Source organism: Mirounga leonina, unplaced genomic scaffold (assembly GCF_011800145.1).
Source record: "Mirounga leonina isolate KUSES-001 unplaced genomic scaffold, KU_Mleo_1.0 Mir_53, whole genome shotgun sequence".
Classification (NCBI taxonomy): Eukaryota; Metazoa; Chordata; class Mammalia; order Carnivora; family Phocidae; genus Mirounga; species Mirounga leonina.
The window spans coordinates 44,081,283-44,206,282 of record NW_023270807.1 but is presented as its reverse complement, the minus strand read 5'-3'; the positions used below and the strand labels follow the sequence as shown (position 1 = coordinate 44,206,282).

The 125,000-nt window shown below is 36.9% G+C and overlaps 3 protein-coding genes across 12 annotated transcripts in view; 2 read left to right on the top strand and 1 right to left on the bottom strand.

Moving 5' to 3' along the window:
- SYNCRIP (synaptotagmin binding cytoplasmic RNA interacting protein) overlaps positions 1–4,942 on the top strand; it is a 77,204-nt gene extending 72,262 nt beyond the window's left edge. For 2 of the 3 annotated variants that reach the window (XM_034991280.1, XM_034991278.1), the window contains exon 12: positions 301–4,942. In XM_034991280.1, coding sequence (XP_034847171.1) covers positions 301–339 — 39 coding nt within the window. In that variant the 3' untranslated portion in view covers positions 340–4,942. Of the gene's footprint in view, positions 1–297 lie in introns of all 3 variants that reach the window. The other variant, XM_034991279.1, reaches the window with a different exon arrangement.
- Positions 4,943–21,184: 16,242 nt separating this feature from the next.
- Positions 21,185–114,054, top strand: SNX14 (sorting nexin 14). 8 transcript variants are annotated; one of them, XM_034991268.1, is made up of 29 exons: positions 21,185–21,510; positions 40,120–40,240; positions 40,973–41,049; positions 41,133–41,211; positions 44,742–44,785; positions 47,077–47,164; positions 57,923–58,007; positions 66,276–66,429; positions 68,084–68,159; positions 69,328–69,372; positions 69,463–69,543; positions 69,643–69,757; positions 82,040–82,195; positions 82,570–82,694; positions 83,193–83,251; positions 85,253–85,279; positions 87,632–87,764; positions 93,555–93,756; positions 96,681–96,764; positions 99,708–99,808; positions 102,307–102,418; positions 105,161–105,201; positions 105,343–105,462; positions 107,998–108,121; positions 108,397–108,561; positions 108,709–108,804; positions 111,241–111,332; positions 112,179–112,235; positions 112,923–114,054. In XM_034991268.1, the coding sequence occupies exons 1-29, from the start codon at positions 21,311–21,313 to the stop codon at positions 112,959–112,961; spliced, it is 2,898 nt and encodes a 965-aa protein (XP_034847159.1). In that variant the 5' UTR covers positions 21,185–21,310; the 3' UTR covers positions 112,962–114,054. The 8 variants fall into 8 exon arrangements, with proteins under 8 accessions (XP_034847159.1, XP_034847160.1, XP_034847158.1 ...); XM_034991269.1 differs by having other exon boundaries at positions 40,976–41,049; positions 66,273–66,429; positions 112,923–113,105; XM_034991267.1 differs by having other exon boundaries at positions 66,273–66,429; positions 112,923–113,105.
- A 4,376-nt stretch (positions 114,055–118,430) lies between these two features.
- Positions 118,431–125,000, bottom strand: part of NT5E (5'-nucleotidase ecto) — a 56,122-nt gene continuing 49,552 nt past the window's right edge. The window contains exons 8-9 of the mRNA XM_034991265.1: positions 123,209–123,409; positions 118,431–120,434 (exon numbers count right to left, since the gene is read on the bottom strand). Of these exons, the coding sequence (XP_034847156.1) occupies positions 120,271–120,434; positions 123,209–123,409 (365 nt within the window). The 3' untranslated portion in view covers positions 118,431–120,270. The remainder of the gene's footprint in view (positions 120,435–123,208; positions 123,410–125,000) is intronic.

The window sequence follows — 125,000 nt, the reverse complement described above, 5'->3', positions numbered from 1 at the left end:
ATTTTATTTTATTTTTTTTAAATAAAATCAGTTTGTGAACAAAATGGGGTTTTCAAACCTCAATTCAGTCCATCCCTGTCCCCCTCTCCCCTCCCAATAAAAGGCAAAAAAAAGCAAACCAAAACCTCAACTCAAAACAAGTGGAAAATCAGTAGTTATTCAAGGAAACCTTTTGGTTAGACGTGATATTAAGAATTACTGTGTTAAAGCTTTTATTTTTTAATGTTATCATTGTGTATGTACACATTATTAATTTAAAATGATTTATCTAACTGATTCCTTTTGTTACCTGGCTAGCAGGGAAAAGGGGTCGAGGCCGGTCCTGACCTGTTACAATGAAGACTGACTTGCTATGTGGGATTACACCAGAAGCTTGCAGTGGAGTAATGGTAAGGAAATCAAGCAACCTTAAATATCTCGGCTGTATAGGAGCATATTCTGTTGCAGAAGACCTTCCTATGAAGATCATGGAATCAAATACAGGACATTGAACTAATACTTGGACTTTGATATGAATTTCTTTAACAATTTTCTCTGCAGTGCAAGTTATTAAACTAAAGCTACTCTATTTTCCAAATGTGTTCCAACAGAAATCCTTCATAACTTCTAGCATGGTATCTTAATAAAGAATAAAGTTCTTCTCTTTAAAAAATCTGCTCTAAGTAGATTTTTCCCCTGTTTTTTTAAATTAAGGATCCCAGCAGTGGTTTTCTGAAATATTCTCTTGAATTTGTGCATTTAAATTTTATTGCAGTGGTATAGATGAATGCCATTGTTGGTATCCTTAAATTTTATTTCTGCTCACCAAGGTTAATCATGATTGTCTATATCTTTTTTATAGTAATCACTTTTGAATTGTGTTCAGATATGCAGTTTCAGGTGTAATCATCAGAGCTGGTTAGTCAGGCATTCCAGATAGTGGTTCTTTTCAGAACCTTTTTTAAAGGGTTGGTTAACTACCTCAGTAGCAGAGGATTGAACTATACCCTGTCTGTACTGTACATAGAAAATCTTTGTAGATAAAAGCAAGGCTTGTTAAATGATATGAGGGTAAGATTTTAATATACCAAATGTAACATTCTTAGTTGCCTTTAGTTTCAGAGGCTTGTAAGACTTCCTCATGACCATCATAACAGGCCTTGCTTTTGTCGTATTTTGTGGCTGAAAAAGCAGCCTTGCTTCTTCAGATATTGTAGTTATTTGGATGTATAATAGTTTAGCAAGATGTTACTTTTGTAAGACATCAGATGTTCAAAAAAAAGTGCATCCGAACTTGTACTAAATACTGCAGTGTCCCTTTATAAAAAGTCAGACTAAAACTGACAATTGTACAGCAAAGCCTGACATTTGGATATTTTGAAGTTTTTTCATAAATCATAGAAATTAGTATATGGCTGTAGTTTAGCTTTTTAGGTAAAAGGTATGTTTCATTAGTGCATTTCTTATTGCTGATCACTGCAAAAATGTGAATCAGCTTTCCATTTCTTATGCAGGTCATGATAACTTGTAGAATAGAGTACAATCATTTGTGCTATGTTTTTAATTTTCTAAAGCACCTTGATGACAGTGAGTGTTCAGTGGTGAAGCATCCTCTATTGAATCACCCTCAAAAAATTTTTTGCCAAGTCCTAAATTGATAGCTTAAAGTCAAAAGTGAAATTATAGTTTAATTAGGACTTGGTATAAAGAAATCCCTTTTCCCCTTCCCCAAAGGGATACTGCAGTTATATCACATACCCAATAGGCACCACGATGAAGATCAGAGCTTATTATACTTAATTAAGGTTTTATACACACCAGTTCCCCCAGTAAATGCAAATTTAACAAAATTAGACATGTCATATGTTCAAAATGCTCATGGCAAACAATCATTTTGCATTCCTGCAAATAAAATTGTTTTATACTGTAAGCTGGAGGCGAGTGTAACTTATTTTTGTAATAAAGTTTTTATTTTTTTTATGTGTCATTAATATAAATGTGTGTTAGTGTAGAAATATTCTGGTTTAAAACTTAGAATTGCACACATTTCAGTATGTTTATTTGTACTTACATAATTTTAGAATAGTGGTTGCCAATAGCCTGTATGTTTCACATTAATTGGTTTTTTTATGTTACCTTAATAAACCATTTTAGTATGTTGTATGTCAGTTACTGGGATAGCTGGGACGTAGAGTGTAATTTAAAATTTGTCAATAAGTATTCATTGGAATATATGTAAATGTGCCTTGCCGGTTATTGAAACTTACCTACAAAATGAGTATGGGGTGACAAAAATTAGTTCCTGGTGCTTAATGAAACTTTCTGCCACTGATTTTATATATTACCCCGTGCTTTTTTAAAGTACATCTCTTTCAAATCTTAGTGTAAGTTTGAGGGCTACACAAAACATTTACATTTCATTCTAACATATAATGAGTATAATAGGTTGTGGAAAGTGGGTAAACTAAATGTAGCCTTCAGTAAAATTGAATCTCAGTGTAATCTTTGGTGCTGGCGTTTCCCAGTTCCAAGGAGTTAAATGATCCCATCAAAGAGGTCATTGCCATGCCTATTGGCACTTTACTGTCATACCCTTTTTTAAGGGACACTGTCAAGGTGTTTAAGTTAATTCTCAGAATTATTTGTTGGGATTTTAGGATGGGTTTGTTTGACTTAAGTAAGAACTGCATTGTCAAAGTTGAAAGATGAACATTTTTGTGAGTTCACAAATGTGTTCTTGAAACATTAAAATATGGAGCTGTGGGTTTCCAAGACTATTTGGCATTCTTAGTTTGGGGATTTGGGAGGGAAAACGATTATACAAAGAAATTGTGAAGAATTGGTGGGTAATGTAAACAGTGGTGATGAAATATATACACACTCAAGTGAAATTACTTGACAGTGTTCATTTGAATAACTTTGAATTCAAGCCATTATATTACTTTTAAAATTAAATATCATTTGCACTGTTCTGATAATGGGTGCAGTTTTTGAGCAATATAATCAGAGCTAAATATGCATGTAGTGATTAGTGATGTGAACAATTAAGTTCTGAGAAGAAATACTAACTGGTATTTTCAAACTTAAATTTCTGTAGTAAAATCAGCATCAAACTCTTATCAATAAGAGATCAAGGACAACAGGCAATGCATATAAACATACTTTTGAATGTTGTGTGGCCTATAAAGCAATAATGCAATTTATATGGAATGTCATGGGATATGAGAAATGGAAATGCAAAAATAACTAATCCTTTAGTAAAAATGTCAACATGTTAAAAGGGGAATGTTAACTAATGTAGGTTATTGCTATTTGTGATTTGTTTATGGGTTCTTGGCTTTGACAGCTTCAAAGAATGGACAGATGACAAGTTAAAAGAAATTTTGTATATATTGTCAAGGAATGGGTCTTAAATCCAAGAGTCAAGTCCCTTCCTTAGGGTGAAAAATGTATCCTTAAAGCATTCTGATTGTTAAACAGGAAACTTGAGTTACCTAAACAGACGCAAGATTTTGTTTCTGCAGACTACTTGGCAATCAAAAGTGATCATCAATTTAGTTAATCAGTTTTCAGAAAGTTGCTTTGTGAGAAAATTGTGTTACATATATTCTCCCAAACATGCTTTTTGTGGAAGATTTTCAGCCATTGCAGTTGAATCCGATATTAGAAATGAAGTGGGGGTTGAGCACAAAAAGAGCGGTTGCACACTCATGATGATGGTTGTAGCATCGTGAGAAATTTATCAATTACTGCAAGTCGATTTAACAGAATATAAACATTTTCCTCATGATAAAATAGGAACTTAATAGGAATGGATTGATGGGGTGATCTCGGGTATTTACTTGTATGTATTTGGAAAGACTTAATATCAGGATGAATACATGCTAGATGGGCAAAATTGTCACATGCAGGACAGCTTTTTTGACTGCTAAGCCAAAGTCACTGTTGACTAGAAACATAGCAAAAGATCACCTTGTTATTACAAAGTAAGCCATGTGTCTATTTTAAGGGGAGAAATTAAATGTAGAAGGACTTCATGCATTTAGGAGAGGGAGCTAACCCTAGAGTAAATGATTGCTCAGATTCCTACAACTTCCAGGAATACCCACCATGATCATTTTCTCCCCAGTGATGTATTCCATAAAATTTCTGACCATAGGAATTCATTGGTGGGTATAAAATGAATGAATAAAAAACTTAAGTAACAATACATAAAATGAACAGACTTGTGAGGATGATGTTTTATTAAAGTGTAGCATTTACTCAGTGATACCACTCAATAGGGCATGCCACTACTTTTCTTAAGATGCTAATTATAAACCAACGTTGAAAGACATTTTTAACTGTGGGCAAATTAATAGATAGACTTTTTGGTCTGTCACTTTTTTAAAAAGTACTTAAATGTAAGTTCTATTAGTACCACAGTCTGCCTTCAGTAATATACATAAAATATTTCTCAGGACCAGAAGCATTCAGTTGAAAAAACCATCTTTTTTACGAATGCAAAACAGTATTACAACTAATGCTCTGGTCCAAGATTAGATTTTTAATGATTTTAACAGTAGTCTGATAAACATTTAGAAGTCTGGCATTGAGAAACAAAAGCTTGTACCTGACTAGTACTTTTATTTAAAAGAAATATTAGTTCTCTTAGCTTATTTAAATTGTCTCCTACATTTATTTATCCATAGAATTTATATTTATTTCATTCCTTTCATCTCACTGAAAACAACTGTCTGCAGGCTCTTTGATTTGGATTAGATGTGTGAAGTACTGTCTTTTGCCAAAAACCTCAACTTACCTGTTCTTTTTAACGTAGTGGGTTTGTGCTTGTTTGGAGATCAGTTCAAAAAACTATCTGTACTATCTGTACTGCCTCTGATGTTAAGATTTTATGTATAGCATAAGGAAGCTAGCTCTGACTATATTTTCCTAAGAATAAAGACCTATTTTTGTAGCATGTCTTAGGATCTCCAGGAGTCCAAGAATTATTGTGGGTGTCCTCCATTTCATCGTTTTTCACTTAACAGCTTTTGAATAGACACTTGGAATCTGTAGAGCTCTTCACCTTTTGATTATCTATACATTCAAAGTGACTAGCCAATGGTAAAAACAGATTCCCCAAGATCCCTAATTCAAGCACATGATGGGGAGATGTAAACATATAGTGTTGGTCTTCACTTGTTTTTAATTGGTGGAAATATTCTGTGGTCACACACATGCCAGTGGATGAAGAATTTAATGGTAATTTGGTTCTTTCCTGGGAACATACCCTACCATGCAATGCTCTTGAATTCTCTATCACAGTCTTTCTCTGAAGGTTTGAAAATAATTGAGGTTGCAAGTAATTCAGGAGAGTGGAGTGAACAGATGGATGTTTTAATAATGTTGAACATTTTAGATGACTGCTAATGAGGTTAGGTGAATTCCGCTTAAAATGGGTTCCGTTAAGCTAAGTTGGCAAATCAAACAATGGGGAACTTGTAAATAACATCTAAAGGGTTTGGCTCACAGCCCTAGAATTTCTTGGCGGGTGGGGGGCAGGTAGCGGTAATTTTGACCACTTCATCCAGACAAAAATCCTTTTAGAAGGTCACTTAGTGCAGAATTTAGTTTGTATTTAGGATAACCAAAAATGTATGCTATTTAGTGAAAAGAAGCTTTTGTCTTTTCAGAGCAGTCATCGAAGTTTTATACCTGAAAGATTCTGGGTCACCCCTAGGGCATTTTGAAAACCACTTACATTGCATGTCTCCCTGTGCAGAGACCAAACTAGTACTTTGTTGAAATAAGACTGCTGAATAAGACCTTGAGTAAGGGAGGAGTCCTCATAAACCGTTTTGGGAATTTAGTGTCTTCACATGTTTCCTGGAATGTGTTTGTAACACAACCAGTAAACTTAGTAGAATCAAAGTTATTTTAGAATGATTTACTGCAGGCTTAATTTCTGTCTATAAAGTGGTTTAAAACAAGTTCTAATCTGAGGGAAGTTATAAAGGCTGCTATCTAATGTTTATGAAGTGGCATTTCTTAGGCTTTCAGTTTGTATTCTGAAAACATTCTTATGAAGTATTAACTTGTTTTGGAGACAATTTTAGGGTATCTGAGGGAATTGGTATCTTCTGTCATTTATGAACAACAGCCAAGTTTTACATCAGGGTTAAAGGATAGGGGTTTTGTTGTAGACAAGCTATTACCACAGATTAAAGAATACGGGTCTTGTTCATAATATAAAATCTGTAGAACAGAGGGTAGATTTCAAAATCTGGTTTTCTAAGTGTAGAAACATAAAACATGCCAGAAGAGTTCTAACATTACATCTGATGTGGCTCTTTCAATGCTGTTTAAGTTCAAATGAAGGAAATTTGAATAATTATGGCATTTGTTTAATAATACTGCTTGCTGTTGAATATAGGTGTCCCAGTTTTTTCCTATGGGAATTAGGAAATGTTGGTACTGAATCATTTGAAGACAAAATCGATAAAACGAGAAGCTCTGTATGCAGTGTGGGGCTTGAACTCAGGACCCTGAGATCAAGGGTCAGATGCTCTGCTGACTGAGCCAGCCAGGTGCCCTTATTTTTATGTCATGAGGAAAGAAACCCTTATGACTTCGTTTTTAAGAGTGTATCTTTAATACATTAGTATGTTACTTTAATTGGAAGGCTCAGGAGTTTGGCTTCTAAAATTGCTTTAACTTCGTAACATGTCATGAGAAATTATAAAAGCATATATACTAATTGTGTTGGTATATTCAATATTTGGAATGAGTGGTGGAAAACCAAAAGTAATGAGCAGTATGTCAAAGGCCATCTATAACAATTGGAAGAATACACTTTCCAATTCTCTGCAGCCACATGCAACGATACACAGTTTTGGTTGGCAAAATTTAATACCTTGTTTGCTTTTTTCTTGAAGGTAAAAATCCACATGAATTTGCACACATTGAATTCTTAAGAATCCTTCAACATTAAGGACAGGTACATTTTCCTTTATGAACCCTGCTTAACTTCAGATTCATTCATAAATAGAATTAAAATATGAAAAAGTTTTTCTAAAATTGTATCGTAAGAACTTTTAGTTGCTCTCTTGGTTTTCTGAAGATCATTTAGTTAGGACAGCATCAGCCATAGTTAGGACCCCAGCAGCAGATACTGTAGTTACTTCAGTTTCTTTAGTTTATCTTTGCTTGGTGTCTCTTTTTATTAGTCTAAGTTAACTGGTTATGCAGTTTCTTCTCTATGGTTTCTTTTGCCTCTTAGAATGGAAGCTCCTTCAGGGCAGGGGAATCTGAACTAATGGTGTTAGGCATTTAAAAATATTCAAATATTTTTCAGTTTGGTGGGAAGTTAGTGTATTTGCTGAATTAGGCTTAATTGTGGCTTGCTAACTTGAAAAAGCAAAAATTTTAAACCACTAAATACACAATGTAGAAAGCTTTTTAAAATGAGCATGTAATGCTAGGGACCCCTGGGTGGCTTGGCACAGGTCCTGGGATCGAGTTCTGCTCTCCCTCTGCCTGCTGCTCTCCCTGCTTGTGCAGGAGCGCTCTCTGACAGTTTTTTTTTTTAAAAAATGAGCATGTAATGCTAATGTTTTAAGTAAATTAAGTTCATGAGGATTCACATTTAAATTGTACATCTGATGTTTTTAAAAAATCAAAATTGGAAGTTAAGAGAACAGTTGGCCTTGTGATATGTATAAAAACCTCTTTTGGGGGGTGCCTGGATGGCTGAGTCAGTCAGGCATCTGCCTTCGGCTCAGGTCGTGATCCCAGGGTCCTGGGATTGAGTCCCGCATCGGGCTCCCTGCTTGCTCAGTGAGGAGCCTGCTTCTCCCTCTCCCTCTGCCAGCTGCTCCCCCTGTTTGTGCTCTCTCTCTGTCAAATAAATAAAAAATCTTAAAAAAAAAAAAAAGCTTTAAAAAAATACTGTAATTATTATAACCCAACTCAGCAATTTTCCTTTATGCTGATGTTCAGCTTAATTCTGTTACTGAATGAAACAGCATCCAACTACAACTCTCTTTATAAGGAAGGGGTACTGCAGTATTGAATTCTTGTTTTGCTGGTGAAGTGTGATTTTGGTTTTTTTAAATTTTATCTGAGAGAGAGTGAGCATGTGTGTGTGTTGGGGGGAGAGATGGGAGAGGGAGAAGCACATTCCCTGCTGAGCGGGGACCCTGATGTGGGTGGGGCTCGATCCCAGGACCCTGAGATCACGACCCGAGCCAAAGGCAACCACTTAACTGAATGAGCCACCCAGGCATCCCTGGTTTTAAGTCTGTAAAATTTGTGTAAGCTTTTTTTGCAGAGAGGAAAAATGATACCTGAGAAAAGTATGAAGGCTAGGTAACTATAAAGTTATGGTTAAGTTTCAAATTCTTGAAAAAAGGTATTTCTAATTCTTAACTATTCTAAAATGACTGAGCCATGGTTCTATCTGTATGCATAGTTGTATTTACCTTTCACTTGGCAGGTTGTTGAAGTTAAATCACTTGAAGAGAGAGGCTCTGAATTTAAGGTATCATCTCACTATGATATATCTGTAATTTCTAGTTTGAGTAGTGGGGAAAGGTTATTTAACATGTTTGTGTATGCTTAGTTGATATTTTAGCTTGATAATATAAGATACATATTTGGAGAACAGGAGATAGTATATGAAATAGCAAATAGCACAGAAAGTCAGCATTTCTGTTCACATTCTATCCTATTAACAGAGATGACTCCTTTTTTTGGTCCTTACAGTGGCTACTGTTTACATCTATCTTGATTACTAAAGTTAGGCACTATTTACCCCTTGTGAAGAGTTTAGCTTACACTCGTTCTCTTTTTTTTGAACTATTTTAAATTCAGTCGATTACCTTTATTTCTCAAACTATACTTAAGCCTCTACTTCTACCAATTTTAGTATCTGTTTGCTCCTCACTATTTAAGGAAGCAGCACATGCAATATTTTATTTCTTTTCCTTCATCTCCCAATTCCCATTATCTTGTCGGTTGTCAGGTTTATGACACTTTATAACTGATTATCTTATTTTTCCTCTAGACTGAAGATAGATAAAATGTAGCATTTGTAATGGATAATTTATTTAGATTCACAGGTAATCCTATATTGACAAAACCTGAGTCCTTTGGAAAGCAAAATTTAAGGTAGACATGAACCATGACTTAATTTAAAAAAATTTTAAAGATTTTATTTATTGTTCAGAGAGAGAGCACAGGCAGGGGCAGCGGCAGGCAGAGGGAGAAGCAGGCTCCCCGCTGAGCCAGGAGGCCGATGCGGGACTCATCCCAGGACCCTAGGATCACGACCCGAGCCTAAGGCAGCCGCTTAACTGACTGAGCCACCCAGGCATCCCATGACTTTAATTTTTTTCTTGAGTTTTTAATTACCTTTTTGCTAAGTTCTTTTGGTTATTTAATCATATTTAATGCTCTGTATACTTCTGTCAATGAAATCCTATCATACTAGGATTCCTTTTTCCATTCCATTGCTGGGTTCCACTGTTCATAGGTTCCATAGCTTCCTCTTAGATTCCCTTTTGTTCTTGCTGCAATATGTTCACTGGTAATATTGTCAGAAAAGGTACATGAACTGTAAATAGTCTTGTGTACTGGAAAATGTTTCACCCTCACTGTTGATTGACAGTTTGGACATAGGATTCTAGCTGCAATATCCTTTTCCATCAGAACTTTGGAGGTATCACTCCACCGTTTAGTCTTATAAGTTGATCGAATGCAGTTCTTACTTTGTAGGTAATCTTTATTTCTTACGCATTCAGATTTTTTTTTGTTACTTGATTTTCTAAAGTTTCGTGGGACTGCATAGGTTTTCGTTTGTTTTTTTTTTTAACTTGAAGTCTTAAGGGTTTCTTAGTTGCTGAGAATTTTACTTTCCAGTTTTCTGTTTTTCTGCTTGTTTTTTGAAGCTGGGATTGAAAGAATTGGACTGGATTGATTGTCTTATGTTTAAAAATGTCTTCATTTGGGGCGCCTGGGTGGCTCAGATGGTTAAGCGTCTGCCTTCAGCTCAGGTCATGATCCCGGGGTCCTGGGATCGAGTCCCACATCAGGTTCCCTGCTCCACAGGGAGCCTGCTTCTCCCTCTGCTTCTGCCCCTCTCTCTCTCTCTCATGAATAAATAAAACATTTAAAAAAAATTTCTTCATTTATCACTAAATTTTTACACTTTATAAAAAATGTTACCTCCCTCCTGCCCCTTCCAGAACATAATATTGTCTTGGGGCACCTCGGTGGCTCGGTTGGGTGTCTGCCTTGGGCTTGGGTCATGATCCTGGAGTTCTGGGATTGAGCCCTGCATCGGGGTCCCTGCTTGGTGGGGAGTCTGCTTCTCTCTCTCCCACTGCCCCTCCCCCAGTTCCTTCTCTTTCTCTCTCAAATACATAAAATCTTAAAAAACAATGTATATTGTCTTTAAATTTTAGCAATAGACCAGTCTGTTCTTACTTTATATATAGACTATCTTGCTCATTCTTGAATTCTGAAGATTTTTTTAAAAAGTTACCAGTTATAGGATGCGTTAAAATATTCACTTTGGTTATTTACTTTTTGTGCCTCTTAATTTTTTTCAAACGTTTGGTGGTTCTTCATTATTCATATTTATGAAAGAAGGATTTGATAAAAGTAGTCTGTTACAGATGGCTGACTGTAAGTGCTGTGTGTGTGAGAACATCATAAGGACTAACGGGCTCTATTTTAACTTCCTTGGGAGCAGGAAGGCAAACAGGGTACTCCCCCATACCTGAAAGAAGAATGCCTGATGGCAGGAGTTCTGATCCTTCCCAGGCAGATTATTTGCTGTGGGGAGGGGGATAGATCCTGAAAGCAGCCTCACAACTGTCAATCACCACCTAATTTCTTCCCCTTTTACTTGCAACCTGGAGGTCTCACCTTTTCCTTTCCACTCCTCTCTCCCATGAAAAACGGCTCCTGTTTCTTGTAGTCTTGTAAGTGAAAAATTAATATGAGCCTCAGTTCTTCATCTTTTCTACCTAAATTGTGAAACTTAGTATGAAAAGTGCTACTTTTAAATGGACCTAGGTAGTAAAATACAACAATATGTGTACATTATCTTGCATTTATTAGAAGAAACTATCTTAATCTGTATTACCACATTCATGTTAATGGCTCGTTTAAAATAAATTGTCTAGGAAAAGTTTGAATAAGTCTTAAAAGAGAATAGCACCTAGCATGCTAAAAGGGTACATGGGAGATGTTTTGTGACTAAAGATGCAAGTTCAGTGACATTCTTGAGTGGGCAAATTTTGAAGGCCTTTTGGGAATAGTAAAATAGGTTTTGTCTTAGCATACAATTTCTGAACATTTAAAAAGAAACCATTGAGCAGTATTTTGTTTTTCCATTTATATTTAACACAGCTACCTTGGTGTATGCTATTTTACCTGGTAACGACTAAATTCCTTATTTTGGTAGAGATCTCTCAAACCTACCTTTTCCAGATTTGACAGGATTCCGTGTTAATTGTGGAATGTATTCTTTTATACTTCTGTTACATGCTCTGCTGATGAGAGTCTAAATCCTTTAAAATTTTTCCACATAAAGGCAATTCAGGTATCTTAGATCAGTTTGGTTATTCTTAAGGACTGCTTCCAGGTATTAAAACATTAGGTTTTATGATTATATATTTAGTTGATACCATGGGAGAAACTGACTTTTGAGGTTTTTGGACACATTACCCCCCGCCCCCCACCCACATACCCCAGGAAACTGAAGAGGAAAATAAAGCTTAACTCTAGTATACCTAGACCCGTTCAGTAAAATTGGACATACAGCATGCTAATCTCTTGTATTCGTATGGCTTCCCCATTCTAATAAGCTTGATGTTAGCATGTGTGTGTATTTTTTTTTTTTTTAAAGATTTTATTTATTTGACAGAGCGAGAGAGGGAGCACACAAGCAAGGGGAGTGGGAGAGGGAAGCAGCCTTCCCGCCGAGCAGGGTGCCCGATGTGGGGCTCGATCCCAGGACCCTGAGATCATGACCTGAGCCGAAGGCAGACGCTTAACGACTGAGCCACCCAGGTGCCCCAGCATGTGTGTGTATTAAATTTACAAAAATATAGGTTGCTCAACCAAATTGTGTGCATTAATACAGTCAACAATTTCAGTGATTTAGATACTTCCTTTTAATTCCCAGTAGTTCTAGGTGAAAAATAAAAACAAAATATTTCTTCCTAATCATTGAGGCATCTAATGAGGGTACTATGTACAAACACAATATAACCTCTTTGTCCTGGATAAAAGAGATACTAAATTCTGGTGTTTTTTCCAGCTCTCAACATTTTATAAGGTACAACTTTTGGTTTTGGTAACATTCCATCCAGAGGATTTATTACTTCCTTTCATTCATACTTCTGTGAAGGCTTAGTTTCACAAAATAGGAAATGTTAAATTAAAAGTCTTCATTCATACTGTAATCAACAGGCAATACCTTACATGTATGAACATTTTCTGGAATATTTTTGTGATCCTTACTCTTTGAGGGGAAGAGAGTAGGATGCTTATTTCTTTTAGAGGTAGGGAAATATTGAAGTCTGTCTATATTCTGAGGAAGAAAACTATATCAAGCCCTATATATAGTTCATAGGGCATTATTCAAGTTATCCCCAAATTCCCTAAATTACTGTGTTAATATTACACTAGTATGGAGGCAGCCTGAATCATTTAGATGTCAACTATTTGAGCAACATGGATCTTATGTGGTAGTAACTATGTTTTTTATTTTTTTAATTTTTATTTTTTTAAGATTTTATTTATTTGACAGACACAGCGAGACTATGTTTTTTAATCTTTAGAATTAGTGTTCATTTATCTCAAGTCTCTTAGTTCTGTAGTTCTAGGCAAAACACATTTGCTGTAATGCTAATATAAACGAACCTGTTCAGGAAATAAAAGGCCACATAAGTGCTAAACCAACCTCCCAAATTTGCTTTATTGCTAGTAGCTCAAACGTTTTCTAAAAATTGTAGGGCTAATATAATCCAAAATAGCAAAAGGGTTCACCATAGCACCAGCAAATTGCCTCCCACCCTCCTGCCCCAGTAGAAACCCTGCATTTTTCATTATCAGGATAAAGCATTTTGCACTTTTTTCTAGGTAGCTTGGTGGTTTGGAATGGTACCCTTTTCGATTGATTTTTCTCTCCCCTCTATTTTAAAGAGCTGTTCACAGGATATCAATAGCCTGATATGAGAATTATTTTTTTAAAAAGCTTTGACCTCTGAGTTGTTATGTTGAATTCTTGGAAAGTTTTTTTGTTTTGTTGTGTAAGGTTCTCTAATCTCCGATCACCTCGTATTTAACCTGTTCTTATTTCCCTTTTTCTTCATTTGTACTTGTTTCCTTCATCTCCTCTACATTCACAGCTTCATAATCACATCTATGTGGACTCCTGTTTTACTGTCCAGGCTTGTTTATTTTCTGTGTTATGTGCAGATCTGCATTTCGGCTGTTTGTTGTACACAGAGTGCTCTGCTGTCAGTGATTGTGTCAATTTCTCTTTTCACATCCAGCTGCATTGATCATTTACCATTACTGAATAGGCCTGAAATGTCCTCTCTCACCAAGTCCTAACCTACATTCTAGGACGTTCAGGTCTGACTGAAAATTTAAAATTTTGTAATTTGGCTCAACCTTCTATTCTTACCTTTCATTATATATATCTGTAAACTGCTTGCCTTGTCTATCTTTGGCTCACTTTTCGTTCTACACCCCCAAGCCAACCCCTCAAACAAAACTCCACTTCAGCCAAAATAGTAAAGTCTTCTTGCTGTAGGTACTTTAAAACTATCAACAAAATATCCCTCAGGAATATATAGTTAGGAGAACATCAAGATAAAACTCCTGCCTTTGGCTTTCTGGAGTTTAAATAGGGCTACTAGGTAATTTTTCTTCCTTGTGCTATGGGTTTAAATTTACCAATCTCCGGGCGCCTGCGTGGCTCAGTCGTTAAGCGTCTGCCTTCAGCTCGGGTCATGATCCCGGGGTCCTGGGATCAAGCCCTGCATTGGGCTCCCTGCTCCGAGGGAAGCCTGCTTCTCCCTCTCCCACTCCGCCTGCTTGTGTTTCCTCTCTTGTTGTGTCTCTGTCAAATAAAATCTTTCAAAAAAAAAAAAAAACTTTACCAACCTCTACTTAAAGGTAACTTTAGGTGCAAAACCATGGTTTTAAAACATCTGGCCACATTTGGAAATCTGATGTTTCGGGGCACCTGGGTGGTACAGTGGGTTGAGCGACTCTTGGTTCTGGCTCAGGTTGTGATCTCAGGGTCCTGGAATCGAGCCCTGCGGCAATATCTGTGCTTAGTGGGGAGTCTGCTTGAATTTCTCTCCCTCTGCTCCTCCTCCCAACCCCCCTCTCTCGCTCTCAAATAAATCCTTAAAAAAAGTCTGATGTTTCAATGCTTTGTAATTACAAGAAGAATCTTAAGGATTAAATTATATATTCATTTATTGCTGCTATTCTTCAAATTCATTGTTAACTGTATGTGTTAATTGCAATTTCCCATCCTCTACCATGATCAGTAACAGTTTAATGTGCTGCTTTACACTGGGAAAAAAACAAAAGTTATGAAATTTGACAGGGGTGAATATGTAAACAGGATTAAACCAATTTAAGAATAATACACGTGCTATCAATCTTTGAAAACTCAAGACATGAAAAGGACTACTTATATTTAGATAGGGATATTTCTTGGAGAAGATTTCTTCTTAGTCCCAAGAAATAAAGTAAGCTAATCTATTTTGTTATTTTAACTGGAAATAGAGTTGCTCTCTGAACATATGGGACCAAGTTCTTAATTACACTGAATAAATAAGGCTATATTTCACACTTCACACAGTTGAATAGTAGAGGCCAAATGACTTTTTGATAGTGTTAAAAATTCTAATTTAAAAAAAATTTTATGTTTTAAAGTTTATGTGAAACCTAATAAATTTAAAGAAACGTAAATTTAAACGGTAACTGCCTTTCAATATATAGGGGAAATTTTCCAATAAAGTTTTATTTTTTATTTTTTAAAGATTTTATTTATTTATTCATGAGAGAGAGAGAGAGAGAGAGAGAGGCAGAGGGAGAAGCAGGCTCCCAAGGAGCAGGGAGCCCGATGTGAGACTCGATCCCAGGACCCTGGGATCATGACCTGAGCTGAAGGCAGACGCTTAACCATCTGAGCCACCCAGGCACCCTCCAATAAAGTTTTAAAACTAACTTCCAAAATTACCTTTTCTACTTGGATATACTGTATTTTTTTTTTTTTTAAAGATTTTATTTATTTGACAGAGACACATCGAGAGAGGGAACACAAGCAGGGGGAGTAGAAGAGGGAGAAGCAGGCTTCCCGCAGAGCAGGGAGCCCAACGCGGGGCTTGATCCCAGGACCCTGGGATCACGACCTGAGCCGAAGGCAGACGCTTAACGACTGAGCCACCCAGGCGCCCCGGATATACTGTATTTTTTATTTTATTTATTTATTTGACAGCACAAGCAGGGGGAGTGGCAGGCAGAGGGAAAGGGGGAAGCAGGCTCCCTGCTGAGCAAGGAGCTTGATGCGTGGCTTGATCCCAGGACCCTGGGATCATGACCTGAGCCGAAGACAGACGCTTAACCGACTGAGCCACCCAGGCGCCCCTGTATTCTTTCTTTTCTTCTTTTTCTTTTTAAAGAACATTTTAAGTAATCTCTATGCCCAAAGTGGGGCTCAAACTTAACAAATCCAAGATTGTGAGTTGCAGGCTCTATTGTCTGAGCCAGCCAGGCACCCCAAGTTTATTTTCTTAGAGCTAGTCTCAGATTACCAAAATTTTAAGGCTGCTTTTTAGGGAAGATAAAAATTGATTTTTAATTCTTTGGTAGCAACCTTCCTAGAATTGGAATTGAAGTAACAATATTAGTGATTTTCACAATTTTGAACCAAGCCTAGTTGCATGGTGGTTTATAGGTACCATATGAAAATGCTTTTGTTTTTATATTTTAGTGAATAGCCTACCTAGAGGTAAGGGGAAGGATGGCAAAGCCTTTCCAAAATACTTTCAGAAGTTACTGAAGTCAATTGAAAGCTATATTTAAACACCTGAATACAGTTAGCATTTTTCTTTTTATGAAAGGAAACCAGTGTCTCTGTAGTTAATACGAGACATAAGTTGGAATGTTTTACTTATTTAAATGGTAAGTTTAAAAGTAGACAAGAGAAACATTGGCCGTCTTATCCAATATAATGCTGGTGTTAGAATTAAAGTGCCTTTTCCAGTCTTTAATATCTATCAAACAGGCAGGTGAGTGTATTTTCAGTTTGTAATCAGTTATGAAATAATTGACATTTTCTGAAGTTATGACCAACTACCTAGTTCCATGAAAGTGAGGTTTGAGAGGATGGTTATTCCATCGTGTCTTATAAATAAGATGACAAACATTAAATGCTTTACTTTTTTGGTGCTAAGGTGTAATGAGACTTCCCAGAATTCTGTGGTCAAAACAGCTCTTTTACCCAGGTAGGATCTATTTGAGCCACTGATTCTATAAAGTTGTAGTCCTTCATATCTTCCCATTGGAGGTTTTACATCATGGCCACGCAAAAAAAGGAGGGGGGGGGTAAATATGAAAGTAATACCTGCCTTTAAAAAAAAAAAAATTATCAGAGAGCAAGCGCACAAGCAGGCTCCCTGCTGAGCAAAGAGCCTGACGCGGGACTCGTTCCCAGGACCCTAGGATCATGACCTGAATCAGAGGCAGATGCTCAACTAACTGAGCCACTCAGGCCTTCCTGCATTTTTAATTTCTCAAACTCCTACCTGTAAAAATCCCTTAATGCTCTTCCTTGAATTACTCTCTACTGTAGTTCCTTTTTTGAAAATCAAGGAAAGGAACGTTTCTTAAGGCAGTTTAGCTGCTCCTTTAACAGATGTTATATCCAGAGGTTGATACATAGGGGTAAGTTGTGGGGGGAAGAGGGCATTATGAAATGTAAAGTTAACACTGGGGCGCTTGGGTGGCGGGTGGTTAATCGTCTGACTCTTGGTTTTGGCTCAGGTCATAATCTCAGCGTCATGAGATCGAGCCCCATGTCGGGATCCATGCTCAGTGCAGAGTCTGCTCGAGATTCTCCTCCCTCTGTCCCTCCCACTCATGCTCAGTCTCTAAAATAAATCTTAAAAAAGACTAAAAATAACATTACAAATGCCACAAAAAGGTAATATGAACCTTGATGCTTTGGGACACAGTGGGGGGAAAGCAGGTTTGGGTATGCCAATCCTGTTCCAGGAGAGCATGTTCCAAATTATAGGAGGCATCTGAGAGGGAGAGACTGAAATGAGTCCTAAGGGTAATGTGTATGTATTCATCTATCCTTTTCCTGATCCACTATGCCATGCAGATCATGGCCCTCAACAGTTAAAATTTGGTGTATATTCTGGGTCATCAGAGTTAAGTAGGCCTAATTACTGGGATTCAGTTATTCAACACCATCTTTTCAAGCTCCTGTACCAATATAAGCAATTTGTGCAGTTTGCTGGTGGGGTTGGGAGAATCAGTTTTAATTAGAAGCATTTTAAATACTTAACATTCCCTATTGCGTGACGTGAAAATTAAGTGAAAGCAGAGATAAATCCTAGTCTTTGCTTAAATTACTGTCCCCACTAAAGAAAATTTTTCTTTCCCATCTTTTGTCATTAAAAAAAAACTATTACTATTACAGCCTTTATATATAAACATGACCTGTATTATACATTTTCATGTGTCACATGTCTCCACTAGATTGTAAGCCTTTGGAGGTCAGAAAAATGCATCTAAATCATTGTATCTGCCACCACATCTAGTACAGTGCCTTATATTTGCTAAATCAATAAATATTCATTAAAATAATGGAGCTTTTATTGGATGGTAGTATAATGTTTGAGCCCTTTAGATGAATGCATTATCAACTATTTTTTACTTTTTATAGTTTGAAAATGTATCCCTGGCATACACAGTAATTGTGGCATTTATCTAAAATTTACACATTTAATTGTAATGGCTCTCCGCAGCTAACAGCTACTCCACAGTCTGGAGTAGCACTGTCCAGTAGAAATATAATGTAAACCACTTATGTAATTTAAAAATTATATTAATAGTAAAGTTACATTAATGTAGCCATATTATAGAAATAAGAAATGAGATTATTTTTTAGCTCATTATTTCGAAAAATCACCAACATTTTTAATTGTTTTAAAAATTGAGACCATTTATATTCTTTTTGTGTGAAATCCGGTGTGTATTTTACATTTACAGCTCATGTCTATTCAAACTAGCCACATTCTAAATGCTCAGTAGCCAGATAATGGTCAGTGGCTACTGTATTGGACACTGCAGGTCTAGAACTTTAAGGGCAGGCAGTGAACCTCTTTGGACCTATCTCTTATTAGGTATCAGCTGTGATTTCAGGTTATTGTCACTTTAGGTTATTATCCAAATAAAGGTAATTGGTTTGTCTGCTTTTATCACATTCATAGATTCATACAATAATTTAAGAAAAATTTTGTATTAAGCGTTGTATGAAGACATTTAATAGGCACTTTCCACCCAACTTAATCTCTAAAACTACTGGAGATCTCGGTTTTAGAGTTGAGGATGCAGGGGTTGAAGTAGATCAAGTTAACTTTGCTCAATGAAATACAGAAGGTGGAGCTGGTTTCAGAATCAGGATTGATTGTGGATATCCCTTATCCCTGTCATTTTGGGTTATTATCCAAATAAAGGTAGTTGGTTTGGCTGCTTTTATCACATTCATAGATTCATACAATAATTTAAGAAAAATTTTGTATTAAGCATTGTATAAAGACATTTTTTAATTTTTTAATTTTTTTTAAAATTTTTAAAAGATTTTATTTATTCATTTGAGACACAGAGATACAGAGATAGAGCATGAGCAGTGAGAGAGGCAGAGGGAGAGGGAGAAGCAGACTCCCGGCTGAGCCAGGAGCCCGATGTGGGGCTCAATCCCAGGACCCCGGGATCATGACCTGAGCTGAAGGCAGACGCTTAACAATCTGAGCCACCCAGGCGCCCCGTATAAAGACATTTAGTAGGCACTTTGCATTTAATAGGCACTATCCCTGCTTGAAGTTCAAAACTTAATACAAATTTTTTAAGAAAAAACTTCAAGCTCTGTGTATGTGTTAAAGTAGATACTAGACCATAAGGTTAATGAGAAAACATCTAGTAAAGTAAAAAGTTATTTTATTTGACGAGGTCTGTATCAACAGTAAATTTTTTTTCTTGCTTTAGGTGTGGATTTTAAATAGCTTTTCATAGCAGAAATTTATTTTTGCTTTTCCCATTTCTAAGCATAATATGAAAATTTAAATTATCCTAATTGCCTCTACTGAGAAACTCATATGGGAAAAAGTCTAAGTTGGATGTCTAAAAATGTCTAATTTGAACTGGAAACATTTTATCTTTGAAATGTACTGGTTCTCAGTGCAAAGTTGAACAGTAATTTCAGAACAAGCCTTTAAGGAAATAAAGTATTAAAACAAAAAGGACTGGCAGTATAACTTCACAGAAAAGTTTAATAAAGTAACTTGCCCTTGTATTACTCAAGTACATAGTAGGCCCTTGATACATGTAGATTAGTTCAACATACACCTTTTATACTTTAGTGTACCCTAAAATGTTCATATAAACAAGGGGTTCTAGATTAAAGATAATTTTAAAAAGGCTGCAAAAGTGAAATCAGTATACTAAATATTTGTGTACCTTAAAACATTAAAAAAAAAGCACTAAGTTTTCCAGTGATGTTACACAGTATTTTAAATGGTTTAATAAGAAATGGTACAGCGTATTTGTGATGTTAGTTTAGACAATACCTAATGATGAGGACCAGTGAAATGTTATATACCACTGTGGAAAACCATTCTAGGAAGAAATTTGACAGTATCTTGTTCTTACCCTTTGATCAAGCAACTGTATTGATGTTGATCCTAAAAAAAATAATTAGAAATGTGTATAAATTTACAATAGAAAATGGTAATCATTATGTCAATGAAATTAAATGGCATTAATAGTTTAAAGACAGTACATTCTGAAGGAAAATAATGCATCATTGAAGATGATCTGTGTATTCATAATAACATGGGAAAATATTCATGAAAGCGTACATGCACCATTTTTTAAAAAAAACTAATTTCTGAACGTATCTGTTCTGCACTTTGGAGGGTAAGATCTTAAGGAAATAAAAATGACGCGCCGGCTCTGGGGTTAGAACTACTTCAAATCCCGGTTTTGCTAGCTGTAGGATTCTGAGCAAGTTCCTTTACGTCTCAGTAATCTAGCTGTGAATTGGGAAAATGAGTACCTCCATCATGAGGTGTGGAGGTTAAATTAAAGTGTTTAGCGCGCCGCCTAAATAAATGTTAACTTGTTACGATGTCTTCCTGCATTTCTCAGAGTAGCGGAAAATAGGAAATTAAAATTCAGAAATAGGATGACTTAAGCGAAAGCTCCACGAGGCAAAAGGGATTTAACCTAACTTGCCAATTTGCCTTGTCCAAACGCTTGGGATTTTGATTAGGCCCGCGAGGCCGTGGTGACTTGAGCTCTACCTTGCCCCTGAGCGCGCAGAATATGCTCTCGCAGGGGTGGCGGCCCGGTGGGTTTGACTCCCGTATTCCAGGGATGTTTCACTCACCCCCCGCCCCCCCCCCGCCCCCGCCAAGCCAATTAAGGACTCAGAATCGTCCCCTGTTCTCTCCCCCTTGGGCGTCGCGTAAAGCTCGACCTGTGCCCATCCGGAGCAGAGCCTACGTTCAGGAGGCGTGGAGAGTGGCGGGGGCTGCGACCACGCACTCCATCCCTCCGCCGGCTCGCGTCACAAAGACTACAGTCCCCAGCGGGCCTCGCGAGCTCAGGATGTCCCGCAGGCAGGGCCCGGCGGCTGCGCGGGGCTGTAGTTTCTCCCGTGCTCCGGCACAACCTTCCTTTTCTCCTCCGCGATACAGGCGGTTACTGGCTGCTGCAGCTTCCCCCCGATTTCCGAAAAAGGCTCCTCGCCAGTGGAGTCCGGCCCCTCGTAGGAGACGGCGCGCGACCCTGGCCAAGAGGGCGGAGCGGGGCGACGCGCTGGGCCTCGCGCGGGGTGACGACCTCGAGCACGTCGTGCGGCAGTCCCCTCGGCCGGCAGCCGGAGGGGAGGGGGCGGGGGCTGCGCACGCGCGGCGGGGCCTTGGGCGGGGCCTTGGGCGGCTGCAGCCTGCGGACAGTCCGCCGGTCCGCGGCTGTGTGGGTAGCTGCGCGGCCGGCGGGGCTGAAACGCGGGAGGTTGATGGGGGTGGCCTCGACCTCGGCCTCAATCTGTAGCAGAGCTTCGGCCACGCCAACGGAGATGGTGTCCTGGGTGAGGACGATGGGGGAGAAGCTGAAGCAGCGGCTGCGGCTGGACGTGGGACGCGAGATCTGCCGCCAGTACCCGCTGTTCTGCTTCCTGCTGCTCTGCCTCAGCGTCGCCTCCCTGCTCCTCAACAGGTAACGCCGCAGCGCGGAGCTGGCGGGCGGCTGCTCTGCGAGGCTGCGGACGGGGGCCCGTGTTACTTCACTGTGTGGAGACCGCTCGGGGCTGCGCCGCTGTGGCGTTTGCGGCCGGCTGCGAGGCCTTGGGAACAGCGGCCTCGGGGAGCTGGGCGGAGCGTCCGGGCCCGGAAGTGCGAGCGGGGGTGGGGTGCGTTCCAGTGCCCCCTTTCCTGAGGCCGGGTCTCCTGAGACACCTGGCCCCGATTCTTACCTACTTTTCACCTGTTCCTTGAACCTGGGGCTCCCTCATCGCTGTTTTTCAGAGGAGTGAAATCTGTCTGTGCGTCCCAATTTGAGACCTTGCAGGGTCGGTCCAGTCAGCTGACGAAGGAGGGTTCCAGGTCTTGTAGCAGCCCCGGTTTTAGGCTGACTCCCCTCGTTCTCACCACACGCATGCGCACACACTGCACGCACAGTCTTCCAGCCGAAGGGCACGCACAGGCCCACACAGTCTTACAGCCAAAGGACGCACACGCACGCTCACGGTCTTACAGCCGAAGTGCACACATCCACACACACGGTCTCTCAGCCGAAGGGCGCGCGCACGCACACGCACGCACAGTCTGACAGCCAAAGGACGCACACGCACGCTCAGTCTTACAGCTGAAGTGCACACACCCACACGGTCTCTCAGCCGAAGGGCGCGCGCGCACACAGCACGCACAGTCTTACAGCCGAAGGGTGCTCACACACAGTTTTACAGCCCCATGGCGCGCGCGCGCACACACAGTTTTACAGCTGAAGCACGCACACAGGCACACCCACACTCTTACAGCTGAAGTGCACACACCCACAGGGTCTCTCAGCCGAAGGGCGCGCGCGCACACAGCACGCACAGTCTTACAGCCGAAGGGTGCTCACACACAGTTTTACAGCCCCATGGCGCGCGCGCACACACACAGTTTTACAGCTGAAGCACGCACACAGGCACACCCACACTCTTACAGCGAAGGGCGCACACGTACACACAATCTTTAACAGCCGCAGGGTGCATACGCGCTCTTACAGCCGAAGGGTGCGTGCGCACACACATACAGTCTTACAACTGAAGCACATACATGCTCACAGTCTTAGAGCTGAAGCGCGCAAGCACAATCATGCAGTCGAAGCATGCACACGTGTGTGCACACATGCACACGATCTCGCAGCCCAAGCACACACACTTTTACAACTGAAGCTCACACACGCACACAGTCTTAAGCTGAAGGACTCACACACAGTCTTTTATTTTTTATTACTAAAGATTTTATTTATTAGCGCGCAGGAGCAGGGGCATGGGCGGAGGGAGAGGGAGAGCAAACTCCCCACTGAGCAGGGAGCCCCACACGGGGCTCCATCCCAGGACCCTGGGATCATGACCTGAGCTGAAGGCAGACCTCAACCGACTGAGCCACCCAGGTGTCCTCACACACAATCTTGTTGCCGGAGCTTTTCCCAAAGGGTGGTTGGTTAAAATGGATGATCGTAAAGATTTGTTGAAGTCAGAAAGCTAAATAGTACCTAGGTCTCAATATCTCTAGAATATTCCAAAAGGGAAGATTGAAAGTTAAAATTGATAAATTCGGTTTACATTTTGAAATGGGAAGGTTCTGTCCCTGAAATAAATTTATTTCCTTCAATTAGCTATTTCCAGAAATGGTAACGATGAAATAGGTAGCAGAGGAGAACTTTTCCTTCAGATTATTTCCAAATTGCTCTTGGTGGAAAGAAGTCTGAGACACTTGTCAGCAACGGCATCTGCATGATATTTTTTCTGATGTTTTGAACATGAAGCCATCTCTACTCTTAATTTTGGGGTAGTTGATCCCTGAGGCAGAGGAATGGGAAAACATTCGCCAGGAATTTGGTGATTTAATTTTGCTCTAAGGTAACCATTTCCTGTGACTGTTGGAGTTGAATTTTTTCCCTACCCATTTTGCTTTCTTGTTAGTTGACTCTGGGTTAATAGGTTTAAGTAGCAACTGATATTTTACTGGAAAATGTGCTTTGATTGTGATAGTAAGATGTTTGATTTTGGGAATATGGAGGAAGGGGAATCCTTAACAGAGTGGAAATGAGTTATTAAATACTTACTTGCTTTCTGTCATCTGGAAGGTATTCTAAGCTAGATGAATAGCTTTAGAATGAAAGATAGGTAAAAGTTCTGTGATTAGTAAGTTTTGTCCAGGAATTCTTAACCTATCTCTTTTGGTAGATGGGTCAGTTTAGGTGTCCAAGGTAGGACATGCAAGATCAGGTTGAACTAGATTTCTGAGGTCACCTACTTAATTATAGCATATAGTGTTCTTTGTTGTTAAGAAGTCATACGATACCATCTGATCTCTGCCCTGTATCTTTATTTGTATTATGCAAAGAAAGAAGGATGTAATACATAAACGTTATCTCTGAGTGGTTGGATTTATGAGTGAAATTGTTTTTGCATACATTTTTTTGTATTTTCTTTTGTTACTGTTGAAAGCAGCAAAAGTGACCTTAAACATGATAGAACTGTCTTGACTAAAAGAATGGTTAGGGGCACCTGGGTGGCTTAGTCGTTAGGCATCTGCCTTCAGCTCAGGTCATGATCCCAGGGTCCTGGGATTGAGCCCCACATCCGGCTCCCTGCTTAGCGGGAAGCCTGCTTCTTCCTCCCCCACTCTCCCTGCTTGTGTTCCTGCTCTTGCTATTGCTCTTGCTATCGCTATCGACAAAGTATATAGTGTGCTTTTCAGTGTATTGTGTGATTTTTTTTAGAACATGTGTGTACATTCATATGTACATTCATATGTATGCTTTGTCTATCTCTGGAAGATTGTTATATAAGAAAATGTGGTCCCTTCTGGGAGTGGGGAATATGAGGCACATTTATTCAGAAATTAAAAAAAAACATATATATAATAAAAGTATTAGGGGTATAATGATGAAATTTGAAATGAGAAGATAGGCTTAATGCATACCATCAATAAGTGATTTCTTGGGGCACCTGGCTGACTCAGTCAGAAGAACATGCGACTCTTGATCTTGAGGTTGTGAGTTTGAGTCCCATGTTGGAGGTAGAGATTACTTAAAAAAAAATCTTAAATGATTTCGGGGCACCTAGGTGGCTCAGTCGTTAAGTGTCTGCCTTTGGCTCAGGTCGTGATCCCAGGGACCTGGAATTGAGCCCTGTGTCAGGCTCCCTGCTTGGCGGGAAGCCTGCTTTCCCATCTCCCACTCTCCCTGCTTGTGTTCCCTCTCTCGCTGTCTCTCTCTGTCAAATAAATAAATAAAATCTTAAAAAAAAACCTAAATGATTTCTACACAGGCATTTCAACAGTTAGTTTTTAGAAATAATTTTAAAAGAAATTTTCAATTTAAAATCTTTACTGGTTAGTATGGAGATTTGGAGCTTTCCTTCTATATGGTTAAACTTAGAATAATAGTCTTTTTCAAAATTATTTAAAAAATTTTCTTTTAAATTTTATTTAAAGTAGGTTCTACATCCATTGTGGGGCTTGAACTCATGACCCTGAGGTCAAGAGTCACATGCTCTATCAACTGAGCCAGCCAGGCACCCCTGAGATTAATTTTTTCTCTTATAGTCTTCAAATTTTAAATCCTAAAGCTCTTTCAAGGTGTTATTTAGTATATAAATTTTTCTTTCAAAATGAATTAAGATCATGAATCTTTTTTTTTTAAGATTTTATTTATTTGAGAGAGACAGAGATAGCAACAGAGATAGCGAGAGAGAGCAAGAGCGAGCAAGAGTGGGGAGAAGAGGGAGAAGTAGGCTTCCCACTGAGTAGGGAGCCTGATGCGGGGCTCAATCCCGGGACCCTGGGATCGTGTCCTGAGCCGAAGGCAGACTCTTAACTGACTGAGCCACCCAGGTGCCCCAAGATTGTGAATCTTATCTGTGGAAAGATAAATAACTATAAGTTTTGGCTATTATAAATGATTTGTGGGATGAATAGAGTAACATACTTTATATATTTCAAATAATTTGTGAAATCACTGTTACAGTATTGTTAGGGAAAGCAAGGAGCATAGATACAATTACATTTACTAATGGTAGTGTTGAATATTTCAGTGTTATAATAAGGAATATTTTAAGTTACATGCTAGTAATAATAATGGTAATAGTAATAATAGCTAACTAACACTTTGTGAGTGTTTTGTTTGGCCCAGGTGTAGTATTAAGAGTTTTCTTTGATTATTGAGGCAATTTATTGTTGTGGTTGAAAGTTTTGAATCTGAACTTCAATGTAAGAATTTTATTCTGCCTCCCACATTAATCAGTTATGTGGCTTTGGATAAGGGATCTAACTTTTATCTGTCATAGTGCTGTTATCTGTAAAGTGGGGGATAATACTAGTACCCACATTATATGATTATTTTGATGATTAAAGGGTTAATACATCGGAAGTGTTTTGAATGGTGCTTAGGACATAGAACATACTCTTATTAAATGTTAACAGTTATTTTTGTCTCATTTATTCTAGCACCCCAGTAGACTCCCTTGTTAGTAACCTCAGTTACCATTGATCAGTTTTGCTTGTTTTTGTATTTCATATAAATGGAATTATATGGTCCTCTTGTATCTAGTTTCTTTTTCTTTTTTTCTTTTCTCTCAACTCTTTTGAGATTTGTCCATATTGTTGTGTATGTCAGGACTTCAGTGTCTTTGTTATTGTGCAGTATTCCACTAGGAATATGACATAACTTTGTTTAGCCATTCTTCTGTTGAAGGGCATTTGACTTGTTTACAGTTTTTAGCTATTATGAGTAATGCTGCTATGAATATTCTTATATATATTTCTTTTGATTTATTTCTTTTGGGTAGATGCCCATGGATGGAAATGCTTAGTCATAGTGTATATGTTTGTTTAACTTAAGTAGATACTGCCAGATAGTTTCCCAAGTAGTTGTACTAATTTACACTCCTGCCAAAACATTTGACTGTTCCGTCTGATACTGTCTGTAGGCTTAATTTAGTCATTTTAGTGAATAGAGGTAGCTCATTGTAGTTTTAACTAGTTAATTGTAGCTTAATTGTTAGCTGTAGTCATCATGTTGTACATTATATCCCTAGTACTTATTTATCATTTTGGAAGTTTGTGCCTTGACCACCTTCCTGCAATTTCCTCTCCCCTATGCTCCACCTCTTGTAACAACAAGTCTGATCTCTTTTTCTGAGTTTTTTTTCTTAAGATTTTACATATAAGTGAGATCATGCACTATTTTTCTTTTTTTCTTTTCTCTATTTGACTTATTTCACTTACCAAAATGCCATTAAGGTCCATCCATGTTGTCCCAAATGGTAGGATTTCCTCATTTTTTATGGCTGAATAATATTCCTTTGTGTGTGTATATGTATACACACACAGCACAGCTTCTTTGTCTATTCATTTGTCAGTGGACACTTAGGTTGTTTCCATATTTTGGCTGTTGTAAATAATGTTAACTGTGAACACGGAGGTGCAGATATCTTTTTGAGTTAGTGTTTTTGTTTCTTTGGATATTTTCCCAGAAGTGGAATTGCTGAATTATATAGTAGTTTTATTTTCAACTTTTTGGAAATCCTCCAAACTGTTTTCCATAGTGGCTGTATCAGTTCACATTCCACCAATAGCACAAAAGGGTTCTCTTTTCTCCACATCCGTACCAGCATTTGTTATTTACTGTCTTTTTAAAAAATACTTTTAATTTTTTTAAAAAAGATTTTATTTATTTATTTGGCAGAGAGAGAGAGCACGCACAAACAGGGAGCAGCAGGCTCTCCGCTCAGCTGGGAGCCCGATGTGGGGCTTGATCCTGGGATCATGACCTGAGCCGAAGGCAGATGCTTAACCAACTGAGCCACCCAGGCACCCCTATCTCTTGCCTTTTTGATGGTGGCCATTCTAACAGGTGTGAGGTGATATCTCATTATGGTTTTAATTTGCATCTTCCTAAATGACTGTGATGATGTTGAACATCTTTTCATGTACCTGTCGGTATTTCATATAACTTCTTTGGAGAAATGTGTATTTAGGTCCTCTGCACACTTTTTTTTCCTTTTTTAACCAGCAAAATGGGTTTATTCAGGAATAGTAGAGCAATGGGCAATTGCTATGGGAAACCAGAGACAAGCCTGAAGATCAAAGGAGAGGAATGTAATTTAATAGAGAAAAGGAGGAAGATGGGAGGGTCTGCTTTGAAGAAAAGTCCATTGGAAGAAAGGGACAATGCAGGGTGGTGGTGGTTTCTCATTGCTTGAGTTGTTGTATATTCTTATTGGCTGGGCTTGTTGCTGTGCAAGAAAAATTTCTTCCCCTTGCTGGAGTACTAAAGTAGGCTTCTTCCTGTTGAAGTGCAAGGTTGTCCCGAGTTGTATGAATTCTTTATGTATTTTGGATATTAACTCCTTATCACATATATGGTTTGCAAATATTTTTTTCACATTTCATCCATAGGTTGTCTTTTTACTTCATTGATGATTCTTTATTTTTTAAATTACCACAACTGGCTTACATACACTTATAACTTAGTATGTGACAGGCTATTCTAAGCACATTTGTGATCTTATTTAATCATCGTAACAACTTTGAGTTAGGTATTATTACTACCTCATTATATAGTGGACCAAACAAGACTCAGAGAGGGTAATTTGCATTGTGTCATAGCCAGAATTTGAACACAGACAGACAGACTCTAGGATATCATATATTTTGTTCCCAAACTTCTAAGTTCTGTTTCTTCTCTTTATTTTTCTCTTCCTATAACAGTACCAGATTTTTTTTTTTAACAATAGTGTTATATTTCACAGTGTGGTTTTATATCTGCTAGGACAAATTCTCACTCTTGGCCCTTCTTATCCAAAGTTGGCATAGCTCTTTTTAAACCTTTATTTTCGGGACACCGGGGTGGCTCAGTAGGTTAAACATCTGCCTTCAGCTCAGGTCATGATCCCAGCGTCCTAGGAACGAGCCCTGCATCAGGCTTCCTGCTCAGCGAGGAGTCTGCTTCTCCCTCTGTGTGTTTGTGTGTGCACTCTCTGTGTGTCTCAACTAAGTAAATAAATCTAAAAATAAATAAGTAAATAAACCTTTATTTTCCCTATACATTTAGAATGAATATATTAAATTTCTCAAAAGATTGAGCTGGAATTTTGATTGTAGTTTCTGGTTGTTTATATATTGTCACATAACAAACCATCCCCAAAATTTGTGGTTTAAGTTAACAACAACATCTCATTTGCTCACAGAACTGTAATTTGGGCAGGAGTTGGTGGGTATAGCTAATTTCTATTCACTGTGCATCATCAGCTGGGCACCATGAGGCAGGGGGCTAGAAAAGTAATTGTTGGCTTCTTCATTTATGTATGTGACAATTGATGCTGGTTGTTGGCTGTGATCTCAGAAAGACTATAGGCCAGAACCTGTACATATGGCGTTTGCGTGTGTCTTTTTTCCCCAACATGGTGCTGGCTTACAAAGGTGAGCATCCTGAGAAAGGGAGCCTGCCGGAAGCCATATCCATTTTATGACCTAGTTTTGGAGGTTAGGTAGCTTCACTTCTGCTACATTCTCTTAGTTGTAGTGTTATTAAGGCTATAACCCCTATTCAAGGGGAAGGAAATTACATTCCTGTTTTTGATGTGAAGAGTGTCAAAGAATTTGCAGTCATATTTAATACCACCACAGTATTATTAATTTGTGAATTAATCTGGGTAGAATTTATATCTTTACTATTTTTAAAGGTTTCATCCATGAACATAAATAATCTCTCCATTCATTCAGATCTGTGCTTGTATCTTTTTAATCACCTTTTATTCATTTAAAAAATGTTTATTATGGAATATTTTAAACATACATAAAATAAAAATAGAATTGTACAATGAAACCTGTTAAGTATCTGTCACCAAGCTTAAAAAACTATCAGCTCAGGTCAAATATCACCCCCCCCCCAATTATTTTGAAGCAAATCCCGCAGGACATATTTTATCTATAAACAGTAAAAATTCCAGTATGTGTCTCTTAACAGATAAGTCCTTTTTTTCTTCCATAACCATAATACCACTTCACATCAGAAAAGGGTAATTTCTTAACATCATCAAATATCTATTCAATGGTCATATTTCCCTGAATTTGCTAGAATTCCCCCCCATCATTTTATGATAAAAAAATTTTTAAGCATACATCAGTGTATGAATTTATAATAGATGACCAGTTATGTACTGCCTAGATTTTACCACTAACATTTTACTATATTTTCACATGCTTCATGATGTTTCTATTGCTCTGTCCATAATTATGAATCTTATTTGTAAATGGCTTTTTACAGTTAATCAAATTAAGATCCAAATATGGTCTTTTAATTTGAAAGTTACCTCCCCTCCCCATACATCCCACTTTGTTTTTTTTTTTTAATTTTATTTATTTATTTATATTTTTTTTATTTTTTAAAGATTTTATTTATTTATTTGAGACAGAGAGAATGAGAGAGACAGAGAGCACATGAGAGGGGATAGGGTCAGAGGACGAAGCAGACTCCCTGCCGAGCAGGGAGCCCGATGCGGGACTCGATCCAGGGACTCCAGGATCATGACCTGAGCCGAAGGCAGTCACTTAACCAACTGAGCCACCCAGGCGCCCAATTTTATTTATTTATTTGAGAGAGAGAGAATGAGAGAGAGCACATGAGAGCGGGGAGGGTCGGAGGGAGAGGCAGACTCCCTGGCAAGCAGGGAGCCCGATGCGGGACTCGATCCAGGGACTCCAGGATCATGACCTGAGCCGAAGGAAGTCGCTTAACCAACTGAGCCACCCAGGTGCCCCATCCCACTTTGTTTTAACCTTGCAATTTATTTGTTGAAGAAACTGGGCCATATGTTTTGTGGAGTTTTTTATTTTATTTTATTTTATTTTGTTTATTTTTTTAAAGATTTTATTTATTTATTTGACAGAGAGAGACAGCGAAAGAGGGAACACAAGCAGGCAGAGTGGGAGAGGGAGAAGCAGGCTTCCAGCTGAGCAGGGAGCCTGATGCTTGATCCCAGGACCCTGGGATCATGACCTGAGCTGAAGGCAGAGGCTTAATGACTGAGCCACCCCAGGCGCCCCTGTGGAGTTTTTTATAGTCTGTAGTGTTGTGGGTATGTTCTTTTTCCTCTCTGTTCTCTGTGAACTCATTGTTAGATCAAGAGATATCATTGTTTTGATTTTTTTTTTCTCCTTTAGTCTATGATGGTGTAGATTTAAAGATAATGAGCTATTTAAAAACACACTTTTCTTATGATGTATTATTTTTTATTTTATGATACGCTGCTAGTTTTAGTTAACTAATATTTTACTAAGTATTTCATAAGTAAAATAGACCTAATGATTTTCTTATATTGTCTTTATCTGATTTGGGAATTAAAATTATATTAGTCCTGGGGTGCCTGGGTGGCTCAGTCGTTAAGCGTCTGCCTTCGGCTCAGGTCATGATCTCGGGATCCTGGGATCGAGCCCCGCATTGGGCTCCCTGCTCAGCAGGAAACCTGCTTCTCCCTCTCCCACTACCCCTGCTTGTGTTCTCTCTCTCGCTGTGTCTCTCTCTGTCAAATAAATAAAATCTTAAAAAAAAAATACATTAAAAAATAAATAAAATTATGTTAGTCCTTTTAAATTAGCAGCTTTTCTCTCTCTCTCTCTCTCTTTTTTTTTTTCCCTGAAGTCATCTATATAGGATAGGGATTATCTGTCTCATTACAGTTTGGTAAAACCATTTGGGCCAGGGTCTTTCCCCCCCTGTCCCAGCCATGTCTCTGATTACTATTTTAATTCCTGTAATGATAATTGGTCTATATAAGTTATCTAGTTCTTCACTTACTAATTTCTAGCATTTTTGTCTTTTTCCAAAAATTTATGTCCTGTAGGTTATCCAGTTTATGAACTAGTTGTTCATAGTTTAATTTTTCATTTCAGTTTTAGCTGTCATTATTTCTTCTTCATTCTGTATTTTGTATATTTGTATTCTCTCTTTTTCTTTTATTCCTTGATCTGTCTTGCTAAAACCTTGTCTTTTTTATTAGCTCTTGATTATGAAAATTTCCAAGCATACATAGAAAAGAGAGAGTACAAGGAACTTCTAAGCACCCATCACTCAGCCTCAACAACCATCAATATTTTACATATTTGAAAAATATCTAATCTTCCTCCATTTTAAAAATCACTTCTACACAAAGCCATAACCTTAAAAAATTAACAGTAGTTGGTTAATGTCATCTAATAACAAGTCCATAATCAAATTTTCCTAATTGTGTAAAAATTTGTAGTGTATCTATACTAATCAGGATCTAAAATAGGTCCACTCATTGTATGTGGGAGCTACATCTCTTAAGCTTTTGTAAATCTCTTCTAATTTAGAGTCAGAGTTGGCAAAAATTTTTCTATTAAGTGTCAGATAGTAAATATCTTAGACTTTGGGCTGCATCAGGTCTCTGTTCCATATTCTTTTTTTTTTTTTTTTCTTTTCAAAGAACCCTTAAAAAATGTAAAAACCTCTCTTAGCTTGAGAGCCATACCAAAGCAGGTGGCATTTGGCCCACAAGCCATAGTTTGTTTACCTGGATCTAGAACATTCCTCCTTACCTGCGTCTCTCCCCTCTCCCCACCATTGACTTGAAGAAACTGGGTCATTTGTTCACACTTTAGCTGTTAGGTTCCTCATGGTGTCTTGTTTTTTTTTATCCTTACCTGCATATTTTTTGTGGACAGGGTGTTCGATTTATAAATTTGATTAGATTTAAATTTTTGTGTGTGTGCAAGAATACTTTGAAGATGCTCTGTTCATCTTATTGTATCACATGAGAGGATAATTCTACATAAGATGGAGTTGCCTTACTTTTTGTGGATTTGGGTAGTGACAGCTAATACTTTGCCCAACAAACTTCTTTTGTTTTACCATTTATTTATTCCCTGAGTTACTTCATTATAGGTTGCAACATGATGATTTTCTCATTTTTTCATTCCTTGTATATTTTAAAACTTGAATTCTTTTTCTCTCTTTTTTTTTCTTCTAGAATTGCTTTACTTCGCCTGTTAGGTCTGTTTAGCTACAGTAAAGTACAGCTCAAATTGGAAAAGGAGGATAAATCCAATTAGAGCTTTGCTTATTTTATTAATTTTTCAAAAACCGAGCTTATATTTGTTATTTCCTCTTGTCATTGTTGTTTGCTTTATTGATTTCTATTCTTTATTGTTTCCTTCCTTTTTATGTGTTTGGATCCTGTTTTCTTCTCCAGCTTTCTGAATGCTTAGCTTCCTGGTTTTAGTATTTGTCTCTGATTGATGCAGGGTTTCTCAATCTCAGCACTATTGATAACTTGGGTTAGATAATTTTTTGTTGTGAGGGGCTGGCCTGTGCATTGTAGGATATTTAGCAGCAGCAGTCTTGGTCTCTAGCTACTTACTTGATGGCAGTAGTGCACTTTCCCTTTCCCCCTCTCCACGGTGACAATCAAAAATGTCTGCATATACTGCCAAATGCCGCCTGTGGGGCAAAACACCCTTGGTTGAGAACCACTGGATTAATGCATTTAAGGATATAGATTTTCTTCTTAAATAATACCTTAGTTATTGCTTGCCTTAGTTAAAGCCCACATGTATTGCATGTAGTATTTATTGTCATTCAGTCTAAGGTCTGTCATTTGATCTACAGGTCTACAATTCCTAATCTGTAATTCTGAAATCAAAAGCTCTGAAGAAGTAACTTTTCCCTTAAGTTTGTACCAATTACATTTGATGACAAAACCTGACCTGAATAGACATGAGACTATTTATAGTCTTTCTTTTTAAGATTTTATTTATTTATTTGACAGAGAGAAAGAGAGAGCACAAGGAGGGGGAGTGGCAGGCAGAAGGAGAGGGAGAAGCAGGTTCCCCACTGAGCAGGGAGCCTGATGTGGGGCTCAGTCCCAGGATGCTGAGATCGTGACCCAAGCTGAAGGCAGATGCTTAACTGACTGAGCCACCCAGGCGCCCCTATTTATAGTCTTTATTTCTGACTTAATTATTTCTTATTGCTTTTATGTTTTGCTGCAGAAATGTTAATATCTAATTATGGAGTACTGCATTAGATCTCATTGGGAGTGTTAAATTATGTATGAAATATGTACTATATAACTGTTCAAAAATCCTAAAAATTCTGAATTCTGAGTCATGTCTGTCTGGGTCAAAATGAATTTTGGTAAGCAGCTGTGAACAGGAATTTGATAATTTCCTCTCTGAAATACCTCTATAATTTGAGTTAGTTTCCAAGTATAAGGTTTTTTTTAAAAGCTTGATGTCAAGTATGCTATTTTGGTTGGAGTGAAGTTTTGTATACAGGAATGAGAAGAGAGGTGCCTGGCTGGCTTAGTCATTAGAGCCTGCGAGTTGTGAGTTCAAGCCCCATGCTTGGTGTAGAGATTATTAAAAAAAAAAAAAAAAAAAAAGGAATGGGAAGAAATAAGAGTAGAAAAGTGAACTGGGGCCAGATCAAAAGGGACCGTAAAGGTTTAAGGGGTTTTTATTTTGTTCTGCACGTAACAGTAAGACCAGGCAATTCATCTGGTTTGGTGCCTCAGCCTTTGTCTCACAGCTTTTATATTTACTTGGTCACTGTCTGTAATAGGTAAGCACCTCTAATCATCCATCTTCACCTCTTCTTACTACTTGGTGCTGTATATTTCCAATTCTGAACTCCCAGGTCTTCTGTAATCCTTTCTATTCCATACTGCATTTGGTAAATTGTCGTCAGTCGGAGAACTGGGATGGATGTGGAACTCAATTGTGTGCTTCCTTTCTCTTAAAAATTATAGTCCTGTATTACCTATTGTCCGGTGCCTGGAAATAGTTACTGTGTATGTTTTTTTGTTTATTTTTTTGTTTTCAATCAGAGAGAGAGAGAGAGTGTGTGAGAGCACAAGCAGGGGGAATGGCAGACAGAGGGAGAAGCAGGCTTCCGGCTGAGCAGGGAGCCCGATGCGGGGCTCAATCCCAGGACGCTGGGATCATGACCTGAGCTGAAGGCAGCCGCTTAACTGACTGAGCCATCCTGTTTTATAGTTGTTTATGGTGGGAAGGCAAGTCTGGTACCAGTCATTCTGTCGAGGAAGCAGAAGTCCTTTACTCCTTTGAAACCTATGCCATTTGTCTGTTTTCTCATTGATATCAATCTCCAGGTCATTTGTGCTCATCTATAGATGACTTTGTTTTGTGGCTTATAGACTTTCTCTCCATTTTAAATCCTGTCATCATTCTAGGTGACTTCAGTGCTTGTGTGAATAACCCACCAAATAAATATTCTATTGTGAGGTGATTCCTCTTTAGCTTCCCACTTGGATCAACATATGGTAGCCCTTGTTATCACCAGAAAGAACTCTACCTCTGAAATCTTAAAAAGCAAGTATCCCACTTGCTGACCGGCTGCTTCTCTCAGTCAGTCAGTCAGTCACACTGTACCTGCTCCTTGACTTCTCAGCCTCCTGACTCCTTTTCTTTCTATTTCTTCTCCTCTGTTTTTACTTTCCTATGCAGTGTAGAGTTGGTCTAGCTTAGAATCCATGGTCCATCACTTCAACTACTCTATTGCCAGTATCCTTAACTCCCTTCTATCGCACTCACCTGACAAAATTCAAATCTTGGATCAGTGATGCTGTTTGCTTTTTTAGTGTTTATATCCTGGTTACTGAATGATGCTAGAGAAAATCCCAGACCTGTAAATTTAACTCCCCAGCAGCTCCTCAGAATACTCTTTTCTTTACTTCTGCCCAGCAGCTCTTTCAGAACTTCCCCAATCTGCTAGAACTTCTGATATTGCCACATTTGCCTTTCTCTCTCAGCATTTCCTGTTTCACTTAAAGGACATCATATTGCTTTTAATCCTCACTACTGAATCTATAGGATAAGTGCATTCTCATCCATTTATTCTTTCTCTCTGGTATTTGGGAAGAGTTATCTCTCCCTCGTATAATTTTTCTTCTGTTTAGGTTCTGAATCCCAACTACTGCTATTTTCTCTAGGACATTATTAATTCAATTAGCTCTTCTCCTATGTCTTTTTCTCTTATCTCCTAATATCCTGTCAACCTTTAAATATGATTAGGTTTTACTAAACATTTTCAGTCATTATCTCTCTCCAGGCACAACCTTAGCCTGCTCTTCCTTTAAAAAGAGAATTATCCACATTTACCAATTCACCTCTTTTAGTGGGGGAGGGGCAGAGAGAGGGAAAAAGAGAATCTCAAGCAGACTCCCTGCTGAGTGCGAAGCCTGACATGGGACGACTCGATTTCATGACCCTGAGATCATGACCTGAGCCAAAACCAAGAGTCCGATGCTTAACTGACTTAGCCACCTAGGCATCCCCCAATTTCACTTTTTTACCTTCATTTCACTCTTTAATCCACTGCATTCCTTTGGCATTCTGCTAACTGCTTTTGCTGGTTCATCAGTGCCTTTTTTTGTTGCTAAAACTTCTCATTCTCACTTAAATTTTAAAATATTTGATTGGGTTAACTACTTCATCCCTGTTGAATTTTTTTTTTTTTTTTTTTACTTTGACAACCTTTATGACTTGATTTTTTTTTTTTTTTTTTTTTTTTAAGATTTTATTTATTTGGGGCGCGTGGGTGGCTCAGTTGTTAAACATCTGCCTTTGGCTCAGGTCATGATCCCAGGGTTCTGGGATCGAGCCCTGCTTCCGGCTCCCTGCTCAGCGGGAAGCCTGCTTCTCCCTCTCCCACTCCCCCGCTTGTGTTCCCTCTCTCTCTGTGTGTCTCTCTCTCTGTCAAATAAATAAATAAAATCTTTTTCAAATAAAATCTTAAAAAAATATTTTCTTTATTTGAGATAGGGAGAGAGAGAGAGAAAGAGAGGGCATGAGCGGGCAGGGGGAGAGGCAGAGGGAGAGGGAGAAGCAGGCTCCATTGAGCAGGGAGTCTGATGCGGGGCTAGATCCCAGGACCCTGGGATCGTGACCTGAGCTGAAGGCACATGTTTAACTGTCCAAGCCACGCAGGCGCCCCTATGACTTGATTCTTTTTTTTTTCTCCCAGCTCTTCTAATTAATTAGATTCCTTTATAAATTTCTCTTGCTCTGCTTATTTCTTAAATGTCTCTTCTTTTTTCATTCTGCAGCTCCTCCCTGGTCATTTCATTTACTCCCATGACTTCAGTGATCTTTTTGTGATAATCCCCAAACTTTTTTACTTAGCTCATATTCTCTGCAGAGATTTAAACTACCCAGTATTTAATTGCTCATGAAACATTTCTATTTGCCATTTTTTTAAGATTTATTTTAGAGAGAGAGAGAGAGAGTGAGCGAGCGTGAGAAGGGGTAGAGGGGGTGGGAGAGAGAGAGAATCTTCAGCAGACACTGAGTGAAGAGCCTGACTCCGGGCTCTATCCCTCCCAGGACCCTGAGATCATGATCTGAGCTGAAAGAGTCAGATACTCAACCAGCTGAGCTACCCAGGTGCCCCAATTGCGTGCCATGTTTTAAGATACTTGAAATTTAGTGTGCCCAAAGAAAACTGATTTCTTTTTTTTTTATTTTTTTTATTCTTATATTATCCCCATACATTACATCATTAGTTTTAGATGTAGTGTTCCATGACTCATTGTTTGTGCATAACACCCAGTGCTCCATGCAGAATGTGCCCTCCTCAATACCCATCACCAGGCTAACCCATCCTCCCACCCCCCTCCCCTCTAGAACCCTCAGTTTGTTTTTCAGAGTCCATCGTCTCTCATGGTTCGTCTACCCCTCCGATTTCCCCCCCTTCATTCTTCCCCTCCCGCTACCTTCTTCTTCTTCTTTTTTTTTTTAACATATATTGCATTATTTGTTTCAGAGGTACAGATCTGAGATTCAACAGTCTTGCACAATTCACAGCGCTTACCAGAGCACATACCCTCCCCAGTGTCTATCACCCAGTCACCCCATCCTTCCCACCCCACCCCCCACTCCAGCAACCCTCAGTTTGTTTCCTGCGATTAAGAATTCCTCATATCAGTGAGGTCATATGATACATGTCTTTCTCTGTTTGACTTATTTCGCTCAACATAATACCCTCCAGTTCCATCCACGTCGTTGCAAATGGCAAGATCTCATTCCTTTTGATGGCTGCATAATATTCCATTGTATATATATACCACTTCTTTATCCATTCATCTGTCCATGGACATCTTGGCTCTTTCCACAGTTTGGCTATTGTGGGCATTGCTGCTATAAACATCGGGGTGCACGTACCCTTTCGGATCCCTACTTTTGTATCTTTGGGGTAAATACCCAGTAGTGCAATTGCTGGGTTGTATGGTAGCTCTATTTTCAACTTTTTGAGGAACCTCCATACCGTTTTCCAGAGTGGCTGCACCAGCTTGCATTCCCACCAACAGTGTAGGAGGGTTCCCCTTTCTCCGCATCCCCGCCAACATCTGTCATTTCCTGACTTGTTAATTTTAGCCATTCTGACTGGTGTGAGGTGGTATCTCATTGAGGTTTTGATTTGGATTTCCCTGATGCCGAGCGATGTGGAGCACTTTTTCATGTGTCTGTTGGCCATTTGGATGTCTTCTTTGGAAAAATGTCTGTTCATGTCTTCTGCCCATTTCTTGAGAACTGATTTCTTTCTTTCTTTTTTTTTTTTTTTTAAAGATTTTTTATTTATTTATCTGAGAGAGAGAATGGGAGACAGAGAGCATGAAAGGGGGAGGATCAGAGGGAGAAGCAGACTCCCCGCCGAGCAGGGAGTCCGATGCGGGACTCGATCCCGGGACTCCAGGATCATGACCTGAGCCGAAGGCAGTCGCTTAACCAACTGAGCCACCCAGGCGCCCCTTGAGAACTGATTTCTTACCTATCCCTTCTGCTCACATTAATCAACAACTTAGTCCTCTTAATTCTTCCTCCTAAATGTTTTCAAGACAATCAGCTTTTTATCTTTAAGTCTCTTCCCTAGTATAGGCTAGCTATCCTTTGACTCTGGTAGATTATTTCAGCTTTCTAGTTAGTCTGCATGTTTCTAGTTTAGGCTCTTCTCCATATTGCAGCCAGAGTGGTCTTTTGATTATAAAGTCTAGCAATATTACTCTCCTTAAAACTTCTAAAATTCCTGGGCGCCTGGGTGGCTCAGTTTTTAAGCATCTGCCTTTGGCTCAGGTCATGATCCCAGGGTCCTGGATCGAGCCCCACATCGGGCTCCCTGCTCAGCGGGGAGCCTGCTTCTCCCTCTCCCACTCCCCCTGCTTGTGTTCCCTCTCTTGCTGTGTCTCTCTCTGTCAAATAAATAAATAAAATCTTAAAAAAAAAAAAACCTTCTAAAAATTCCTAAAATCTTAAAAAAAAAAAATCTTCATCGCCTCCAGGGTATTACTTAAGACTCTTAGTGGTAGATGACAGAAACTAAACTCACACTAGGTTTGGCAAAGCGTGGAATCATTGGAAGGTTACTTAAGTATAGAAGGAACTGGAGTGTAGCTAGGCCTCAGAGACACATAGAACCTGGATTTAAAATACAACTGATACTTTCTTCACTTCCTTTTTTCTCTTTCTGTCAACTGGCTTCATTCTCTTCTCACTACGTAGTGATTTGTGGATGGAAGAACTAGCACTAAAGTTTGTGCTTTATATAGTTACCAGTTAATAAACACAATGTGATAATTGGAATTTGAACTGTGTTGTTGGGGGACTGGTGTTTCACAAAATCGTGGTAATGGAAATTTGTGCATATCAGGACTGTGCAATATGAGGACTGCCTGTATTGAGACATGATAACATGACTTATTTTATGACACCATATTATCTGGCTTCTGCCTGTTTTTTTTTAAGATTCATCTTAAAGCCACTTCTTCCTTGGAGTTATGCTCAGATCTTAGTTCATGTAGTTTTCCCAAGTTTGAATTCCCTTGCCTCTTCCTTAGTCCCTCATTAGTCTACCCCATTCTCTTCTGTTGGGTTTCTCCTACTTACTCTTTAAAGTTTTTCTACAGAGCTGCTTTCTTTGAAAAAAGCTTTTCTGTCCTTTTAAATTTGGATCGTATGTTCTGCCTGAGGTGTTCCAATATCATGTATGCTTTCTCTGTCATAATATAGACACATGATCACACTGTATTGTACTCATTTACTTACCTAGCAGACCATGTTTTCCATGCATATAGAGAACATGGCAATGCTGTTCCTGACTGTATCCCCAGAGCCTAGTATTGGGTGGCACAAAATAATAGGTACTCAGTAAAGTTTTTTTTTTTTTTTGATTTAATGAAAGATAATCAGAATTTTGATGGGGTATGAATACTATAATATCATTGGAAGGTATTTTGGAAGAATATAGTATAGCTAGTCAAACATAACAACCTAGGTACCAAATTGTAAAATATTGAGAATTTATACCTCCTTATACTTTAAATGAAGTATACATTTGATAGCATGCTTTCTGTGATCCTTATAGTTAAATAAATACATCACAGACATCATGATTGGAGATCTGTCTTCAGTCTGATATGGTAGGTGCTTAATAAATACTTGTCAAATCAATGAAGGGACAACTTTAATTTTATACTTTTTTTGGTTGTAATAATTATTTTCATTTATTTCTAAGGTATCTTCATGTTTTAATGATCTTCTGGTCATTTGTTGCTGGAGTTGTTACATTCTATTGCTCATTGGGACCGGATTCTCTCTTACCAAATATATTCTTCACAATAAAATACAAACCCAAGGTAAAATTTATGTGTTCTTCTTTTTTTTTTTTTTAAAGATTTTATTTATTTATTTGAGAGGGAGAGACTGAGAGAGAGAGCACATGAGAGGGGGGAGGGTCGGGAGGGTCAGAGGGAGAAGCAGACTCCCTGCTGAGCAGGGAGCCCGATGCGGGACTCATCCAGGGACTCCAGGATCATGACCTGAGCCGAAGGCAGTCGCTTAACCAACTGAGCACCCAGGCGCCCTATGTGTTCTTATTTTGAAAAGAGTCAGTATATATTACCTATGCTGTTTGATATTACTGAAAGCATATTAATGCAGTGATTTAAAAAAACCCATCTGCTGTCATTTAATAATGGAAGACATCAGAACATGATTTGAAGTGAAATTTACATATGTGTATATTTTTAAGGTATACAGCTCTACAAGGAGCTATAAAAAGAAAATACTTCTCAAAAAGTTGGGATCCATAATTTTAGAGTGTCCTCTAACTGCATATTAACTATGAGGACAATAAATTAAAACAGACGTTCCCAAAGTTGGGTATTTTTTCTCTCTTATTTGGCAGTTTAGCCAGTAGTAGTTACTACAAAGCATGGTTTCAGTGTTACTGCAGACAAATAATAATTTAAAAAATATTCTCTGAATTTATACATTGATTAATAAACTTTTGAAAAGTTGATTCTCTTCGGTAAAGATTATGTGTAAACTAAGACAAATCTCTCCCCTTCCCCATTTCCCTTTTTTAGCAGTTAGGACTTCAAGAATTATTTCCTCAAGGTCGTAGTTGTGCTGTTTGCGGTAAAGTGAAATGTAAACGGCATAGGTAAGTTAAACATTTTTTATTTGTTGATCCTTCCAATTACATTTTGGATTTCAGGCAGTTTAATTGTATGATTTTCTATTTAGGCCTTCCTTACTACTTGAAAACTACCAGCCGTGGCTAGATCTGAAAATTTCTTCCAAGGTTGATGCATCTCTCTCAGAGGTAATTGATTTAATTAACATTGCCAAATATACTCAAGCAGAAATATTAAATACCAATGGAAATTTAATTGTGGAACATCTTAATATATGCCATCTAATTAGTTCTTAACTAAGTAGTTGATTATTATGAAATATGTGACTCAGATGGTAAGATAGAAATGTTTTTGGATCCCATGTCTAATTTAAGTGAACATTTTTGCCGAAGACAGCACTGTTTTACCTAGATATTGCTTAATTCTTATAACAATAGTCATCTTTATGGTAGGGTAATACCATTTTGTAGTTCCAAAAGGAGCCCTGAGCTAGAAGGAGCAAGTATGTCCTGCTGAATTATCCCAGTTTTGACACTTGCTGGAGGGTAGAGCAGAGAGTGGGATACTTTTCACTGTTTCCCTGTAATGTAGGAATAGAAAGCATGCTCCCTTATCTTTGTTACAGTCACATTTTATATGTACTCTTTTGGTAGCATATATATTTTAGTTATTTCTTTTAGACACTTGTTTTCCCCATTGATCTAAGAAAGGAGTCAAGTCCTTGAAGGCAGTAAATGGGGTCTAATTTGTTCCCAGCACCAAGTATGGTGCCAGATATGTTGTTGGTAGTTGGTAGACATATACTGAATTAAATTGAATGCTAATTAATTGAAGAATAGCATTAGGCATCTGAATCCTGCCTCGTTATCTTTTTTTCCCAATTTGTATCCTTTGGTAAAAGTATGCTGCATAAATACCAGACTTTTGGCACTTTTTTTTTTTCATTTCTTCTTTTTTCTTCCTCATTTTCATCTTCAAGATTCCTTGATTTAAGACTATGCTATCCAGTATGGTAGCCACTGTCCGCATGTGGCTGTTCATAAATATTTGGAAATGTGTCAGTCCAAATTGAGATGTGATTTTGAGGATTTAGTAAGATAAAAGGAATGTAAAATATCCTATTATGTATTTTATTGATTACATGTTGAAATGATAATATTTTGGATATATTGGGTTAAATAAAATATATCATAAAATTAATTTCACCTGTTTCCTTTTTACTTTTTAAAAATGTAGCTACTAGAAAATGTAAGATTAGGTATGTAGCTCACATTACATTTCTATTAGAGTGCTGATTTGAGATCTGCTGAAGAGAAGACCTCTAGTAAGAGTACTATTTGTGGGTCTTTGACACTTCATCCATTTCTTAAAAAAAAAAAAAAAAGAACTTATGTGAAGCTCTTGGCCTACTGCCTGGCTCATATTGGTTTTCAGTAAATATTAGCTCCAACATTTAAAGAATTTTTTGAGATCTCACTATAGTCAGGAACTGGACTAGGCCCCAGGAATAAAAGGAGGAATAAGATATGGTTCCTTTCTTCTAGGAACTTGAGTCTAGGAGAGGAGGTAGACATATAAATAGGTAAATACAATATGGTGTGAATACAGGCAATAATGGAAGAAATGTACAGTGTATATTATTAGTACAGAGGAAGAAATGCATAACTGTTGAGAGGGGCAATCAGAAAGTATGACTACAAGTTTGCCAGACTGATAGTGTGAGAAAGGGTATTTCAGGGTTTGGGAAGAGCTTTTGAAAGGAAAGGGAGGCTTTGAATAAGGTGTTCAGTAAGCTGGAAGCAAAATGTGAGGAAGGATGTGGACATTGAAGAGACTGTATTCTAGTAGCTAATATTTATTGGTTACTTGCTGTATTAGGCACTGTACTAATTACTGTACGTTATTTTCTGGAATCATACAACCTATAAAGTAGGTGCTATTATTGATTTTACCAAAACTGGGCTTTAGAGGATTTTAATTTTCTTAAGTTCATCACTGGCTGGTAGCAGAACTTACTTTAAAAATTGGGTCTGACTTAGTTCTTAACCAGTTTTTATATGGCTCTTTAGAAATCTGATCATAAAAAGACTTAAAGGGCCTTGCTGAAGGAGTTTAATTGATCATAGAAGCCACTGATTTTTGAAGTGTGTAGCTGGAGTTTTCAGATGTGACTCATAGGATACAATGGGAAGTGAAAAGGAAGTAAATGGTCAGAGCTGCTAACAGGCAGCTTTCTTCCACCCCTTCAAAACCAGTGTAGCTCCACTTTTCTTACTCTGATATATTGTGGTTTGATAAATTGAGGATTTTATGCAGGGGAATGATGTGTTCGAATATATGTTTTAGATTAATTTGGCAGCTCTGTGGAGGATGGACGGGAGCTAGTTTGGAAGGAGGGATTCTAGTTTAGAGGCTCTTGCTACAATATAGGGGTGAGAAGATAAGGACTGAACAGTGGAGCTATAGAAAAGAGCTACTTAGGATGTAAAATCAGTAATATTTGGTGATTGGATGTGGGGATTAAAGTAAGACCAAATATTATTTAATGATAAATTTTCTAGTCTCCTTTCTGTGTCATATCCCTGTTTCTCTGTATCTTACCTTCCCAACTTGTATCACTAGTGCTTAGTTTTTCTAATAAAAAACCAAATCTTGCCTTAATATTTAGAGAATCTACAACCTTCCTTGCTGCTGCCAGAGAAGGAATATAGGCATATAGTCAGATTAGATACCTTTGTTCATTCTCTCCCTACTGCTTTTGAAAGTTACTGCCCACTGTTGCAAGTCTTTTTAAAAATTAACATAATGCTGCACTCAGAGTTAAGAAATGGAAAGTTTGGGCGCCTGGGTGGCTCAGTTGGTTAAGCGACTTCCTTCGGCTCAGGTCATGATCCCGGAGTCCTGGGATCGAGTCCTGCATCAGGCTCCCGGCTCGGCGGGGAGCCTGCTTCTCCCTCTGACCCTATCCCCTCTCATGCTGTTTCTCTCTCTCTCTCTCTCAAATAAATAAATAAATAAAATCTTAAAAAAAAAAAAAAAGAAATGGAAAGTTTAACACCCAGCGTTTCTTTTGTTTTGTTACTTTTTCACTTACAATTTATATACTGATTTTTAATTTACAGCTAAAATTTTCACGAAGTGAACATATCTGTATAACCAGCACCCAGATCAAGAAACAAAGCATTATTAGCATCCCAGAAGTCCCCCCTCATACTCCCTTTTAGTCTCTATTGTCCCTTCAAAAGCAATCACTGATAGCTAATTTTGACCCCTTATGTAAGTCTGACCTACTTGTTTCTTCATTTTATTCTGGGAATACTGATTTGTAGAGAGAGTTAGGAATTCAAAAGACTAATCTATTATTTTCCTTCTTTCCATAGAACTTTTAGTTCAGTGCAACTTCAGAGTCAGGAACAATTTAAGTTGGTTTGTTTTTTTAATTGTGGGAATGTTTATAAATGTGTGTATGTCATTCTAACAGTATTGTTTCTTTTTATGGAGTTTTATGGTTTTCAAAGTGTTTTCTCATGTTCCTTTTGATCATCACAAAAAACATGTAAGGTTGACAATGTATGTCATGTGAAAGTATGATATTAGATGTCAATATTTGGGATAATAAAATTGGTTCTTGGTAATATATATTACTTGGTAGTATGGCTTATTTTCCTAGAATTAGTTAATTAATCTGATTTTTCTTTAAAAACTAATTTTTATGCAGGTTCTTGAATTAGTGTTGGAAAACTTTGTTTATCCATGGTACAGGTATGTTCTCTCTATAAGACCTTTTTTCTTTAGTGAATATAATTAAGTGTGCTAATGAAATTGTGTTACCAACAGTGGCCAGGATTTCTCAGCTTTGACACTATTGACGTTTTAGGCCAAGTAATTCTTTGTTGTGGGGGGCTGTCCTGTGCATTATAGGATATTTAGTAGAACCCCTGGCCTTTTCACATGAGATACTAGTAGCACCCCCTCATCCTTTTATTTGTGACCACCAAAAGTATCTTCAGAGATTGCCATATGTAACCTGAGAGGCATAATTGGCCCTAGTAAGAACCATAGATCTAGGCAATCATTTAACAGTTTAGTGATAGCAAAGAAGAAAAAACCTTGACTGCTTTTTGAAAGAAAATTAACTTAGAGAATTCCTCATCACTCCTAAATGGAGTGATTTAATTTTTTATTTTATTTTTTAATTTAATTTTATTTTTTAAAGTGATTTGGGAAGCATTCCATGGTCCTTTGTTGTTTCTTTTAAAGATTCCATTCATTTATTTGAGAGAGAGAGCAGAGAGCACAAGTGGGGAGTGGGAAGAGAGGGGCAGAGGAAGAGGGAGAAGAGACTCCTCACTGAGTAGGGAAGCCCGATGTGGGGCTTGATCCCAGGACCTCGAGATCATGACCTGAGCCAAAGGCAGATGCCCAACCGACTGAGCCACCCAGGCACCCCAATTTGATATTTTATATGCACTTTTTACATTTGAAATAATTGTACATTTAGAGGAAAGTTTATATTCAGATGTTTCACTAAATTGAAAGATAATTTTAATAGAATTTTCCTAGAATATTAATGTTTTTTCCAAAGTAACTTTATTTTTAGTATCTGCTATGGATATACAAGTGTCCTTTGCTTTGCAGGATATAGAAAATAGTTTAGATCTGTAAAATTAATCTAGTTTGAGAATCAGAAATTAAGATATATATTTAATAAATAAATGTTTTCTTACAAAACCATCATGTATTTAGTTACATATTTGAACACTTACACCTATATGACTTATAGATGTAATATTTAATGGCATATATCCTAATTTTATATATTTTGAATTTTCTCATTAAAAAATGCTAGTAGATGGGGCGCCTGGGTGGCACAGTCGTTAAGCATCTGCCTTCGGCTCAGGTCTTGATCCCAGGGTCCTGGGATTGAGCCCCGCATTGAGCCCCACATCGGGCTCCCTGCTCGGTGGGAAGCCTGCTTCTCCCTCTCCCACTCCCCCTGCTTGTGTTCCCTCTCTCGCTGTGTCTCTCTCTGTCAAATAAGTAAATCTTTAAAAAGAAAAAAAAAATGCTAGTAGATGAGATGCTCTATATTATTAAACTTAATATCCAGTTTATATGCCATATATTCCTGAAAAGCTATGAAAATTAATATTTTTATGTTGGATTCTGTCTTAAATATGGGGCATTTGCCATTTAAGTAAAGCTGATAGTAAGTCTTTTTCTAAAATGAATCCTCTTGTGAAGACTCCCCCCACCCCCACCCATGTTCTGACTCTTCATAAGAGCTGGCTGTATTTCTAAATGATAAAGTATGTATTTTCTCCTCAGTGTAGTTATTGATGCTGAAATAGTCACTTCCTTGGGATTAATAGTGGGAGGCTTGGTTGATACAATTATCTTCTTTATTCTGCCAAGGGATTTAATAGTACCATCTTCAAATTCAGGATATCATCATTATATATACCTTTCTTGCTTGCTTTGATTGGGGAAGTGTCCTAATTCTTCTAGGACCTCAAGACTTCAGGAAAATAAAAAGTAACTCCTCAGAAGAAGGTTGTCAAAATTTCTGTTTAAAAATGTTTGAGTTTCAGCTTATTTTCTTTCTCAAGTAGAACACATATTTTTTTTACCTTTTAGAATTAGTTTATATTATTAACTATAAATATATTAAACTAATTTAAGATGTATTAATTTGTTACTCCTCTGAAATTATTCTTTATTTCTTAGAAATTTCTTTGATAATGCTTAGAAAATGATTGGAGTATTGTAAAAATACGACTTTGTACATGTGGTTGTCTACAGGGAAATATATACTACAATTTAGTTAATAATGATTATGTCTTGGTACTAGAATTATGGGAGATGTTTATTTTTTCTTTGTACATTTTTATTTTTAATTCTGTAATGTAATGCATTATTTGTTAAAAAAGCAAAGAAAAATAGGATAAATAAATGAAAAAGAAGAGGAAGTTCTAAACTTTCCTTGGTTTCTAGAAGGAGTAGCTGTGTATTTCTCTGAGCTTTTAAATGCTTGCTTTTCTCCTTAATTGAAGGGATGTAACAGATGATGAGTCCTTTGTTGATGAACTGAGAATTACATTACGGTTTTTTGCATCTGTCTTAATTCGAAGGATTCACAAGGTATATATTTATAATGAGAAATTTGGGAATTTGGGGTTTCATTAATACTAAAGAGATTTTTAAAAATCTTAGTTTTACTTTATCCTATACAGTATGTATTTTTTCTTCACTTTTAATTTTTTTAGATTAAAATATAAATGGGTCACTTTTAATTCATTGATAAATTGTGCTTTCTTTAATGCTTTATCTTGGTTTGTGGTAATTAGAAATAAAAAGACAGGTATAAAAAAAAAGTCATGTTCCTGTTAGATGAATTTACTGGGTAAATGGTGATGATTATGATCTACTTTAAAAAAAATTTTTTTTAAGCCATATTATGTTTATGTTTGGGTCTTTGCCTATATAGAGTTATGGTGTGTTGGCTGTAGACACACATGCTTGTATACTGCCTTGTCCATTTGATAGAATTGGCATATATCTGCAATTAGTAAATAAAGATAAATCTTGTTAAATGTTTCTATACTTTCTTGAGAAATTAACAATATAGTCAACCACCATAGAAAAGATATGCAAAAAATATGAATAAGCAGTTCACCAAAGAAAAATAGAAAAATGGCCAATAAATATTGAAAATATGTTGTCTCACATCAAATAAATACCGTTTTTTGATGAGGTGCTATTCTGTTGCCTGTCAGATTGGGAACGATAAAGAATGATAATGTCTAGTAAGGGTGATTGCGGGGAAACAGGCAAAGCAAGTACAAATCCAAATTGGTATAATTCTTTTTTTTTAATTTAGTTTTATTTTATTATGTTATGTTAATCACATACATTACATCATTAGTTTTTGATGTAGTGTTCCATGATTCATTGTTTGTGTGTAACACCCAGTGCTCCATTCAATACGTGCCCTTTTTTTTTTTTTAATTTTAATATGTTATGTTAGTCACCATACAGTACATCATTGGTTTTTGATGTGGTAATCCACGATGCATTGTTTTCATATAACACCCAGTGCTCCATGCAGTACGTGCCCTCCTTAATACCCATCACTGGGCTAACCATTCCCCCTTCCCCCCTCCCCTCCAACACCCTGTTTGTTTCTCAGGTCCATAGTCTCTCATGGTTCATTTCTCCCTCCAATTCCCCCCCACTCCCAATTTTTCCCTTCCTTCTCCTAATGTCCTCCATGCTATTCCTTATGTTCCACAAGTAAGTGAAACCCTATGATAATTGACTTTCTCTGCTTGACTTATTTCACTTAGCATAATCTCCTCCAGGCCCATCATTGCGGAGGTAAAAGTTGGGTATTCATCCTTTCTAATGGCTGAGTAATATTCTATTGTATAAATGGACCACATCTTCTTTATCCATTCATCTGTTGAAGGGCATCTCAGCTCTTTCCACAGTTTGGCTATTGCGAACATTGCTGCTATGAACATTGGGGTGCATATGGCCCTTCTTTTCACTACATCGGTGTCTTTGGGGTAAATACCCAGTAGTGCAATTGCTGGGTCATAGGGTAGCTCTATTTTTAAATTTTTGAGGAACCTCCACACTGTTTTCCAAAGTGGCTGTACCAACTTCCATTCCCACCAACAGTGTAAGAGAGTTCCCCTTTCTCCACAACCTCTCCAACATTTGTTGTTTCTTTCCCTGTCCATTTTTTCCATTCTAACCGGTGTAAGGTGGTATCTCAATGTGGTTTTGATTTGGATTTCCCTGATGACTAATGATGATGAACATTTTTTCATGTGTCTGTTAGCCATTTGTATGTCTTCTTCAGAGAAGTGTCTGTTCATCTCTTCTGCCCACTTTTTGACTTGATTATTTGTTTTTTGGGTGTTGAGTTTGAGAAGTTCTTTATAGATCTTGGATACCAGCCCTTTATCTGTAGTGTCATTTGCAAATACTTCTCCCATTCTGTGGGTTGCCTCTTTGTTTTGCTGACTGTTTCCTTTGCTGTGCAGAAGCTTTTTATCTTGATGAAGTCCCAAAAGTTCATTTTTGCTTTTGTTTCACTAGCTTTTGGAGATGTATCTTGAAAGAAGTTGCTGTGGGCGAAGTCAAAGAGGTTACTGCCTATGTTCTGCTCTAGGATTTGGATGGATTCCTGTCTCCCATTGAGGTCTTTCATCCACTTTGAGTTTATCTTTGTGACTGGTGTTAGAGAATGGTTGAGTTTCATTCTTGTGCATGTGGCTGTCCAATTTTCCCAACACCATTTATTGAAGATACTGTCTTTTTTCCATTGCATGTTTTTTCCTGCTTTGTCAAAGATTATTTGACCATAGAGTTGAGGGTCCATATCTGGGTTCTCTATTCTGTTCCATTGGTCTATATGTCTGTTTTTGTGCCAGTACCATGCTGTCTTGGTGATCACAGCTTGGTAGTATAGCTTGAAATCAGGCAACGTGATGCCCCCAGCTTTGTTTTTCAACATTTCCTTGGCGATTCGGGGTCTTTTCTGATTCCATACAAATTTTAGGATTGTTTGTTCCAGCACTTTAAAACATGTCATTGGAATTTTGATCGGGATGGCATTGAAGGTATAGATTGCTCTGGGTAGCATAGACATTTTAACAATGTTTATTCTTCTGATCCCTGAGCATGGAATATTTTTCCATCTTTTTGTGTCTTCTTCAATTTCTTTCATGAGTGTTTTGTAGTTCCTAGAGTATAGATCCTTTACCTCTTTGGTTAGGTTTATTCCGAGGTATCTTACGGTTTTTGGTGCTATTGTAAATGGAATCGTTTCTCTAATTTCTCTTTCTACAGTTGCGTTGTTAGTGTATAAGAAAGCAACTGATTTCTGTGCATTGATTTTGTATCCTGCCACATTACCGAATTGCTGGATGAGTTCTAGTAATTTGGGGGTGGACTCTTTTGGGTTTTCCACATAAAGTATCATGTCGTCTGTGAAAAGAGAGAGTTTGACTTCTTCTTTGCCAATTTGAATACTTTTTATTTCTTTTTGTTGTCTGATTGCTGTTGCTAGGACTTCTAATACTATGTTGAACAATAGTGGCGAGAATGGGCATCCTTGACGTGTTCCTGATCTTAAGGGAAAGGCTCTCAGCTTTTCCCCACTGAGGATGATATTCCCTGTGGGTTTTTCATAGATAGATTTTATGAACTTGAGGAATGTTCCTTCTATCCCTATATTCTGAAGAGTTTTAATCAGGAAAGGATGTTGTATTTTGTCCAGTGCTTTTCTGCATCAATTGAGAGGACCATATGGTTCTTCTCCCTCCTCTTATTAATGAGTTCTATCACATTGATTGATTTGTGAATGTTGAACCAACCTTGCATCCGGGGATAAATCCCACTTGGTCGTGGTGGATGATCCTTTTAATGTATTGTTGGATCCTGTTTGCTAGGATATGTTGAGGATTTTGTAATCCATATTCATAAGGGATATCGGTCTGAAATTCTCCTTTTTGATGGGGTCTTTGCCTGGTTTGGGGATTAAGGTAATGCTGGCCTCACAGAATGAGTTTGGAAGTTTTCCTTCTGTTTCTATTTTTTGAAACAGCTTCAGTAGAATAGGTATTATTTCTTCTTTGAATGTTTGGTAGAATTCCCCAGGGAATCCATCAGGCCCTGGACTCTTGTTTTTTGGGAGCTTTTTTGATCACTGCTTCAATCTCGTTACTGGTTATTGGCCTATTCAGGTTGTCAGTTTCTTCCTGTTTTAGTCTTGGCAGGTGATAGGTTTCCCGGAAGGCCTCCATTTCATCCAGATTGCTCAGTTTATTGGCATATAGTTGTTGATAATAATTTCTAATAATTGTTTCTATTTTCTTGGTGTTAGTCATGATTTCTCTCCTTTCGTTCATAATTTTATTAATTTGGGTCCTTTCTCTTTTCTTTTGGATAAGTCTGGCCAGTGGTTTATCGATCTTATTCTTTCAAAGAACCAGCTTCTAGGTTCGTTGATCTGATCTACTGTGTTTCTGGTTTCTAATTCATTGATTTCTGCTCTAATTTTAATTGTCTTCTAATGAGTGGCTTAGGCGTCGTTTGTTGCTTTTTCTCTAGTTCTTTAAGGTGTAGAGTTAGTTGGTGAATTCGGGATTTTTCTATTTTTTTGAGTGAGGCTTGGATGGCTGTGTATTTCCCCCTTAGGACTGCCTTCGAGTATCCCATTGGTTTTGGACCAATGTGTTTTCATTCTCATTGATTTCCATGAATTGTTTTAAGTTCTTTGATTTCCTGGTTGACCCAAACATTCTTGAGCAGAGTGGTCTTTAGCTTCCAAGTGTTTGAATTTCTGCCAAATATTTTCTTGTGATTGAGTTCCAGTTTTAGAGCATTATGGTCTGAGAATATGCAGGGAATAATCTCAATCTTTTGGTATCATTTGAGACCTGATTTGTGACCCAGTATGTGGTCTATTCTGGAGAAAGTTCCATGTGCACTGGAGAAGAATGAGTATTCTGCTGTTTTAGGATGGAATGTTCTGTAAATATCTATGAGGTCCATCTGGTCCAATGTATCATTCAAAGCTCTTGTTTCCTTGTTGATTTTCTGCTTAGATGATCTGTCCATTGCTGAGAGTGGAGTATTGAGGTCTCCTACAATTAATGTATTGTTATCAATATGACTCTTTATTTTGGTTAACAGTTGGCTTATGTAGATGGCTGCTCCCATGTTGGGGGCATAGATATTTACAATTGTTAGATCTTCTTGTTGGATAGACCCTTTAAGAATGATAGAGTGTCCTTCTGTGTCTCTTATTATAGACTTTAGTTTAAAATCTAATTTGTCTGATAAAAGAATTGCTACCCCAGCTTTCTTTTGAGGTCCACTGGCATGGAAGATGGATCTCCATCCCTTCACTTTCAGTCTGGATGTATCTTTAGGTTCAAAATGAGTCTCTTGTAGGCAGCATATGGATGGGTCCTGTCTTTTTATCCAATCTGCAACCCTGTGCTGTTTTATGGGAGTGTTTATGCCATTCACGTTGAGAGTGATTATTGAAAGATATGAATTAATTGTCATCATGTTGCCTGTGAAGACGTTGTTTTTATAGATTGTCCCTGGAAATTTCTGTTGTAGATCACTCTTGGGGTCTTTCTCCTTTTATAGAACCCCCCTTAATAGTTCTTGCAGGGCTGGCTTAGTGGTCACATATTCTTTCAGTTTCTGCCGGTCGTGGAAGCTCTGCCTCTCTCCATCCATTCTAAATGAAAGCCTTGCCGGATAAAGTATTCTTGGCTGCATGTTCTTCTCATTTAGTACCCTGAATATGTCTTGCCAGGCCTTTCTGGCTTGCCAGGTCTCTGTGGATAGGTCTGACGTTATTCTGATGTTCCTCCCTCCGTACGTAAGGAATCTCTTCCCCCTAACTGCCTTTAAGATGGTTTCCTTGGTTCTAAGATTTGCAGGGTTTTTTTTTTTTTTTTAAGATTTTATTTATTTATTTGACAGAGAGAGACACAGCGAGAGAGGGACACAAGCAGGGGGAGTGGGAGAGGGAGAAGCAGGCACCCCGCAGAGCGGGGAGCCCGATGTGGGACTCGATCCCAGGACCCTGGGATCATGACCTGAGCCGAAGACAGTCGCTTAATGGACTGAGCCACCCAGGCGCCCAGATTTGCAAGTTTTACTATTACATGCCAGGGTGTTGCCCTGTTTTCCTTGATCTTAGGAGGGGTCCTCTCTGCCTCTAGGACTCGAATGTTTGTTTCATTCCCCAGATTAGGGAAGTTCTGAGCTACGATTTGCTCAAATACATCTTCTAGTCCTCTCTCTCTCTCTCCACTCCCTCCGGGATTCCAATTTTTCTGACATTGGAACGCTTCATGGTGTCACTTATTTCTCTGATTCTATTTTCTTGGCTTCTGAGTTGTTTTTCCCTGGCCTTCTCTTTTCCCTTTTTATCTATTATATTGTCTTCCAGGTCGCTTATTCGCTCTTCTGCCTCACTTACCCTAGCTGTTAGATTATCTAGATTGGATCTCATTGATAGCATTTTTAAGTTCTGCCAATTCAGCTTTCATTTCTGCCCTTAGAGACTCTATGTTGCCATTAATTGATTTCTCCATTCTAGCCATTGTTTTCACAATTGCTAGCCTGAGTTCCATCTCCAACATCTTGGTTATATCTGCATCCATTTGTAAATCTGCAGCATAAGTCATAATCTCTGAGTGTTTTCTGTTTTGGGGGCTGCTCCTCCTAGTCATTCTGTTGATGGGTGTTTGAAGGAATGTATAGAGTCCAAATTATTGACCAGAACCCAAGCAAGATGCACCTGTGTTCTTGGGACCTTAGGGTTGCTGGCCTCTTGTTTTCCCAGCCTTTCTTCTGCAGGACGGGCCTGCCGCGCTGTTACTCATAGAACCCTGTTTGGGCGGAGTTGCGCTGTCCCCCTGTGGCGGGGGATGGGCTCAGCGGGAATCAGTTTTTGGGGCTTTTGTTCTCTGGCGGCTTTCTCTGGCGGCTTTCCGCATCTGTTCTGCAAGTCAGAGCAGAAGAGACCATTTCCAACCCTCTGCCTCAGAGCAGAGAGACCTCGGTCTGTTCTTCAGTGAGCTCTCCAGGCCACACCGTCTCTGTTTCTGTCCGTGCTGCTATAAACTGCAGCGTCCTGGGTTGTGCGCCCCTCCGCAGCGCTCCCAGTCCTGCCTCCAGTTCGGGGCACGTCTCTGCCCTTTGTGCTTCTAAAAATGCCAGCCGCTCCCATTTCTCACATGTGACCCCACTGCTCCGGGTTCCCGCCCCAGGGGCTGCCCTTAAGTCCTATCCCCACCTCTGCTGGTCTGTGGGTCTGTGCCCCGTCCCCAGCGAGTGAGGCTGTGGCTCACCAGTGGTGTAGGATCCCCACGGCCAGGCACCCTCCTGCTGCCGTTTATACTCTGATATCTGCCCGCGGAATCATGGCTCCCCGCTTCGTACCTCAAAACCAACTGCCTGCGATATTCTGTTTGTAGAGATCCAGATTTTCTTACATCTCAGACTGGTTTCGTGGGTGCTCAGAGTGGTCTGGTAGATATCCAGCTCAATTCCGGGGACCGGTTGAAATAGGGTCCCTTATTCCTCCACCATCTTTCCCCCCTCCAATATGTGCCCTCTTAGTACCCATCACCAGGCTAACCCATCCCCCCCCCAGAAACCTCAGTTTGTTTCTCAGAGTCCATAGTCTCTCATGGTTCGTCTCCCACTCTGATTCCCTCCCCTTCATTTTTCCCTTCCTACTATCTTCTTTTTTTTTTTTTTTTTTTTTTAAACATATAATGTGTTATTTGTTTCAGAGGTACAGGTCTGTGATTCATCAATCTTACACAATTCACAGTGCTCACCATAGCACATAGCCTCCCCAATGTCTGTCACCCAGCCACCCCATCCCTCCCATCAATCAGAGAAAGACATGTATCATATGATCTCACTGATATGAGGAATTCTTAATCTCAAATTGGTATAATTCTTATACTGGAAGGCAGTTTGGTAATCTTTATTAAAAGACTTAAAAATGTCTATACTCCCAAGTTTAGTTCTGTTTTTGTTAATATATTTTAAAGAAATATTTACAGATGTATGTAAAAATGTATGCCCAGAGATTCATTGTAGTATAATTTATAATAAGGAAAACTGAAAAGGAAAGCTGACGTCTAATGATAAGATTGTTGATTAAAATATATTACAAGCCGGGGCTCCTGGGTGGCTCAGTTGGTTAAGTGACTGCCTTCAGCTCAGGTCATGAGCCTGGAGTCCCGGGATCAAGTCCCGCATCGGGCTCCCTGTTCAGCGGGGAGTCTTCTTCTCCCTCTGACACTCCCCCTCTCATGTGCTCTCTCTCTCTCTCTCATTTTCTCAAGTAAATAAAATCTTAAAAAAAAAAAAATATATATATATATATAGTATATGCCAATTACAGAATTCTGTGCAGCTATGAAAAATCATTTTATAGAATAGTACTTATTTATATGAGAAATTATTTTTCTTACATAATCAAGTGGAAGAGGCTGGAAAATAATATATGTGGTATTTTTCCACATTGAAAACAAAGCTCACATATTAAAGCTTGTTAATACATATATTAACGGTGCATATATATCCTTATCACTGTTAACTCTTACTTTCATGGTGGGTTGATGCTGATTTTTGGTTCTTTCTGTGCATTTCTGTTCACCTTTTTTTTTTTTTTGGTATGAGTTTTTTTTACCATTTTATAAACAGAAACAAGTTGATAAAATTATTCATCTTGTTTAATAAAGATCTCAGGCAGCTGTATAGATTATTTAACTGGAGTAAAAGATTTGGTAAAAATATCAATTGGTTGGTGATAAGCCACTTAAATTACAACTTAAAGTCAAATAAAATGATCAAAAAGTTGACTCATTACAATAAATTTATAGGTATTACTTAGTAGAATAGCTCTGCTCAGTTAGGCTTTGCGATAGCCTAGTGATTTTAAAATCATAGTACTTCATACTTGGATTGCATTATATGTATTTTTTGGTAACAGCTTTATTGAGGTCTACTTTGTATACCAGACAGTTCACCTATTTAAAGTGTATAATTCAGTGGTTTTTAGCATATTTCTGGATTTACACAGCCATCACCACAATTTTACAGCATTTTTATCACCCACAAAGAGACCTCATACCCTTTAGCCATAAACCCTTGTTCTCTCATCTTCTTAGATCTAGCCAATAGCCAGTCTACTTTCTGTCTCTATAGATTTGTTTATTCTGGACATTTCATATAAATGGAATCACGTAATATGTGGCCTGTTCTGATTGGTTTTTTTGACTTGGCATAATGTTTCCAAAGTTCATCCATGTTAATGATGTAGCATGTATCAGTACTTCTTTCTTTTTTTATGTCTAAATAATATTCCATTGTGTGTGGATATGCCATATTTTGTTTATTCATCCATCAGTTGATGGACATTTGGATTATTTCCACTTTTTTGCTATTATGGATAATGCTGCCATAGCATTTGTGTACAAGTGTTTTTGATGGTTGTAGGGATATACGTTTTCATTTTTCTTTCGTATATACTTAGGAGTATAATTGTTGAGTCAAATGGTAACTCTATTTAAGTTTTTGATTAACGGCCAGACTCTTCAAAGTGGCTGCACCATTTTTACATTCCCATCAGTAGTATATGAGGGTTCTGATTTCTCTCTATCCTTGCCAGAACTAGTTATTATCTCGTTTTTTTATTCCAACCATGCCTAATGGGTATGAAGTGGTCTCATTGTGGCATTGATTTGCATTTCCCTGATGACTTACGACATTGAACATCTTTTCATTTGCTTATTGGCCATTTGTATATCTTTTTTGGAGTGATGTCTATTCAGATTCTTTGCCTATTTTTTAACTGGGGTGTCTATGTATTATTGAGTTGTAAGAGTTCATACATATGATTTGCAAATATTTTCTTCTGTTTTCTGGATGGTTAAACTTTCTATCCTTTCTTTTCATTTTATCTGCATCACTGTCCCAGCAGATAAGTGGATCATTATCATACCCATTTTATAGAAAGTACCTTTGTCAAAGTGTCAGAAGTAGTAGTCAATGGGCCAGTGATTATGCCTGGTCATCTTAGTACAGTGTTCTGTCCCTGATACCATTGCCTAAATAATTTAAATTGGCAGTTTGGGGGATAATGAAAACAAAGAATCATCCACAGTGGGTTTTTTTTGTTTTTTGTTTTTTGGTTTTTTTTAATTAAAGTTTAGTGATGAGCCCATTATTTTATCATTTTGATTCTGACCTGAAGTCTCTAAAATGGAACTTAAAAAGGAAAATTTTCATGAGTATTCTCAGAAGACAAGATTTTATAAAATGTTTGTAAATGAAAACATCCTGTTTATTTGATAAATATTACAGCAACCTATAGTCATTGAGGACAAGAAGCCAGAGAGAAATAAAGAGTAATGTTATTTTGCAACAAGGTATACTACTAACAAAAATATTCCCACTTACTATGTTTGATCTTACATAGCTAAAAGATACCTGTAAACTGCTCTGGGTTTTACTGGTAAATCACTAAAAATTGGGGGTTTATGATCCATCATACTTATTAGATTTATTAGCCTGTGATTCCCCCCCCTTCCTTAATATGGAAATTAAAAATAATTGAAACATTAATACAAAACTTTGCTGTGATGCAATTTTTTCATGCTTTGATAAAGGGAAAATGTGTTGAGTTTTGTGGTAGAAGATAAACCTGTTGAAGTCCAGTAAACATGCTTTTTGGTGATTCATTTTATTTGCAATTTAGTTTTAGTTATTTTGTTGTCTCTCTCATGTGTATACATATAAGCCTTCAGTCCTGCATCACTAACCTACCATAGTCACTACAGTTTCTAGCCTTTAAGCTGAAAAATGTCTGTGGGGAATCATGAAATTGATTATCATTCCAAAGTAGAATGCTTCTATATAGCTTAAAACCAAGATTTATCTTGTAAGCTGAATAAAAATACTTAATCCTTAAGTAACCTTAATAGACAGAAATTTATGGCCCCAAAGTGTTAAGTTACTTGAGATTTTTCTTTGAATATGTTTAAAAGAAACATATTAAAGAAATCAAGAATAAAGATATTATTTTGTGGGAAAATTTAGTATACATAGTGCATGCATATTAAGATATATTTTCTTTAGTGTGATAGAGGAACTGTCTAAAGTTGTAGTTAGTATGATCCAAGAATATAAAGCGCTTTTAAATTATATTTTTGAAAGATTCTAAATAATATCTCTAATTTTTAAGATCATGTGTTCCAGTATCTTAAATAGAGTGCTCCTGCCATTGTAACTCATTGATAATTGTTTTAAAAGTTTTATTTTAATGTTGAATTTTTCTAGGTGGATATTCCATCTATTATAACCAAGAAACTATTAAAAGCAGCAATGAAGCATATAGAGGTGATAGTTAAAGCCAGTCAGAAAGGTAATACAGTTTTCTACTACAAAGTTTGAGTGATTTTTATATACCAACTTTCACCTTAAATATCTATGTATGATTACTGATGCATTAACTGATATTCACAAATGCTGTGAAAGTATTCCTTTAAACCAAAATCCTTTTTTAATACTTTGTTTATTGTATAAGTGATTGTAGAAACTCAGGAATCTATGAAACTTAAAAGATAGTTAACTTTTAGTATTCAGTAATCAATAGTATTATTGAGGACTTTCATCTTCTTTTGGATGATAGTCTGTTGCCTTTATTACTCCCTCTGAAGTATCTCTCGATCTCTTCCCCCTTTCTCTTCTTAATGATTTCAATAGTTTTGACCTATTCCAGCCCATCCTATATATTGCTACCATGTTAATTTCACACTACCACAATTGTCATGTTATCTCTCTACTAAAAAAAATTTAGTGACTCTTAGAGTCTAAATTGTATATTTAAATACCTCTTGTCAAATATTTTGATTTACTCTTGTCTTTCACTGTGTATTATGTGTTGGCTGGGATCACCTATTTGCAGTTTTTTGTGAATGTCCTGGCTTTTATACTCTCATGATTTGCACATAGCATACATTCAGCAAATGTTTTATGATTGAATGAATGAAATCCAAATTTTTCTTGCTCTTAGATCAAACTGAATTTTTTTTTTTTTTAACAAAATTACTTCTGTGCTCTATACTTGGGTCTTTGCAAAACTGATTTTCCTTATGTTTGCATTTGGTATTCTTTGTGAGTGCTTTCCCAAATGCTTTTGGTATTCTTTGTCAATGCTGCATACTACTCCATGTAGTAACTGTGTAGAAGAGGTTTCATGGTCATATTTTCTGGTAATTACTACACATTATATTCCCCTTATGGAAATTCCCAGCTAATACCACCATACCAAAATCTCTGAGTAGTCCTACAGCAAAGAAATGGCTTTAACTATTTAAATAGTTTTTAACTTCCCATATCCGAAATCATTTGAGTACAGAACCAATTTTCCCTCCTTCATGATATCAGTTCATATAAGCAGTTCATTTGGGGGAAGTTATGTTCTAGGCAGAGTTGAAGTAAAAATCAAATTATTACTTTGTTTCTTGGTATGAATAATTTCTCAGTTTTGAGAAGCATTTCAAATTATATATATATTTAAAATTTTTTTCTGTGTTCATCTTATAATATTACAACAACTAAAAATAGTTACTTTCGGGGCGCCTGGGTGGCTCAGTTGTTAAGCATCTGCCTTCAGCTCAGGTCATGATCCCAGGGTCCTGGGATCAAGCCCCGCATTGGGCTCCCTGCTCGGCGGGAAGCCTGCTTCTCCTTCCTCCACTCCCCCTGCTTGTGTTCCCTCTCTCGCTGTCTCTCTCTGTCAAATAAAATTAAAAAAAAAAAAAAAAGTTACTTTCAACATAGTACTATAGTAGAAGAGTTTGAATATGTGTAATTTAATTGTTGAATAAAAAAATTAACTTAAAAATCAGTGTCCTGTCACTGGCAAAAACAAATCAGAAGATAGCAATTATCTTGTAGCCAGGGCTACTTTACTATCAGGGAAAAAAAAAATAGGAAAAGTGGGTTTTTTTATTAGTAAATTTATTTATTATTATTATTTTTTAAAGGTTTTATTTATTTATTTGAGAGATCAGAGCAGGGGTGAGGAGTAGAGGGAGAAGCAGAATCCCAGATGAGCAGGGAGCCCGATGCGGGACTTGATCCCTGGACCCTGGGATCATGACCTGAGTTGAAGGCAGACACTTAACCGATTGAGCTACCCAGGCACCCTATTATTATTATTACTATTTTTAAAGATTTTATTTTTAAATAATCTCTACACACAACATAGGGCTCAAACTCACAACCTGGAAATCAAGAGTCACATGATCCACTGGCTGAGCCAGCCAGGTGCCCCAGTGAATTTTATTTTTTAGAACAGTTTTAAGTTTATACAAAAATTGAGAAAGTATAGAGAGTGCCCATAGCTCTCTCTCTTTTCCCCTATTAACATCTTGTATTAGTTGGTACATTTGTTACTATTGATATACCAATATTGATACATTATTATTAACTAAAGTCCACAGTTTTCATTAGGGTTTACTCTTTGTATTGTACATTATGTGGGTTTTGACAAATGCTTAATGCCATGTATCCATCATTACTGAATAGTTTCACTGTCTTCAAAATCCCCTTATTTCCAGAGGCCTGGGTGGCTCAGTCGGTTAAGTATCTGCCTTTGGCTCGGGTCATGATCCCCGGGGTCCTGGGATTGAGTTCCTCATCCGGCTCCTTGCTCAGTGGGGAGCCTGCTTCTCCCTCTCCCTCTCCCTGCTGCTCTGCCTACTTGTGCTCTCTCTCTCTGTCAAATAAATAAATAAAATCTTAAAAAAAAAACAACCCTGTGTTTCACACAGACATCTCTCCCTCTTTCCTTCATGAACCTCTGGTAACCATTGATCTTTTTATTGTCTGCACAGTTTTGTCTTTTCCAGAATGTGACATAGTTGGAATCATACTGTAACCTTTTCAGACTGGCTTCTTTTATTTGAAAATATGGATTTAAGGCTCCTCCATGTCTTTTCATGGCTCGATAGCTCATTTCTTTTTACTGCTCAGTTATATTCCAGTGTATGAATGTGCCACAGTTTATTTATCCATTCATCTGTTGAAGTACATCTTGCTTGCTTCCAAGTTTTGGCAGTTATGAGTAAAGCTGCTGTAAACATTTGTGTGCAGGTTTTTATGTGGGAGAAGTATTTTTAATATAGTCTTTGTTCAAAAGACAAACACTTTGAATGCAGGCTATAAGTAAAGGAGACATCTTTTTATTTTTAGTTGAATTAATCAGTTTAATAAAATTCCCAAATTATTTTATTTCTAAGAGAGTGGTATTATATATATATGCACACCCACACACAAACCAGTTTGAAATTTATTATTGAGTCTTTACAAGGGAGGGTTTGCTAATTTGCTACTATTAATGTAAAAAATGATTCCCAATTATAAAATCACCGTAAAATGCTAGATTCGATTAATTAATAACATTGTAGTTAATGAAATTCATAGAATTAAAAGGCCTGAGATTAGAAGGACTTTTACTTTATTCAAAGGTCCTGATATTCTAAGTATTATGACAGTGAATTAGATAGACTTGTAAAAAAGGTTATCAGATTTTTGAATTTTCATTTCTTTAATGCATAGATTTGTTTTCAAAATTCTTTGGCCCCACCATTGTGCATAACTCAGAAAGTAATTAAAAGTTCATCTCTTCATTCAGATTCCTTTTACTCTCTCAGTGTTTTCTCTGTAATCTGTCTCTTGAGAAGAGGGATTATATAGATGTTTTCTGTCTATGTGTGTACTCTCATGGCCCTTTAGAAATACTGAATATATATACTGTAGAAGCATTGGCTTAACTTAAATTCAGTAATAAATTGTGCAGAAGGACCTTACTGTCCAGTCTTTCATCCTGAAGGCATCTCTTTGTCATGGATTCTGGAGACCTTTCCTGTTTTGGTCTGAAAACTGCTAACTGATAAGGCAGTAGATGGACTGATGATTAGTGGGGATTAATCCATGCTCTGTTTTCCAGCATCTATATTTTGCTTATATTCCCAATTAAGATTTTCCTCCCTATATTCTTTTTATCTTTTGCCTGATTTCTTTATTTTCTCATTATCTAGAACTACAAAAAACTCTCATGTCTGACATGTTGAATAGATTCCAATCTGGTGTTTTAATTTATATATTATGTGTGAATGCTTAATCACGTTGAACGTTATAATTACTTACACATTTTGCATGATGACTTTTCAGTGTTTATAATTGCTTAACTGTAATGTGGGAACTGAGGCTCATAGGCATTATATCATTTGTTCAAGATCAGTTTGTTAAGTAGAGCTGGAATTTAGCATGGCTTAGTCTCATTTTAAATTCTGGCTTATGACATACATTTTTAAATAATCTGTGCCCCAAATTCTTGGAGAAAAATGTTTAGTAAATAATTGCATAATTATGAAATAAAATGCCTTTCTTGTAATAACTACATCCATCTTTGCCAGGCCTTCTTTTGTACCTCAGGCACAGATAGCCTTCATTTACCTTAGTACTCACACTATTAGAATGCATATATTGGCTTTTTTTGGTAAATGTGCTTGCATTCTCTCTGAATAAAAATAGAAGAAAATAGTTAAAAATAAATGCCACTGAATTGGAGTTTAGATTCCTTTCATAGACTCCATGATTTTAAAACCTGGCACAGAGTGCAAATAAGGGAAAGCATAACTTGTTTTCCTCCTTGTCTTTTGAGGTCTGTAAAAAGAAGTGACAATATTATTACCTTTAAGTTAAAATATTAGTTTGGGATGCCTGGGTGACTCAGTCAGTTAAGCCTCCGACTCTTTGATTTCAGCTTAGGTCATGATCTTGGGGTCATGAGATCCAGCCTGGTGTCAGGCTTCACACTCAGCACAGAGTCTGCTTAAGATGCTTCCCCTATGCCCCACCCCCCCGACTCGCTCTCTTTCTCTAAAATATTAGTTTAGTACTTGGCCTTTCAAGAAAACTTGCTGTTAATATAAGTTTTATCACGACTTAATATTCATTAAGTAATTTATCTGTTCATGGACTTCTATTTTACAAAGTTCTGTACCTATTATATCCTATACTCTTGAGCAGAAGACACAGAACTTAACAAAGGAAGCCAGTGCTTTAAAAGGTTACCTGAATGATTTAGATGTGAAAGCAGAGACAACAAAGAGTTTTATTTATTTATTTATTTATATTAACGTATAATGTATTATTTGTTTCAGGGGTACAGGTCTGATTCATCAGTCTTACACAATTCACAGCGCTCACCATAGCACATACCCTCCCCAGTGTCCATCACCCAGCCACCCCATCCCTCCCCGCCCTCCACTCCAGCAACCCTCAGTTTGTTTCCTGAGATTAAGAGTCTTATTGTTTGTCTCCCTTTATGATTTCATCCTTTTTCATTTTTCCCTCCCTTCCCCTATGATCTTCTGTCTTGTTTCTCAAATTCCTCATATCAGTGAGATCATATGATAATTGTCTTTCTCTGATTGACTTACTTTGCTTAGCATAATACCACCTAGTTCCATCCACGTCGTTGCAAATGGCAAGATTTCATTTTTTGATGGCTGCATAATATTCCTGTGTGTGTGTGTGTGTGTGTGTGTGTATACACACCACATCTTCTTTATCCATTCGTCTGTTGATGGACATCTAGGCTCTTTCCATAGTTTGGTTATTGTGGATATTGCTGCTATAACCATTGGGGTGCATGTGCCGCTTCGGATCACTACATTTGTATCTTTGGGGTAAATACCCAGTAGTGCAATTGCTGGGTTGTAGGGTAGCTCTATTTTCAACTTGTTGAGGTACCTCCATACTGTTTTCCAGAGTGGCTGCCCCGGCTTGCATTCCCACCAACAGTGTAGGAGGGTTCCCCTTTCTCTACTTCCTCGCCAACATCTGTCGTTTCCTGACTTGTTAATTTTAGCCATTCTGACTGGTGCGAGGTGGTATCTCATTGAGGTTTTGATTTGTATTTCCCTGATGTCGAGTGACGAACACTTTTTCATGTGTCTATTGGCCATTTGGATGTCTTCTTTGCAGAAATGTCTGTTCATGTCTTCTGCCCATTTCTTGATTGGATTATTTGTTCTCTGGGTGTTGAGTTTGATAAGATCTTTATAATAAGGTTTTGGATACTAGCCCTTCATCTGAAATGTCATTTGCAAATATCTTCTCCCATTCTGTCAGTTGCCTTTTGGTTTTGTTGACTGTTCCCTTTGCTGTGCAAAAGCTTTTTATCTTGATGAAGTCCCAATAATTCATTTTTGCTCTTGCTTCCCTTGCCTTTGGCGATGTTTTTAAGAAGTTGCTGCAGCTGAGGTCGAAGACGTTGCTGCCTGTGTTCTCCTTTAGGATTTTGATGGATTCCCATCTTACATTGAGGTCTTTCATCCATTTTGAGTCTATTTTTGTGTGTGATGTAAGGAAATGGTCCAGTTTCATTCTTCTGCATGTGGCTATCCAATTTTCCCAACACCATTTGTTGAAGAGACTTTCTCCCATTGCACATTCTTTCCTGCTTTGTCGAAGATTAGTTTAACATAGAGTTGAGGGTCCATTTCTGAGCTCTCTATTCTGTTCCATTGATCTATGTGTCTGTTTTTGTGCCAGTACCATACTGTCTTGATAATTACAGCTTTGTAATAGAGCTTGAAGTCTGGAATTGTGATACCACCAGCTTCACTTTTCTTTTTCAACATTCCTCAGGCTATTTGGGGTCTTTTCTGGTTCCATAAAAATTTTAGGTTTATTTGTTCCATTTCTTTGAAAAAAGTTGATGGCATTTTGATAGGGATTGCATTAAATGTGTTGATTGCTCTATGTAGTATAGACATTTTCACAATATTTGTTCTTCCAATCCATGAGCATGGAACGTTTTTCCATTTCTTTGTGTCTTCCCCAGTTTGTTTCATGAGTATTCTGTAGTTTTCTGAGTAGAGATTCTTTGCCTCTTTGGTTAGATTTATTCCTAGATATCTTATGGTTTTGGGTGCAGTTGTTAATGGGATCGACTCCTTAATTTCTCTTTCTTCTCTCTTGTTGGTGTATAGAAATGCCACTGATTTCTGTGCATTGATTTTATATCCTACCTCTTTACTGAATTCCTGTATGAGTTCTAGCAGTTTTGGGGTGGAGTTTTTGGGTTTTCCACGTAAAGAATCATATCATTGGCAAAAAATGAGAGTTTGACTTCTTCTTTGCCGATTCCGATCCCTTTTATTTCTTTTTGTTGTCTAATTGCTGAGGCTAGGACTTCTAATACTATATTGAGTAGCAGTGGTGGTAGTGGACATCCCTGCCATGTTCCTGACCTTAGGGGGAAAGCTGTCAGTTTTTCCCCATTGAGAATGATACTCACTGTGAGTTTTTCATGGATGGCTTTTATGATACTGAGGTATATACCCTCTATCCCTACACTGTGAGGAGTTTTAATCAAGAAAGGATGCTGTATTTTGTCAAGTGCTTTTTCTTTTTCGTTTTTTAAATAATTTTATTTATTTATTTGACAGAGAGAAACACAGCGAGAGAGGGAACACAAGCATGGGGAGTGGGAGAGGGAGAAGCAGGCTTCCTGCTGAGCAGGGAGCCCAATATGGGGCTTGACCCCAGGAACCTGGGATCATGACCTGAGCCGAAGGCAGATGCTTAAAAACTGAGCCACCCAGTTGCCCCTCGAATGCTTTTTCTGCATCATTGAGAGTATCATATGGTTCTTGTTCTTTCTTTTATTAATGTATTGTATCACATTGCTTGATTCGCGGATGTTGAACCAACCCAGGAATAAATCCCACTTGGTAGTGGTGAATAATCCTTTTAATGTACTGTTGGATCCTATTGGCTAGTATTTTGGTGAGGATTTTTTCATCTATGTTCATCAGGGATATTGGTCTGTATGTAATTCTCCTTTTTGATGGGGTCTTTGTCTGGTTTTGGGATCAAGGTAATTCTGGCCTCATAAAATGAGTTTGGAAGTTTTCCTTCCATTTCTATTTTTTCGAACAGTTTCAGAAGAGTAGGTATTAATTCTTCTTTAAATGTTTGGTAGAATTCCCCTGGGAAGCCATCTGGCCCTGGGCTCTTGTTTGCTGGGAGATTTTTGATTACTGCTTCAATTTCCTTAGTGGTTATGGGTCTGTTCAGGTTTTCTATTTCTTCCTGGTTCAGTTTTGGTAGTTTATACATCTCTAGGAATGCATCCATTTCTTCCAGATTGTCTAATTTGCTGGCAGACAACAAAGAGTTTTAACAGAGTTTGTGTGTGTGTGTGTGTGTATTTGCAGAGGATGAACAAGGTATAACATTTGATAACAATGCCTTTGGATGTGCTAGAAGTTTTCTGTAGTTTTTTCCACCTTTTAAAATAAATATTTGCTTTTGTTTAAAATCATTTGTAAGGTAGTGATATGAGTTAAAATTCTTATTTGCCATGGGAAGAGGTCTTTTTATCAATTTTTTGCAAAATTAAAAAACTTATGGCAAGGAGGAAAATTGTTCTTTTTATATCCTTTTTGTGAAAAATTTCCCAGTAGAATACATGTTTGAAAGAAGGGAGGGCTAGGAAAGGAATGACTGTATAAATGGTTTTCTGTTTGTTAGTGGAAATGACTGAAGTTATTTAATGTTGCTTAACTTCTTTCAATATTTATTTTTTTATCTCTATTTATAGTAGAAAATACAGAGTTTTTACAGCAAGCTGCTTTAGAAGAATATGGTCCAGAGCTTCATGTGGCTTTGAGGAGTCGAAGAGATGAATTACACTATTTAAGGAAACTTACTGAACTACTTTTTCCTTATATTTTGCCTCCTAAAGCAACAGACTGCAGGTATAAATAGTCCAGAAAATGTCATAGCAGTATTTGCATACCATGACATATGTATATTGTTATTCTTGATCATAATGGGAGTAGACTAAAACTTGAGATGTGAATAAATTTTCATTTAAGAAATATAATTTGTCAGGTATTAAAATGCCATTTTAGTGCTAAACACAACAACATATGTTGTGTTGCTTAGAATTTTTTTGCGGGGGGGAAGTGATCTTGGGAAAATCAAGATAAATATGAATAAAATCAGTTTTTTTATTTGAGATCGTTATACTTTGTTAATTTCTTGATGTTCCATTTTATTTTTTAAGATTTTATTTATTTGAGAGAGAGAATGAGAGAGAGAGAGAGCACAAGAGTGGGGAGCGGGAGAGGGAGAAGCAGAGTCCCCGCTGAGCAGGGAGCCCGATGCGGGACTCGATCCCAGGACTCCAGGATCATGACCTGAGCTGAAGGCAGTCCCTCAACCAACTGAGCCACCCAGGCGCCCTCTTGGTGTTCCATTTTAAAGACATAAACATTGTGACTCATTGGCAGAAACACTTTGAATAAACTAAACAGACCTGGAGCGACTGGGTGGCTCAGTCTTTGGGCATCTGCCTTCGGCTCAGGTTATGATCCCAAGGCCATGGGATTGAGCCCTACGTTGGGCTCCCTGCTTAGCGGGAAGCCTGCTTCTCCCTCTCCCACTCCCCCTTCTTGTGTTCCCTCTCTTGCTGTGTCTCTCTCTGTCAGATAAATAAAATCTTCAAAACAAAACAAAAAACTAAAGAGACCAAACCAAAGTTGTGTTTTAAGGTTATACCTGGCAAGAACAATTAGAATTCATCTAGACCATTGTTTCTCGTTCTGGCAGGAATTTGTTTAGATTATTCTCATAATCTAAGGGAACAGGCTCCCCGCTGAGCAGGAAGCCCGACTTAGGGCTTGATCCCAGTAACTTGGGATCACTACCCAAGCCAAAGGCAGACGCTTAACCTACTGAGCCACCCAGGCACCCCATAACATAAAGTTTTTATTAAAATTTTTAAAAATTTAGAATATTTTATTTTTTTATTTTATTTTTTTTAATTTTTTTTAAAGATTCCATTTATTTATTTGACACAGAGATAGAGAGCACAAGTAGGCAGAGTGGCAGGCAGAGGGAGAGGGAGAAGCAGGCTCCCCACTGAGCAGGGAGCCAGATGTGGGGCTCGATCCCCGGACCCCAGGCTCATGATCTGAGCCGAAGGCAGCTGCCCAACTGACTGAGCCACCCAGGCGCCCCAAAATTTAGAATATTTTAATGAAAATATTTTAAACAGATTAACGTATAATGTTAATTTATTATAATTACAAATTGTATTATTAGTTTTAAACATTAATTTTAAAATGTATTAAGTATTTTAAATTTTCTGAGGTGGGGAGTGTTTTCTAATGTTCACCCAAATCCCTCCTGTTAAGGAAATGCTTTTTCCTCTTAAACAATACTTTCTTTTAGCCAGTTCAGGAATCCACGTATGGTCTGTGAACCACTGGCATGAGCATTACTTGGGAGCTTTTTAGAAATGCAGAATCTTGGGGCATACCTACTGAATCATAGTCTGCATTTTAACAAGATCTCCAGGTAAGAACTGATGTAAATCACTAAATATGTGCAATATTGTTTTTCCAGATCCCTGACCTTACTTTTAAGAGAGATCCTTTCCGGTTCGGTGTTCCTTCCTTCTTTGGATTTCCTAGCTGATCCAGTAAGGCTCAAAAAGTGTTTTTAATTTGTGGTAAAATACATATAACATAAAGTTTATCATCTTAAATGTTTTTATATATACAGTTCAGTGGTATTAAGTACATTCATTGTTGAGCAACCATCACTACTATGCGTCTCTAGAACTCTTTCACCTTACAAAACTGAAATTCTGTACCCATTAATAATTCTCCATTCTTCTTTCCTCCAGTCCCCTGGCAACCACCAACATACTTCTGTCTCTATGAATTTGACTACTCTGGTACCTCCTATAAGTGGGTCCATGCATTATTTGTCTTTTTGTGACTGCTTTATTTCCCTTAGCATAATGTCCCCAAGATTCATCCACATTGTAGCATATATTAGAATTTTGTTCCTTATCAAGACTGTATAATATTCCATTGTAGATATATACCACATTTTGCTATTTATGCATCCATTGGTGGAAACTTGAATTACTTTTACTTTTGAACCAGTAAGATTTTGAAGAAACAGGAATAATTTATAAACACTTTAAATGCTGAAGTCAGAATAACTTTTCTTTGCCCACTTTCCAAAAAGTGAGACCCTGCATCACATTTTTTAAAAAAGTATTTATTTATTTGAGAGAGAGAGTGTGAGCATGAGCTGGGGAAGGGGCGGAGGGAGAGGGAAAGAGAATCCCAAGCAGTCTCCCTGCTGAGTGTGGAGCCCAACTTGGGGCTCAATACCCACAACCCTGAGATCATGACCTGAGCCAAAACCAAGAGTCAGATGCTCGACTGACTGAGGCACCCAGGCACCCCCTGCATTGCAGATTTTTTAAAGTCCCTCTGTGTTATATATGTGCAGATGCTTTGCCACTGTTCCATTTGCTTCTTCATTTTTCTAGAAACTTTCACAATATGAAAAATGCTTTGAGAATTTTAGGCAGAATATAGTAATGTGGGGGCGCCTGGGTGGCTCAGTCGTTAAGTGTCTGCCTTCAGCTCAGGTCATGATCCCAGGGTCCTGGGATCGAGCCCCGCATCGGGCTCCCTAGTCCATGGGAGGCCTGCTTCTCCCTCTCCTACTCCGCCTGCTTGTGTTCCCTCTCTCTCTGTGTCTCTGTCAAATAAATAAATAAAATCTTAAAAAAAAAAAAGAATATAGTAATGGAATTATTTTGACCCATGTGTATTATTTTCCATTAGGATACTGTGAATCATTTGCTTATCATCTTCATAGATGACAGTCCAGTGAGTATTGAGTATTAAGTATGAATTTTGATTCATATCTGTCAAAGCACATTGTACTTTTACTGAATTAATAAATTCTCTTTCTTAAAGCCTGAAAAAGCAACTGAACTGCCTTCCCCCTTGGTTCCATTCTTGCAGAAATTTGCAGAACCTAGAAATAAAAAGCCGTCTGTAAGTATTTTTAGCAATAATGTATATTATTTTTGATATAAACAATTTTATCATGTGTTTATATGGCCTTAACTTACTCTTCTCCCATATTGTATCAAGGTGCTGAAGTTAGAATTGAAGCAAATCAGAGAGCAGCAAGATCTCTTATTTCGTTTTATGAACTTTCTGAAACAAGAAGGAGCGGTGCATGTATTGCAAATATGTCTGACTGTGGGTGAGGCTTACCTGTGCACTTTACCAAAGTCATTTTTACACTTTTTAATTTATTTATTTTGTGTTTTAAATATATTTGAATGTTTAGATCAGATCTGATTTTGTAGTTGTCATATATCATTGTACTAAATTTCATTTTACTAGTTATTTTAATATCACCTTTGAGTTGTCTCTTAAGTGTGCACTTCTTTCCAGATTGGAACATAATTTATAATTGACTTCAACCAACTTCTTTTTAAAATATAACTTAAAAAAATTGAGATATAATTTACACAGTGAAATTCACAGAACTTAAATGCACAGTTTGATCAGGTTTGACAAATCTAGACATCTGTGTAACTTACACTTTTATCAAGATTTAGAACATTTCCATCACCCCAGTAAGTTAGGGCCCTTCCCAAACACTCCCACTCCTGCCAAAGCAATCACAGGTCTCGTTTCTCTCACCACAGATTAGTTTTGCCTATACAGTTTCCTTATATAAATGGAGTATATGGTATGTATTCTTTTGTTCCTGGCTTCATTGATTCAGGATAATGCTTTTTAAGATTGGTTTGTGTTGTGTAGAGGAATAGTTTGCTCTTTTTTTTGTTAAGTAGTATTCTTTTGAATGAGTGTACTGTGTGTTTTTTTTTAATTCATTCTCCTTGTGGATGGATATATCTGGACTGCTTTCACTTTTGGGCTATTATGAATAAAATTGCTGTGCACATTCTTGTATGAGGCTTTTTCTGTTGGGCATATGTTTAATAACTGGAAGTAGAATTACTGGGTCACAGGGTAGGTACATATTTTGTTTTATGAGAAACTGCTAAATTGTTTTCCAAAGTGGTTGTACTATTTTACTCTCCCTAGCAAATGTGTGAGAATTTTGGTTGCTCCACACCTTTACCAAAATTTGGTGGTGTTTATTTATCTTTTTAATTTTAGCCATTTTAGTGGGTGTGTGGTGGTATGTTATTGTGCTTTTAATTAGCATTTCTCTAATGGTTGGTGTTGAACATTCTATAATATGCTTATTGGCCAAATATCTTTGTACATGGAAGTGTTTAATCTGCCCATTTTTTACTGAATTGTTTTTCTTTTTTCATTAAATTATAGGAGTTCTTTATATATTTTAGATGCAAGTCTTTTGTCAGAAATAAGTATTAAGAATGTTTTCTTCCAGACTGACTTGTCTTTTCATTTTCTGAATAGTATCTTTTGATGAGTAGAATTTTGAAATTTTGATGATACTCAATATTTCTATTTTATGGTTAGTGCTTTCAGAGACTTCCATAGGAAGTCTTTGTTACCCTAAGTCAAGGTGATATTTGATTGTTTTTCTCTGGATGCATTATAGTTTTATATTTTACATGTAGGTTTGTGATCTTGAAATATTTTGTATTGGTATTAGTTAGGGGTTGGAGGTTCATTTTTTCCCTCCACTGGATATGGATATCTGGTTTTTCTGATACCCATTTTTTGAGGAGACATTTTTTTTCCCCATCTTGAGTTGCTTTGGCATCTTCATTAAATGATTTGACCATATATATGTGTTTTGGATTCTCTTTATTTCCACTGATTCATGTCTGATTTTTTGCCTAATATCGTAGTCTTGATTATTAGTATATAGTATGTCTTGAAATCAGGTGGCATAAGGCCTCTTATTTCTTTGTTTTTTCAAATTGTTTTGGCTATCCTAGGTCCTTTGCATGTATATGTATATATTTTAGAATCAGATTGCCTATTTCCATACACACATGCACACACATGCTCATGGATACACATACACACACACACGCACACACATGCACAAAGCCTAGCCTACTTGGGAGTTTTTTGATTGGAATTGCATTAAATCTGTAGTATAGATCAATTCAGGGAGTAATGCCATCGCAATAGTATTTGGGTTTCTGGTGTATGAACATGGAATATTTTTCCATTCATTTCTATAGCATTTCATAGTTTTCACTGTAGGTCTTTATGTTTTCGGAGGTATTTGCGTGTGGTATTTAAAACAATTTTTAAATTGTGGCTAATAAACAGAAATAGAATTGATTTTTTGCATATTGACTTTGTATCCTGTGCCATGGCTACATTCACTTACTAGTTCTGGTAGCTTTTTTGTACATTTCCTTAAGACTTTCTATGTACATAATTATGTCATTTGCAAATACAGTTTTACTTTTTCCTTTATAGTGTTTATGCCTTTTATTTCTTTTTATTGCCTATTGCAACGGCTAGGACCTTTACTATTATGTTGAATTGAAGCAGTAAAAGTTGACATCCTTGCTTCGTTCCTGTTCTTAGGGGGATATTACTTAGTGTTGTACCATTAAGTATGGTACTAGTCTGGTTTGTTTTTTTTGTTTTTGTTTTTGTTTTTTTTTGGTAGATATCCTTGATCAGATTGAGAAGGTATCCTTCTCTTCCTGGTTTGCTGAGAGTATTTTTTTTTAATCATTAATTGATACTAAATTTTTTTGAATGCTTTTAATGCATCTCAGTAACCTATTTTACTGTCACCAAGTTATTTCCATTGTTCCCTTATTGTGGAGCTATAGTGATGTCCTCTCTTCATTGGTAATTTGTATTTTCTTTTTTCTAATCTGTATTGCTAGGGGTTTTATCAAATCTATTAATGTTTTTGATATGCTAATTTTCCACTTTTATTTTTATTACTTCTACTTACCTTGAGTTTAGTTTGCGTTTCTTTTTCCGGTTTCTTAATTTTATTCCTGTCTTCTTTTTGGATAGAGGCTTTTTTTTAAAACTATAAATTTTTCTGTATGAATTGCTATAGCTAAATTCTAAACTTTTCGGATTTTTTTTTTTTTTTTTAAGATTTTACCTATTTGACAGAGAGAGAGAGAGAGAGCACAAGCAGGAGGAGCGGCAGGCAGAGGGAGAGGGAGAAGCAGGTTCCCCACTGAGCAGGGAGCCTGATGCGGGGCTTGATCTCATGACCCTGAGATCAAGACCTGAGTTGAAATCAAGAGTCAGGTACATAACTGACTGAGCCACCCAGACACCCCTGTGGTGTTTTGTTCTTTTGTTTTGTTTTTTAAGTAAGCTCTACACCCAACGTGGGACTTCAACTCATGACCCTGAGATCAAAGGTTGTGTGCTCTACTGACTAAGCCAGCCAGGTGCCCCAAATATGTGGTGTTTTTATTGTAGTTAAGTTTTAAATATTTTTATATTTCCCTCTGGTTTATTTTTTTACTTAAATTTACCAACATTTGAGGATTTTTAAGATCTCTTACTGTGATGGTTTTCTAATCTAATACTGTTCTCATCAATGCACCTGGGTGGTTCAGTCGGTTAAGGATCTGACTCTTGATTTTGGCTCCGGTCATGATCTCATGGCCCAGGGATTGAACCCTGCATGGGGCTCCGTGCTCAGCAGGGAGTCTGCTTAAGGATTCTCTCCCCCTTGCCCTCTGCCTCCCCTGCCCCCCAACTTAAGCATGCGTGTGCTCTCTTTCTCTCTCTCTCTCTCAAACAAACAAATAAATCTTTTAAAAAATACTGTTTTGATCAGACAACATACTCTTGCGTGATTTTAGTCTTTTGCAATTTATTGAACCTTGTTTATGGCTCATACATATGGTGTGTCTTAATGAATGTTCCCTGTGCATGTGAGAAGAACTTCTGTTTTGTTGTGTTGGGTAGTGTTTTATAAATGTCAGGTTAAGTTGATGGATTGTCTAAAAATATTCTGTATTCTTTCTGATTTCTTAATGGATTTGCTGTTTGTATCTTTAGTTTTGTAATTTTTTCCATGTATTTTGAACTTTATTAGGTGTAGACACATTTAGGATTGTCATGTGTTCATGATGAATTTGTCCTTTTATCATTTTAAAATGCTCTTTATCTCTGGTAATTCTCTGTCTTTAAGTCTGCTTCGTTTGAGATTAATATAGCTATGCTTTTTTATTTTTATTTATTTATTTATTTTTTAAAGATTTTATTTATTTATTTGACAGAGAGAGGCAGTGAGAGAGGGAACACAAGCAGGGGGAGTGGGAGAGGGAGAAGCAGGCTTCCCGCGGAGCAGGGAGCCTGATGCGGGGCTCGATCCCAGGACCCTGAGATCATGACCTGAGCCGAAGGCAGACGCTTAACGACTGAGCCACCCAGGCGCCCCTGCTGTCTTATTTTTAATATTTTATTTATTTATTCAAGAGAAAGAGTGAGAGAGTACAAGCAGGGGGAGCAGTAGAGGGAGAGGGAGAAGCAGGCTTACCGCTGAGCAGGGAGCCTGATGCGGGGTGCAATCCCAGGACCCTGAGATCATGACCTGAGCTGAAGGCAGATGCTTAACCATCTGAGCCACCCAGGCACCCCTAGAGTTGAATCTTTTTAATACACCAGTTGGTAATCTTTGCTTTCTAGTTGGGGCATGTAGTGTACCTTTACACTTAATGTAATTATTGTATGTTTATTGTTAGGTCTTTGATCTTGGTATTTGTTTTGTATTTGTTCCATCTATTTTTTATTCTTTTACTCCTTTCCTGCCTTTCTTTGGTTACTTGAGGATTCTTTAGTATTCCATTTTGTCTCTTCTATTGACTTTTTATTTATGTCTCTTCTGTTCACTCTTCTTGTTTTAGTGGTTGCTCTGAGATTACACTGTCAGTTTTTATCACAGTCTTCATTTAAAAATATTTCACTGCTTCAGGAACACTGTAAGAAATTCAGTGTACTTCCAATTACCCCCTTCTGCCTGATGTGCTGTTAACATATTTTAATTCTGTGTAGGATATAAACTCTATAATACTTCGGTAGTTCTTTTTCAAACCCTCCACACCCCCCCCCCTTTTCCGGCCCTTAAGTTACTGGTATATTTACCTTCCTGGGACTTTTTATTTCATTCTGAAGAACCAGGTTTCTGTTATCATTTCCCTTGTGCTGAAAGAAATATTTTTTTACATTTATTATAGTACCAATCTGATGGAGGTAAATTCTCTTAGTTTTTGTCTTTTTTTGTTAATTTAAATTTAATTAATTAACATATAATGTATTATTGTTTTCAGAGGTAGAGGTCAGTGATTTATCAGTCTTATATAATACCCAGTGCTCATTACATCACATGCCCTGCTTAATGTCCCTCACCCAGTTACCCCATCTCCCTACCCACCTCCCCTCCAGCAACCCTCAGTTTGTTTCCTATATTTAAGAGTCTCTTAACGGTTTGTCACCCTCTCTGATTTCGTCTTGTTTCATTTTTCCCTCTCTTCCCCTATGATCCTCTGTTTTGTTTCTTAAATTCCACATATGAGTGAGATCATATGATAATTGTCTTTCTCTGGTTGACGTATTTCGCTTAGCATAATACCCTCTAGTTCCATCCACGTCATTGCAAATGGCAAGATTTCATTTTTTTGATGGCTGAGTAGTATTCCATTATATATATATGTAGCACATCTTCTTTATCCATTCCTCTGTCAATGGACATCTGGGCTCTTTCCATAGATTGGCTATTGTGGAAATTGCTGCTATAATCATTGGGGTGCAGGTGCCCCTTCAGATTACTACATTTGTATATTTGGGGTAAATCCCTAGTTCTGCAATTGCTGGGTCATAGGGTAGTTCCATTTAACTTTCTGAGGGACCTCCATACTGTTTTCCAGAGTGGCTGCACCAGCTTGCATTCCCACCAACAGTGTAAGAGGGTTCCCCCTTCTTGGCATCCTCCCCATCATCTGTCATTTCCTGACTTTTAATTTTCGCCATTCTGACTGATGTGAGGTGGTATCTCATTGTGGTTTTGATTTGTATTTCCCTGATACTAAGTGATATTGAGCACTTTTTCATGTTGTCTGTTGGCAACATTTGTATGTCTTCATTGGAAAAATGTCTTTCATGTCTTCTGCCCATTTCTTGATTGGATTATTTGTTCTTTGGATATTGAGTTTGATATGTTCTTTATAGATTTAAGATACTAGCCCTTTATCTGGTAAGACATTTGCAAATATCTACTCTCATTGTGTCAGTTGTCTTTTGGTTTTGTCAACTATTTCCTTTGCTGTACAGAAGCTTTTTATCTTGATAAAGTCCCAATAGTTCATTTCTGCTTTTATTTCCCTTGCCTTTGGAGACGTGTCTAGCAAGAAGTTGCTGTGGCCGAGCTCACAGAGGTTGCTGCCTGTATTCTCTTCTAGAATTTTGGTGAATTCACGTCTCACATTTAGGGCTTTCATCGTTCATTTTGAGTCTATTTTTGTGTGTGGTTTAAGGAAATGGTCCAGTTTCATTCTTCTGCATGTGCTGTCCAGTTTTCCCAACACCATTTGTTGAAGAGACTGTCTTTTTTCCATTGGACATTCTTTCCTGCTTTGTCAAAGATTAGTTGACCATAGAGTTTAGGGTCCATTTCTGGGTTCTCTATTCTGTTCCATTGATCTGTGTATCTGTTTTTATGCCAGTACCATATTGTCTTGATGATTACAGCTTTGTAATAGAGCTTGAAGTCCGGGATTGTGATGCCACTGGCTTTGGTTTTCTTTTTTCAATATTCCTTTGGCTATTTGGGGTCTTTTCTGGTTCCATGCAAATCTTAGGATTATTTGTTCCATTTCTTTGAAAAAAGTTGATGGTATTTTGATAAGGATTGCATAAATGTGTAGATTGCTCTAGGTAGCATAGACATTTTCACAATATTCTTCCAATCCATGAGCATGGAATGTTTTTCCATTTTATGTCTTCCTCAGTTACTTTCATAAGTGTTCTGTAGTTTTTAGAGTATAGATCCTTTACCTCTTTGGTTAGGTTTATCCCTAGGTATCTTATGGTTTTGGGTGCAATTGTAGATGGGATCTACTCCTTAATTTCTCTTTTTTCTGTTTCATTGTTAGTGTATAGAAATGCAGCTGATTTCTGTGCATTGTTTTTTTTTTTTTTTAAGATTTTATTTATTTTTTGACAGAGAGACACAGCAAGAGAGGGGACACAAACAGGGGGAGTGGGAGAGGGAAAACAGGCTTCCTGCAGAGCAGGGAGCCTGATGTGGGGCTCGATCCCAGGACCCTGGGATCATGACCTGAGTTGAAGGCAAGACATTTAACGACTGAGCCACCCAGCCGCCCCTCTGTGCATTGATTTTATATCCTGCCACTTTACTGAATTCCTGTATGAGTTCTAGCAATTTTGGGGTGGAGTCTTTTGAGTTTTCCACATAGAGTATCATGTCATCTGCTAAGAGTGAGAGTTTGACTTCTTTGCTGATCTGGATTCCTTTTCTTTTTGTTGTCTGATTGCTGAGGCTAGGACCTCTAGTACTATGTTGAATAGCAGTCATGAGAGTGGACATCCCTGCTGTGTTCCTGACCTTAAGGGAAAAGCTCTCAGTTTTTCCCCATTGAGAATGATATTTGCTGTGGGCTTTTGGTCGATGGTTTTTATGATATTGAGGTATGTTCCCTCTATCCCTACACTATGAAGAGTTTTAATCAAGAAAGGATGCTGTACTTTGTCAAATGCTTTTTCTGCATCTGTTGAGAAGATCATGTGGTTCTTGTCCTTTCTTTTATTAAAGTAGCGTATCACGTTGATTGACTTGTGGATGTTGAACCAACCTTGCAGCCCAGGAATAAATCCCACTTAGTCATGGTGAATAATCCTTTTATTCTACTGTTGGATTCTATTGGCTATTATCTTGGCAGGAATTATTGCATCCATATTCATCAGGATATTTGTCTGTAATTCTCCTTTTCTGTGGGGTCTTTGGTTTTGGGATTAAGGTAATGCTGGCCTTATAGAGTTTGGAAGTTTTCCTTCCATTTCTATTTTTAGGAACAGCTTCAGAAAAATAGGTATTAATTCTTCTTTAAATTTTTGGTAGAATTCTCCTGGAAAGCCATCTGGCCCTGGACTCCTGTTTGTTGAGAGATTTTTGATTATTGCTTCAATTTCCTTGCTGGTTATGAGTCTGTTCATGTTTTCTGTTTCTTCCTGTTTCAGTTTTGGTAGTTTATATGTCTCTAGGAATGCATCTATTTCTTCCTGATTGCCTAATTCGTTGGCATATCGTTGTTCATAATATGTTCTTATAATTGTTTGTATTTCTTTGGTGTTGGTTGTGATCTCTCCTCTTTCATTCATGAATTTATTTATTTGGGTCCTTTCTGTTTTCTTTTTGGTAAGTCTGGCCAGGGATTTGTCATTCTTATTAATTCTTTCAATGAACTAGCTCCTAGTTTTGTTGATCTGTTCTACTATTGTTGTGGTTTCTATTTCATTGATTTCTGCTCTCATCTTTATTAATTCTCTTCTGCTGGGTTTAGGCTTTATTTGCTGTTCTTTCTCCAGCTCCTTTAGGTGTAAGGTTAGGTTGTGTATTTGAGACCTTTCTTGTTTCTTGAGAAAGGCTTGTATTGCTATGTACTTCCCTCTTAGGACCGCCTTTGCTGAATCCCAAAGGTTTTGACCAGTTGTTTGTCATTTTCATTTGTTTCAGTGAATTTTTTTTAAAGATTTTATTTATTTGGGGGAGAGAGCATGTGCGTGCACAAGCAGGGGGAGGGGCAGAGGGAGAGGGAAAAACAGGCTCCCTGCTGAGCAGGGAAGCCCAACACGGGGCTCAATCCCAGGACCCTGGTATCATGACCTGAGCTGAAAGCAGACGCTTATCTGACTGAGCCACACAGTTGTCCCTCCATGAATTTTTAAAATTCTTCTTTAATTTTCTGATTGACCAGTTCATTTTTTTTTTTTTTAAGATTTTATTTATTTTGACAGAGTACAAGCAGGGAGAGCAGCAGGCAGAGGGAGAGGGAGAAGCAGGCTCCCTGTTCAGCAGGGAACCCGATGTGGGGCTTGATCCCAGGATCACGACCCCAGCCAAAGGCAGACACTTAACTGTCTGAGCCACCCAGTTGCCCCGACCCATTCATTCTTTAGTAGGATGCTCTTTAGTCTCTTTGAAACTTGAGTTCAAGTTTCAAAGCGTTGTGGTCTGAAAATATGCAGGGAATGATCCCAGTCTTTTGGTACCAGTTGAGACTTGATTTGTGACCCAGTATGTGATCTATTCTGGAGAATGTTCCATGCGCACTCGAGAAGAATGTGTATTCTGTTGCTTTATGATAGAATGTTCTGAATGTATCTGTGAACTCCATTTGGTCCAGTGTGTCCTTTAAAGCCCTTGTTTTCTTGTTGATCTGCTTAGATGATCTGTCCATTGCAGTGAGGGGGATGTTAAAGTCCCCTACTTATTGTATTATTATGAATGTGCTAATTTTGTTACTAGTGGCTTTATATAATTTATGCCCCATGTTAGGGGTATAAATATTTACAATTGTTAGATATTCTTGTTGGATAGACCCTTTAATTATGATAATAGTGTCCTTCATCATCTTTTATTAAAGTCTTTGGTTTAAAATCAAGTTTGTCTGATATAAGGATTGCTACCCTAGCTTTCTTTTGATGTCCATTACCATGATAAATGGTTTTCCACCCCTTCACCTTCAATCTGGAGGTATCTGTGGGTCTAAAATGAGTCTCTTGGAGACGGCATTTTGATGGGTCTTGCTTTTTTATCCAGTCTGATACCCTGTGTCTTTTGATTGGAGCATTGAGCCCATATACAGTCAGAGTAACTATTGAAAGATATGAATTTAGTGCCATTGTATTACCTATAAAGTCACTTTCTGTATATTATCTCTGTTCCTTTTTGGTCTATGTTACTTTTGGGCTCTCTCTTCACTTAAAGGATCCCCTTTACTATTTCTTATAGGGCTGGTTTAGTGATCACGAGTTCTTTTAATTTCTATTTGTCCTGGAAGCTTTTTATCTCTCCTTTTAGTTTGAATGACACCCTTGCTGGATAAGGTATTCTTGGCTGCATATTTTTCTCATTTAGCAACCTGAATATGTCATACCAGTCCTCTCTGGTCTGTTGGTCTCTGTGGATAGGTCTGTTGCCAGTCTAATGTTTCTACACCTATAGGTTACAGACCTCTTTTCCCCCTGAGCTGCTTCCAGGATTTTCTCTTCATCTCTGAGATTTGCAAGCTTCACTATTCTATGTTGAAGTGTGACCTATTTTTATTGATTTTGAGGAGGGTTCTCTGTGTCTCCTGGACTTGAATGCCTGTTTCTTTTCCCAGATTAGGGAAGTTCTCTGCTATAATTTGCTCCAAATACCTTCTGCCCCCCTCTCTCTCTTTCCTCTTCCTCTGGGGTCACAATTATTCTAATATTGTTTCGCTTTATGACATCACTTATCTCTCGAGTTCTCTGCTCATGATGTAGTAATTGTTTATCCCTTTTTCTCAGCTTCTTTATTCTCCATCTTTGGTCTTTTATATCACTAACTCTCTCTGCTTCCTCATTTATCCTAGCAGTTAGAGCCTCCATTTTTTATTATATCTCATAAATAGCCTTTTTGATTTCTACCTGATTAGATTTTAGTTCTTTTATTTCTCCAGAAAGGGATTCTCTTGTGTCTTCCATTATTTTTTTTCAAGCCCAGCTATTATCTTTTTAATCATTATTCTGAACTCTAGTTCCAACATCTTACTTATATCCATACTGATTAGGTCCCTGGCAGTTAGTACTGCCTCTTGTTCTCTTTCTTGAGGTGAGTTTTTCTGTCTTGTCATTCTTACAGAAAGTGGTTGTCTTTCTTTATGTAGAGTTGCAGTTATTCTTTTCTTACATCTCAGGTTGAGTTTGCACGTGTTCAGAATGATTTGATAGGGATCTAGCTGAATTCCTGGGAGGAGATGAAACTTAGGTCTCCTACTCCTCTGCCATCTTGGACTATCAGTTTTTGTCTTTTTGAAAAGATGTTTATTTTGTCTTCATTTTGAAGGCTATTTTTACCAAATATGGAATTTCAGATTGATAGGTTTTTCTTTTAACACCCTGAAATAATGACCTGAGCAGAAATCAAGATTTGGACACTTAACCGACTGGGCCACCCAGATGCCCCAATAACTATTCCTCCTAAGGAGAAATTACCTGCCATTCTTATGTATGCACCTCTTTTTATAATATCCCCTTTCTCCCTGGCTGGTTTTATAGTTTTCTCTTAATTTTTGGTTCTCAGAAATTTGACTATACTGTGTAGTTTTCTTTTTATATGTTCTGCTTAGATTTTACTGAGATTCTTGAATATGTAGGTTGGTGTCTTTCATCACTTTTGAAAATTCTTGGCTGTTGGGGCACCTGGGTGGCTCAGGTGGTTAAGTGTCTGACTCTTGGTTTTGGCTCAGGTCAAGATCTCTCGGTCGTGAGATTGAGCCCTGTGTTGGGTTCCACTCTGAGCATGGAGCCTGTTTGGGATTCTTTCTCTTTTCTCACCCTATCCTCCCCCACACCCCCACCACTCACACTCTCCCTCCTTCTCTAAAAATCTAAGAAAGAAAGAAAATTCGTGTCTGTTATCTCTTTAGATATTTTGCCTCGTTTTTTTTCCTCCTTTCCCTTCAAGGCTCCAATTATATGAATTGGCTATTATCCCAAGATCATATATGTTCTGTTCCTTTTTTAAAAACTATTTCATTTCCTCTTTATGTTTCAGTTGGATAATTAAAAATTAGGGGGTGAACTCCATGTTAATACCTCTTGTAGTAAGGAAAGGCAGTTAATATTTTGTCTGTTCTGCTGTCATCTGTGATTTTAGAAAAAAAGATTAATTTGTTTTCACACCCAGCTCCATTAGTAGTCTATAGTCTCCATGATAGAAGGAAATATTGTTTAAAAACATTGACTGTGGGGCGCCTGGGTGGCTCATTTGTTAAGCGTCTGCCTTCGGCTCAGGTCATGATCCCAGAGTCCTGGGATCAAGCCCCACATCGGGCTCCCTACTTGGCGGGAAGCCTTCTCCCTCTCCCACTCTGCCTGCTTGTGTTCCTGCTCTTGCTGTCTCTGTCTCTGTCAAATAAATAAATAAAATCTTAAAAAAATAAAAATAAAAACATTGACTGGAACTTAAAAAACCTTAGGTTTCACTGTTATTTAGTGAATTGGATTTCAAAATATTAAAGCCCCTTGGTATAAACAATTAATCGAATACGTTCTTTAAATATACTATTCTAAATGTTAGAAATTCGTATTGCTGTGCAAGTATTTACATATTTTTTATTATCATATAAAATATTTGGTTAACTGAGTTTCTCATTCATCTGGGTAAATTTTATTTCCAATTAAATTTTTTTAGAAAGCTTAAAATGATGAATAGATTGTCATTGTTGCTTTTAATATTGATTACAATACGACTGGGAAGAGTATATTATATATTGTATTATTTTATATTGAAATAATTCATTTTTTCGTTTTCCTAATTTGCTAGAGGAATTCAATGATAGAATTTTACGACCAGAGTTATCAAATGATGAAATGCTTTCTCTTCATGAAGAATTGCAGAAGATTTATAAAACATATTGTTTGGATGAAAGTATAGACAAAATTCGATTTGATCCCTTTATTGTAGAAGAGATTCAAAAAAGTAAGTCAAAGATGTTGATGAGAATATAGCCCTTTTACAAATTTTAACGTTTTCAGAATTTTCTTCTGTATTCAGTGTTTATTATTACAACAGCTCTGTGAGGTGCACAGGTAGCCATTTTCCTATTTAACTAAAAAGATGAAAGCTTTGATGAAGAAATTGACTCACAATTCACCTAATTAATACTTGCCAGAATTGTAGCTTGGTGGTTCTGATTCCTCATCCTGGTTTGATTTTTATACCTTACAAGTGGCTTTTCTGCGAAACAAAGTTTTAGGACTGTTTGTATGCTCTCTCACTGTTATTTTAAACTAAAATATAATGTATTTATGGTATTCATAAATAATTTCTACAATGTAATTTTTTTTTAATAGTTGCTGAAGGCCCATATATAGATGTTGTTAAACTTCAAACTATGAGATGTCTTTTTGAAGCATACGAACATGTACTGTCTCTCTTGGAGAATGTGTTTACTCCTATGTTCTGCCACAGTGATGAGGTAAGTCAAAATACTAATCTTGTTTAAGGATTTTTCTTCAAAATTTCATAGTGGCTTTGATATCAATAGATGAGTGATTCAAATAACAAAATAAACAGAGAAATAAAATATGATTAATTTAAAAAGTGAATACTCTTTCACTACAGAAATTAACGGAGATTAGAAGTTTACTGTAAAAATTCTCAATACCAAAACCATATTTGTATATATCTGATTAGGTAGATTGTGACCAAATTGGTCTACCTGATTTGCCATATGCCTGAGTGGCTTTATAATACTGTGGTGTTGCAGAAACTCCATTCTACTTTTACATACATTATTTACAGACATGTGGAAATCAAATCACCTGAATATCTCCATTTGCAGTATTATAATCCTTACTCTATTTGCCTATGGTTGTTTTCACTTAATTTAAATTTTGTTTTCTTTGAAGTGGAAAGTAGTATGGTAAAATAGCATGTTTTAATATAAAATAGATTAATCATAATTTTTTTAAAGTATTTCAGGCAACTTTTAAGAGGTGCAGAATCACCAACACGCAATTCAAAATTGAACAGGTAGGTATGGTAAGTCATCAGTATGGTTTGTTTTTGTACTTGCTGTTGCTAATTATTCTTGTGTCTGTTCTTTTTTGATTATGTGGTGCCATTGCTACATAAGTAGACATTTTATTAAGTTATTATAGAGTTGTACTGTATACAGTAACCTGAAAATGCCTGAAATTCTTTTAGAAAAACTTAACAAGATACACACCATTGCCTTCCTAATATCATAATTAATACATATTAGTGCTTGATCACCTGCTTTATTGGATCTTATGGACTACATGCATAAATGAAATCTATAGATAACTCAATTTTAGACAGCTTTTTTTCCCCCTGGAGAATACTTTTTATTAGAGTACTTACTGGTTACAAATGTGGAGAGGTTTTTCTCCCTTTCCCTTTTCCCTTTCTGGAAAGATATGTGCATAGTTATGTAACTCAGAGAAGTAACAGAAAAGAGAGCTTTATCCATTTATAAACTGGATAAGTAATGTCTTGATTTGCCCTTATATTGTTGTACGTACAAAATTGACACAGATATCAAATCTGTCAGTCCACAGAATAGATATTCACACTGCTCTCAACACCTTCCAGTTTGAGCAAGAATCTGATATATAAGTAAGTTGGAGATGTGGTACAAAGACACAAGTAGGTCAGAAACTGGAGTGTTTTTAGATAGAACAAGGAAAAATGTGAAAACCTTAGCCATGAGGAAGATATATTATATTTTTTGACATTAACCAAGGGATGTAGAAACAGATTTGAATTTTTTGATTGTTGAATTTATATATTACAGTCATGAAACACTGACTTAAACAAAAATTCTATCCTTGTTATTTAAAATAGCATACTTTATCCAATCTAAATACCTCTTCTTTTATTTGAATAGTTTTTTAAGACTTTTATCAAATTTTCCAGCATCATTTGAGAAGCAGGTGGAATTTATTTCTGTTTATAGACAGGATTTTGGAGTGCCATAGTAGAATATTAAGCTTAATCACTCTCCTGTATAGGACCATTTAGGGGAAAGTGGTTCTTTGATCTTATAAGCCTGCCGAGGAACTAAGTCAGGGTCATAACTTCAGAGCTGGAAATCTTTCTTTGCCACTTTGAGAACACCTGGTTGTCTTTCAACATACTACACTAATTTTGCTCTCTTTAAAATATAAGATAAACAGGAAGAAAATATGGACTCTTTACATTGTGTGTACTGATTATGGTCTTTAAAAGTATGTTTTTCTTTATATTGACCTGACTTTAATATTAACTATCAGTCTTGTCAGGACTCTGCTTCTGTGATACTTACTCATTTACCTATATAAAATAAGTAAAAGACTTACTTAACATTCTTTCATTGAAAATTTAGAGTAGCATTGCTAATTTGCTAAGTGACTTAAAATATGTAAAATATTTATTCATATATTTTATGTCTATATTCTGTTTAATTGTATTTTAAAAGTAAAAATTTTAATGCATATTAATGTTAACCTGTTGTTCTGTTTCTTCCATACTCGAAGGATAACTTAAAAAATATATTTAGGGACTTTCTTTTGTTCACTTTGTTTCTTAGCTTAAAACATATATTTCAAAATGTGTGAAGCATATATAATTATATTTAATACAGACTTGAATTTCATGTTGGAAAACACTGGGTTTGTTTTCTTTGCCAAGTTTTTGGTGGCTTAGTCTCTGCATACTTTCCACCATATCAAACAAATGGTGTGCCTAAATGAGGGCAAAAAATACAGTTATTTCCTGACAGTAGTTTAAGAACTTTTTTTTAATGGTCTAGAATTCATACCCCCAATTCCCCCCCCCCCCCACAGCCATGGTGCTTTCTCTTTCCTTTATTATGTTATACAAATTCTTTCCCTTTGCAGAGATAAATGCTATCCAGTTGTGTAACCTTTAAAGCTTTTAAATTTTGTTTTGTTTTCTAAAGTGAAACTTGTTTAATATCTGGGCTTTCTCTCTCTCCTTTCCTTATATAATTTCACTTATCTGTTACTGCAGAGGTAGCCTAAGTTTGGATGATTTCCGGTAAGTCTTGAGACAGCATGTGATTTTTTTCTATATAAATTATCTTTTTAAGTTCAGAAAATATGTCCAAAACAACCTAAGTACAACAAAAAGGGAAAAAGGAAACACTGCTATTACTACTGCCTTTATATCAACTATTTGGGATATCCTTTTATTTATTTATTTTTAAAAAATATTTTATTTAAATTCAATTTAGTTAACATATACTGTATTATTAGTTTTAGGGGTAGAATTTAGTGATTCATCAGTTGTGTATAACACCCAGTGCTCATCATGTGCCCTCCTTTCTGCCCATCACCCAATTACCCCATTCCCCCCCCCACCTCCCCTCTGGCAACCCTCAGTTTGTTTCCTTTAGTTAAGAGTCTCTTATGGTTTGCCTCCCTCTCTGTTTTCATCTTACTGTATTTTTGGGATATCTTTTTTTTTTTTTTAAGATTTTATTTATTTATTTGAGAAGAGGGTAAGAGAAAGAAAGAGCGGAAGCAGGGAAAGGGACAGGCTCCCTGCCAAGCAAGGAGCCCGATGTGGGACTCTATCCCAGGACCCTGGGATCATGACCTGAGCCAAAGGTGGAGGCTTAACTCACTGAGCCACCAGGTGTCCCTGGGATATCCTTTTAAATTTAACCTCTAATTTGATTCTAGATATCTCCTTTTTGTTTTCTTTCTTTCTTTATTTTTTTTAAGATTTTATCTATTTGAGGTAGACTCCATGCCCAGTGTGGAGATTGAACTCACAACCCTGAGGTCAAGAGTCTCAGGCTCTACCAGCTGAGCCAACCAGGCCCCTCTGGATATCTCCTTTTTGAAATAGCATGATATATGTCATAAAATAAAAATGTCAGTTTAAAATAAAATAAAAAGCTAGTATCCATCTGTTCAAAGCTATTGATTGATTGATTGATTTTTTTGTTACTGGTTTTGCTAAATTACTTTTAGAATTACCTGTGTTTAAAGAACTTTTTTTTTTTTAAAGCAAGAAGTACAGTATTTGTGTATTTCTGGGGATAATCAGAAGTGAGATATTTAAAAAAATGTCAGATTTCAAAAAGTCCAATTTTGTATAATCTATCTAAATCCTAGAGATTTTAGTAATATTTTGTTAACATTTTCATAATTGGTTTTGGAAACACTCTATCAGAAAGAATTGTGTTTACAGTTCTGGATTTTAAAAAAACCAGATTGAATGCTTGTTTAAATAAAATAATCTTCTGATTTAAGTACCCTTTTTACTACTAACTGTTTATTAGAGTTTTTCCAGTTTTAAAATAAGTCTGATTTGCTCCTTAGACTTGTATAAAATGCACGTCATTAATGTACCAGGTATATTTGAAACTTGATCAATTTATTTTTATTTCTGTAATTGTTGTGTTATTTCAGTAAATAAATTTTGCTTGTGGGAATAATAGCTGTCCATTAAGTTAAGCATCCATAGCAAACTTTTTTGGATTTTAAAATAGTCATTTATTTAAGGGTATCTGTTGTATGGGCAGCATTACATAGTGAGCATGAGTTTTAAATTGGGTAAAAGGTCTGCTTTTCTTTGTTGAAACATGGGACAGTAGGCTGTAGTGGAGGAAATTTTTGCTGCTTTTTGGATTATTTTTTGTTGTTGCTTTCCAGCTCTTTCTGCTTTTAGAAATTTACTTTTGAAAAAAATTATAAAACCAATATTTAATATGTATGTCAGAGCAGGCTGCTTCCTTAGGCTACATTTGCTTTTGTACTTATGTTTATTGCTAACCATTCCCTTTGGCATTTTATCTTTTTTTTTTGTTACTTCGAAGTTAAGTAAGATGCATTTTATACTTCATTCCTCTTGAGTATATGATTATAAAGTTGAAATTTGCTTAAAAATTTTCAGTCACAGAGGACAGAAGTTTTTGTTTAGGTCTGTCTAAAAATGAAGGACTGAGAAGGTCGTAGTTTTATATTTTTTTCTGTTACACTGTTATTTTAGCAGTGCAGTTCTAAATGGATACATTGTTTTGAATGTTGTTACCACATTTTTAATTTCAAAATATGTATGGCAGTAAGAACTGTGTACCACTAGGGGGCTCTCATCTTTTAAAACATTTTAGTTCAGTTAATGTTTTAAATAGTAGGTAAATTCCAAACATTTATTAGTAAATACTGTCCCATTTATTCATACCCCCAAATTTAAACTTCAAATGTTTTGTCACTTTTGTCTTCTGAGATGTTGGGACTCAGTCTATGACTAAGAACTCCAAAAAGTTATGTTAGCTCTATCTTCAGATTACCCTTTTCACAGCTATTTTTATTGTTTAGAATAAACTAGACTGTTGTGATAATTCGCTATGTACTTGATACATTTTTGTTTAATATTTAGGAGCACACAGAAAAGAGGAGAATCATTTGGAATCAGCAGAATAGGTAGCAAAATTAAAGGAGTATTTAAAAGTACCACAATGGAAGGAGCTATGTTGCCTAACTATGGGTTAGCTGAAGGTGAAGATGACTTTGTAAGTAAAAATTCTTCAATTTGATATATGTATAAATTCAGACCTACAATGGCATAAAAATTGGACATGCTTATTTTGTTTTCTCTCTCCTTTATTTTACTTATTTCAGACTTCTATCCCTTATTTTTTCATTAGTTATTATAGTTTCATGGTGCTGATCTAATTTGTTAAGATCCTGAGCACTAAGTTAACTGCTTGTTAAGGCCAGAATGGTTTATTGAGCTGAGGTAGTTCTAATAGTCAAACAATTTACCATCATGTGGTTAGGCTTTTACTTTGTATCCTGATCTTATCTCTTTCCAACCATATGGTCCAGGCAAACAGAATTATTGATAAATTCCTTTACTCCTTGATACTCAAACTGTGATTGTTACATGAACAGCATCAGTATTACCTGGGAGCTTAGTATAAGTGAAGAATCTCTGGTTCCATCCTAGACCTACTGAATCAATTTGTACTTTAACAAGATTTGTGGTTGATTTATATGCACATTACACCCACCATGCTATTTTATCTCCTTGATCTTTGCACATGCTGTCCTTGGAATATCCTTTATTTACATAGAAAATTCATATTTATCTTTCAGAATCCAGCTGCTTCCCTTAAACCCTTACCTGGATCCCCAAGTAGAACTGAACATTCCCTCATTTGTGCCCCTTGTTAGAGCATATGTTAAAGCATGCACCAAAAATTGTATTTGAAATGATATGTTTATGATTGTTTTCTTTACCAGTTAATTCCATAAAGACAGATATTGTCTCATCTGTACTTTTTATTTGTTAAACAAATCTTTATTAAACAGAGTTCCTGGGTCCTTATTTTGCTCTTTAATGACTGAGCAGTGGGGATAAAATGATGATTAAGAGAGACTTTGCCCTTAAGATATTTACTAACCTGGATATCAAAAGGCATGAATAGAAGTGATTGGATTGTCAATGACCAAGAAGAAGGAATGGGGGAGAGAAGAGTATATAAACCCATTTTTTTCTCTTACTCCTTCCTTTTGACCTGTGTCCCATTGCATGATGAATGTTTATTGCTAACCATTCCCTTTGGCATTTTATCTTTTTGTTGTTGTTGTTACTTTGAAGTTAAGTAAGATGCATTTTATACTTCATTCCTCTTTTGAGTATATGATTATAAAGTTGAAATTTGCTTAAAAATTTTCAGTCACAGAGGACAGAAGTTTTTTGTTAAGGTCTGTCTAAAAATGAAGGACTGAGAAGGTCATAGTTTTATATTTTTATATATTTATATTTTTATATTATTTTATATTATTTTTAATTTATATTGTATTTATATATATTTATATATACTTATAAATACATATAATTATATATATATTAAGTATGTATTAAATATATTTTAAGGAGATTCATTGCTTCATAATTTAAGTGGAAGAAAATCTTAATTCTTCTTTTTTCCTTCTTAGGTAATCCAAATATAACATTCTTTTTTCTGGTTATGCCCTGGTCTTTTCTTAAGTGTGGGTAGAAGAAAGACAGTAGACCAGAAGAGGTAGTCTTTTTTCAAAATAATGTTTATTTATGTATTTTTAAAATTTTAAGCATATTATAATCTCAGTTTTTTAATAATATGGAAAAGTGGCAACAAATTTAAAATACCACCCATAATCCTACCACTCAGTAACCATTTCTGTTAACATTTTGGTGATTTAAAAAAAAACAAAAAACCTTTCCTTTCTCATCCACATCCCACTCTCTTCCCACTTAATATTACCTTCCCACTTAATATTACTTAATATTACCTTCCCACTTAATATTACTTAATAGAAGTGAAAGCATTTACCCATGTTATTGTGAACTTTCCAAAACATAGTTTTTGTTTGGGAAGACGTACTTTTTATTTTTTGTTCTGCCTGATTACTTGAAATATAAGCTGGTTTTTTGTTTTTGTTTTTTTTGTTTTGTTTTGTTTTTGCTTCAGGAATAGAAGGATAGTCTTTAAAAAGGTGAGAGAGTTCTGTTTTATAGTGGCTCAAGAAAGAAGAAAATTCTTGATTTGGAAGCAAAGATAGTGATAAGCAAATGTATAAGAAGAGCACAAACTAATCTCTAATACTCTGAAAGAAAAGGTATGGGTGAATAGGCTGTTGACCCAGACTAAGATGGTGTCAGTTAGGATTTAGAGGGCACTGTGCTAGTTTTTTTTTTTTAAGTTTATTTATTTAAGTAATCTTTACCCCCAACGGGCTTGAACTCACGACCCCAAGATCAAGAATTGCATGTTCTTCCAACTGAGCCAGGCACCCCAGCACGGTGCTAGTTCTAAGCTGTGGACCTTGAGGAATCTTCTTTGTCTTGTTGAGGAAGTTCAGGGGAAAGGGAAGTTGCCAGGCTCATTACCAGGGCTAAAGTGGTGTGTGATTCGCATTTGCGACCTAGAAGACATTTTCTTTTAGAAATCTTGATGTGATCATTTGGTGGCAGTGCCTCCTTGCTATGTGACCTTGGATAAATTGCTTAATTTTATTGTGACTTGGTTTCCTCACATGTGAATGGGTCTGATAGTATCTAGCTTACATAAGGGTGTTGTGAGGATTGAACAAGTAATATGCACGAAGCACTTAGGACAGTACCTAGCATATGGTAAGGGCAATAAGCACTATACAGTATTATAATAGTATCAATTCTCATAAATGTATGAATGTAAATTATGGATTAGATTGACATATGTATGCTGGCCTGGGAACCAAAGTCCACTGCATAAGATTGAGTCTGTTTGAAAGTGTTTATCTGTCCAAGTTCAGAACTGATTTGCAAATAAACTTTTGGAATGTAATATGCCCGTTGGTATGTTGGCAGTTATTTCCATATAGGAAAAGCTAATAATGAGGAACATTAGTATTTCTTAAGGAAATAGGGGGACATCTTTTTGCCTTTTATCCTCTGCCACCTTTATTCTCCATCCTTTTTGTAGAGGGAAGATCTGTATGAAAACAAAAAAGTACTTTGTTTTCCTTTTCATTAAATTTTGGTTTATAATATTTACTTACTTTCAAATAACATTAAAGGAAGCCCTGAAAATTCTTTAGAGAAATACTGCCCTAGAGATGATTCATTAAACTATTTTGATGTAAATACCATTTAAATGGTAACAGTAATAGTAATTCATTTTAAAAATTTGTCCTTTGTTTCATGGATATTTTTATGTTGCTAAGAATTTTGTTCTCTCGTTTTGTTTCTTAGATTGATTTTAGGGAACTTTTTATTTAAGAATGTCTATTTTTTTTTAAATAAACTCTACACCCAACATGGGGCTTGAGCTCATAATACTGAGGTCAAGAGTCATGTGCTTCACTGACTGAGCCAGCTAGGTGCCCCAAGAATGTCTGTTTTTTGGCATTTAGTCAGCTTGTTAAACAAATTATCTGTCATTTTATGATCAGTTACCCTTCTGATATCTAAGAAGCTGAATCCATTAACAAAAATACAGTTGTAATAGCCATAGAAAATGCTACTCTGTACCTCAGGTTCCAAGTAATGGAGTGGGCATTTCCCTCATAAATTCTTCTGTTTTTCTTTCAGGTATATAAGGAGATAAGCCTTGTCCCAAAAAAGGCAAAAACCAATACATATCATCTGTTTTTATAGTTTTTTTTTTTTTCTTTTTAGGACTTGAAGACTTTTTAATAGAGTATTAAGAGGTCCTCCTAAGGTCACTAACAGTCTTACTAGGGATTATGGAAAGCCATTTTCGGACAAGAACAGAAAAGGATAATTGCTAAGGGACGTGGGGAGGGAAAGAATTCACTTAGAAGAGAGGTGACTGCCAGGTGTGGGGAAAAAAGTAAAACTGCGAGTGAAGGTAGGGTGCTAAAATTCTGGAAAGAAATCTCTCTCTACTACTCATTTGCTCTGAATACACTATGCAGAATTTTCTTAAGTGTGCACAGTCTTTGACTCATTGTCTTAAAGAAGTATGTTCAAGGGGCACCTGGGTGGCTCTGTCGTTAAGCGTCTGCCTTAGGCTCAGGTCATGATCCCAAGGTCCTGGGATTGAGCCCCGCATCAGGCTCCCTGTTCAGCCATAGGCCTGCTTCTCCCACTCCCCCTGGTTGTTTTCTCTCTCTCTCTCTCTCTCTCTCTCTCAAATAAAATCTTTAAAAAAAAAGTATGTTCAAGGTGGATGTGTTTTATCTGTAATATTTTGCCTTCTTTAACATGAATTTGAGATGTCTAGGTGATCAGGTGTTTTAATGTGTTAATTCAGAGGTTCCCTTTTAATTTAATGAAGTAGAGACAGTTTTTCCTTCTTTATGTATATTTCTAGAACATGTTTAAAATTTCTTTTTAAAAACAATTGTTCAAGTAATTTTTTTTTTTTTTTTTAAAGATTTTATTTATTTATTTGACAGAGAGAGACACAGCGAGAGAGGGAACACAAGCAGAGGGAGTGGGAGTGTGAGAGGGAGACAGGGAGCCTGATGCGGGACTCGATCCCAGGACCCTGGGATCATGACCTGAGCCGAAGGCAGACGCTTAACCGTCTGAGCCACCCAGGCGCCCCTTCAAGTAATATTTTAAACTACTATTTTAAACATTTATATTATTAAAATTTTAGAAGCCAAGAGTTGAAAAAAGAAACTTAATTCTAATTTTTGTGTCCCTTTCAGGTCATTTTTCATTTTTTATATTACTTAACTGCAGTGAATATATTTATACTTGTGCCTTTTCCACAGTTTAAAAAAAATTTACTTGGAATAAATACTTTCATTAGACTGCGTTCCCAGAAGTGGAATTATAGATCTTCCTTAGCTTACAGTGGGGGACATTTTCTTTTAGAAAGTTGAAAATGCATTTAACTTTTTAATTTTTAATTTTTTTTTAATTTTAAGAGATTTTATTTATTTGAGAGAGAGTGAGTGCATGCGCACGAGTGGGGGGTTAGAGGGAGAAGCAGATTCCCCGCTGAGCAGGGAGTCCAACGTGACGCTAAAAATGCATTTAATACACCTAGCCTACTGGACATCATAGCTTAGCCTAGCCTAGCCTACCTTAAGCAAGCTCAGAATGCTTACATTAGCCTACAGTTGGGCAAAATCCTCTAACACAAGGCCTATTTTATAATAAAGTGTTGAATATCTCATGTAATTTATTGAATACTGTATTGAAAGTGAAAAAGAATGGCTTTTTGGGTACAGAATGGTTATAGGTGTATTGGTTGTTTACCTTCGTGATTAAGTGGCTGCCCAGGAGTTGTGGCTTGCGCCACTGCCCAGTATCACAAGAGATTATCACACTGCACACTGTTAGCCTGGGAAAAGATAAAAACTCAAAATTCAAAGTACAGCTTCTACTGAATGCATATCGCTTTTGTATCATAGTAAAGTTGAAAAATCATAAGTTTTGAACTATCATAAGTCGGTGACCATCTTTACTTAGTTAAAACTGTTTTATGACTCTTTCTCAATACATATTGTCAGAATGAAAAATACCAGTACATTAATTTTTACTTAGTACCATAGTTAAATATTTTTCTATATTTGTATATTTTCAAGATCTTTAATCTCTGAAGTGCCTATTTTCTCTTTTCTATGGAATTTTCATATATAGGTGATGTAATAAATCCTGGAGTTGATGCTAGTAACTTGTTTTTAATTTTTTATCTTTGTATTTTTTGTAGAAAATTTGGTATCACCTAATTTCAAATGTTTTGTATTAGAAAATTATGGAATTTATATGGACATACTCTTTATAGTTGTACCTTGTATGCTATAGGTCTAAAGGACCTGGAAATATTAAATTTTTCCTGATGATGTTTTTCCAGATTGAAGAAGGTATTGTTGTAATGGAAGATGATTCTCCAGTGGAAGCTGTGAGCACACCTAATACTCCCCGAAACCTTGCTGCATGGAAAATTAGCATTCCATATGTAGACTTTTTTGAAGATCCTTCCTCTGAAAGGAAAGAGAAAAAGGAGAGAATACCTGTGTTTTGTATTGATGTCGAAAGAAATGATAGAAGAGCAGGTAGGAAGCTTTATGAATACCTTTCTTAAAAGATGCTGATTAGTCTGTATTTATCAGGAATGATAAACATTTTTCCATTTCTAACTTTTGAGTATGACTGCACATCTGAAAGATAAGTGTCTGAACAGAAATTTGAATGAAAGCTTAGGCTTTTCTAGGTTATCTCTAATACCATTTAACTAATTTGTTCAACCAATACGTATTGAGTAGATGTGTGTGAGACATGTTGACAATGCAGCAAGGCATTTTATGTAATGTTCTTTTAATGGTTTTGTTGCCATCATCATTAACCATTATACTTAATTGACTATGAGTAACGCATATAGCAGTGTATCAGGTATTATACCAGTTTCATTAAGATAGCATTTCTCTTCCATTGTTGTGGGCTAATTAGAATTTATAAAAATACGATAAAACACAATGTGACAGATTTTCCTCATGTTTTGCTATCTTTTTTCTTTTGGTAGTTTCAGATGTGAACTAATAGAGAAGGGGGTAAATAGCATCCATAGCAAGGTAACAGTCACTACCCTGGGTTTTGTCCAAGAAGTGGGGCATTCAGTGTGAGCAAAAGCACATCAAAGTTGTGCACATTTTGGGAATGATAGAAAAATGAAGTTGAGCTTGGGCAGAGGGAACTGTCTGTGGTGAAAGAAGGAAAAAAAAGTGGCAGTGTTAGGAAATGGTTTTGAACTAATGATGTAATGTATGGTGACTAACATAATAAAATTAAATTAAAAAAAAGGTTTTGAGAGAGGAGTGACTAAATGTTAGCATGAAGGTCAGTACTAATAATTCCCCTTGTTTTTCAAAAAATAATAGGTTTTTAAAATTTTTCTTAGAAGCTAATCCTATTTCAAGAAATAAAACATAGGAATGGGAAAGGAAGAATGCTTGGAGTAGCTATCTATGATTTTTCCTCTTATAACTAAGTACCAGGCATGGTCTTGCTCTGTCCAGTTCGGAGTCAGTGCTACTTGATTTTGCTGCTGTTGCCATTCAGTCTTGCTGGTTGCTTTTCTAGCTCAGCATTCTAATAGGTGTAGAGACAAACCATTGTTGATATTATAGTCTGATTTCAGTTTCAAACATAGTTTGGTATGCATCTTTGTCTGCTGTTTCTATTGATTGGCATTTTAAGCGTTGGAAAGAATTGAAAAGAAATACTGTAGTTAGTTTCTGGATTCAACTACTTCTGTGCTTAGTACTTAAAGTCTGGCTCTTCCCACACTGTTCTTCTTTCTCAGAAAATTATTTTAAACTTCTGACTCTTCAGATATAAATTCCTATCATTATAAGTAAATTTATGTAAGCATGTAACTTGTGTCCTTTTCAAAGATTTACATATGATATACTTTTAAATTATTATGTTTTTGCCTTTTGGACAGACATCATTAATTTTTGTGCTTTATTTTTAGAAGTTTGCCTTAATAATTTAACCATAAAATTTAAACCAAAAAATCTTAAAACTAAGGATTATTTTTCTCAGCAGTGCTACAGACTTTGTCAATGTAATGTGCTTTTAGGAAGCCATGGCCCATGAGGGGAAAAAAGTGCATCATTGATTTTATATGTGTAGCAAAATAGCAATTTTAGGATTTTAAAAACCAAAACTAAGTATGATATAGATCTTTTAAGACCAACGTTGAGGAAGAAAAATTCGATTTCCTTTATAGATTGTGACTATATCATTTTTTTTTAAAGCTTTTATTTATTTATTTGAGAGAGAGAGAGAGAGTGAGCACAAGCAAGGGGAGAGGCAGAGGGAGAGAGAAAGGGAGAAGCGGGCTCCTGATGTGGGGCTCGATCCCAGGACCCTGGGATCATGACCTGAGTTGAAGGCAGACGCTTATCTGACTGAGCCACCCAGGTGCCCCTATCATGTTTTTTTCTAAATACAGGTGGTGTTTTTGGGTTATTGTGTGTGTGTGTGTGTGTTTTTTAAAGATTTTATTTATTTATTTGACAGAGAGACAGTGAGAGAGGGAACACAGGCAGGGGGAGTGGGAGAGGAAGAAGCAGGCCTCCCACTGAGCAGGGAGACCGATGCGGGGCTCAATCCCAGGACCCTGGGATCATGACCTGAGCTGAAGGTAGATGCTCAACAGGCTGAGCCACCCAGGTGCCCCTGGGTTATTGTGGTTTTAGTTGACTTTGTTCATTGCATTTCCAAATCTATGCTAGAATGACATGAGATGCTAATAATAGCAGTTAACATTTTGGGGGTGCTTACTCTGTGCTGTGCACTCTACAGAAGTGATTTAAGTGGATTATTTTATGTAATGGGTACAATTATTTTTATTCTAAGCAACTTAAGGCACAGTGAGGTTATTTATTCAAGTTCACTTAGTAAATGGGGGAGCTGGGATTGGAATAGGCAGTCTGACCCAATTCATTCTGTAAACCATTACTTTGTACTATTCAATTTAGTGGCCACATGTATCAGTGAAAATTAAATTATATTAAAATTTTAGTTACTTACAATAGCCACATTTCAAGTGATCAGTAACTACATGTGGCTAATAGCTTCTATATTAATGCAGATAATATAAAACATTTTCAGAATTGCAGTAAGTTCTGTTGGATAGTGCTGTCTGTATTGTTTTAGATCAGGACAGTTGGTAAATATTTGAGAGACCTAAAATTGATTATAAGTTTTATGAAATACATTATTTCTATGACATTTTAAAAATAATAACTGCATTATTTTTTGAAATTTGTCAGCTCTGTGATTCTGTTGTAGAAAAATTATTTATTAGATAACTTCATAAATAGGTAAAATTTATCCATCTCTTAAATTTAAAATTAAAATATGGGATAAAATACGTTAATGGTGATGTTAAGAAATAATTATTAAGACTGGAATAATTTCTAATAGTTTATAAAATTATTTATTACTTATTGTGTATTCATTCAATTTACAGTTGGGCATGAGCCTGAACATTGGTCTGTCTATAGAAGATATCTAGAATTCTATGTACTTGAATCAAAACTAACAGAATTTCATGGTATGTTGTTTTTGAAAAAAATGTTCCATTTTCGCATTAGCTTTCTTGAAGAAGCTATTGAACTAGATGAATTTTTTGATTTTAAGTAATTATACCAAGAAAATGTGACAGTAACACTTGTGTACACTGCTGTTCATAATAGGAATGAACTGTTTTTATCTTATTTCTGCCTTATATATATTTTTAATTATGTTAATCCCCATACATTACATCATTAGTTTTAGATGAAGTGTTCCATGATTTATTGTTTGCGTATAACACCCAGTGCTCCATGCAGAATGTGCCCTCCTCAATACCCACCACCAGGCTAACCCATCCTCCCACCCCCCTCCCCTCTAGAACCCTGTTTGTTTTTCAGAGTCCATCGTCTCTCATGGTTCGTCTGCCCCTCCGATTTCCCCCGCTTCATTCTTCCCCTCCTGCTATCTTCTTCTTCTTCTTCTTCTTTTTTTAACATATAATGTATTATTTGTTTCAGGGGTACAGGTCTGTGATTCATCAGTCTTACACAATTCACAGCGCTCACCACAGCACATACCCTCCCCAATGTCTGTCACCCAGCCACCCATCCCTCTCACCCCCCACCACTTCTGGCTTATATTTTTAAAGTTTTTACAGTGCACATTTATTGCTTTTTAAAATAATAATGTTAAAAATTAAAAGATAGCTATTCTTTAATTGTATTTTAGAAGAGATTCTCTTTCCAGTTGAATTTTTGTTTATTTCGATGTGGCAGAGAATTTAAAACAGGCATTTCAGAGTTGCTCTGTTCTTTTGCCATCTTTCTAGATAAACATGTTTGCTCTGCATCATGGCAATGCTTTATTTAGCTCTTAGATATGGAAACAAAACTTGTAGTGTAATATTTCTTTTAAGGATAGATCAGTCAGAAAAGGGGAACACTTCTCCATTTTAGTTCTTCCCCTCACCTTTCAGTCTCTTTTATCATCCATTTATTTTAGTTAATGTCAGGGATGTAGTTATGAAGTATTTACAGTCATTTTGTACATAGATTCGTGAGTTTGATTTGTGTATTCTGAATCTTTTTATTTTATTTATTTATTCATTTATTTATGAGAGAATGCAAGCAAGCACATAGGTGGGATGGGAAAGGGGCAGAAGGAGAGAGAGAGAATCTTCAGTAGGCTCCATGCCCAGCATGGAACCTGATGTGGTGCTCGATCTCACAACCCTGAGATTATGAACTGAGCCAAAGTCAAGAGCCAACTGAGGCACCCAGGTGCCCATGAATCTTTATTTTAGAGAAGCTTTTTTTTTTTTTAAAGATTTTATTTATTTATTTGACAGAGAGAAAGAGAGAGAACAAGTAGGCAGAGAGGCAGGCAGAGGGAGAGGGAGAAGCAGGCTTCCTGCCGAGCAGGGAGCCCGATGCGGGGCTCGATCCCAGGACCCTGGGATCATGACCTGAGCCGAAGGCAGGCGCTTAACCGACTGAGCCATCCAGGCACCCCTATTTTAGAGAAGCTTTGTGGAGTGTCCCTGATCCAAATGCAGGTTGGTTCTGAACTGAGAAGGACAGGAACCTTTTTTACCCTTCTTTACTAAGAGCAAAGCCCATGATAAGGAGATTATAGGATGATAAAAAATACAAGGTCTCACTCCAAACTCTTTGCTTAGGTTTTGAATTTGTACTTGTCTTTAAATGGTTTTCTCTTTGGGATGCCTGGGTGGCTCAGTCAGTTAAGCATCTGCCTTTGGCTCAGGTCATGATCCTAGGGTCCTGGGATCAAGTCCCACATCAGGCTCCTTGCTCAGTGGGGAGCTTGCTTCTCCCTCTGCCTGCCGCTTATGTGCTCTCTCCCTGCTTGTGCGTGCTCTCGCTCTTTCACACAAATGAATAAATAAAATCTAAAAAAGAAAATGGTTTTCTCTTTGTCTCTGCCAATCTTGTGCAGTACCATCCTTATCTCCTTTCTCTGAGAATTTTTCCTTTGGATTTGGGGTTGAGAGAAGACATATAATCCATACTTTAAAGCCCTGGATCAACCTAAGTTGGTTGTATTCCCAACAATATTTTCCTTTTTGGTATTTAAATTTCTAAAGTCAGCCCTGTTTGAGAAAGCATGTTCATGGTTTGTTTGTTTTTTAAAGATTATTTATTTATTTGAAAGAGAGAGAATGGAGGGGGAGTGGGGGAGGGGCAGAGGGAGAGAGAGAATCTTAAGCAGGCTCCATGTCCAATGTGGAGCCCGATGCTGGGCTTGATCTCACCACCCTGAGATCATGACCTGAGCCAAAACCAAGAGTTGGATGCTCAACCGACTGAGCCACTCAGGCACCCCATGTCCATGGTTTTTAAATTTTGTTTTTAATCTTGTATAGTATTGGCAACATGCTACCTTTTTTCCCCATGAGAGAGTAGGTATTTTTCTTTGTAAGATTTTGTCTAAGAGAATCCCACCAACTTCAAAATAATCTCATGGTATTTTTCTGAGGCTTTTTTACTAGTATAGAAGGCTTAAATAAATCTGTGTCAACAAAGAGTTGGTGATCAGTTTGGTTATCAGTAGACTCAGGTTCTTTGGTCTGGACTTCTGACTTGAAGCTTATGGATTTTGTCAAGATTATTTATGTATGTATGCATGTATATATGTAATTAATCTTTTTAAAAAGATTCTATTTCTTTACCTGACAGGGCACAAGCAGGGGGAGCAGCAGAGGGAGAGGGAGAAACAGGCTCCCCACTGAGCAGGGAGCCCGAATCAGGGCTCGATCCCAGGACCCCGGGATCATGACCTGAGCTGAAGGCAGATGCTTAACTGACTGAGCCACTCAGGTGCCCCTTGTCCAGATTATTGAAAAGATAATGCTACATCTCTATAAGGGAGCATTGTGAATCTGAATTTGCCATAGTAAATTATAAATTAGGTTTTTAAAATAGTAGCAGATCATACTAATTACTCTCATGTATATTAATTTCAGGCACATTTCCTGATGCCCAGCTTCCTTCCAAGAGGATCATTGGCCCCAAAAATTATGAATTCTTAAAGTCAAAGAGAGAAGAGTTTCAGGAATATTTACAGGTACAGTACCAACTCAATTGAAAACATTGCTAATCATAGCATTGTCTAATTGGTCTTTTTTTCCTCTTGTGTATATATATTTTGTTTTACAGATACCTGTCAGTGTGGATTTCTGAAATTCTTTTAAGATATTTTTTCCATGTGAAAATGAATTATTGTGAAAAGTGTACTTTTTAGGGGCTCCTGGGTGGCTTAGTTGGTTAAGCATCCGACTCTTGATTTCAACTCAGGCCATGATCTCAGGGTCATGAGATCGAGCCCTGTGTTGGGCTCTATAGACTCAGCTTGGAGCCTGTTTAAGATTCTCTCTCTCTCCCTCTCCCCCTCCCTTCCACTCAAGCACTGTCTCTCTCAAAAAAAAAGTATACTTTTTAAAAAAGTTGATAACCAATGAAATAGCAGATATTTTCTTAGAAGAAGAAAAATTGTATGTTGAGTTTAGTTTAAAACTTTTGGTGTGAGAAGATAAAGAAAAACTTGTGCAAGATGAAATGCATTCTAAGTATACTGGGTAGTTTTTGTTGTTGTTCTTGTCTTTTTTTTATTTAAAGATTTTTAATTTTTAATTTTATTTATTTGACATAGAGACAGAGAGAGAGGGAACACAAGCAGGGGGAGTAGGAGAGGGAGAAGCAGGCTTCTGGCTGAGCAGGGAGCCCGATGCGAGGCTCGATCCCAGGACGCTGGGATCATGACCTGAGCTGAAGGCAGATGCTCAAGTGTCTGAGCCACCCAGGTGCCCCTCTTGTCTTTTTAAAAAAAAAATTATTATTTTTTAAAGTAATCTGTACCCACAACGTGGGGCTTCAACTCAAAACCCCAAGATCAAGAGAAGCATACTCTACTGACTAAACTAGCCAGGTTTTTTTTTTGTCTTGTTTCTGTTTGATTTTGTGTTTAGCACTTCTGAATTTGTGAATCTTCCCTCCCATTTTATTCCTCAGTTTTTTGTTTTGCAATTTGTAGATGTTTTTCCAGTTTCTTGGGATCTCCTGATTCTCTACCAGTCACCACTTGGAATTGAATTTTATTTTTTTTCAGTGTGTGCACAGTGTTACGTAAACAATGTAATTGGTATGTTATTTCCATTATTAGTACAGTTAGCCGAAATCAAGAGTCAGACGCTTAACTAAAATGAATTTAGACTTCTCTAAAATTAATGACCATCATTCTTTAATAAAGTGCATAAGACCAGGGGCGCCTGGGTGGCTCAGTTGATTAAGCGACTGCCTTCGGCTCAGGTCATGATCCTGGAGTCCCGGGATCGAGTCCCGCATCGGGCTCCCTGCTCAGCGGGGAGTCTGCTTCTCCCTCTGACCCTATCCCCTCTTGTGTTCCCTCTCTCATTCTCAAATAAATAAATAAAATCTTTAAAAAAAAAAAAAGTGCATAAGACCAAAAAGTGGATACTTTTTTTTTTATTGTTGTTGTTAAAAAAAATATTTTTTTATTTGGGCATGAAATTTTGTAGATTTTATTAAGTAAGTGTTAATTCAGTTAAATTTGGATGCCTCCTTGCCCACAATAAGTACTTTTTAAATTAAAAATATTAATCAGTGTAAAGGGATATTTATATTTTATATCTTGTATTTGAACTGTTGAATACTTCAACCCAGAAAATACTTGTTATATAATTTTTTGGTAGTGTGAAAATTGAAATATGAAATAACTATTAACTACTGCAAGGATATTTGAACCTAGTATATAGTAGTGTTAACCTTTGCCTTTGTTTGTACCATTAACCCATTATTTGAATGAACTAAATCTTTCTCAGAACTAGAGCACCACATTCTAGAAGAGTATTTTCTGGTGATAGGGAGGTAAAGGTTTCAGTTACTGGTATTTCATTTATACAGATTTCTGCTCATAAAGTTTTGTAACTGTTTCAAGTTACAAAACAATATTAGGTAAGACTGGGTTAATTTCGGCTTTAAAAAGTCAGTTAATCTTGTAAGAAAATAGTGTTGCAAGAAGAACAGACAACAGATTTTCCAAATTATTTCACATTTCCACATTTAGTTTTCTGCAAAACCCTTTGTGCCAACTTCTTTTAATTATCAAGAAAGTTATATGATATTGTAGTACTTCTTTAATTGTTGAGAAACAGAGCAACGATATTAGCTAGTGTTTAATCTTCCTTCCTGTGTATCAGGTACTGTACTAAATGCTTTATATAACAACGCTGTAAAGTAAGTAGTATTATCTTCATCTTACATTTGAGGAAACTCTTATGTAATTTAGGAATTTAGTTTCTAGGGACACCTCACTGGTAAGTGGAAGAGCTGGAATTCAAACCCTTTCATGTCTGACTGTAGAGGCTGAGGTCTTAGCTGCTGTGCGATACTGTTCTTTCTACAAATGTAATTTTGTTATTCTGAATATAAAAGAGCTTTTGAGGGTTAAAAAAATTTTTGTTGATGTTCTTACCATTTTAATATAGTTTTGATGACCCTTTTAAATTCCCCGCCACCCCACTTTTTTTTCTTTTTTCATTCAAGAAACTTCTACAGCATCCAGAACTGAGTAATAGTCAACTTCTGGCAGATTTTCTCTCCCCCAATGGTGGAGAAACACAGTTTCTTGATAAGATACTACCAGATGTAAATCTTGGTAAGTCAATTTAAAAAGGGAATCATGTATATGAGGATAAACTGAAAATAATCAGCATTTTCAGATTAATGTAGAGGAATAGTTTATATAGTGAAGCTATGAGTCAAATTCTAACAGACTTCTTATACACTGTTAGAGGAATATAAATTGGAAACTACTTGGAAAAACAGTTTGGTATAAAACTGAATGACTCAGCAGTCCCTATCTGAGATATATACTTTAGAGAATCTTTTATTCATATTGAAGAATGTTCTTAGCATCATTGTTTTTATAGCCAAAACTGGAAATAATACAAGTGTCATTACCAATAGAAGACAGATAAATTGTGGTAGATTCATAAAATGAATACCTGTAGCATGTAGCTATTTGCAACAACATTGATAATCTTAAAAGTGTGATGTTGAATGAAAGAAGCAAGACACAGAAGAATATATACAGCATGATTTCTTTTATATAAATTTCAGTATAGACCACAGTAATATAAGCAGGCAAGGTTTGAATAAAATTGTTAAAGATAATAATGGAAATAAAACAATATTTCTAAATATATTTTATATAATATAATCTTAAGTACATATAGAGTTAAACAAATGAATTAAATATTACAAATGGGCATTTGGCTTTCATTTGTATCTCTTCAAATTAATACATTTAGTTGAGCCAAAATACTTCGTGTTTGTACATGGAGGTTTTCTTATCAGGGGAAAATGTGAGGACATTATATACTTGGTTATATATGATGTCTAGGAGACAGAATTGGGTAGACCTGGTTGCTGACTAGGTTTTACTGAAGGAAAAGAAATGATCAAAGATGACCCAGGTTTCTATTTAAACAATTGGAGGGATGCTGTTACTTGCTGAGATAAGGAATAAATTAATAGCAGTTCTGAACTTGTTGAGTTTATAGAATCCAGTTAAAGAAGCTTTGTAAGGCAGGAGAGGCCAGGAGGTAGGCAAGGAATAGAGATTTGAGTGTTATTTGAAATCAGATTGAACAAATAAATTGTCTCAAGAAGAGCATGTAGATGAGACAGAAAAGAACAGGATGAAGCTCTGTAGTTTAAGGAACTTGGGGAATCTTTTTTTTTTTTTTTTAAGATTTATTTATTAGAGAGAGAGAGAGAGAGTGTGAGCAGAGGGAGGGGGAAAGAAAGAATCCTTAAGCAGACTCCTGCTGAGTGTGGAGCTTGATGGAGGGCTTGATCCCAGGATCCTAAGATCATGACCTGAGCCAAAATCAAGAGGCAGATGCTTAACTGACTGAGCCACCCAGGTGCCCCAGGCACGTGGGAAATTCTAAGGAGGAAGGCATAGTTTATGGGGGTAGCAAAGGAGAAATAAGCTGATAGGAGAGGGTTGGGTGGTTTTCATGTTGTAAAACAATCTCCCATTTTAATTTGTTATTATGTCTCCTGCTTTTGCCATAAGTCTACTTTTTTCTAAATTGAACTGCAAGAAATTTTAGGTTGCATTTATCAATTCTAATTTTTATAGGCATTTCTAATGTTTGAGAAAATCTCAAGATGCTTGGTATTTTAAAATAAGGGAACCTAGAGATAAGATCAAGAAGAAATTTTGGCAAACAGGATTAGAATATGTATTAATCTAAAACTCAGAATATAAAGCTATTTAAATAGTCAGTGTGTGGGCGCCTGGGTGGCTCCGTCGTTAAGCGTCTGCCTTCAGCTCGGGTCATGATCCCAGGGTCCTGGGATCGAGCCCCGCATCGGGGCTCCCTGCTCCGCGGGAAACCTGCGTCTCCCTCTCCCACTCCCCCTGCTTGTGTTCCCTCTCTCGCTGTCTCTCTCTCTGTTGGAAAAAATAAATAAAAATATTTAAAAAAAAAATAGTCAATGTGTGTGGTTTTTTTGTTTTTTTGGGTTTTTTTTTGTAAATTTTAGAGCAAGAGAGCGTGTGAGTGGAGGAGAGGGAAGAGGGGGAGAGAGAGAGAGAGAGAGAATCTTAAGTGGGCTCCACTCTGAGTGTGGAGCCTGACACAGGGCTCAGTCTCATGACCCTGAGGTCATGACCTGAGCCAAAATCAAGAGTTGGACACTTGACCAACTGAACCACCCAGGTGCCCCTAAATAGCCAATTTAAATGTTCTAGCAGTTCTTAAAACTTTTTTGACTGACTTTTACATGCTCTTAGATATCTTTATATATTCATTATTGTTTAAAATCTTTTGAAAACATTTCTTATGGGCAATTGCAAATATACACGAAAGTAGAGAATTTTGTATAATAAACTTCTCACTCTATTTCAGCAGTTACCAACACTTGGCTTGTTCAGTCCCTTACCCACCCTCCCCAATCCCACTGTAAATCCTAAATGTTGTATCTATAAATAGTTAAGAATACCATATTTATTGTAAATTTCTATTGAATGTGAAATGGTAAGTTATAAATTTTTTACTGTTTTACTTTTTACTTGGCTGTTTAGTATTTAAAATTACCTAGTGAAGCGGTACCTGGGTGGCTCAGTTGGTTAAGCATCTGCCTTCGGCTCAGGTATGATTCCAGGGTCCTGGGATCGAGCCCCACTTCGGGCTCCCTGCTCAGCAGGGAGTCTGCTTCTCCCTCTCCCTCTGCCTGCCGCTCCCCCTGCTTGTGCTCTCTCTCTCTGTCAAATAAATAAATAAAATCTAAAAAAAAAAATAAAATTACTGAGTGAAGTATACATGTAAGCAATTATGAGATATATTATGCCTTCATAAAATTAATATTTTACTTTTAATTGCAGGGAAAATTATAAAGTCTGTTCCTGGAAAACTAATGAAAGAGGTGAATAAGTGATTTATGTATATTCTGTAACATGATAGTTGTAAGCATATTTAAATATCAGTGAATTTTAATGGGTTATGATTATTAAAAATCATAATCTTGATTTTTGATTTTTATACCATGATTTCTGTATTACAACAGAAAGGTCAGCATTTGGAACCTTTCATCATGAATTTCATTAATTCTTGTGAATCTCCAAAGCCTAAACCAAGTAAACCGGAACTGACCATTCTCAGCCCTACTTCAGAAAACAACAAGAAGGTACTGCGTATTGCCTTAGAGTCATAAAGTTTGAAGTTGTCCTACTTGAGACTTTTCCATTATAGGGAGCATCATGTGTTAATGAAATGAATAGGACTTATATCCTTTATGTGGAAATCAGTTGTACAGTATAAAGAGGGCATATATAGTTTCTTGCCTCTTTACATTAACGGGTAAATGTTTCTTTAGATAATTGTATTTGTAAACTTCTGCCATTTCTGTATTTGGGGGATTTTTTTAAGGTGGTTTTCTTAGGTAGTAAATCACCAACTTCCAGTACTCAAGAAATTAATTGATACAATGTATTTATATTGATTTGATGTTTGTTTTGTCTCATTTCAATGGCTTATATAATATTTAATCCATTCATTAAGCAGGTATATTATCCTGTGCCTACTGTTGAGAGTGCCAGGCTCTGGAATATAAAGATATATTTCCAGTTCGCAGGAAGCTCACTTTAGGGATTCCTGGGTGGTTCAGTTGGTTAAGCGTCTGCCTTCGGCTCAGGTTGTGATCCCAGGGTCCTGGGATCAAGTCCTGCATCGGGCTCCTTGCTCAGTGGGCAGCCTGCTTCTCCCTCTGCCGGCCGCTCCCCCGTGCTTGTGCTCTCTCTGGCACACTCTTTCTCTGACCAATAAATCAATGAAATCATTAAAAAAAAAAAAAAAAAAAAAAGCTTGCTTTAGTTCCAGAATAGTGCTCAGCATGGGGAGCAATGTGAGCTCAAAGGATAGCCCTCCCCCGCTCCGCAAAAACTTCACTTTTTTGTTATTAGTATAAAAGGTATCTTTTATATTTTTTTCACTTTATAACTTTCTTTTTGGTAAACAAATAGTTCATTTTTGTGTGTTGATTTTTTAAATTCAATAACCTTGCTAGACTTGTCTTAACTTTAGTAATATATCTATTAATTCTTTTAGATTTACATACTTATATGCAAATGATGGCTTTGTTTCATTCATGGCTATGAACTATTGTACAAAGGGCATGATTTCAATGTTTCACCATTAAATCATGTAGTGTAGCTTTTTTCATGGATATTCTTTATAAATAAGGTTAAAGAAGTTTGTATTCATGTTTATAGATGGACTTGGCCTATAATTTTTCTTTCTCATTCTATCCTTGTCAAGTTCTGGTATCAAAGTTATATTAACCTTTTTCTGTTTGCTGGTAAAGTTATAATTGGAATTACTAGTTCTTTAAATAATTGGTAGAACTGGTTGTTAAAGTCACCTAAGCCTTGAGTTTTATTGGTAGGAAGGTTTTTTTAAAAAACAACTTAATTTAATGATTATATAGTATTCTTCAGATTTGTTGCATGAGTCAGTTTTTTTTCAAAGATTTTATTTATTCACAGAGAGAGAGAGTGTGCGTGAGCTGGGGGAGGAGCAGAGGGAGAGGCACAAGCAGACTCTGAGCTGAGAGTGTGGAGCCTGATGAAGGGCTTGATCCCATGACCCCAAGATCATGACCTGAGCTGAAACCAAGAGTCGGATGCCCAATCAACTGAGCCACCCAGGTGCCCCAACATGAGTCAGTTTTGATAGGTTTTATATATATTTTTTTAAGGGGGGGAGGGGGAGAGGGAGAGGGAGAGAGAGAATCTTAAGCAGCTTCTATACCCAGTATGGAGCTGGATGCAGGGCTCCATCTTATAACCCTGAGATCATGACCTGAGCCAAAATCAAGAATCAGATGCTTAACCAACTGAGGCACTTAGGCAACCCGATAAGTTATATTTTTCAACACATTTTTTATTCTATCTAAATTTGAAATCTTTTTGGCCTAAAGTAGTTGTTTTTTCTGACATCTGTAGCTATGTCACCTTTTATTTTTAACATTATTTGTGTCTCTCTCTTTTTTTTCTTTTGATCAGTCTTGCCAAAGATTTTGTCCTTTTCATCTTTTGGCTTTGTTGATCTTTACTGTCAGACTTTTAGTTCTTTGATTTCTGCTATTTTATTATTATTACCAACAGTAGACTTTTTTTGCATATCCTGGGGGTAGGTAGGGCTGAGGTTTAGTTGCATTTCATAATTTTTTACTATAAGTAATTTTCTGTATCTTGTTTTTTTTTTCACACTGATTAGGCATTTCTGGTCTGTGACTGTTATTGTCCAAATGAATTTTGGTTAAAGCTCAACGTTCACATCTAAACACCCTTTAATTGTGAATTATAATCTATAAGTCATGTTAGTTTTAAAATTAGCTATCATTAATATATATATACATCTTTACATGTTTATTTGCTCCTTTTGGTATTAAAAAAACAAAGGTTTCTTCATGAATAATGAATTTTCTTTTGTGTCTAAAATTAATGCAGACTTTTATGTACTATTTTGGGAGGAATATGTATTTTTTATTAAATTTTGGGCATAAATACGAAACTTTAGAGGCAGAGCTTATAACCTATCTGATAATTCTGTTTTGATTGGAAAAGTTTAAGTGCCTGTGCTCTGTGTCACTTTAGCTTTAGTGATTGTTATCAGGTGTAATAAACTACATATCTCTTAATTATTTCAATTTTTACTTTAGCTTTTCAGTGATCTGTTTAAGAATAATGCAAACCGTGCTGAGAATACAGAAAGAAAGCAAAATCAGAATTATTTTATGGAGATGATGACTGTAGAAGGAGTCTATGATTACCTGATGTATGTAGGTAGGTAAGGTCTATGTGGTTACTGTGAAAACCTATTTTTCATTCATGTATCATTTCTTCTGTGATGCAAATTAATGCTCTTCACTATTGCCCCATTGTAACTTCTTTTTAAATTGAAGATAATTCTTTTATAAGAATTTGATATAATTGGTTTCGAACATATTAAAGTTACTAGTATTTACAAATAAAATATTGACCATTTGTGTTTTTTTATACTGGAAAATGTTTGAAATATCTGTTTATCTTAACAAAATATTCCATATGATCCTTCTCAGGACGGGTGGTTTTCCAAGTTCCTGACTGGCTTCATCATCTCTTAATGGGAACTCGAATCCTGTTTAAAAACACCCTGGAAATGTATACTGACTACTATCTTCATTGTAAACTAGAACAGCTATTTCAGGAGCACCGTTTGGTGTCACTCATAACACTTCTCAGAGGTTTGTATTTTGTCATGTGTTTGTTTCATGTTTTACGTACTTTTGTGTCCTGTTTTTCATTGGTTTATTAGTATTTCTGCAATGAAAAAGTACTTTGTGTATAATAGGTAAAAATTCCAGCAACTACTTCTTTTTGTGTCTTTTTAGATGCTGTATTCTGTGAAAACACTGAACCTCGCTCTCTCCAAGATAAGCAAAAACGAGCAAAACAGACTTTTGAAGAAATGATGAATTATATTCCAGGTATAATATTTAGGTAGTTTAATATAGATTAGCATTTCTTTGATATCACAATGTATAGTAATTTTTTAAAAGATTTTATTTATTTGGAGAGAGAGAGCAAGCATGTAAGTGGGGGGAAGAGAGAGAATCTCAAGCAAACTCTGCACCAAGTGCAGAGCCTGATATGGGGCTCAATCCCACAACCCCCAGATCATGATCTGAGGTGAAATCACGAGTTAGATGCCTAACCAGCTGAACCACCCAGGCACCCCATACACAATATAGTAATTATTGAAACTAATTTTTATTTTGAGTTATCATTTTAGAAATAGTTATAAAGACCAACTAAAATTAACTCATTAGTTAAATAAAATTTGGTTATTATGATATAAGCACTATGAACTTTAATATAGGCTTTTTCTACTTATGCAGTAGCCAGATTCTTTCAATAGCAACTTACAACCAGACTGATCAAAGTGATATGTTTGTGGGACAATTGGAATCCTGCTGCCCATTATACTATGAGAAGAACTACAGTAGTGTTTATGAGTAAAAGATCAGAATTCATTCATTCTAAATTTATTGAGCACTTTCCACATGTCAGGCACTATGCAGAGAGCAAGGGATATAAAAACTATACTTGAGTAATTCGATCTAGCAGGAAGACAGGTATACAGACAAAACATACATGTGATAGGCATGTTCAACTCACAGAGTATCTCAGAGGAGGAGAATGATCACTTCTTCTGTAAAGGAGGTAGGCTTGAGCCATAAGGTAAATGAATGGTAGTAACCTTTTATAGAGTGAGAAATAAAAGGAAAAAATGTTAAGGGTTCAAAACAGAGGATATTTAGTTTAGAATATTTTGAGTTGAAGTGCCTACACATTATTCAGGAGGAAATGTCTAATAAGTAGTTAGATATCCAGGTTTTGAAATTGGAGAAATGAATGGTAAAGGATAGAGATATGGGTGTTATGTGTAGTGGATAATAATGCCCAGAGAGAAAATATAGAATAAGAACTGAAGAGGCCTTTGGCCTGTATCTTAGAGAATTCTCATCATTGAATAACTAGTCTCAGAATAGTCCTGCTGCTCTGTGTGAAGACAATTAAGTTAAATCCCTGGTCTGAATATAAAAGTGAATAAAAGTATTTTGGGCTAAGTCTTCTGTAGGTAAATGATGAAATAATTTCTTACCTGTTTTGTAATAGCAGCCCTTAGCGTTCATGGCTTTAACAGTCTTAGTTTTGATATTAGGGACAACATGGAAAGCCAGTGAATGTAGTAATTTGTTATTTTGCTAAGGCACAAATTTGAATCACATCTACTTCAAAACTTCTCTTTGGGGAGGAGTAATTTAGTGAGTAAACTAAGCATGTCTTTTTGTTGTCCTCTACCCTTCATTTCTTAGGAACTCATGAAGGATCTGAAAGGATCACTTACTTTTGTCCATTATGCGTCATGCATCTTAATTGGAAAATTCTATGTAGTATTGGTGAATTAGGGGATTCATAAAGATCCGTATTGGGCCACATATCTTGAAAATATCAAGGATCTACTATGCTTATTATAAATTGAATTTGGCCTTTGCCTTGTAGGGTTAGATTTATCTCCTAGAAGCAAACATAAGGTGAGAACTTTTCAAGGACATCATTAAGAGTTTTATTATGATGGGGGGGCGGACAAATATTTGAGCACTTTGTTTACTTAAGAATAATTTTATTTTCCTGTTTTGGGGAAAACATTCAGAGATTTTTTAGATTTTAGACCAACTCTTTGGTAACAGATGTGATAAATGACAGTTGTGCAAACATGTATCAGAACTTTTTGGATCCTAAATTAGTGTTTAAACATTTCCCAAAAAGATTGTTCTGTAAGATGGTTAGTAATAATTATGAAAAAAGTACAAAAGTAAATTAAAGAGGTCATATTCATTGAGGAAAGTCTATGTTAAAAAATTAAACTTTTTTTCCTGATATTAAGATATTCAAACATTATGAAAATATATAGAGTAAAAAGTAGAAGCCATCTTCTCCCTAATCAGTTTGGTGTTAATCCTCACATTTTTTCTGTGCATGTCTATACAAGTGTGTACAAATGTATACACATAATTTTGGGATTTGATTTTATTTGTTTTATCTGAATGGGATAACACAATATGTGTTATTTTCCAACTGTCTTTTATCACTTAATAATATAAGTAGATTTCTTCACTGCAACATTCTTCAGAGCTTGTAGTATACTTTTGTGCATTGTGAATCTCCAAAAGGAGGAGTTTCTTGACTATAGAAGCCTTTTTTCCAGGAGCCCCTTGCAGAACACTGGTTTAGGAAATGCGGATTTATAGTTTTTGTGTAATACCTGGGAAACAGGGTGAAGATTTTGCTTCATGGTCCAGTTAATGATGAGTCACTTTATAATAGGAAGTGTTTTCACCTTTGGCTTTCTCTTTTAGATCTGATAGTCAAGTGTATTGGTGAAGAAGCCAAGTATGAAAGCATCAGACTTCTATTTGATGGCTTACAACAGCCAGTTCTCAATAAGCAGGTAAAATTCATTAAAGCAGGTTAACTAGTGTTGGCTAGGTTTTGTGAACGACACATAGTAGGGTGTCTGGTATATTATTACTTGTGAAGTGACACTATGTTAAATCAAGGCAGTGCACTTCAGACGTTCAGATAGGAAAAAAAGTATTTTATCTGTTATTCTTTTTTGCTGATTATTTTTAAATTAAATTTTCTATTTTAATTTCAGTATAGTTGACATACAGTGTTGTATTAGTTTCAAGTGTACATTATAGTGGTTCAACAATTTTATACATTACTCAGTACTCCTCATGATAAGTGCCCTCCTTAATTCCCATCACCTCCCCTCTGGTAACCATCAGTTTGTTCTCTCTAGTTAAGAGTTATATATAATTGGTTTTGAGCATAGTAAAGTTACTAGTGTTTACAAATAAAATATTGACCATTTGTGTTTTTTTTATACTGGAAAATGTTTGAAATACCTGTTTATCTTAACAAAATATTCCATATGATCCTTCTCAGGATGGGTGGGAGTTGTTTTGACTTAAACAGATTCATTGTAGAAAATTTGGAACATATACAAAATTCATGAAATAAATATTTAAAAATAAAGAATTCCATCATTCAGATTACATAGAATAACCACAGTTAACATTATGTATATAGTTCAGTCTGTACATATTTTGTTGAGATCTTAATATAGCTAAAATTTTGTGTCCTTATTGTGTCTTTAACATTTATGAAGCATAATAACAAAATGTACACATGCCTTCTCATTTAGAGGTAACTACAGTCCTGAATTTTGTTTTTATTATTTATATGGCTTTTGTCTAATGCCTTCAAAAAAAATTTTTTTTTGGTGCTTTAGCTGACTTACGTTTTATTGGACATTGTGATACAAGAACTATTTCCAGAGCTCAATAAGGTAACTGAGAAGCAGCAGTTTTATTCTTTATGTTTTTGATGGTATGATGACATGTGTTTTAATTAGGGACACAAAAATTAAGGAAACCCTTGTGGCTATGATCCTTTTAAAAATGGACAACCTTAATAAATGACTCTATATTTTCTTTTTTCAACATGCTTAAACATAGGGTCTTTTTTGGGGGGTACAGGAAAGGAATAGCCTGTGTTTTGACTTTGTCCCTTCCTAATTATAAGCAGATAGGAACATGTATATATACCCTGTAGAGTCTTCCCAGAGGAAGGTGTGTTTCAATCCTAGCACTAGAATGGGCCACGCTCTTCAGGCTGTCCTCTTGTCTGTAACACTGAATGCCATATAAGTTAGACTTGAGTGTTTTGGGGGCAGTTGAGCTTATATTAACCCAATAGTACAAAATGAATTGGAATTGGAGAATGGTAATATTATTATTGTATTGAACTTGGAGGATATATATATACATATATATATGTGTGTGTATATATATATATATGGATATATATATACATATATATGTATATACATATATATGTGTGTGTGTGTGTGTATATATATATATATATCTCCATCTTAGGTTAGAATTTTTATACAATGGAATTAATTGTTAGGCACTTCACAAATGAACCCTGTTTTATTGTCTTGTATTAAATAGATTTATTTTTACTTTAGGTACAAAAAGAAGTTCCCTCTGTGACATCCTGGATGTAAACATTTGGATTTGAGAAAGAATAACCAGATAGATAACAAATTTCTGCTGTGCTAGTGTAGTATTTTCTTTCTTTTACTTTTGTATATTCTTGTATATATCATGTAATCCAGTGTCTGAAATTTTGATTTTTTTTTTTGTTTTAATAAAGACTAACACAAACTTAATAATGGTCACAAGTGATTGGGTTTCATAGTCTTTCATTTTTTTACCTGTTATCCAAATTTTGTTAGAACATCTGTCATTTGTTATTGCCATTTTAAAAGAGGTAATTCATAATCCTCTTAAGGCAAAGAGATAAAACCAATAGTCTTTGTATTGTATCATTTTGAAAATAATTATGTTTAGTATGGGGAAACAAGAGTAAGATCTGATCTGCTTTCTTATTTAGAGTTAATACATTTTAGTAGATTTTTTTCTTTTTACTCTAGTTTTCTATTAGTTAACTACATGTCTATAAAGAAGACATTCTTTATGAGTTTTTCATAAGAAACAAAGGACCTCTCCTTACTCTTCCTGGATTGACAAATTATAGCCCTTTTTAGGTGTGAAAACTGACTACTTACAGATATTTGTGATTGTGGGGTTGCAACTACATTTCACGGAATGAATATAGTAGCTATATTCCAAAATCTTATGTAAACAATTGAGTCAAGGAGATTTTCGGTTTATGTCTGTTGTCTCTCCAAACGGAAAATATGGAATTAATTTTATTTCTTGAGGAAAGTTAATTTAAAATATTAAGAGCCAATGTTCAGAATTCTACTCAGAGTTCCCTCCCATGCTCTACTTTTCTCCTTGAAACAAATTTGTCTTTCAAGATTGAGAGTTTTGTGTTTGCTAATTGGTTGTAGCATTCATTCAGAATACACTGAGTTTCAGCTATGTATTAGATACTAAGCTGAGTGATATGAAACTAAATATAATTTGGAAATCTAACCTATTTAATACTATTCACTTATTTTTTTCCAAGGTTTTAAAAAATGGTTATTACGTATTGTAATTTTTGAAAAGATTTTGTCAGTAGTTTTATTATATTTTTAATTGCTTGAAAATTCTAGAATATATATGAGTTTCTGTGAATCAGTGCTTTAATTCCAAGCCTTAAGTATTTACTAATTTCTCAGGGACAGGTGGAAGATTAATCAGGTTAACTCTTCACATTTAAATCCATAGCATTTTAAACACTTAAAATGTCACAGTGAACTGAAAAAATAAAATATTTTACAGCCCTTTATATGCCATTCTTACCTACCTTCCTATAAATTGTGATACTCTCTTTATTTAGATGAGAAAAATGTTGTTAGGAGTGCATCATTCTGCTTGGGCTGCCATAACAAAATACCACAGACTGGGTGGCTTAAACAACAAATTTATTTCTCACAGTTCTAGAGGCTAGAAGTCCAAGATGAGGTGCCGACAAGGTAGGTTTCATTCTGAGGCCTCTTCTTTTGGTTTGCAGTTGGCCACCGTCTAACATGTGCCCCTGACCTCTTTGTGTAGGTGTATGGGAAGAGAGAAAGAGATCTCTCTCTCTCCTTCTTATAAGGCCACCAATTCTGTTGGATTAGGGTTCTACTCTTACAACTTTATTTAACCTTAATTACCTCATAAAGGCCCCATCTCCAAATATGGAGAATTTTTATGTTAAAGCGGTTTTGGGCTTCAACATAAGAATTTTTTTTTTAAGATTTTATTTTTTTATTTGAGAGAGAGAGAGAGCATGAGTGGGGAGAGAAGCAGAGGGAAGAGGGAGAAACAGACTCCCCGAGGAGCAGGGAGCCCAACAAGGGACTCAATCCCAGGACTCCAGGATCATTACCTAAGCTGAAGGCAGACACTTAACTCACTGAGCCACCCAGGTGCCCCCAACACAAGAATTTTAGGAGGATATAGTTCAATTAATAGCAGTGGATGAGCTCTGTTTAAAGAAAATGTGATGTATAAAAATCGACACATACAAAAGTAACCATTGACATTATAAAAGGAAAAGGAACTAGATGCAGTCTCTGTCAACCAGGCATTTTATATACACTGTCACATTTTATCATCCATCACAGTAATTGTGAGATGGTATTTCTATGTTATAGGTAAGGATATTGAAGCCAGAGAGAGTAGTGAAGTTAGAATGCAAACTTAGATTTGTCTCTCACTTCATGTGCTTGTCAGTGTTGCCCCATAAAAGAAGCTTTTATTTCCAAAAGTAGGCATTCTTTGGATCCTTTTTAAAAGTATGTTCCCCAGTCATTTCAAATATTTTACTTTGTTCATTACTTTCTATCCATCTTTATGTGTGTCCTCTAGTACATGAGCTTCACATTTTGAAATGTGTTTATAGAAACAACTATCAGTGTTTCTGGTTGAGGGGATAAAATGAAATTAAATAGATGGAAAGATGTTTTCAGATTTAAAAGGACATTATAAAATTGTGTTTTATGTATAATCATTTATAGATATCAGAAGATTTCTGAGAAATGATTGAAAGCAAGGATTTAAATTATCATTTATTGACTTACTAAAAACCATTTGATTTTACAATAGAAATAAAAATAGAAGTCTAATTTACCACTCTTCTTAGCAGGCTCTGTAGTGATGTATACACAAGTTGTAATTTCAGACATAGTCAACATTAGCATAATGATTGACTGAATGAATGAACAAGTGAATAGGTCTTGCCAGTTCACTATATTCCATTTCAACTCTGCTTTCTGTAATGTATCCAGTAATCTCTTTGACAGTGCTGGATACACAGAGGAGAAATCTTTAACCTGAGGCCTATGAGCTCCAGAGAAAAATAGTTTTTTTTATTTCACTTTTTTTTGTTAATTTGGTATTTATGGGGTGTTTTTTTTTTTTTCTGTCAAGCATTCCAGGTAATGGATGTGTATTTCAATGACACCCTGTTTACTTAAAGCAATGGCAGGCAGGATTTGGCCCTCAGGCTGTAGTTTGCTGATCCCTGATGTAGAACAACAAAAGAGGGGAGGAAAAAGAATACTGTTAGAAAAGTTGTAATTACCTTCATATTAGGGAACGGGGGAATTGAATCTTTGGAGAAAGGCAACTTTTTTTTTAATTTAAATTCAATTTAATTAACATATAGTGTATTATTAGTTTCAGAGGTAGAATTTAGTGATTCATCAGTTACATAGAACACCCAGTGCTCATTCCATCAAGTGCCTTCCTTAATGTCCATCACCCAGTTATCCCATCCCCCTCCCTACTTCCCCTCCAGCAACCCTGTTTGTTTCCTATGGTTAAGAGTCTTCTTGTGGTTTGTCTCCCTCTCTGATTTTGTCTTATTTTTCCTTCCCTTCCACTGTTCATCTGTTTTGTTTCTTAAATTCCACATATGAGTGAAATCATACGATATTTGTCTTTCTCTAACTGACTGACTTTGCTTAGCATAATACCTTCTAGTGCCGTCCACATCATTGCAAATGGCAAGATTTCATTCCTTTTGATGGCTAACTGATACTCCATTGTGTGTGTGTATATATATATAGAGAGAGTATATATGTGTGTATGTATATATATATATATATACACATACACACCTCATTTTCTTTATCCATTCATCAGTTGATGGATAGCTGGGCTCTTTTCATAGTTTGGCTATTGTGGACATTGCTGCTATAAACATTGGGGTGCAGGTGCCCCTTCAGATTACTGTTTGTATCCTTTGGATAAATCCCTAGTAGTGCAATTGCTGGGTCATAGGGTAACTCTATTTTTAACTTCTTGAGGAACCTCTATACTGTCTTCCAGAGTGGCTGCACCAGCTTGCATTCCCACCAACAGTGTAAGAGGGTTTCCCTTTCTCCACATCCTCACCAACATCTTTCTTGAGTTGTTAATTTTAGTCATTCTGACCAGTGTGATGTAGTATCTCATTGTGGTTTTGATCTGTATTTCCCTGATGTCAAGTGATGTTGAGCGTTTTTTTATGTGTCTGTTGGCCATTTGTATGTCTTTGGAGAAATGTCTGTTCATGTCTTCTGCCCATTTCTTGACTGTATTGTTTGTTTTTTGGGTAAAGCACCTCCTTTTGACTGCATCAGATAAGGAAACTGGTGCCTTTTGATTTGTTGTACTTGAGCCAAATCAACTTCTGAAATGTATCCTATTTTACCAGTATGAAAAATAACATTCATTATAATCTTTCATTTGCAAAATGTATGAGTCACAGAAGCTGGTGGTTGCTGCAGGGTTGCCCCAGTTGATTATATGTATTGTGCCAGGGGACTGTTAAAGGGATGAACTGTGTCCCCTGAAAAGATGGTGGGGGCTTCTGTCCTAATGCCCAGTACTTGTGAATGTGACCTTATTTGGAAATAGTGTTTTTGCAGGTGACTAAAATGAAGTCATTATGGTGGGCCTAATCCAGTATGACTTTGTCCTAATAAAAGGGGACATAGAGGGGCACCGGGGTGGCACAGTTGGTTAAGCATCCAACTCTTGGCTTCAGCTCTGGTCATGATCTCAGGGTCATGAGATTGAGCCCTGCGTCAGGTCCTGTGCTCATCAGGGAGTCTGCTTGAGATTCTGTATTCCTCTCTCTCTGCCCCTCCTGCTCCTGCTCTCTCTCTCTCTCAGATGAAATAAATCCTGGGAAGAAATGGGGGGGGGTGTGCATGAGACATACTGAAGGAAAGGGATGTAAAAACATGGTGAAAATACCAGCTATAAGGCAAGGAATGCCTGAGGCCACAAGAAGCTGGGGGAGAGGCTTGGAATAGATTCTCAACCACCGTCTTCAGTAGGAAACAACCCTGCCAACTTGATCTCACACTTACGGTGAGATGATAAATTTCTGTTGTTTAAGCCATCCAGATTGTGTCAGTTTATTACAGCAGTCCTAGGTAACTAATCAGGAACCTTCCCTAATTTTGACAAGTCTAGCCATATACCCATGGGACTCCATAGTCCTTGAGGGAGCAACTTTTTCCAATGGATAACTATTGGCAGCCTCAACTCTCTTCTAGGAAACCCAGCTTACTCTTCATTGCAAACTGCTGAAGGCAGCTCTGCCGTCAAATGGATTTTAATGTATTCAATTGATCAATGTATAACAATTGGTTTATTGTGTTATCAGTATGCTTGAAGATTCTTAGATGTATAACCAGTTCAGATAAATTAAAATTCCCAACATTGTCTAGCTTGATCATTTTTATTTTTAGTAAACAACTACAGGCCTCAAAACAGTTTCTACATTAGATTCTGTACATGAAAGCCAGAAAATGTAATAGTATTACTTAAAATATCCTTTATTTACTATGTTCTCTTTCCTAAAAATTGTGTGCATTTTTCTTCTCATTTTTTGGTTGAGAAAGGGGATAGGGAGGGTTATCAGAGGGCAAGGGACTTATGATCAAGGGAAATGATACCGGTGATAAGCTGTCAGAGTTTTCCTTCAGTCATATCGTCTCAGATTATAGTGTTTGCTTGAGAGAAGAAATAACTACCAAAGCCAAGGAGCATATCTTCAGGTTTATTGTACAATTGAATTGCACAATTGAATCTACAATTGCAAAGTGTCTGAGGTCATTTCTTAAACCACTGCACAATACATGCACATATAGTTAGAAAACTTACAAAAATGTTCTTTAAAAATTTGTGTCCAATAGAATTTATTCTATTTTACTGGCCAAGCATAAAAAATATACTCCAAATGCACCTTTCTCTAATTTTCCTCTCACAATCTTACTGACATTTATTTATAGCTAATCTGTATATGCACAGAACTGAGGGCATTATTTTACTGCAGTAGTCTTCTTAAAGAAGTTGTAGTTTAAAAGTATATTTTTGTATCACATGTACTTAATATTTTTAAACATTAAGAAACAAACACTGCTTCTCCAAACCTCTACTGCTATTTGCTCACCATTTTTTAAGATGAAGGCTCCCATTTCTCATTGAATAATTTATGCAGTGCTGAGCAGGCTCACATGGTCTCGTGACCACCTTAAGCAAGTATTTGTTCTTTTGGGCATAAATCATTTCATCAGTCTGGGTGTTTCTTGAGCTTCCACTCAGAGGGACTCACTCCCAGGCAGGAGTTCTCATATCTATATTTGAGAATGATCCTTATATAATACCACTTTTAAAGATCAATCCTTGTCTCATCTTCCCTCTGGATTTTCCGTGACTGGGGTGGGGGTGGGGAGGGAGGGAGAGAGAGAGAGAGAGTGTGTGTGTGTGTGTGTGTGTGTGTGTGTGTAGTGTGACTAGAGTACAGTGCTGGCATCTTGCTGGGGAGGGACAGGTGCAGGTTTAGAATTACACCTTGTCTTAGAAGGTTCTTTAATGATACCTTTACATTGAAAGAAGGAAGGAAAGAGCACAGAGGCAGAGTTGATGGAATCCCATAAAATTATTAACAGCTAATACCACATGTCAGGCACTATGGTGCTACTCCTTAACAAATATCTCCTTAACAAATCTAAGTGCCCTTAGCTCTTTTTCTTCTGTAATGTAAATACATCCTGGGTGTCCTGTTCTTCCCTTCCCTTTCTTCCTGACCCTGGACTGTTTTTTGCCTTTCCCATCATCTGCTGCACTGTTTCCTGACTCATTAAAGGCACATGGGTGGTACAAGAGAGAATGCTACCCTGTGTTAGTCCATTAAACTCACTATAACAACAGGATCTAAAAAGGAAAATATAGAGACCTGAAATAAAGCAGACACTTATCATCCAGGAGCTTGATGCTGTTGATAGTTATGAAGAGAGGAAGCCATTAAGTATCATTCCAAACAGTAACTGGATGTAGTTGAAAGAGTGCTGGACTTGAGGTCAGAAAAGCTGGGTGCAGGTCTTAGATCTATCACTTTCAGCCGTATGGCCTTGAACAAGTCTGCTCTTGCTGAGCTTCAGTTTCCCATCTGTCAAACAGGAAATTCCTGCCTTGTCCACCAAAGTTACAGGCATCAAATAAGATAATGTGCTTAAAACTCCCTTGTAAATGATAAAATGTAAACATTGTTGTCTGGTAAATTAAAGTGGATATAAAGGAGAATAATGATTTCTGTGGTTTAAGATTGTTAATAAAATTTTATTAAAATTTGCACATGTAAACTAAAGATGGCCTTCCTGTCAGAGGGCTCATTTTCATTTTTTTTCCTGTGTATTCATTAACTTGCTGGTCCTGTGTGATGATGTCAGTGTCTTCATTCAACAATCTTCTAAGCTCAGCTTCTGGGGGCCTGCAAGATGGTCTGTGCCATCACCAAGCCAGTTCCTGAAAGGCAGACTTGAATCTCACTTGGAAAAAAATGCAGTTCCACACATTAATGGGAAGAAGAATTTTTGGCTATTGGTATAAAACAATGATCACTGCCAAAAATGAAAGAAATATTAGAGAAAAGCTTCCATGACAATGACTTCCTGCAGAAAACTTGATCCGACCTTCAACCGCTGGATAAATTACTTTCATTTTTAAGATGTATCCAGAAACCACATTGATATCTTGGTCCCCTAGAAAATATATATACATTATTTTAGTTACAGAATAAGTAATTATCAATTAAGAGTAAGAAGCAGGAAAACCAATGTATTTCTCTTAAGTCCTCTGTAATTATAAGAGGGAAGATATTTCTTTCATAAGCAGGGATAAAATGTCACAAAAGAAGAGTAATCAAAGGTACAAAGAATTTGATTGCTTTTTCATGTCCCAGATGTCAAATGTGCTTATTGGTCACTACTAGATAATTAGATAACTCAGTCTACTCTGAGATGACTCAAGAAAGCGGTTGTTGACATTGCTTTTGAACCACTCCAAAACAAGGGCATTAGGGAACTGGTCGAGAACAATTAGTTGAGACATAAAAGTGGCTTTCTTCTGCTTGCCTGGTCAGAAATCATTTTCGCATATTGACAGACCATGGAGACTTCATTTCCAAAAGAGAGACCTGATTAAAAAAATACCAATTGCCTGTAACTACAACAAACATATGCACCTGACAAAAATTTTGTTTTAATACCACTTTGATATCACAAATCCTATATCTGATGGGGGGGTTAACACCCAAAATATACAAAGAACTCCTACAACTCAAAAGTAAAACAAAAATCTGATTAAAAATGGGCAGAGAATCTGAATAGACATTTTTCCAAAGAAGACATAAGGATGGCCAACAGACAACATGAAAAGATGCTCAAGATCCCTCATCATCAGAGAAATGCAAATCAAAACCACAATGATACCACCCACTGGTTAGAATGGCTATTATCAAAAAAGACAAGAAATAACAAGTGTTGGCGAGGATGTGGAGAAAGGGGAACCCTCTTGCACTGTTGGTGGGAATGTAAACTGGTGCAGCCACTGTGGAAAACAGTGTGGAAGTTCCTCAAAAAATCAAAAATAGAAGTACTGTATGATCCAGCAATTCCACTTCTGAGTATTTGAAAAAAAACAAAAACACTAATTCAAAAAGAAATAATGCACCCCTGTGTTCAATGCAGCATTATTTATAATAGCCAAGATGTGGAAAAAAGTGTCCATTGGTGGATGAATGGATAAAATGTGATAAACATACACATGAATGCACACACAATGGAATACTATTCAGCCATAAAAAATGAAATCTTGTCTTTTGCAATAACATGGATGGACCTTGAGGGCATTATGCTAAGTGACATAAGTCAGAGAAAGACAATACCATATGATCTCACTTATATGTGGAATTAAACAGCAACAAAACCAAGCTTGTAGATACAGAGAACAGACTGGTGGTTGCCAGAAATGGTGGTGGTGGTGGGGGGGGGGGGTGGGCAAGATGGGTGAAGGGGATCGAAAGTCCAGGGTTCCAGTCATAGGGATATAATGTACAGCATGGTGACTAGAGTTAATACTGTATTTGCATATTAGAAAGTTGCTATGAGAGCAGATCTTAAAAGTCCCCATCACAAGAAAATTTTTGTAACTGTATGATGATGTTAATGACATTGTGTCGATCATTTCACAATATATACATATATTGAATCATTATGTTATATGTCTAACACTAATGTTATATGTCAATTATACCTTAATAAAAAAATTTATCACTAATATTTACAAAAGAACTCTGCTGTGGTTCTCACTCCTGCATTAGACTCACTGGAAGAGACTTTTGCCCCAACCCAATTAAATTAGAATCTCTTAAAAGTTGGGGCCAAGATATTGGTATTTAATTTAAAATGCTCCCCAAGTGATTCTGATGTATAGCTGGGGTTGAGAACCCTTAGGGCCAAGGCTTCCTCAATCTTCTATGTGAGCTTCTTCTCTCCAACACCTATAGGTCTGGGCTTGGGTGATGCACAGCCACCAGCCTCTGTCTCATGTGGGACTTAAGAGGACACCTTTTTAAGTCTGCCCTTCCATCTTCTATTATGGAATGGACAGAAGTAGCCAGTGCCTTTCCTGGCAGGAAAGGCTCTGCTCTCCACCCTCCTTGGAACAAGCAGTTAAAATAGCAGGCCCACCACGGTAGAGCTGAGGAGGAACCTAGCTGAGCTCCTTCCTGGAAATGTAGAGAAGCTTTGCATGTGTCTTGTAAGCCCACTGGCTCCTGCTCTGGAGAAGAGGAAGGGGTAGTATATTCTGTCAGTGGACTTTATGCATGTGAAGTGGTTCTTTTTTTAAAATTTTCTTAATGGCCCTGTGCTGGTGGCATCCTCAGGGCCTCTGTGGGACTCAAATCTCCCAGGTATCTCCCATCAGTGGACTTCCACATGAAGTGGTTCTCAGAACTGATTTTTAAAAGTGAGGCTGGGGTAAAATAACCCTAAATGCTGCGAAAAATATTGACTGAGGTTAAATATAGTTCTTATAATTTGCTTCACTGACCCACTGCTGAAAACGGGGAGGGGAGCATATCCCATCCACTCCTACTTGTCCTATTCACACTAAATGCTTCAAGAAAGTTTACAGGATTTTCCAGATCCAATCTAAAGTTCTAGAAATGAGGTTTTCCTGTAAGTGTAAAACTCATATTTCACAATTTGGATAGCTGTTTATATGTACTTACAAGAGTTTTAAAACACTTTGGGCTTAGATGGGTGGGTCTGTGTGCTGGGGAGGGGCAGGGCACATCTTCCCCAGTGCTGTGTTGCTGTTTTCCAACAAAGCTGGAGGGAGTCGGCAACATAGGGGCAGGATCTGGTTCTGGCTTTGCAGTCTTGGCATCCTGAGTAGCTCCCTCTTTGGACCAATACTGTTGTCTATAAGTACTTTTGGAGTAGGGAGAGGGAGAGACACTTGTGCTTACCAGAGTCGTGTCTTAATGCTTCATCTTTTATCATCTGGAATCCATCTCCACCATTGGCGAGGAAGCTTGGGAGGACTACCTTATATGTCTTATCCATTCGGAGAGGCTCATAACTGGGCACTCGACATTCGGTACAAAGAACATCTAATTTGACCACTCTGTTCCCAGGTTTTCGGGAAAGATCATACACCACTTGAATTCCTAGAAAAGAAACGAGTCTGTGGTTTCACTGGATCCAAGTGATCTAAGAAAGAGATTTCTAAGAAAGAGATTTTGGCCAAAATCTGGAATTGGGGCATTGGGCTTGGTTTTCATGGGGGTGTGAGCTTGAGTGAAGTTTCAGCAGGGGAGTTGAGAGGACACCGCAGCATTTGGTTAGATTTATCCTCAAGTCCCAGGAGGTCTAAGAACCAGTGGGAGGGAAATTGACTCTGGCTCACAATGGGCCAGGGTTAGCAATGCAGGGAGAAACCACATCTTTTTAAAATCCTAAATGAATTGGTCAGCAACTTGGTTCAATGGCTTTGGAAAGTGAGAAACAGATGAGAGGTGCAGAACATTTGTTAGAATTTTGAAGACCCCCCCCCCCAAAAATTTTTTTTGAAGACTACTAAATGGTAATAATTTGGGCTTGGATGACTTTCACAAAACAGGTAACTACCCAGCACTGTGCTGGAGCATCAAAATCCTGCTGCCCCCCATGGAAAAATGCAGAATGTTTGGGGTACCCCACAGGCAGCAGGTGGGCCTCCAGCACCCTCTGCAACCCCTCAATCCCAAGAATGGGGGGTTCTATAGAGGGAGGACGTGACAAAGCAATCACACCATCAAGTGAGGCCTACCATCTATAGTAAAAAAAAAAAAAAAAAAGAGGGAGGCCAAAATATGGTGTCAGAGTCAAAGTTGATACAGTTATTAATATTATTTTAAGGAGTAACTCATTGAACTGTGGAAATCATTATTGACCAAAGTGTTTCAGAAGTCCTTGTCAGTTCGGGAAACATTTATTTCCATTCCATTTTCACTGTGATCTGTGAGATGAGCAGGGCACATTTTCTCACTGCATTCAGAGAGGTTGAAAACCTGCCCCAGGTTGCAGTGGAACCAGAACCAGGTGTCCCAGTGTGTCTACGTAGGTGGCTTCCCCTCCCAGAAATCATCCTTGTTAAAACTGATTGGACTCTGCATTTCTCTGAATCTCTGCATGGTTCTAGACAATTACGAATAGAACAGAGAAGGGCTGTGTTTTTGTTTTTGTTTTTTCTGTTTTTAGCAAAGAACAGTGAATGTCTAAACAACTAAGATTTTAATAGAAACTAGACCTCAGGGGCGCCTGGGTGGCTCAGTCGTTAAGCGTCTGCCTTCGGCTCAGGTCATGATCCCAGTGTCCTGGGATCAAGCCCCGCATCGGGCTCTCTGCTCCGCGGGAAGCCTGCTTCTCCCTCTCCCACTGCCCCCCTGCTTGTGTTCCCTCTCTCGCTGCCTCTCTCTCTGTCAAATAAATAAATAAAATCTTAAAAAAAAAAATAAAAACAAAACAAAACAAAAACTAGACCTCAAGGCAGCTGACCTGCTTAGAATTTGGAGGGCCAGTTCCTGTAGAGGGTCCATCTGATGTCCAACTCAGATGTAGCAAATACCGCTCACTGCCAGGGCCCTGGGCTTTGACCCTGACCTAATCTCAGTAGTCTGGGAGTCCATGGCCATTGAAAGACTATGCATTCGTGTTGGGTGGGGTTAGACCTAAACAAATCTGGCCATGGAGGTCCTGTATGGGGGGACTAAGGCAACC

Excerpts from the sequence above, each read along its gene's own strand:
- SNX14 (XM_034991267.1), top strand. The coding sequence starts at position 21,311 with ATGGGGGTGGCCTCGACCTCGGCCTCAATCTGTAGCAGAGCTTCGGCC. Across the intron at positions 40,241-40,972 it reads CAATAAAATACAAACCCAAG|CAGTTAGGACTTCAAGAATT; the intron begins GTAAAATTTATG and ends TCCCTTTTTTAG. Across the intron at positions 112,236-112,922 it reads TATTTCCAGAGCTCAATAAG|GTACAAAAAGAAGTTCCCTC; the intron begins GTAACTGAGAAG and ends TTTTTACTTTAG.